Source organism: Halichoeres trimaculatus, unplaced genomic scaffold (genome assembly GCF_033239565.1).
Source record: "Halichoeres trimaculatus isolate MK-OKI-2021-1 unplaced genomic scaffold, fHalTri1.1 fHalTri1_scaffold_1, whole genome shotgun sequence".
NCBI classification, from domain to species: domain Eukaryota; kingdom Metazoa; phylum Chordata; class Actinopteri; order Labriformes; family Labridae; genus Halichoeres; species Halichoeres trimaculatus.
Genome location: NW_027437179.1, coordinates 14,980,226 through 15,124,404, shown reverse-complemented (window position 1 = coordinate 15,124,404; position 144,179 = coordinate 14,980,226). Strand labels below are relative to the sequence as shown.

Below are 144,179 nucleotides of genomic sequence, written 5' to 3'. Positions count from 1 at the left end.
CCTACTAAAGAGTCAAATCAAATGAATGAGGTTGGAAAGGTATTCCTTTAAAGACAATAATCAACAGTGGATATTGGTTTTTAACATGTTAGCAATATGCAGCTAACATACTAATTCATGTGTGTTTTGTGATACACAAAGGAATGTTTTTTTTCGCTCAACTTGTTTCCTCAGTCGCCGGGTCTAATATATTTCAATTTGCTCTGTCACTGTATGTCTGATGCTTTGGCTTGGACTCTTGTCTCAGAATAACTATTCTATTTCTTCTTTGTTTTGTTGTATGATTTATATTAAATATTGTTGGGGTTTTTTGTGTGTGTCTCTGCTTTTCTTCACTCCTGATTAGTTTGATCTTACTCTTCATATATTATTACAAATGGATGGGAGAAACCCACTGGCATGCAGAGAGACTCACAAGCACACACACATGTACACATACACACACAGTAATGATATTTAGGATTGAAAGTTCCTGCCAGTTACGACACAAAACAGTGCTCAGCATTTTATTCTGTCCTTTTCATGAAAGCTGCAGTTCCTTTCCACAGGAGGGGAAGAAAACCTGATAATAGTGATTTCAGGTTGTGTAGAGGTCATCTGTGCTTTTAAAGCGAAAAATCTTTGCATTGACCGATCGTAATGCTCTAGGAAAGCATACCTCACTGCCTGTTTTGCTTTAAAAAACAAAGACAAACATTTACTCATGCACCAAGAGTGTTGTGCACAAGGTATGAGATGAAATTTTGAACACACCTGAGGGTGCTTCTTCTTTTTCTTCTTCTTCTTCTTCTTTTTTTTAAAATACAGTACTTTGAAGAAGTTTCATCTTTTACCTCCCTCATTTACCACATCATTGTGTCTTGTGAATAGTGGGATCCTTTCCTATAATTTTGCTTATCAAAACCCAATTTTTCATCACATTAAGCAGCAGGAGTTTAATGACATTTTTTATTTAGTATGTCATTTAATTTATAATTCCTTGAACATTCAAAAATATAAACCAAAAGTTTGTTTCTCAAGAGCTCATGCTCAGTATGCGTGACCTGAGCAGGAAACAGAAGGGTGTAAATTTGTGTATATGTATGTGTGTATGTGTATGTTTGAGGTCAGTGGTGTGAGTCTGTCTAAGCATGTGTCGGCGCTCTGGATCCTCATCCTTGTTGTGTACCCTGGGCTTTGCGGGCCTCTTTAAAGCCGTCTCTCTCCATATGGCGTGAGTGCTGTGAATGGGTCAACTTGCAGCACAGGTCTGGAGAGGAGGAGTTTCGCTCTTACCATTGTCTCCCCACAGAGCCTGCGGAGAGTGCCTGCCGCTTACAGGGCAAGACGGCCATCTCCTAATATGGCAAATGAATGCATGAGCGAGTACAGAGGTGAATAACTGAATGAATAACCAAAGAGAATTTACATAATTGCACGTAGGGTATGTATTCTCTCATGTTTCAGCAGCTATTTGCATATTTGCACTATATAGAAATTATTCAGTCAATACTGTAGATCTGTCATGTAAATAAAACTCCTTTGAGTTCACTGAAAAAAGAGAGGAAAAAAAAGAACTCAAACAATAACAGTGTTAATGATGTTTCATGCCCTGAGGAAAGATCTCCTCCCAGTCTCGAGGCAATTGCTGTCAGAATAAAAAGTGTAATACCATAAATTCAGATATGACATGTTTGCTTAGGAGGTAAATAGCACCAGGTGAAAAGTGTTCACCGTGTTGTCTGCTTTTTTCTCTGTATTCTTTTTGTCATTGCCTAAAGCATTGATCTGAACTCAAACAAACCATCCATTTCATTCATCTAAAATGTCAAGGGGTCTTTATTTCACACGTGTGATCACAGTTTGCAGAACCTTGCAGCAAATTGTCGCCACTGTCTTATTGCATCATTTGAAGTGCTATTTTCCCTCATGTCACCCTCATCTGTTATCAAGATAGACACTGCGTTTATGTGCATCGACATCTTTTGAACTATTCCAAAGCACCGGCATCACTCCGCGTTTCTTTTGTTGTTGTTTTAGGTAGGATAAAAGGTTAACCTTCACATCTCTTGCTTGAGATGAATACAGGTTTGTTAGTGTTGGTGGTGATGGTGGTGGGAAGGAGCAGGTTAAAGTGAAGAGAGTGGCAGATGAAGGATGAGATGAGGAAAAGGTGGGTAGAAAAGTGTGTATGTGTGCGTGTGTGTGCATGTGTGTGTGTGTGTGTTGACCTGGCTACCCTTCACCTTTTGTCTCACTGTGTGGGGCTATTGTGAGTGCTGGAGGAGGGCATTTGAAGAGCTGGACTCTGGCTAGCAGAAACGCTCCCCTGCCTCAGTTTTTACCCCCCTCCATGCGCCTTGCTGGCAAGCAGCTAAAGACACACATTTTCTCTCTTGGTGGGGGTTTATGTTAGAAGGGTACCAACCAAACAAATCTAAAGCCTATCGCTGGAGTTTGGATCAGGTCAGTCAGTGTTTCCATGTCTCATGCTAGCCAGTAAAGCCCCCTTTTTATTGTTTTACTTAAATTGTGTTTGTTTGCCATCATTCAGCATCTTATAACCTTAAAAAACTCTTTTCTTTAGAGGTTTAACCTGTGCAGAATTCCACTTGGCTGAAATGGCACTGAGACATACACTGGTACATTTTGGGTGGATACTGCAGGCTTGCAGTGCTCTGTCTAGGGACGTGGGGAATGTAAATGAGATGGCCTGCAGCTGTGGGGGGGTGGGTTAGGGGGGATCATGATCATTGTCCAGCACATTAGTGCCACTCATTCCCTCCTGTTCACATGTACAATCATCTCATCATATGCAAAACACCAGCTTTTCAGGCTGAAAAACAACAACAGCTTCAGTAATGAAACATTCACTTCCAATGTGCCTTAGGGTGGCTGGGTGTAGAGATGGAGAGTCGTCTTCTTAAAAATTTAAAATGAACGTCATTAAAAGGGAAACTTGGTGAACATTACGCAGTGTATTGTACAGTTTCTCTTAAGATTTTTGTGCTCTGTTGCAAGTGAAAGGCTCATTTTGTCAGTTTAGGTCTTCTTCTCATGAACCTGACCATTAATTATAGCTCAAAAAGCACTGCAGTTATAAGTGATTGCTGGTTATAACAAAATGTGACTGTCTGGGCTCAATCAAAACAAGTCTTACAGTTGTTAACTTAAAAATTAAACATTTAACAAAACTCCTGGGTTAAAACAGAATTGATTGGAGACGTGTTAAAGATGAAAGTGGCTTCTGTGTCCGCAAAAAAAAAAAGAAACCCAAGAGAGTCACTTATAGTCCAACAGGCACATTGGTTTGTTTGTTTGTGGACTAACATTAATGCTAAGGTCTCCAAAAGTAAATATAACTTTGATATCTATCTATCTATCTATCTATCTATCTATCTATCTATCTATCTATCTATCTATCTATCTATTTATGTGTGTGTGTATTTATACATACAAATATGTGCTTATACAAACATATATATATATATATATATATATATATATATATATATATATATATATATATATATATATATAAACCATTTTAGTGTTTTTCTTTTTTCTTTTTGTTTTGCATTAGGGTTTGGATTTTTACCATTATTTGAATGTGGAAGAACAGCTGAAGCAAGAAGAACCATACCTAGGCAGGGAAAAAAAAAACCCAAACTTACTAATAAATAAATAAATAAATCACTGAAATTGCAAAGATGTGTATGTTTAATCCAGAGAATAGTGAAAACTCTGTTATTGTCGTTTTTTGTTGTTTTTTTTGTCACTGAAAATGATAAACAGTATGAAAGGATAGAAGTAATTCTCACTTATCACCTGTTAGGAATCGTATATCTTGAAGAATCACGGAGTCACCGCCGAAGTTTATTGCTGACAATAGAGATTGTCTGTGCAGGTTTGTCAACAGAATTATTGGCGTTTGGTCACTGGTGCAGTCAATAAGTCAACAAACAGGATTTTGACCTTGCAGAGATCCCTTAGTGTCTCATAATGACTAACAGATTTTAACAATGCTGCAGACTACAACAACATATTAATATTCCATATTGGCTTTGTCTACTCCACTCAGACTGCCTCTTTTACTCAGATTCGCCAACTAACGCCCAACAAACACAGGCCTCTGGGGTTATTACACCAGTTGCAGGTTCTGCAAGGGTTAACACATTTGTACTCCCTGAATGCTTCATTTATTTAAGTGTGTTAGCACAATTTGTTCACTTGACAACATTGTTACCTATTTGTTCATTTATATGACAGGGTAGAGCTTCCTGTCAGGAGTGGTTTTGTTCTCTCTTAGCATGCTCCCAGCATTTAAATTTGCTGAACACACAGAGCACACCAGGGCAGTAGAGGAAGAGAACGGAAGGAGAGTAAGCTGACTGGAGTAAACAACGTTTTGACTCTTTAAATAAATCATTTGTTTGTGATTGAGGCTTTGTGATGTGAACAGCATGACCTGTTTTACAGGGAATCTCCAAACACTCAGCCCGTCACCCTCACAGAAACAGATCCCATCACTTTACTAACAGACTCATAGCCCATTTATATTGCATGAGAACAAATTTTTTTGACAACTTGAGTGATAGATTTGAACAAAGCCCAAATGTTTTCTTTTCCTGCACAGGCCACTGCCTGAGTGGCAAAAACTGGTGTTAATAAAAATTTTAACAATACATGGCAAATATGCTTCTCTGCTAACATGGTTGAGTCAAGAGCAAATGGTGCTTGTTGAGGGGTTCAGGGGAATAGTGGTGCTGCCTGAGTCAACAGTTAAAGCAAGAAGGGTGGGGGCAAGAAAGTATAAAGTGTTTTATTGTGTGTAATAATGTGAACAAAGAAATTAACAAATGACAAGAGAGTTGAGGATGTTGTTGGCCGAGCAATTTGCACGTACCCCATGAATAGAGGCTATGTTCCTCATTGCAGCTGTCATTTGCTGCATGTCTTCTCCCACTGTCTGATCAAGTAGAGGCAAAAAAAACTGAAAAAAAAAAACCCAACCATACAAAGAGGAAAATAATGCAAATGCCATATTTTCTTAAATTACACTCCACACAAACGTATATTCAAGAGTGGCGCATGCATGACTGAAAAATGTAGGTTCACTCAGGTCTTAGGCCTGAACCACACATATATGGATATTTTTTATATAGATATCTTTGTCCTCGTTTACAAAAAAATGTCCATCCACACCACAGAAATATCGCTGTCCATACCAAGAGGCCAAACTGAAAACGATCGTCTCTGAAGCCTGCAATGCCATGCCTGGCCGATAAGTGGCAGATTAGCAAAATGTGAAAACCATAGAAGAAGAACGTTATGAGCATGCGCAGTCAAACACAGTGGCTGTTTTCGAATTCGCCTACTACATACTACTTTCATAAGCAGTATGTAGTATGACTGTTCAGTTGGGTTAATTTTTGTAGTATGCTACGCTGGTCTTCAGTTCGACGAGAACAGAAGTTGGCTACAGCTGACTTTTTTTCCAAAAAAAACTTTAGTGAAAATGTACAAAATTAACAAACCACAGGTAACTTATCTGCAAATATATTGCCAGAGAGAGCATTTTATCTCAACTTTCCGTGGTGGAGATGATGAGGATTTAAAGATAAAAAAGAAAAGGCTCTTCCATTTAAATTCCTCTGCTACTCTGGTTGTTGTTGCTCCACTCTCTGCCATTTTCACTTCTGATATGGGACCAGGCGCGTTGCATTGTGGGTAACAGTAGGCGAAGCAGACTGGTTCGATGCATACTGTGGATTTTTCACGATTCAGTACGTCATCCGGGTGTTTTTCTCATACTACAACTCTGACATTTGTTCGCATACTGCATACTGCTTACTACATTTTGGTTGAATCAGTAGGCACTGCTAGTATCGAATGCAAATTCGAAAACGGGCATAGACTTGTTGCTTTGCGCTTGACATCATCGTGTCAACACCAGCTCCGTTTAACACCGCTACACAGATCCACTCAACCGGATATTTTTTTATTTCCTCACTTTTTTATCCGTTTTTAAAAATCTCCGTTTATGTGGGTGAAATTGCCGTGTTCGTGTGGTTGAGAGGCCAAATTGGACAGAAAAATATGCGTTTAGGAATATATCCATATACATGTGGTTCAGGCCTTAGACCTGTTTTAGGGGTGAGGGTGAAAAGTATTAAGTCAACAGTCTGTCATGCTCAGTCTATTCCTTTTCAAGTATACTGTATTCAAATCACAACATACCAGAATCAACTGTTTGATGTTCATAAGTAGAGCTGAGGGACCAATTACACAACAACAGTTTTAGGAGAAAATAAAAATACTGTTGAGTTCCAGCCTCTCGTTTACACGAAAATGACGTGTAGGCCAGTCTAGCATGGAAACTTTTGAAAATGTCCCTCAGAGTAGATTTTTCTTTAAGTCTGCTGCCAATGCCGTGTTAACAGCAAGCTGGAGTTTTGAGTGGAAACATTGACGTCACGCTCTGCTTTGCTCATTACACTTTCATTGTGGCAACTTAAAATTGACATGCCCGAACCAAACAACAACAGCAGTAACGACTGTGTCTTTTGTGCTGCTAAATCTGAGGAGTGCCTTCCGACTGATTTTTGAAGCAAATAGGCTGGTACAGCCATATTGGAAGTGACGTGGGCTTTGAGTGTCCTTACTAATAGCTATATGGTGCCCGTTAGTCATGCGAGTTAATCTGTGCCTTTGATGTAGCTGACTTGAGATAATAATATCTTTTAAACTGCTGAATTAGAAAAAAAATCACATTCTCATTTGCACACTTCTTGTCATGTTAGCCTATAGATACGTTGGTGCACTGGGCTAACATAGCCGGCTGCTACAATGTTTGCTTGATGTCACATTTCAAACTGTATCACTACGTAGCCGTACTGATAAATACCTTACCTCTGCGCATCATATCCAGTAAAAATTCTGTTGAAGAAAGGAAATTTGTTTTGATCTGATCTCCATTTAATTCCAAAATAAACACACGCCTCACTAAAAGTACGACATTTATGACAGTGTGAGGAGAGAGTCTTTTAGCATGGCACACTTGTGGTCACACTGGCTAAACAAGCTGGGCTTTAGGGTTGAAGCCTGCTTAAGCACGGTACGGTTTGCCAGTGTGACCGTGTCCTCAAATACCACTTGCTGGCCAAGCATACAGGTGCTGCAGAGAGATACATTGTGTTAGATAATTTTTTCAAGTGTGAAGTGTCCAGGGAATCATCTTTGTTTTTCTGGCCAAAAGTACTTGTTGGACAACACGTCTGTTGTTGTGATGCTTGAACTCTGTCAGTTTGTTTTGAGCTGCCGTAAAAAAAAAACAGGCTGTTTAGTTTAAAAACTTGAAAATTATCTGTCTGACTTTCTTTGACTTTGAATCTTTGACTTTCTGTTGCTAGCTGCTGCCGAATTAGCTGCCTGTTGCAGTAGCTCTCTCGTTTTTGTCCATTTCTTGTAATTTTTTTTCATCTCTTTTTCGTAATCTTTGTATTTGGAGTGGATCATCACTTTGTATGGTTCATTGTTGGTCATGGACACCACATTTTTTGTGGCTTCAGCTATATTTTTACTTCTTTTCTCCTGTGTTTGTCTGGAGATCCTACATGTAACCATCGCTGCATTGTTTACATGTGAAATTAGCTGTTAGCAGCCTGTAGCATGTCAATGCTAACTGGTGTAGGGCTTGATGATTTCCCTCGAGGTGAGGAGGAGGAGGTGAGGACGACGTGCTGGTTCTCTGGTGTGAGCTGGGAGGTGACGACGTGGACCTGTCCTTCCATCCATCGTTGTTTGGAACGTGGGATCTATCTCCGGTGGGATGGACGAGCTAGCTGTGCTAGCCCAGTGGCAACGTGCTGTTCACGGACGGAGCTGACGGAGCTGACATTGGACGCTGGCGCTACATTGGAGGAGCTTCGCCTGCTGTGGGCAGACAGGATCCAGGAGACAGAGACTGAACAGACTGCTGGGGAGGCTCAGTCCTGGACCCTGTGGAGGTGGAGACTGGCTGGGCTGGAGAGTGGTGGATGGGCTGTCGTCATCTATTTTCTTGTGGACCTTTTTGCACTTTCTATACACTTTCTTACTTTTGTTTTCTTGATTGCTGCTGTGACTCCTGAATTTCCCCTCTGGGATAAATAAAGTATTTTTCTATTCTATTCTATTCTATTCTATTCTATTCTATTCTATTCTATTCTTAGGTACATTTAGAAAAGTTTTTTAAAAAGTGCAATCAATTTAAGATTAATCGCCAGTTAACGATTGGACAATTATATGATTAATCGCAACAAAATATTGCAAGCACTTAAAAACCAAGCTCAGAGTAAGTTGATCCTAAATTGAAAACCCTTCTCTCACATCGATCACTTTTCATTAGCTAACTTGTGATGTTTATGAGCCCCCTTTGTGTAAGTGATATGTAAAGAAATCCTCAAAATCCTGTTGTCCTAACTCATGTCAACAGCTGACAGTTTTTAGAAGCACTGGTCATCTTTTCTTTAAAGATTAATGATGTTTGTGTTTCAAAAAGAATATTTCATACACAAAAACAGCCATATATATATTTATAATGTTAATATGTTGAATCGAAAGCCTCCCTTTATTTGATGATCAAAAGGGTAAGCAGAAAAAATAACTCTGAAAGAACAAGGTTGGTATTGGCATTTTTTACCACAGTGGATGCTGGTTGCAAACAACACATACAGTTCTGTTATTGTTGTATTCTTCAGATCAAAGGGGGCTTTAATAAGGCCATTATAAATACATCTGAAAAATCACTCTGATATTCAGCAAACAAATCAATACAGGATGTGCAGTGTTCATAGGTCTTTTATTACAGCACTGTGGGCCATCTCTGAGGTACTACAGCATAATGAAGAAAAACCACGCAGAGCTTTGGCCTCCCCGCTGTGTTCAAAGTTAGTCATATCCAGTTAAACCTTATAATTGAAATAAAGTTAATGTCTCCATTCCTTTGAGCTGCAACTTACATTCTTTTGTTGTTGACTGCTACAAACATGATGAGCTGCTGGTAGCTTACTGATCAAAAACAAGGTGAGCAATGAGCACTCTGAGCGTGGAGCATTATTTGATGTACAGACCTAACACACTGTAAATTTCTCTGGGATCTACAACCAACCCTATATCTTCTCATTATTTATTAAACAGCTATAGTAAAGTGTATCTCTAAACCTTAATCCCTGTGACTCTTCCCTTTTTGAGAACACTGATGGTTATTTAGGCCTCAGTGCTCTAGTCCTACACCGCTAGCCTACTTCCTTTCTTTGCAATATTGATGGGTTCCAGTCCCTCAGAGGATGGTCTCAAAGCCCCCATTTTAATGCTAGGCCTTGAAGGGTGACTCCAGAGGGGGTATATGATCCCATGGGCCCATTTTCATTGGTTTACTTACATTTGCTATCTGTTTGATCTGAATACTCACTCTAGTGATTTCAGTATTTTTGAGTTGTATTTACTAAAATAAAAGAAATATTGACTGTGTCTCATGCACTATAAACAGGAGTGAGCTGGTACAATACAGGATTGTTCATTTCTGCAAAATCTGTGGGTATACTGAGGTAACTGTAACTTTATTTATTTATCTATCTATTGCTAATATAGCACAACCCTGGGCAGATGATGCAAAAAAGCAGCAGCTCAACTTTTGCTTGTTGCTTGCTCATCAAACTAAACATGGCTACTGTCAACAGATACCAGAGGACACAGCTTTTTCATGAATGCTATTGATGATATTTAAGGATCTCATTGGTGTTGGCTAGGGCATTCACAATACCAATGATTTTGATGTTAAAGGCCTGTGATGTGTAATGTTAAATATGATGATAAAGAAAAAAAAAAATAAACACATATCCATGCATGGAGGTACTCGAAGCCTTCAACTTCAGTGGCCTACCAATCTTCTCAATCAGAATTTCAAGGCTTCCAAGGCAAAATATTTAACCCAGAAATTGCCCTCAGTGGCTGGACTTTTGGTGTATGAATTGAAATAGTTAATACTGGTTGTCTGTTTGCAGACAGATGCCTCTGTCATCAGTGTATCGATGTGATTGGTACGTGAACAGTAAAACGTGAAAACACTTTGACTTGTCAAAAGACTTGAGAAAGTGCTCCATAAACACAGGCCATTTGTCTTGGTTAGAGGGAGTGCTGTAGCTGATATTTGAGTGAAGAGACTCTCACCCTCAGGTTACTCAGATTATGGTGCCCACGAGGAAAACCCAAAGCAATCACCTGGGCCTTCCATAAGATACCTGCCAATACTGCTGGAGACATAAATAATCATGCAAGTCACCTGCCAGGTGGAGAAATTGAATTTTGAAATCTCCTTACATATGCAACTTGGGAGGGAACCAGAGTGAAAATGTAACACAGAGATTTAAGATGGTCATAAGGCAATGAAGCATGTGTACAGTTGCAGATTTTATGAGACAACTTGAAAATAAACACATGATCTTGTTTACAAACTTTTAGAGTTATAAATGTATTTCATCCTTCTTTTAAATCTAACAATTAAAAACTTTGATTTCTTGTGGTTAATGAAATGGCTTTGCTGCCAAATCTTTGATTGCAAAGATCTCTTTCTTCTTTGTTTTGCGCTTTTTTTTTTATTATAATAGAACATGCTCTGGGCTGCACAGTGGTGCAGTGCATACTGGAGTTGCCTCAGCAAGAAGTGCCTTGTTACACCACACAGCTGTCTGGACGACAGCTTCTGAAGAAGACGGCAGGTTGCACGTCGAAACATGTCAAGGTAAAAAAAATACCTTTTTTGTCTTTAAAAAGAACACTAGAAGAGTTAAGATTGCTCAGAGGACAAGATGAATCTAATCAGTAACTTAAAGAAGTGCCTTGATTGGCTCCCTGGCTGGGTAGGTGTTGCGTGGGATCAGGTGAACTGGTCACGCTAAGTGGCCTGTAAGGTAAAGGCTCCAGCCACCCAGCCACCTGGAAAGGGAAAAGCGGAAAAGTTAATGGATGGAAGGATATGTTTTTTGGGACCTGAGTTTTCTTGTTTATCATTCTTTGGTATTTGCATTTGCTTGACGGGTTTCTTTTTTTGGGTTATTTGCAATAATGTCTTCAAGATATATATATATTTTTTTGTCCTAGTTTTCTTTCTTTCTTTCTTTCTTTCTTTCTTTCTTTCTTTCTTTCTTTCTTTCTTTCTTTCCCCCTTTTCTTTTTCGTTAAAAAGAATGGAATGATAATGCCTCTTAGACCTGTTATTCCTGATCCTGGATAAATGATAGAGCTAAATTTTGGGATCATTATTTGTCTCTGATGACTGTTTCCCTCTTGAAATCTTCAGTGTCTTTTACCAATGCAGTTGGGTCAGAGTAGGAGTATTACCAACATCCTGTAGAATGAGCCTTTTTTTAAAAAAATGCAGTATTCGAAAAGATTCTCATGGCGTGTAACATAAGGAAGTTAAAAGACAGCAGGAGGATATTTTTCAATATGGAAAACTAATTACACAGCGTCAAGACTACAAAAAGATAAGAGGTAAAGCCTTGTCCACAGGGTGCCAGAATTGACTCAAGTAGAAAGTTCCACAGAAAAGCTTTAAATATATGATATTAAACTCAATTCACACACTAAACCTTCTGAATGCATATGATTCTCAAATCTGAATTGCCTTTTTATACATGAGAAATAAAGAATGGTGTGGAGCAGCATTTAACTAGCTGCTGGGACACTTGCAGGGAAGGAGAATAAGGCACAGCCTGTGTGTTTGTGTCAAAGGGGGCCTCGGGTCTTTCCAAGTATCTTAACAGTTCTGAGAGCTGCACTCTTCTGGACAGAGATCTCACACCCTATTCTTAGTATCTGCTGGAGCCACTCCCCTAGTTTGAGGGTCACAGCCATAGACTGTAAAAAACATGGACGTAGTTTCCCCGACATCATCTGTCTGTTTCTGATACTGTGAAATAAAGCCAAGCCGTGGCCCAGCCACATTTGGTATGACGTCGGCTTTGAACTTCCTTTCTAACAGCTATAGGGCACCTGTCAGTGACTTGAGCTGAGCTGTGTCTCTGATTGGACAATCAAACAATCCTAATATCCTCTAAACTGCGGAGTTAGCAAAAAGTTCACCCCAAGTACACTGTGTGCTGATAGCGAAATTAACATTTCAGACCCAAGCTGTTTTCTTGAACCAGGCCATAAATAAGTTTTTTAATGCCTCTCCCATGTTGATAATATCTATTAGCAAAGAAAATTATACAATACATTAAAAAAACTTAAGTTGCAACACATTCACACCATGGCATGCTTGGCGTATATTATTGGCTTTGGAGAGACCATAAGTTGACCCAGTTGGTCAAATGAGGTGTCATTCAAAAGGACCATAATGTTGACACTGTAGTGTTGATACCTGAAACACTTCACAGAGTCTACAAAGCTCTGTATTCAAGTCAAAGTCAAAACAGCCTACAGGCAGGCAGGCTGCTGTAAGTTAAGGTGGTCCAAGATGTCACCCAACTTTACCCTGGGGCTTTTAGCCACAACCTGGTACAGATGTATTTGGTACATTGTACCAACCACATAAGCACCACGTAGGTCTTACCGGATGATGTGCTGCGCATTTTCAAGGGCATCCTTGCAAGGTCTTCACCTTGGGATTCTGTTTTGTCTAGTGGACCCTGACCTTGGAGTGTGGTCCCACTGGCCATCCATGTGATGCCCAAGCATACTTCAACCCTGAAGTCCAGTTTGTTTGGCCAGTGGAACCGCAAGTGTACCATGCTCAGGCAAAGTACACATCTCTGCTTTGGCACACTTTGGAGAGGTGTGCTTTGGACCAGTACACTTCATGCATGACATCAAGCAGATGTACACAGCAGGGGAATGACATATATTCCATGAAGTTTAACTGCTCCTCTCTAAAAAAAATAAAAAAAATAACGGGGTGTCAGAGGGCTGTGCCAGACCGAAATGACTTGTGTGCCTTAAGTTTGGTAAATATTGGAGTAGTATGACTGCAGGTCATACTGGCTAGCTGGGGACTGGCACGGAGAGGGGCCAATCGTGCTTGGGTACAGCACAGTTCGAATGGCTAGTGTGACCATGTCCTTAGTTAATCTTGTGCTTGGGACCTATTCTTTTGCAACTATGATCATTGCCTTTTTTGGCCACTTCTTGTATGTTTCCTTGATATCAGCCACTTCCTCTGTCTGCTGCTGGTACTTGCCTTGCAGTGGCTTGTCCCTCCATGATGGTCCCTTTTCCAATTCTTCCCCCTCACTTGGTTTCTAATAGTAGGTCATCCCTGGGTCCATCGTTCTAATGAATTCCTGGAGCTTTGTGGTTTCATCCTGCTTAGGGTGCTGGATTTGGGGTGAAGCCCTCCATGTCCTCCTTGTCTTGATATCACATCTGTGTCTCTCCATTTTGGCCAGGTTACCTTACCTTCCTTTTTGTGGATTGTACGTCAGTGAGTCAATGGCTCACTCATTCTTGTCTTGCAGTGAGATGTCATCCATATAAAGGAGGTGGCTAATAGTTGCCCAACTCAAAGCTCACTGAGTGGGTTTAGCACTATATTTAACAGCATTTCCTTAGTAAATGCAGCAGTTGATGCTAAATTCTGCAGTTGGCCTCTGTCCGTCCCATTGAGTTCTTGATGAAGGCTCTTGGTTTCCTGTTGCTTTGATGCCTCACAACAGTTTTCATGTTGTGCTGAAGTATGTTAAAATACTTCCAGTAGTTGGAAGTATTTGTTCCCTCCGTGGGTCCTTCAGTCACTCTGGGTTAGCCCCCTCCATTGGCAGCTGGTTCATTTCTCCTACCAAGCCTTCATGTAGTGTAAAAAGCTTTTTAGCCTGTTGGTACAGTTCATATCAGGCTAATATTTGGTTCTTGGTATGAATAGTAGAATTTGGCATGGGGGATATTTTCTTGGCACACTTTTGGCCCTTTGATCATGCTATTGTGTCAATTATGGAGCAAAATCTCAGTGGAATGTTTCCAACATCCTATTGAATCTATGCCATGGAGAATTAAGGCAGTTCTGAGGGCAAAAGGATGTTAAATCAAGGTGTCCCTCAAAGAGAGGTCACTGGGTGTTTTCCTTAAGTCAACAAGTGTGTGAGATGAAAAGAGGAGGTCAGGGGGAAAGGTTGGTTGGGGCAGGATTTGATTGTTATTGGTTCATTTCTCCTTTGCTGCAAAGTTTCTAAAACATCATCATCAACAACAACAACAACAACAACAACAACAACAACAACAACAACAACAACATTTGTTCCCAAACAATCAATCCATCCTCCTCTTTGCAAAAATCTTTACTTTGACCCATTTGTGAACAGAAAATTTGCTGTTTTTTGCTATTTCTTTGTTACTCTATTGTCAGAGCAATATCTACAATACACAAAGCAGTAAACGTGTCAAACACACGGTGGGTCATGACAAGAGTTGTTCATTTTGCTTGAGCACAACGGCACCAGAGATATTTAAGAGAAAGAGAAAAGAAGTTGTAATGAAGGTGCTTTCCTTATATTTCCTAAACATACACTAAAAAATAACTGAAAAAAAAATCATTACAAGATGGTCAAAAAAAAAAAAATGAGTACACAAAGAATAGAGGTGATAGGAGAGGAGGTTGAAATACGGCCTAAAAGAGTGTATCAGATGCCATCTGATGGAGACTTTAAGCCAAAATGAGTATTTTGGGCACGTCTGCAGCTCCTGGCACTGTGACGGTATGACTGTATACAGAGCAGTGAGCTATTAAAGGATGCACTTGAAGCATGTGACATTTAGCAGCACACGGTAAATTTGTACCAGACAGAATATTCATGCCTTTTTCCTCTGGCCGCACAAAATGCATTTTAGTCTGAGATAGTGAAGCCCTGTATTTACTTTCAGCAGGGTGAGAAGAGAGCTATAATAACTGATTGAAATGTAAATGTAGGCTAGCTAAATGAAGTATAAGGGCCAGCAAGCATGCAGAGTGGAGATATGAATTATAATCCGCCCAACGTTTTTTTCATGTCGGACATTATGTAAATGGAGGTACAAGTGACTAGTAGTATTTGGAACAAAAATTGATGCAGTAGGCGATAAGTGAGAGTGGTTGACAGAGAGGTTCTGGATTTCCAGAGATGTTTTAAATTCAGGGATGATAATTTGATCATGCAAAGTATATTCATTACATAAGGGACCCTGCATGATAGAAGTAGACTGCATTCTATAAAGTTAATACTGACTGGAGTCAAGGATTTCAAACTTAATGTTCTCACCAGAACATTTTCTTATAAATCTATCCCTGGACTTCAATTTAAATTCAGTGTTTAGAAGAAATCAATATGATTGTGTTTTGAATTTTTATAAAGATAAATACTTTTTCTCTCTTATTATGGTTTTCTCTCTCTCTTTCTTTTTTTCTTCTTTTTTTTATAAAATGAGCAAACTTGATAGGAGGAGTGTGTGTGGGGGGGATTAATCAGGGTGGACTGGCCTGGTCTGCACCCATCCCCGTTTCCCTCTGTAAACAATAGGGGTGTGTATTAGTTTAGAAACAATGTGTTTATTTGAAAAGCCCACTTCCTGTATGGACTCAGCAAGTCTCCCATTAATTATATTTGCGGTGGCTCCAGTTCTGAAAATCATTGTTCAGAGGGGTAAAAAAAACAAAACATGCAGGGCAAAAAGGAACACTTTGCATCAGCACTTGGTTCCTGTGTGATAGGATGACAGCAGTAATAGAATTTGTGGTAGCTTTTTGTGTTTTTTTTTTAATCATGTGGAGCAATCTTACAGTAGGTTAACAGGAAAAAATCAAGTGAGGGAACACTTCAATGTTTTTGTTGAGTCTGCTTTAAGAAGAGTTTGCTGCTGTGTGCCCTTTGTGCAGAGAGCTGAATTTCATGAAAAATAAAAGCCCAAACAGGTTTTTTTTAATTAGTCTATACTGCCATGAGCTGTTTACAGAATCTGCCAGCAGGAACAAAGATTCAGCTGTGGGCTTGAGGCTGCGGAGCCCAGAAGCAACGCCCACCATCCCTGACTGCCCAAAGCCATATCCTGTCCAAAACCACAAGACTTGCACTTTCTCTGTAGGTGGAACACACGCGTTGATGTGATCATGAAGCAGTCCTACAGCAGCAGCAGTCACCCCTCACAGTTCAGGATATCCTGCAGTGCACATGCTCCTCACTTTTGTTTTCCTGATTCTGTGAAATGTTTCAGAGCAGGAAACAAACAAAAATCCTCATATACCATCGAACCAAGCCTAGTTTTCAGTGCTTAAAACCCCCGGTGGAGTTATTGAGTCAAATTTAAGTCATTGACTCACATATGTGATATGATGTTGATGAAAAGACATTGAGAATAAGAAGCACAGCCTTTGCCTGTGCAGACGCATGCTCCGAGGCCACAGAGTAACAGGTAAACTCTTGGGAGGGTGGTTAAGCCCTAGTTAGGCATGTAAATCCCACCCTTTATAGGAAAAGCGCTCCAGTAGATCCCTGTCAATTTCCCGCAGCTGTGCTTGGGCAGATTTACATGAATACTTTCTGTCACTTGCGCTTAGCCTCCTGTGTTATACATTTACTCATTTTTGGGAGGGTTTTGAAATTGGTTATTTAACTTTCTTGTCTTCTGCAAAGAGTGAATGGTTTTATTTACAAGCCACAGGGCAGGGCTCCCTTTGTAAATTGATTCCTCAGTTTTGTCCACTGGCTAGGCACAAGAAGGTTAGCTGCCTGTTTCCTGATAAGCTGGCAGAACATATCAACCCCCACATGAAGATAGTTCTCCGTATTTCTGTCATGCTTTATCATCAGCTGGTGTGAAACTAAACCGGTGTTAAGCGAGAGTAGAGGGACCATTTCCTCGGATTACAGGCGTCAACTTTAATTTCAAAGACCAATGGTGTATCCAGGGAAGGTGCAGGCTTCACTTGCCACAGATTGGCAGAGAGCTCCTGATAAGACCCCGGTAGTGTTGTTTGTATTCACCACAGGGGCCTATTGATCTCACCGCCCCTGGTTCATTTCATAAAATACAAGGCAAATGGTGTTGGTGCAGGAGTTTAACTCCCTATTCACCAGGCACACAGAGCCCTGTGCCAAGCTAGCATGGGTTACAGTCGAGACCTTCTCTTACAGCGCATTGAGATGACATCTGATGTGAAGTGGGCCTATAAATAAAGACTGGATGATTGATTGATTGAAGTTATCTCTTCCCTGTGCTGTGTTGAACAGGAAACACACTCTGAGAGCACAGAGCAGTAATCACACCGTTTGATTCGAAGCATTTTCATGTCATCGTCATCGTTGCAGCTGGCATTAAACAACTTTCAGTCAAGAATTCTTTTCTCACGCGCAGTTATGATGATAGCTTTTCAATGCCGTGATTCACCAAGACCAACTTAGAGTGATTCGAGTGAGGCTCTGGGAAATGAAATGGGTCCCCAATGAAATTTGTGTTTCTTGAAAATCTCTTATAATTAGCACATACAGCCAGGTGTGTTGAAAAATGTACCTAAATACAAAAGAATGACTTAATATCCCATATTTTTATTTAAAAGAATAAAAAAAAAAGTTAAAAAAAAGAACAGTATTTGGTCTGTGTTTTTGCAGGGATTTTTTTTTTAAAACTCTAGGTTTCACTCATTGATAAGGAAGATTTTGAAGAATCTTTAAATCAAATCCAGCAAAAGTAAATAAATAAATTAAATTAATAAATAAATGAAGGAAAGAAAGGAAAAAAGAAAAGAAAAATAAACAAAAAACTTAATATAAAATTGTTTCTGTTTTAAATTTACATGACTATGTTGACTTTGTTTTCATTCATTTTGAGTATACAGACCATAAAAACGTATTAATATACGTTTAAATATATACAGATAGTATACTAGATAAATACAGATACTGATAGTGACATTTTTTATTGTGCATTGTTTATATGAATCATTAACAAAGAGAAAAATATGATTAAAGTTTTGTCAATTTTGCTTCAAAAATGAAATAGCTTTTTTTTCAACTTGGAGGGTCCATTTGTTTTCCTCAGCTTTGTTTTCCCAAACTTTTACCGCAAATCTGTGCAGAAACAAGCTGGCAGACTAAAACCAAAACAGGCCTCGTCTTTACCACCTCATCTGAATATGACCTTTGAGACACTGAACACACACTGAGAGCACTCTAAAAAAAGGGGGGGCCCTTGGTGCCGAGGTTTCCTGTAACACTTTGTACTTCTTGGGAACAACAGAAAGTTTGATAGACTAACATAGCAAAGATTAATCCATGATCAGCTCTGCCACTCTGGTTTTAGAAATTCACTGACTCAAACCAAATAACTAATGAAGGGTGACAAAAATTTTACCTTTGTGCTGTGGGGCTCTACACCTCTGCTTGGACAAAAAAAGTTTACTGCTTCCTTTCAGAATTTAATGTATCATTGCTTTGTGAAAGCAACATCATTACATGCAAGGTTATAGTAGTTAACTAAAACAAAACTAAAAAGGAAAACTAAAATTTGAAATACATTACAGTAAAACTAAAACTAAGTAAACTAAAACTGTATCTTGTGTTCACAAAACTAACTGAAACTAACCAAAATTAAAGACAAAATGTCCTTAGTTATAGTTTCTGACAATATTAATAGCCTTTAGGATTTAAATTAACCCAACATATTTTCCCAACCAATTTTACGACAGTTTTCGGCAGTTGTCAGCGCCGCACAGCACCATCATAGCGGCGTATAGGGACGTGCTTGTTTACTGCACTGACTGGCTGTGCGCTATGCTGCGACAAAACGTAGAGCAGCAATGAATCAGAGCATCTTTAACAGTTTAATTTCATGTGAGTCTGACTTTATTGTTACAGAGTCCAAGTTTCTAATTATTAAAGCTCATATTATATTATTTCATATAATTTATGTTTTTATCATTTTTATTAAGTTTATGCTAGCATTATTTTTACATAATTTATGTTTTAATTTTTTATATTAAGTTTATATTATTTTCTTGTGTTTAAGGCAGCAGCCAACTGTTCGGTATCAGCATTGACTGAGCAGTGAGAACTATGTTGGACTTGAAAATGAACAGTATTACAAAATATTTACTCTGACTTTTTTGAATCCAGCACCTGGTTAATAAGGTATAAAAAACTAAAACTAAACTGAAACTAAACTAAAACTAAGCCTTGTTTCAAAAATCAAAATTAAATAAAAACTAGAATGCCTGCTCTAAAACTAATTAAAACTAATTGTAACGGAAAAAAAAGGTCAAAACTAACCAAAACTAAACTATGATGACAAATACCAAACTATTATAACCTTGATTACATGCAACTAAAATACTTTCCCTGTCTGATTACTACTGCAGCATAGATCTATTAATCCATCCATATTCATCAGGAACGTCTTTTTTTACAAAAGTGAAGAAAACTTAAAATTTGCTTTTTTCCTCCAAAGGTTGCATCATTCATTCCCTACACATTCCTGGCCATCAGCTGATCTTAACACTTATTGTTGTTTGCAAAACAGCACTGAATTTTACTTAAAATCTTGGTCTTGGCTGCCCTTGCCAGCTGATATCCGTTTAAAGAGATGCATAAAGTGCACCCTGCCTGCTTTTGCTCCCCACATAGACTGTTTTTCCAGCACACACCAAAGCCTGCTGATAGCAGCTGGTCAGTACTACTTGAACTCCTGAACACTTCTGAAAATCCAGACACTTTTACAGATAGCCTCTGTAGAGACTATCGCTGCTCATGATGAGATGCTCTAACTGGTACCTGAGTTGAAAGCAGAGATAAAATTATAGCACCTAAGAGTAAAATTCATATTAACATACCGAGCACTCGTGCATTTTGAAATGTCTCCCTTATTTTTTCAAAACCAAATTTATGAAAAGCTTAATATCAGCATGAGGACACTCTTATTTTATTATCAGTGGGTGATATTATTAGAAAACCATTTCAAATGATATGTCACATGGGAACAAATATCATTTACAAAACACTAATGACTTGCAAACACTCCTCTAGCCTCCGGTGCAGAATGACGCCTTCTCACAGTGTGTGCTCTGCTCGCCTCTCTACAGGAAGGTGCAGCAGTCAGACGCTGGATGCTTTATAGAATACAGAATAAACAAGAAGATTTTTTTTTTTTTTTGAGTATCGGCCAGACTGGCAACAACACATTAATTCTTTAAAAATCCAGCCCATTTAAAGCTGACAGTACCACAGCCTCCTAATGGTTTGAAGGTGTGTGTTTGTTGCAAAAATTCAAATGAGCCACTAAAACATGTACATATTCTCTGCAGAGATGGATTAGGTTTGGGATATTAATAATTAAGAAGGCATTATTATTATAACACTTTGCATCTTCTGGGTGGATCAAACTCACCTCACTGCTGGACTGCTAATAATGAGCCATCAATAAAACATTGTCATAATGCCAGGAAGACAAGTGTACGTATGTATGGTCTAATTTTACACAGGCTGGCATGGTCATCGGTTCACTTTAGCGTAAATGCAAAACACAGAAGAGGCAACAGAAGTGGCCTGATGTATCCTGACAGTCGGTGCATCATGCAGCTTCTTCATTAATGTTAATCAGAAATTTTGAATCACTAAATCATTGCGCATCTATGCAAATGTCTGAAGCGTTTCACTTTTGTTCATTTTGGCTTTTCTAGCTTCTGTTTCATTTGTTTATTGACAGTTGCTTTTAAGTAGAGTAGCTTTAACCTCTGACTGACCAGCATGGACACTGACAGTCATCCTTTCATGAGCTAAGTTAAGGATAGATAAAATCAGACAAGGATATAAACTATGGCACACAGACAGAAAAGAAAATAACTTTGTTAAAAGTTTCCTTCTTCAAGTCAGGGATAAGGCAGGTTGTTAAACCGCCTTCAACTTTCCAAAATTTCACAAAGCTAAAATGAGAAACTAAGAAAAGCAAAGACCAGAGGGAGAGAGCTGTCTTTATTGCCACCCAGACATAATAACTTAATGCAAATTGTAACTAGTTAAGCACAGCAAAATAATATGATACTATTGTCTGCAGCAGATTGATATCATAATGTTATCACTTGCAAGTAATCACATTTTCTCCCAGATACAATTACATTATTTGTTATGGTTGTATCATACACCAATAAAAGCAAACATCATATTAGAATTCATGGCTCTTTTCGCATTGTGTTATCAATATGTGGAAATAATTGTCTTCTGAGAGGTTAAATTACATTATTGTGTATCTTTTTCATGCCTAATAAATAATGATGGATGGCTCTTATTTTCATCACCACCTGCAACCATTTTGTCTTCTTCTCCCTGCAAGTTAAAAATGAGCGAATAAATAAAGAAATAAAAGGGGATAGTTAAGAACCCGTGGCAATACAACCCCCTGTCACTGAAGTTTCACCGTCTGAGAAAAGAGAAACTACAAATAGGAGTCAGTTAGACACCCTCAACAGGTCAGCATGCCTGTGTTTATTCACTGAAACATCCTCTGGCAAGAAAACAGGAAGATATAAGGAATAACTCATTGACAGGTAAAAAGCTGCGGAAAGGGTCTTAATGTAATCATCACTTTATCAAGTGTTGTTTCTTCAAACTGCATTTTTCTAAGCAGTTGAAGATGCAAGTGGAAACCTGAGGAAACATGAAACAATCAAATGTTTTGGGTCCTTTTTCTGTACAAAATACCTGATACTTCTGAGCAATTTTCAGCAATAAATTCTTAACTGGAAAGTATTTTTTTTTCGTTACAGTTTATCTAACCAACTTCAGTTAGATAAAATGTATCATTAAATCAAAAATCAAAAATCAAGAAATTGGGACATCACTGTTTCAGGCCTACTTAAAATAGTTGTGAATTAAAAATACCAAAAAGAGAAAAACCAAAACAAGGTCTTAAAAATACTTGGGTTCTTCTCCTTGTTGCTTATTTATAGACAGAAGTTTTACATGGAGCACTGTTCACTACAGTACTGTTACGCTGCCTTCCACATTTAGCTCCTGCCATTTCAAGCGATGTGATTGAGCCTCTCTCTTGTCGATGAGCTCAATCACGCTGCTGTTAATCCTCTGACATGGAGAAGCCAGGGTAACTCACACATAAAGCTTTGACTATATTCCTACATTGAATTGACACCATAGGTGGAAGACCGAGCCATTTGGTCTGGTTAAATTATTCCATGAAGGTTGACAGTAAATACAAACTTAATACAAAAAGTCAGGAAATAAGCAGCAGAGCTGAGTATGTAGAAGCATAGAAAATTGCCAAATCCTCTCTGCCAAAGCCCCCCCCAAAAAATTGAGCCTCGTTTTCAGCTTCTGGTAACCCTGGGTGCTGAAAATCATTTGTGTAACACCACATTATGTAATAATGTTATAAATGTTTACTTCACTATGTAATAACCCTGCATTTTTTAATAATCTGCTGCATTTTGTAATAAAATTCTTGAATGCAATATGTAATAAACTTTGTCGCATTATGTCATAAGTTACAAAGTGTGGCAGATTGCTACAGAATAGAATAGAATAGAATAGAATAGAATAGAATAAAACTTTATTGTGATTGTAACAAGTACAACAAAATTGAAGTCACAGCAGCAATCAAGAAAACAAAAGTAAGAAAGTGTACAGAAAGTGCAAAAAGCTCCATAAGAAAATAGATGATGACAGCTTGTCCATCATTCTCCAGTTCAGCCAGTCTCCACCTCCACAGGGTCCAGGACTGTGCTTCTTCAGAAGTCTGTTCAGTCTCTGTCTCCTCTGGTATTCCCTCTGTTGCTGGGTTAGCACAGCTAGCTCGTCCATCTTATAGAAGACAGATATTACGTTCCTTATAACGATGGATTGAAGGACAGGTCGATGTTGTCACTTCTTAGCACACACCTGAGAACCAGCACGTCATCCTCACCTCCTTCTCCTCACCTTGTGGGAAGACATCAGGGCCTACACCAGTTAGCATTGATATGCTACAGGCTGCTAACAGCTGAGTTCACATGTAAACAATGCAGCCATGGTTACATGTAGGATCCCCAGACAAACACAGGAGAAAAAGTAGTAAAAATATCACTGAAGCCACAAAAAGTTTGGTGTCCATGGCCAAAAAATGAGCCATACAAAGTAATGATCCACTCCAAATACAAAGATAACAAAAAAGAGACGAAAAAATTACAAGAAACGGACAAAGACGAGAGAGCTGCTGTAAAAGGCAGCCACAGCCTACAGGGCGGTGCCTAGCAACCCAACCAACCAAATGCAGCGTTGTTACATAATGAAGTGAAAATTTATTACATTACATATTGGGGCGTTACAAGCTACCTGATTGCCGTGGTGTGTGTCTCAAGAAGATGACGCCTGAAGAAGACCATTCCCTCAACCCTTCAGCACTTAGGAACCTTCAACAGATTTGCAGCCAGTATTTACCAGCCAATTCAATACAGACTACATGACTGCCAGTCTCCAGTCTTACAGGTCTGCAGGAGGCTCGCTATGACTACCGTTTACCCACAGGCCTGTTAGCCTGATCTTGACAGCCACAATTTGGTTGGAACCTTAACATTAAGAGAAACTTTGTGTTCAGTGATGAGCCCAGATTCTGCTGATGGCAGATTGCAGAGAAACTGTGGAGAGCTGGAGAGTTGGCATGTGTGACCTGGCTGGTGACCAACACAGGGAGGAGGAGTAAGGCTGTTGTGGCTGTGTATGGTTCTCCCCACTAAGGCTCATCCCTACATTAAATAAGCTTACCAAATGAATTAATCGTTTAATTGCCAATAAGTCTTGTGTTTCAAGACTTCAATCAATCAGTCAAACATCACCAAACAACAAAATAAGATGTTTGGCATTGACAGAGAAGACCTGGCAAAATGTTCATGGGTGCTTACCACAGACTCAGCTCTGCTGCTCACCCCACAAATGCATCTTCTTCACAAATGTTGCTCCATTTTGAATTGAAATAAACAATTTCCAACTTGTTGAGACCTTTTGCAGAGAAGCATTGTTACAACAAAGAAATAATCTACCAAACACTGATTTACTTACTTTGTTCACATCGCCAGGTTAAGTGTTTTTTTACTTTTCTCCCCATGTATCTTGTCTTGTTTATTGTTTTGTTCTCACTCTTGTTTCTTGTTTAAGGTCTTGTGACTTCCTGCCCTCCTGTGTCACCACGCCCCTGGTTACCTTAAAGTGTTACACCTGTGTCTTGTTATCTGCTCTCTCCCCTTGTGTATTTTTACCCAGTCTAGCCTCCCTTCTGTGCCAGTTCATCTTGTTCCTTTAGTCAGTTTGTTAAAGCTTTTTACCTTATGTTGCTTTGGTATGTTTTGGATCTCTGCCTGCCTTTTTACCAAGTCTTAGTTGAGCGATTTGGATACCTCTGCATGTTCTTTGCTTACCCGTGTACTGACCTTTTGGACTAATTAAACCGTTTTTTTAACTCTCTGCCTGTCTCTGGAGTCCTGCATTTTTGGATTCTGTTCTGGTGTGTCACAACTTTTTTTGCTGAGTTAGATAGAATCAGGATTCTGTTTTAGTGACGTGAAAGCTAAGCACAGCAGTGAAGGCATTTCAAAATACATCATAAAAATCAACATTTAAATATACACAGACAATAAATTAGCTATAATCATCATGATTATCACTATTATTATCACCATTCATTAGTAGTATTCGTAGTAGTGATAGTAATACTAGCCAGGTGGTTCCTTTGCCATAACAGGGTTTGACCAGTACTTGGATGGTAAAACGTCAGGCATTGTAAATAAATTGGGCAGCTCATCACTCCACTGGAAGGTCAATCCTAGATTGATCTCACTGTCCATTTACAGAAGTGTTTGTAAGCAAGACACTTAACTCCAAGTTGCCCCTGGTGCTGTGCCATAGGTGTTTAAATTAATCAAGTTAATACTATTTGTGTTTAACAACTGCTGAACTGATTAGTAAGCCCAAAAGTACCACAGATTAGCGCAATGCCATGTTATACATCAATTCCAAATAGTAATGATAATAATAATAATAATAATAATAATAATAATAATAATAATAATAAAAATAATAATAATAAAAATAATAATAATAATAATAATAATAATAATAATAATAATAATAATAATAATACTTGTAAACTGTATGACCGTACTTACTTATGTTTATCAGTCATGTGTTAGCAAAGTAATGAATCTGAACATTTATGAGCAAAAAAAAAAAAAAAAAAAAGACTATTGATTGGAACTGACTTGGCTAGTTTGATTTCCAGATATGAGTGGTATAGAGTTGAAAAGCAAAACTTTTAAGGTGAAAGAAAAGTCACAGGTCATTTTGATGTTGATTCCAGGATTAAATAAAAACTGTTTAGCTTTTCGAAGTCAAAAACCACTTTGTCTAAATCTATGTGCTTAGAATTTCTCTTTCTGAAATTCCCAAATATTCATTTATCTGCATTTCATTCCTTAACGTTCCCCAAAGCTTCACATCTTATTGGAATTTCAGGAAACTACAACACATTTTTACAACCGAGGCACAGCTGTATGATCAAATTATTCTATTGCTCACATAAAGGAACAGGTATTTCAACTCCTGACAAATGTCTGTACGTGTTACTGCTACACCCAGCTGTGTTGCTCATTAACAGTTTGTCGTCTCTTTTTCCTGTTTCGTATGCTGACCTTAATTTTAATCAGTGAATTTGCACTTTGCTTCAGGGCAGGGGGTCAGGTTGTAACTGAAGGGATTTTCACTATTGAGAAGGTTTTAGGCTTCTACCTTTTTTCTACACTGCTGAAATCTTACATAACAACACCTGAAACTGAAGTACAGCATTTGTTGTCCAACTATTTTGCTGCAACAGAACAAGGTAGGAACATTTAAGCCCCCCACCCTCCCCCGAGTTAATTGGCATCAGAGAAAGCAATTCTGTTATAACTTCACAACGTCTTAAGTCATGCCTTGTGCCCAGCTAGACATACAGAGTTATAAAAATTTACATTTTAATGAAATATTTGAATAAGTACTTGAAATTCACTGTACCAGGTCTCCTGGTTCTTAAACCAACATTTCATGTTTGTGTTTTGAATGGCAGCGTCAGAAAAATTAACATGCCGGTCATAAAGATTAAAAGGGAATCAGTGTAAAGTCACAGGCTTTCTCATTCAAGGCTCACTGCAGTTAAACACTAACCATGACATGTTTTAATGATAGGGTTTCTTCTTTTTCCCCCCTTTTTTTAACAAAGGGGAAGAAACGTTTAGATTAAAACGGTAGGAGAAAAAAAAACATCTAGGTATATCAGGGAATCCAAGAGTGAATAGGAATTGAGTCTGTTGGCAGTGAACGTCATGTATATTTCAGTGAATCCTCTTCTTTGTTACCACAATGATCGCAGAATAATAAAAAAAAGAAGAAGTAGAAAACACAATATGATGTGTGTGGTGCTTTTAAATCAGTCTAAATGAAGTTCATGCTGATATTTTTGTCTTAAAACATGATGATACTCGCTGATACAAAGAGATGTTAGTAAATCTATAGCCTCCTGTTTCTGTCGCTCAACATGAGGCTTCTGTCAGAAGCTGTACTCTCTATCTCTTTCTTTCCCACTAACCCAATAGAAAAACCTGCAACTGTTGGAATGGTATTGATCTTTTTATCCACTAATCATCCCTACATTAAATAAGCTTACCTCCTATTTTGAGCTATCTACTGTAAGTCTTTTTAATGCACTTTACCCAATTTGAACCGTCATAGCCTCTTAAAATCATTTCCACCAGAGCAATTCCTCTGTTAATTTACCTTGACATGAAGCTTAAGAGCAGGACCTTATTATTATTGATGTTGTCTGCATATCTTTAATTATTCAAAAAGAGAAAAACAACAATAATCCGAGGGTAGCGCTTAATTTTGGCATAAAGGCCTAACAATGAGGGATGCAGTGCAGCTCATGTGTGACTGTGTTTGCCATGGACCAGGATCAACCCGGCACCTGTTCCAGCTAATCAGCTTCATTATAGCCCTACTGATAATTAGCAGGCTGCCGCCAAGATCTGAAGCTGTTTTGAACGCTATAAAAAAGAAAGATATTTGTCTTCAGGTTTCATTTCTGGACATTTAATTTCTTGATTTGATCTTTTTTTGTAATATAGATTTTTAATAAATGTTTGTTTTCTTTTTTACATTATGATAAATGAAGACATATTTATGGTCAGTGGACATTGTAAATGATTTCACTGCCAGCATTGGAAAAAGGGTACCAAAACTCTTAAACTACTCATATTTTTATTTGAAGGTATCATATAAAATTTCAAGCAACACCTTTAACTTTCTATGTGGCTCTTAATGAATCATTTAACACAACACAGGCATAGTAAAAAAAAAAAAACTGAGAGAAAAAGAAGGAGATATTTAGAGATATTGGAATGACAACAGACCATATCTGAAACCAGCAGCTAAGCTTTAATCGTAACAAGTAGTGTGCATTACTAGTTGTCTCCAGGCGTGAAACCCATTGGTGGATCCAACGACTCCCTGAACCTGAGAATGAGGCATCTGGACATCTCAGATATCTACTTTGTGAGTGTATTTACTCACTCGTTCAGGGCCTGCCAGCCCATGTTGTCGGTTCCTGTAAAACTTCATAAGTCCCTTTTAAAGTGTGGACCCTCTTTGAAATGTAACTGTGCCTTCTAATAAAGAAGGAATGTGTCCCAGATGCAGGTAACTGATTGTTTTGTCAGAGCTAGAGCTGATAGAAACAGGCCTTGTGCTATTGTTGTGTTTGTACACGTGTGTGTGTGTGTTTGTGTGTGTGCAAGGGTTGGGGGCAGCGAGGCATGCCTTTTGAACAGCAGGTGGTAATTGAAACAAAACAAGTGCTGATTAGGGAAGCGTCTGGCAACTCGTGATCCAAACAGTGAGTCACTGAGGAGCCCCAAACACAAGAGCACTGGAATAAAGTGGTCATCATCTAATTAACAGAACACATTTTAATTACCGGGTAAACCAAGCAGTACAGTGTGTCAATTTAACTGATGTGCTAAGTGCCAGTTTACAATATCAGGAACAGACAAATAATTGGAAACTAATTACAAGCAGGTCTATCGCACAGCCGTGCCTGGAGTGCATCTTAATAAACAAATTTCTACATCAAATCGTGAATAACATACACTACGGGACTGCCAATTATCTCACTGCAATGTTGGGAATGTGCCAGTCCTGACGATTTGACTGAAGTGCTTTTGTGAATGGATGAGGTTGTGTCACGCTTTAACTAGGATGAAGCAGAAAGCAAATATCTGCTTGTTTTTGCTTTGTAAAGGGAGTAAAACAACAGTTGATGATTAATCTGATCATGTCATGGGGTAAGACCACAGAAAACATCAGATATCACTGCTAAAACCTTGACAGACTGGAGATGAAAAAAGTGTAGGTTGTTCTTTTTACTCTGTACAAACTAAGAGGAAGCCCAGCTCTTATAGCACTACACAAATGTGGAGCTATCATCTCAAAATGAGACAAAATGAATTGTTCAATGATTTTTAGAAAACATGGATGTATCTCACACTCTTCTAACAAGCTACAGTGTCTGTGCTTTCACCAGGCTGAGCACCTGAGACACATTTTAAAGGTTGTAGCGATTCTAAAATGTGGTCACATTCTCTGTTTCTCTCCTTAATTATGGCATTTAAGAAAAAAAAAATAAAGAACATGTTTTTTGGAGAAGTGTCTCAAATCATCTATAAATTTCAGGATTATTCCAGGGATTAGGCTATCATGACTTTTTTTTTTTTCCTAAAAAATATATTCCAAGAAACCACTGGGACATTGAAATTAGACGCATTAGTCAGGGCATTGCTGCCACCATCCCATTTATTCCATGTGTCATCAACCCGCTTTGAACAAGAAAGAAAGAAAGAAAGAAAGAAAGAAAGAAAGAAAGAAAGAAAGAAAGAAAGAAAACGACCGTCCCTTTATCAATTTTGTTATTGATAAGGACGGTTATTTTCAAATTAAGTTTTCAAACAATCCAGTTCAAATCTCAGTGGTTGTGGAGAAAGATGGAAAAAGGTTGTAACATTCAAATCATAAAGTGGATAAACTCATTATATTTGCTTATAAAAAAAAAACATTTTCTGTGCGTTTTTTAAAATATGCTATCCCTGATTTCAACTTAAAGTACATTTTCTTCGTAATGAATACACTAAAAGTTTAGATTAGGGGCAGCCCAAGCTGAGGCGTAAGTCTCTAAACCTGGGCTAATAAACAATCAAACTTTCTGTGCATTGTAAGAATCATGGAACACAGAAGAGATTTTTTTTTTTTTATTTACTTTTTAATCCAAATAAACATGATAATTATTAAGGAGTAAATTGAGAAAAATGAACAATGAGGCAGCAGATTAAAAAATTATTACGTTTCTGATATCTATTTCATCGCATACTTTTCTCTTTTTTTCACCTATTACTGCCAAACAGACCCTCTGATCCCAAAATGTTTCATTGAACTTCTGGACTATAAAATGTTAGGCCTGTTTTCATAATAACTGTGCTCCATGTTCACTTTACCTCTATGTTTTCTAAACCAGTTTGTGATCAGTGTCATAAAATATCACAGATCTGCATGACCATACAGTGAAATACTGCTTACCCAAAGACTGCTTGTGATTTTATACCATTCCCATTAAATCTTGTCTTTCAAAGACATTATTAATAACACACTTGACATTTATGTTTTCTAGCAATAAGCTCCGCAAGAAACGATTTATGCCACCTAAAGCTTTTTAACAAATCAATGCAAGTATTTGTAATTGCTTGTTTCACAAGATTAAAAGTGCTTAGACTTGAACTCTGTCTCCCGTTTAGTGGCCGTCATGACCTGCAACAATGTCGTAAAAATTGTCAGCGTTAGCTCCTGTCACCAAGTCCATATCACTAATATTTCTGGAAATTTAATGGTGTTAAAATTTATGGCTTGTCAAACGCAGTTACCTAAATTGAATTTATAATTATGGGAGAATTTAATGTTGAGATAAGAGTCCTGGAAGAAATGACAAACACATCCCTGTAACACTCATAAATGTTGAGGAAAACAACACAGGGTGGGGTGGGGGGCTGTCTTGTTTTGGGTAATGCATCTGCTCTTCTGATTTTGTATTACTCTGAACTGTTCCTCCTAAAATTTAATGCATTGGGTGACTTTACATCAGATAAGTTCAGGATTTAAGTCTAGAAAAAGAGTCTTTGATGTCAAAATAAAAGTATTCTCATGTGTACATGAAAAAAACTCTACTCTACTTTAAATTGTGTCAGACAAAGTGATCGTATAAAAGTGTGAATCTCTGTGTAGCCACACAGCACAGAGAGGAGAATGAGTGACTTGGAAGAGATTATCTCAGCAACCAGGATTTTATTGCATGTTCAGAATGCTCAAGTCGGTCATTACCAGCGACTACAACAGAGTCTGCATCGGATGAAGGGAAGGACGAAGAGGTTACAGTCTGATGGGAGTGATGGGCATTTTTAGATCTCTTCAGAAAAAAAAAAAAAGAAATGGGAGGGAGAAACTTGAGACTACATCTTAATGGGAAAAGAAGAGAAAACTGCTGCAGGATGACATAACCCTGACAGCTTTTGGTTTGCTTCACCAAACAGATAAAACAAAGAAGTCTCAGCTCTGCCTGAGCTAATGTTGAGGAATAAGATGCCACAAAGTCGCAGGTTGTAAAATGCAAGTTATCAGCACCACCTAACCTGCTACCTGCTTGCTGTACTTGGTTTGAGTCGTTGATATTGACCATTTAAATAAAAATGTTAATAATTTAAAGGCGAAGAATAGTAATAAACTAGATGACATAGGTGAGAGGGACACATCTTTGATGCATGGGTGTAATTAATTTATTAAAAAGAAAAAAAAAACAATTTGAAATATTCTTTACATCTTGGCACTTTTTCCGTATTAATTCCATATAAAATATCATTACATCGATAAACCCTTTTATAACTGACCACCTTAGCCGTAGCGACCCGCAAGCCCTATATCTCTTTAACCCTGGGATTAGCCATGCACAGTATCTCCATCTTGTTCAGGAAAATACCAGTGTGCCCTTTTCTTAGAGCAGTAATCTCTAACATACAGCCAAAGAAGGCAGTGATAACATGAAAACAAGTATCAAAAAACAGATTAACACAAAGTCAGAAAAAATCTGTACAAAATGCTTCGGTCAATGATAACAGAGAAAAGTCTGTTTTCTATATTACAGTGAAAATCCTAAAGAAGGGATTGTCTCCCCTCCCCCTCGCCTGCCTCTGCCCAGCTCACCCAAACGTCTGCGTTGATGAGAAGATTTTTTTTTTCTCTTTTTAAGGATTTCTGAGTAAAACTGATTTGTGACATAGTTTGCGAAACCAATACAGCAGTTTTTCCTCATAGCTATTTCATACAAAGCAGTCAATACAAAGCAGATGTGATTCAGCAAACACAAATGCGTATTTTTATCTTAAAGAGGAAGAGAGAGTGAAAGAGAGAGTGGGGAGTGAAGAAGAAAGAGGAGGGAGGAACGCAAGAAAGGCAAGAAAATACAGGGACTAAACTGACATGTATGTACAGCCTAACATTAAAAAAAAAACATCCTTTACATCAGAAGACAGGCGGACGGGACAAATAGTGCCACACACAGCCGGGTGATATTCTACTGGACATCAGGCCTGAGGTTTGTATTGGTTTAGCAAAAATGGCAAAACAAAAAAAACAAACAAAAAAAAAAAACTTGAAAACAAGCTCTGATCTCATTTACTATTTGTATAACTGTCTCTCTTAAGTATCAGAATACACATGCAAGACATACAACTATGTGCAGCTGAGTGAAACAGTTTATTTTTTTTCCTCATTTTATTCATTCATTCCCTTTCAGTTTGAACTGAGGTATGCATTAAAATGGTTTTCTCATGCGGTTATCTTTAATAATTTCAAGCTATGCATGCTGAGAAAATGTTCTAATCCCACCAGAACTTTTCCTTCACTTGGATTACCAAAAAGAAGCCACATGACTGGGAGAGGGGGGTGTCTGTGGAAGTGTGTGGGCCCTATTCTCATGATCCCTTAACTTGCTTTAACTTAACTGTCCCACAGCTGCATGAATATTTAGAGCATCCTCTGTTTGCTCAACATTTACCACCCTTTTTAATGTTGGTCAATTTTAGCTGTGAGCACAACAATAATGATAACAAAAGTAATACCTGACATAAAGTACCTTTTGCCCAGCTCATTAGTTCACAGGAGTGTCTTTTAATAAAAATAACAATGACAGACACTGAACTCAGACATCAAGTCTTGCAGATCTAAACAAAGACAAAAATCTGGAAAAAGTGGGAAACAATAGTGTAAAAAAGGACATAAATAAATAAGGGACAACACATAAGTCACGATTATGTATAAACCAATAAGTGTAGAATCTGTTCTCTGAAATTTCATTTTGATTTCCTCAGTTATTCCTCTTTTGGATCCTTTTTGGTCAAATATGCCAGAGATCAATTACCTCCCTTTTCCATCCTTTACAGTATCAATAGATTTTTTTTCCTGAAATTTTCCACCTTTATTTCAGAATTTTGGTGGCTTCTGAATTAGTTTTGGTCACAACAGGCATCATAGTTGCCCTGCTCAAGACACCCCCTTTGGTTTGAAATGAATGAAAACACCACTTTGAGGATTTTTTTTTTTTTTTTTCGAGCCAATCTGCCACCGGCTTGACACCAGCTGCTTCGATTTTGGGAAAGTGGGGAAATAAAGGAGATATTTGGCCTCATCTGCTATTGCATTGAACCCATGACATTGACAAAGTAGTTTCTCTTTGGTAGTTACAGAACAAGATATTACAAAACACCATTTAACTCAACAAAAGTCTGATAAAACAAATTTAACAATCATGATAAAACAAGTGAAAAATAAAACATCAGAAGTGGTTGATTGCAGTCTTACTGACTCATGTTTTTTCCCCTAAGTTGACCTCCACCAAAGATGGATGTTTTTCTTGTCTTTGCTTCCTCCCAGATCTGTTTGGTCCCCCCTTGTTGTGGCTCTCCGCGCTAGCGAAAATTATCCAGACCACTCAAATGGCATGTGTAATAATCAAATCTTGGGACTTTTTCACTTAAAAAAAGGATGAGAATTTGTTCGTTATAAAATTATCAAAACTGAGTCAGAACTTGAAACCAGGTATCTCTATAACACACATGAAACAGAGATTGCACATGCCAAATGAATGAATGGTGCGGAAAAGCAGAAGCGTCAGATTAACAATGGCAGTCATGTTCAGAAATGAAAATTATTTTGTCTGAAACATTATCTCACGGGCGCACACCTGACATATTATTTTCCTTGAAAAGAAAGAGCTAGTTAGTGATCTGAAATTGTGCTGCGAGGGGCTGTTTTATGGTATAATTTCATAAAAAGATAAATCATAACCTGCATGATTTCTCTGTCATTCATTCCCATCTTAAATTAAACTTCATTGATGCATGGAGAGAGCCTCCGTGATGATTAGTGCATTTCTAATAGACTTCATATGCAGGGGGAAGACGGCTAAGAAAAAAAGTGAGTTGCAGTCGGCTATACATCAGACCGGTGACCTTTTTTCAACACAATGGAGTAAGTGACAGAAAAACTTGTTATCAGATATTCTGCTTCATGTTTTTTGGAATTTATGTGGAAAAAAAAAAGATAAACATTCACCATTAAGTGCTGTCCAAACATAATCGACACAAGGTCTGAGCAGTAAAAAAAAAATAAGAGCATTAAATATATTAAAACAAAACATTTTGTATTGTTTTATATTATAACATCTTAACAAAAAATACATCCAAATGAAAATACCATCCATCTCAATGTGTAAGAAATCAAAGTAGTGTTGACGACAGTGGCTATTAACAGACTTCCACACACACTCTCTTCCTCTCTCACATACACACACACACATACACAACATGCAGGAGGAGTAAATAAAAGTCACTTTCTCTTTCTCTCTCTGTTAAGGACGTGGTCATCTTTTTGTCTGAGAGGAGGACAGAGGAAAAATGAAATTGGGTAGAGGAGGAGAGAGGTTGGGTCGGGACAATACACCTTTCGCAGTCTGCTGTGTAGGACTTGAGGGTCTCCCCGTACCAAAACAAGTCTAACCAACACATGGCTAGAAATAAAGCTGAAGATTTGAAGCTTTTCTTGAATCAAAAATAAAAAGTAATCAGCATAAAAAAATTAATGAGGAACTGTTTATTGTGTATGTTCTATCTTTGTATTGTAATGGCACTAAAAAGTCAATGTGGAGACATTTCAGAACTGTCAACTGTGGCTGAGACCTCAAGTCTGCATCTGTTATCTGCTGAGGGTTTCTGTCTCCCAGATGACCCAGACTGCCTCTGCTTCTAAAACTGGAGAGGGGGTGGTGCTAGTTTTACAGCATGTCGTTGTGGCCCTGGTTGTCATCGTAATCGTGGTGATCGAAATCTGGACTGTGATCGGCAGTCGTGACCAGGGAAAGAGGTCCCTCGTGGTCTTCAGGGTCCAGAGGTTCCTCCTTAACACTGATGTGATGCCTGGTGGAAGAGGAAAAAACACTTAAAATGTAACTTCACTTTTCAATATCAGAAAAATTACAGACCATGGCACGAAATAATCTCAATGCAGACCTTTGTAGATCCTGTTTAGGAAAAAAAAAAGAAACAGGGGAACAAAAACAAATGTTGGGTCTCACTGGTGCTGATGATAATTAAAGCTTTCTTTTAAGGTTTTGAAATTGTGGCAAAGCTGCAGGCTTTTTATTTCATGGCAACTGCCAACAGGGCATTCACTTAGAACTGATAAATGAGGAAGATTAACAATGTGAGACGAGCAGAGAAGAGAATGGACTGTTGGGAGTAAGTGGGCTGCTGTTGTCAGCCTCCTGGTGGCGAATGATCACCGGCACGCTGTGTGTTCTCCTTCCTGCTCGTTAACATGCACAACCTGCAAGGCGGGTCTCCAGAGGACGACCCTGAGCTGGCTTCTATCATTAATCAACTTCAAGCAAACACAGCAACCAGACACTGCTATACAGGCTTTAAACTCCAGAATTAATGCATATTTTCAACCACGTGTCAATAAGGGAAGAAAAGCTCTGGCAGAAAAGGCGCACGAGGAGAGCAGCGGCGGCACACTCGGCAAAACACTACGATAAGAAACAGAGCCCTTCAGAGAATAATAACTCTGTCACTTGTAAACAAGGCAAAAACATGAGCCCCCAGCTCACAGCCTGGGCAAAAGAGCCACTAAAGAGATGAGATCTGCCAAATTTCCTATTACAGGAATAGAGCAGGAATAAAGCACAGGGGTGTGTGTGTGTGGGGGGGAGATGAGGGGGATCCTGGCTGTGGTAAAGAGGAGGAAAAGATAGAAAAAAAAAACTTCAATAGCAGATGCAGGGGACCTGCCACTTTGCCAGTGGTGGCAGGCTGCTGAAGTGAAGGTAGAGAGGTGTCAGGATGAGGCACTAGGCTCATTTACTACAAGAACAAAGGACAACTGGCAGATCCTTCACCACCAAAGCCTGCATTTGATTTATTCACACCAGGATGTCTTGTGTGATTTGCAACTATTGTGATAAAGACACTGATATGCAAATTAACTGACATATTTTTGTGTAAATTATAAAACGGTAAAAGTAAACCCAGCTTTTTTCTTTTTTTAACATTTTCACATCAAAGCAATTCCACAAGTGCCGTTGCCTCAGGTCTGTCTCTGTGGCTGCAGGGCAGACATGAAATTGTTATCATTACGCTACTTAACTGCAGGCTGATTTACACTTTGCTTATAATTAGTTATCTTTAGCTACTTGATTTTAGATTGGCTGTTTCTACAGAGAAATGCCCCTATTTCTCCACACTGTTACAAATGTATTCTTTAAACTATTACTTTCATTTAGATGTGTAGAAAACACAGTACATACTCAAGACTTCTGGTGAACTTGAGCTTGAACCGACATAGTACATGTCAGAACATGCAGTGTTGGTTTATTACTCCTTACCTCAGTGGTCGAAGACCTTAAGGGATTATGCTACTTTACGTTAAATGTAGTACCCAGTCCATCGTCATAAATGACCTGGTAAATGTCTCGAGGAGAAAGGGGTTCTTTGAAAGGTTATGATAACAGGTAGAGCTTGTTTTGTGCCTGAATAAAGCTCATACACAGAGTTACAGAGAACGATTCAGAGCTTCATCAACCTAAAGATAGAAAGCAAAGGGGTACAGGGAGAAGTAGGCAGCCTCTAGGCCAACACACCCATCCTGTCTCTGCCTTTCCTGTTCCACAGCCACGCTCAGAGCTATGTTCACAGTGATTAGGGATGGCACTTTCCTTCATTTTGGCCAGGAGCTCATTACTGAACATTTATTGTTTTCAGGCAGAATTTCCCCCTAGCTCAGACATTTCAGGAGGGCATCCCTGGGTCTACTGGAGCTGGTGGTCTGCCTCCACATCTGGAAACTATGCAGTGCGTTGTATTGTTTTAGGCTTCAAGCAACTCTGCAGACTCTCCTTTATAGGAAGTGAAAGGGGGCCTTTGGATTCAAGGTCAATAAAATATTCAAACATGATCATTTATAAGAAGATGACTTAATCATCCTCATTTTTAATTTTGTTTTAATTTTCTCTGAAGGGTTGGAAAAATGTCTAAAAGTGTCTAGCGCTGTGTTGTAGTGTTCAGACAGTATTTAACAAATTGTGGAGCTGATTATGAGGTGGGGGGCGGCTCGGATAGACAGCACAACACTTGCAGGAAAGTTCATAAACTTGCTGTTAGAATAACAGAGTGGCTCCGGTCTTTTCTTTATTCAAAAAGGTGGAGTTTCCTTTTCTGCACGGAGGCCAGCCACAGCCCCGGCCGTGACCCCACATACAACTCTCCATCCTCTCTCAGCTTGACGTATTGTCTTCTCAGCACTGCTTCTGTTTCATCTAAATCCATGCATTAGGTTGGTTCAGACCTCTTTTGAGCAGGCACTGGGTGACTTTTTGTCTACATATACCAAGTATGTTGCTGTCACGGGGAAGTAGGCAGCTGAAACTTTTGATTTCTTACACAGACTTTGGTGGAGACAGAAAGTGCAAATGCCACTCACATAGCTGGCAGGGGCGAGCGTCCCGGGCTACTGTCACTGCCGTTGCTGTTTCCATGGTCCATTGATCCATTCATCTCCTCACGGATGGCGTTGGCAAGGGAGTTAAGAGTGGGACTTCCAATGGAAGCAGTAGTGTATAGAGGTATGTTGTTTTCTGCCATTGAAGCCTGAAAAGCAAAAACCGCAGCATAAAATATGAAGTGGAGGAGAGTTGTCAGCACTTTCTCACTTTCATCACTTATTTCATACCAATGCCACCTCTTTGAAACAAAAATCTGTGGCAGGGCAGAAGAGATGCAGAGTTTTTTTTAACAGTAACTGTCCTTTGCAGTTCTGCTTAGTATCTGCTTGTTTTTTTTATTATTATTTTTACCTGGAAGGCAGCAGAGAGGGTTGGACCATAGCCCAGGCTGGTTTGGATGTTCTTTACTAAGACTGGACTCCTGCAAATCATAAGAAAATCCAATTACAACCTTAGAGTCATGTCTCACATAACATGCATCTGAGCTTTAGTATTGTATTTCATAAGTGAAAGTAATGCACTTTGTATAAGAACTTAAAACATTTGCTGGTATGAGGATGTTAAGGCCCAGTCCTTATGATGCTCCCCTTAAGATGCTCTACCTCTAGACATTGTAGCACAAATACCCCAATCATTTTGTATTAAATGAAAAAAACAAAATAGAGTAAATTTCACAGAAGCATGGGTGATTGCAAGCAAAACACAAAAAGCATCATAGCGATTACAGAAAAAGACTGGAGGTTGGGAGACTTAGTGGGTAAAGTCTGCAGGGCAGGTGGAGGGGCTTACTGTACAAACAGCTTCCCTGTGTTAGCTCTTTATTTCTAAGGGTGGCCTTGGACAATGGACAACCAGACTTAAACCCAGCATAATCAGCCCAAAAGGACCTCAACTTATCTTTCTACTTTGACAGAGCACTAGTACAGGACAAGGCTGGTGCAAATGACATGAAAAAGCAATTCAGTAGAAGGTAGGGACAGCTGGATGCAGATGCAGTGATCAACAGGACAGATGTGGCAAGGACATGGACGAAACACAAAGGGGACAGTAGAAGGTGATGATTACAATCAGATAAGCTATTACTGATATGATGAATTCTCAAAAATGTCATGAAATATGAAGAGGGGCAAGCAAAAGCAGACAAGGACTCAAGACATGGTGGCACAGACACAATGAGAATGAGTTGCTGCAGGCTCTCTCTAAATATGAACTGTGACACAGACACTGGTCAGTGTTCAAAAGTCTGAACCTACCCACTGATCTTTTGAGGCCTTCTCTTTTGGAATTCAATTTCGTCGACTGTCCACACTGCCCCTTTTACGTTTTCTACTCGCACAAAACACTTGTGAAGGCTAAGATTATGCCGGACTGCATTCTGCAGTTGGTGCAAAAACAAAGAGAGACAGGAATCAGCAGAGTTAACACAACTGCATAGGGAAAAAAATCCTTTGAAAGACTTTAAACTTTTACGGGCACTGGAAAGTTAAGATAAAAAAAACAACAATAGGCTTATTGGCAATTACGTTTCACATTCTCAAACAACACATAAACGTTTCTAGGTTTCCAAGGAAAGAGTCTGAGATTCAGTACAAATTTCATTAGAGAGACAGAGTTTAGTTTTTCAGAGTGGAACATCATGTGACAAATATTATTTAAGACATATTTAAGGAGGTATGCTCAGGTGTCATGTGTCTGAGTGTGTAGTATGTGTTGTAGGGACAGACCGATTATCGGTCCGGCCGGTTATCGGGGCCGATATTTGGCATTTTGAGGCATATTGGTATCAGCCTTTTTTTAAATCCGATCAGAGCCGATAAGAGACAAATTTCAAACTGCGTTGTTGCGGCTCTGATGCAGCTGCGCCACTGTCTGAAGTCACTACTCAGTCCCCAGCACTGTCCCACCCACAGTACCATTTGATTGGTTACAAGCAGGGCCATGGCTTGGGAAACAGCCAATCAGCAGTGCAGTTATTACAGTTAATGCAGTTACATAGAAATTTTGGAAAACTTCATTTACTGTAGAAAACTTTAGCTATTTATTATTTTATGTTTTCATTTAACTTTATAGAACATGCTGCTGAGCCTGGGAGCTGTTTAATAAACTCATGCTTGAAGGTATTTGAATGTGGTTAAGAGTTGAAGTTTGTATTGTTCAAAATTTTGACACTAATATTTTCACTTTGACTGCAAGTTAATATCGGCTTCAGATATCGGTTATCAGCCTCCTTGACTACAAATAATCGGTATCTGTATCAGCCCCCCAAAAATCTACATCGTTCAATGCCTAATGTGCTGTGGTTGTGTCTTCACAATCTGATATTCATAGCACCAGTACACCCTTATGAGGGACAGGAGATAGTGTGTTGGTGTGTCTCCATACACACCGTGTTTCTTTTAAAGGTGAGTGATAGTGGCACAGATAAAAGCAATTTACAAAAAACTGCTTTGTTAAACTTATGCCACCTATTACCAGAGCATACATTCATGTAAAGCCAGTCTTTGGATCTTGCCTCTCTCTCCCCTAATTCTTTCATTTATTTTTACAAGAGTGCACAAGTAGCTGATTTTTCAGTGTGGCTCTTACAGTTGTTAAAGGACAGGTTGTTGTGAACTGGCTGATTTGATGTTATTTAGCACTCAATAGTATCTAGTTCTTAAAACAAAGCCTCCTCATGGTTTAAAAATGTCAGAAAGAACAATAAGTTACCTTCCATGTTGCTGCATTGCGCCTAAAATATGCAAACATGCGTGTGAACCAGTTGTAGATTTCATTTAGAGTTAGCTGCTTTTCTGGAGATTCGAGGATTGCCTGGATGAGGAATAGTGACAGAAACAAACATTTACAACTTTGTCTCCCTCAAAGAGTGATCAATAATTCACAGAGGCATGTGGGTGAGTGTGTGTTCTCTGGAGAAAAGAAGAAAAACAGACAACAGCATAGAAACTGTCTATGTGTAGTTTTCTCCCTTTTCCTTTCTCCCTGTTCATACAAGTCTTCTGCACTTTTCAGGCAAAAGGGTAGATTTGAATATATTTTCTTCGTAAGTAAAACGAAGGGCAAGCAAAATATTCTTCAAGCAGATTACAGGGCAGCAATTATGGCTGGCTCAGATTAATTCCTGAGATCCAAGATTACTGTGGCTGGGCTGTAATTGACTGGCCACCTTAAGGCAGGTTCATCCTTACTGTTGTGTGAAATTAATTTAGTAATAATCTCAGAAACTGAAATGCTCAATCGAATTCAGTTGTCATATGTCGCTGTTTGTTGGATCAGGAACACAGTCTTCATTCACTCAGAGGTGATCCACTCTAATTAGTTTGGTTTTTTGATTTTTTTTTAAGAAAGGAAAAGAGAAATAAGTTTAACAAATGCAGTTTGGGATCTTTAAGGTTGGTGAGTGTACGGCTGCTGCCTAAAACTAAAAAAGAAAAACAATGTGTATATATACATGTATATTTTTTTGTTTGTGTTTGTGTGTGTGTGTGTGTGTGTGTGTGTGTGTGTGTGTGTGTGTGTGTGTGTGTACAGTGCTAAACAAATTTATTAGACTAACTCTCAAAAAAAAAGAGAAAATCAACCAGCATCATGTTTTAACTCTGACTTCGTTTTTGAAGATATTAATAAATCTTCACAGAAACATAAAAAGTGTTTTGGTAGTCAACTGCATACTGCTCATTTAGTGGTGGTCTAATTCATTTGTTAAGCACTGTAAATATACATGTTCAGGGGTTAACAATTCTTTAGACCACCACTGAGTGTGAGGTGTTCGTCACTGCTGCCCTAAATTAACAGTATAACGCTATTTACCAAAAATGTTGTTTGTTGTTGTTAAATTTCTATATTATTTGATTTATCAATTTACAAATTAAACAAAATCTTATATTTAATGTTGAAATATAACTTCTGTTCTTATCTGTAAATTTTCAAATGTACTCAAGTAGAAATAAGTAAAGCACATAATTGCTTTTGGTAATAATTAGTTATTTACTTTTTTTGATCCAGGAAACAGAGAAATGTGTTAAAGGGGTTGTGTGTTATTTTTGATTAATTGCAGAGTTTGTAGAGAATTTAAATTTACAAGCTTAAGTTGTGGTATAAAAAATTAAATACTAATTAAAGAGTTAAAGCATGTCATGATGCTGCATGATTTTATCATTTAAATAACAGCTGGTCTAATAAATATGTTAGGCACTGTGCATATTAATATAAACACATGTGTTAGAGGAGTGTGTGATTGTGTGTGTGTGTGTGTGTGTGTGTGTGCGTGTGTCAGATTTCTTACCTGTCTTATTAATGAGGCATATGTGAATGGTGGTCTAACGTCCGTGTTCATGTAAAACTCTTTGTTCTGACTGAGGTCTGAAAACAGGGAATTAACACAAATAGTGGTGAAAATTAATGATCAGATCTCAACAGTGATGCACAATCACTGGCAAACACACACTAGATTATAGTGTAATATAGTCATGTGTTCACACAGATGCACATTCTTCATGTGAAAAGTTTAATAATTAATATACATGTCAGTGTGTGTTCCTCATGCGTTACCTGGAGAGATGGGCATGTTATACTTTTCTGAGTAGCGCCGTCGCATCGGACCTATGCTGTGTATGCTGTTGGCTGTGATGACGGAGTGGGTCTGGGAGAGGGGTGTTAGAGGCGCTGTGGGTGTGGTTGGGGTCTGGGGCAAGCTCAAAGGGGGAGAGGACTCTGGGACTGACTTGGACAATGTGACGTTGGACACAAGGTTGAGCTGAAAAGAAAACCAAACAAAGAGACACAGTTAGCTGCTGCAGCAGCCCAGTGTCAGCGCACTGAGCGCTGGGATCATTCAGACAGACTTCCTTGCATTTTGCAAAAACAAACCATGCAGCATTTCTCCTCTAACCCATTTTTCTTCCTAATTCACTCCCCTCCTTTTCTGAGGGCGTGTCAGGCCCGGGGTTAAATCTTTTGTCCCACTTGTCCTGTTGGGACAACACCCCCCCACTCTCACACACACACAGCGTTCACCCTGTGGGTCTGCTGCATAGTAAGTATTAAGGTTTGTGTTGAGCCTGAAGGAGAGGTGGTCATAACACCTCTGAGAAGTGTAAGCCAGTTTGTGCAACATAAAAAAATCTTATTGTGTTGAGAGGAATTATGAGCTTCTTTTGTAGGTGACCTGATGATTAATTACTCTCTGTGACTAACCGCCAACTGGGCCACAATGGTCACAATAAAGATTGCCTCACAGTATTTCATGGACAGCCTTTGTAGATACCAATTTGCTGTAGCACCGAGGCCTGCATGGCTAAGGAGAAGGACGAATCTAAGTAATAATGTCCACAAGCTAAGTATATTATTGCAAATGCTCCAAAGGTATAGCCTGTCTCTCAGCAGCTGTAGCGGCTCAGAGCCAAGTGCCAAGCTACCATAATGGAGCAGCAGTCAAGTGGAAAATTTTAGCCTGGCCCCCTGCTAGAGCTAGTAATTGGCAGGAAAACTATTGACACAGATACATATTCCTACAAAATTGTTCTAATTGCTAATTTGCCAAAGGAGGACAGTTTCCATATTAAACATGACTTCAGACTATGAAATAAGACAAGGAAAAATACAGAGAGCAAAACAGAGAGCTAAATATGGCAGCAGAGTTGGTGAGACACAAATCATCTTCAACATAATTTGTTCACATTTTGTTGACTGGATGAGTCATATTTTTGATTTCTTGAAGAAAACAGCGGGGAGGCAAAGAAAGGTCTGACAACAGGAACAAATGAAAAGGAAGAATTATGCTTGATATCAATATCATTCACTGTTTAGATTTACAAAAAATAACCCCATTTAGTGATGAAGTTGCTGTCTACTTTCACCAGAAATCATCAGATTCTTATTTTTTTCCTCTTCACAAGTATTTGTCAAAGGGCAAATTGTGGCTTTGGGGCTGGATTTGCCCATATAACTTGGATTACTGCTGGGGTGTAAAATTGTTGACTACATCCTCACCATTAGCAGAAGAAGATGTGTTATTCTAAATCATGAGCAAAATAATTCACGCTTGGGTATGCATGTTTCTCACACAACGCTATCAATAGAATGGTGCTGGGGTGTTGACTTCTCTTTCTGTGGATTAGCAGGCTTTGTTTCATGTTTCATCCATATTCCATGGCAATATACGCAGAGAGGCTTCAACAATAGACCAGACAGGCTGGTAATAGCCTTGCCTTTGTTTGCCTCACCATTTGGGCTCACTCCAGTGCCTAGACAAAATGAGACTTCAGACTGAAATTAATTAAATGGTAATTGGTGATCTAATTATGCTGGCTTTGACTCGGCAAGCTGCTACAGAAAATAAACAAAAAGTCCCTCCTTAATTATGTATGGCGTAAAAGGTCAGATTTCTGACAAGAATGCTTAGTGACACTGAGTGCAGACACCCACCCACATACTCATAGGCAAATACAAACACTCTGGCAAACAAGCCTTTCTAATGTGCCACATTTGTTTTTTATCTATTTCTGCCCCATCCACCTCACTCAAATAACATAAAACCAATTTATTGTGCTGGCATTTTCCTCGCACAGTATCAGTTTGACTGTCTTTAATTGTAATTAAATGTAAAGCAGAGACTCCAGCAGAGCTCCTTTGTTATAATGTTCAGTTATAAATACATGCCTTTATTAAATACAGCAACTCTTAAAGGTTTATTTTTCAAGTGGCTCCAAAATAGTCCAGTAGACTTATCAAACTTTAAGTTGGGCCATGGACCTGCAAGTCAAATATCACAAACTAACTTTGCTTGATTGTTGTAGCATTAGTGGCATATGGCAAGCTGGGTTAGAAATTAAATTTCTTGAAATACAAATAAATCTTTGAAGGTGATCATGCAAAGCTGTGTCACAGCCATCGACAGGCCTGAAAGGAGATGAAAGGAGGGAAAGAGAAGATGCTATAATCTGTCTCTGCTACTTCTCATACACAACTGTCCTGTGACAAAGCCCTTGTTCTGAATCTTGATAATCAGGGTGTGACACATGCCCAGCTTTAACACATGCTGTCTACTGTCCAGTGTCAGAAGCTATATGATGAGAGGCGCACTGTGTGGAGCGCGCATACGCAGACCCTTTCCTCCAAGACTGTAAATGAATGATCTAATGATCACTCTAAATGAGTTTAAATTTTAAATAACGTCGAGTAGATCATTTTGATGAACCGTGTATACGTGTATGTGACTTGGATCAATGACCTGATGTAAAATGATCTGTCGACCTAGGCTTGCTAAATGTATTGGCATTATTAAGAGCGTAAATGAAATGGTGCTGAGGCTGCTTACTAAACATGAAAACAAGCAGAAACACTTCAGTGTAATTTGGAAAGGACTATCCCCCACAGAATAGAGAAAGATCAGTTTGCATTGAAAGCATTACATCAGAAATCTGTAGGAAAGATGAACATTGTTCAATAATTCTCAGCTTCTGTAGATCACCTGCAAGCAATTTGAGTAAAGCACCAGTAAAAACCCTTTTTTCTGTTCATTTAGTGCCGTTTTTCAGTGTTAATAAATAAGTTTGTTTACTTTCATTCCTGTGCTCTGACACAAAGCCCAAGGAATAAAATCAAATAAAAAATCCTTCTTTCCTTGAGTTTGTTTATTTCCTTTTTTTTTTTTTGCATAAAATACATTCCAACAAGTTGTCTTGTTGTGTATGAAAATAATTTAATTTTAGTGACACAATATGAAAAATTGACTTCAAAAATGTATGTCCTGTTATAAGACAGAAAGCAGTAAATTATTATTATTATTATTCCTATTATTATTTTATACCCTATAGTATTATCATTGTTTTTTCCAATTTGTTAAACTTTGAACATCCTCGAAGAGATGTCCGAACAATATGACCAAACTGAGAACAGCCTTTTTATTTTAGAAGAAAAATTCAAAGAGGAGGTGGAGGTCAAAGACTGCATGAGTGTCAGCTAAGACAAACAAATGGAGGAGAAGAGAAAAGAAAGAGATGTGTGTCAGGGCACGAGCTTACCGGCTGCGGGGCGGCTTTTGGCTCTGTGGACTTGACATGGAGATGCGTCATCATCGCTTGCAGACGTTCTCTGTCTTTTGATAGCTGAAATGAAAAAACAAACTTTTTATTTTGAAGGGAAAAAACAATGTTAAAAATCTATGTTATTATTCACAACAGTAACTGTGCAGTTCAAACACATTTTATATCAATGTTGTTGAGAAAGAAATCTGAGAATTATCCTATTTTCTTTTTTTTAAATGTCTGCATAGGCTGTCAGAAAGAAATTCTGCACTACAAAATGTTTAACTACCAGTGCCTCCATCAAAAGGTTAAAAGTTAGTGTCTTACTGCCAATAAAAATCTAAGGCTTGTTCTGAAACTCAGCACTGTCTCAGCTCCCAGCTTAAATCACAGCGATAACCTGCATGCAGAGGAAGTCTGAGTGTGATCAACCCTTGCATCATCTCTCAGGGTAATGCGCTACGAGAGCAGAAATAATAGGACGGTGAAAGGTTTAATGCTTTAGTAACCCAGTACTCTGTTCAAGTTTAACAATGTTTAATCCACAACCTTTTTTTTAAATAAGTGTAATCAGTGTTTTTTTGTGGGGTTCATATGAAATTTTTATGAAGATCACTGCAAAAAATTATAATACATTATATTTTAGCCTTGCTGTAATTTCTTTGCAGCTGTAACATCTGCTGCTTAATAAAAACTAGCAGTTATCAACCCACATTAACCCACATGACAGACTGACCGTGGTAACACACCCTCAGCAGTAAGACAGTAATCTGAGGGTGCAGTTTTCATCTGCACAAAATTGTGGATCCATACACATGCTGCTGAGTCATTTCACAGATTATCATCGCTGCTGAAAACTATTCTACATCATGAAAAGCTGAAACAGCAAGCAAAATTAAAAATGTAATTATCCTCTTTAACTCACTGCTCCTTTTTATACCCTTTTATTTGCTGTCAAGCAAGCATTACACATTTTTAATGACTGATTATTTGCAAATGCTTAAAATGTTTAATTCTGCCCCCTCCCACACACAGTCCTTTCCTGAGTGACCCCATGATTGATAACAGATGAACAAGGAGGGGTGCAGCAGACACAGAGTAGATGTCGGGAGAGAAAGACATATAAATACTCATGCCAAAACAGACCTAGAGACAATACCTGCAGCTCCAGCTGTTGTACGACCTGCATTTGCACCCGACACTGGGCCGTGCTCCTGTCATCCAGGGCATGCTCATTGTTAAGATGCCTGGAAAACCAAAGGGATAAAAAATAATGGGTGGAACTGAATAAATAGAGAGTTCATGGAAACATTTAGCCAAACGTTACGCAGAGCTTCCAGATAAAGTGACATACTTATTTTGCCACACAAGACTGATGCTCAGTGTTTCATTAGAGTCCAGTGTGCTCAAACTACAGATCCCAGATAAAAGAAGTGATCGAAGAATTTCTGCATCAGCATTATTACTTATTCTGTTAGTTTTGTCATTAGAAATAAGATAATTTTGATGGAGTTGGGGTGAACGCTGAGAACAACAGGGGGGGAAAAGATGGGATCTGTCACAAGCGGGAGTTACGGATATAATTGTGTGGTTATTTTATACATGGGAGATGTTCTCTTTTCCTCTACATTTACAACTAATCTGAATAAGTAGCTCACTGGGAAGCAGACAGGCTTTTTTTCTGTGATATATATAAAATGGCGGAGATAAGGTTCACCAGTGAGAGAAATATGATTGGAGGAATTTTATCAGCAGCCACATGAATTACTGTTTGAAAATGCTTATGCAGGGGCATTTCATTAATCATTTAATCATATTCCGAGCAGGATGTTTGAACTGATTTCACAAATACCCTTTCATTTCACTACTTCATTATGCTCGCTAATGGATCCAATATATTATATATATCATAAATTATATCACATCTCCATTGACCATGTAGGTCACTGTCGCAAGGCATGTCTGTGTGCACACAGTAAGATGGAGGAGAGCGGCTTTTCCTTTTAAAATGCACTTTTTCTGTCACTCATTGCAAACCGCAAAAAATTGCCAAAGTCGGCCCGCAAAGACAAAGTGATGGCATCTGAGCCGAGATGGACCATCAAATTTAATACAGTCACTTTATGCAAGTGATAAATATACTTTTACCTATATAGTGCTTTTCTAGTCATTCTGACCACTCAAGACAAGGATTATGCCACTCATCTCATTCACCCATTTATACCACTATCATGCCCTGACGGCAGCGGATGCTGTAGTAAAGAACGATCGGTATTAGCAAATACGCAGCAGATCCACTCACAGACATCCGACTGTGTCTTCGGGCTTCAGTGTCTTGCTCAAGGGCATGTCAATGCACGAGCTGCAATCAAACTGCCAACCTTCCAATTAAGAGGAAACCAACTCAACCACTGAGCCATGTCTGCCAAACACATTACACACGCATTTAGCACCACACACACACACATTGTAGAGGAAAAATGCGTCCTCTGCTTGTCCAACTGTGAGGCTTTCTGCTAAGCTGTCCTATTTTCAATTTGGAGGTGACTAATTTAAAACTTTACCAGACACATGGTAAATCTATTGTGCTTTGATTTTACACTTTTCAAAATGAACGTGACACTGAATCTGTACCTTGAGTTAATTGTCATAACTTAAGAAATAAAAAGCATAGTTTATTTCAAAGAAGAAGAATTAAAAAAAAAACCTTTAAATCTAAAATTAATTCCCTCTATTTCTCTGAGTTCATCTTTAGTTTAATCAAGTTTAATTAAGAAGGTTAAAAAATTAAAATGGTAAACATTTCAGAGCGTCTTTGTGAGTTTAAAGAAGAAAATAAGAGATAAAGACGTTTAGACTTCAATGTAAATGGCACTGAGCGTATTTTTAATGAAGGCTGGACTACGTGAGCTGCTTTGGAATTTCCATGTTCATAGGAGACATGTGCCCTGTTTCTTTTCATTCTTTGTTACATTCCACTTTAGTTTTTTTAATGACATGAGAGTCACAGTGCATAATTAATAGGAAATTAAATATTCAAATGGTCTTAATGGAGCCTCGTGGAGAGTGTGGACACACACAGGAGCAGTGGAAACAGGGAATTGACACAGATAGAGGCTATGAATGTTGGCATGTGTCACTTTCTAGACTTCAAATGAAACCACTTTTAAAAGCTCTCTGGCAGGATGACAGCCCTGATGTAAATTGCCACAATAAAACAAGTTAAACAGACACTCAGGCAGTGGCTTTTTACATCTCATTTACCTTTCCTGGTTCTTTTGGCCCTGATTATTTCCAATGATGTAACTGGAACCGGTGCTTCGTTCTGTCATGTTTACTATTTCTTCTTTTAGATCTAAACAAAACCTCCCAATTAAATTCCAAATCTTAACAGTTGGATCAAAATTTCAAATGGATTTTGACTATCATTGAACACTTAAACACTACTATGTCATGAAAACAATATTTAACATATAGAACTGAGGACTTATTTAGATGCTGCTCTGTTTTCTATGATCAAGTTTGCTCAGTTTGAAGTTTCCAAAGGTTAAAAACACACAGAACAAATGCCAGTATGATATATTGAAGTAGGAGAAAACACTCTAAAATGGTTTAGGCAGACAGTCAATGCAACACTAGAGGGCACTGCATTGTTTCACTGGCTCTGACCTCCTCTGACTGGACACTGAAGAGATGGGTCCTGACCCTCATAAAAACACCAGGCCCCAATGTAAACCCAACCCAACCCTCTTGTGTGCTGAACCTGAAAACAGGAACAGGGATTTAATGTCTTATATTTATCAAGCTAGAGCATGAAGGTATGTAATGTTTTCTTTGAAAGATAAAATAAATACACACATGGTTTAAAACAACATCACAGTCCTGTGTCTGTTGTTAATGTTGGCATGTGGAGCTGAAATCTGGTTGACGTTAGAGCCCTCTTCACCTCTGTCTCGTCTGGTACGCGGTGCACTGTGTTCTGCTGACTTCATGCAGTGACACACACACACACACACACCTACACAAACACCTTACACTCTCATTAAAAGTTTAACATTTCTCACAACCGTTAAAAACTTTTATGACAAGCAATAAGCAGCTTAGTGTTAAACCTACTCTTTATTTCTCTATCTGTTTTGTGTTTTCTTTTCTTTTCTTCCTCCTCTTTTTTCTCTGAGGCCCAAAGGATCAGTTGCTGAGTTTCATGTGGAAGTGCTTAAGGGTTTCAGAGTTTACACCTTGGTGAGCTGCTTGCACTCTTGCCTGCTGTTAAACAAAGGCAGCTTTGTGCAGAGTCCCCTTGAATGTTTTCTTAACATGTTCCAAGCAGTTTGGGCAGGCAACTAAAGTAAACAAGATGTTGCCATGATAACAGAAAAAAAAACACTTGTAAAAACATAGCAGACTGCACTTACTGACTTCTGAATACAGAGCTGTAGTGTGCTTTCTGAACTGAGCTTCCCTTTTTCCGAGGAACAAAGGGTGAGGTAACGTCAGAGCATGATAAAAAAGGTCACTGCTAATTTTTTTTGTCTATTTATGAGTTGTGTATAATTTTGTTAATGTATTTTATTAAAGGATTTTTATTTACTATGAAAAAGAGACCTTGATTTTTTTTTTTTTTATTTATTAATTTTCTGAAAAACTTTAATTTACTGGCATGAAATTGAATGCCCACATTTCTCTAATATTTTTTTAGAAAAAGAAAAACTATAAAGGACAAATTTTCACAAGACAGACATGAATTTGTTCTGTCTGGGATGAGATGATGCCTCTCAGGTATGAAGAACCTACTGTACCTCTTCTGCATCTGTGATGAAACAGTGCGTTCACTGAATGCTGATATAATTGTGTCATATCTTGTTTAGGCGACTAATCCTGAGTGACAGTGAGTAATTGATCTGCTGCCACAGTGCAGATGTTTTCATTCTCTCTGCAACCACGGCACTGTTATGTGCTGGATAACCTAAAGCGGTGAGCGCGTACACAGGGCTGATGGTAAACCAGCGGTCTGAAACAGACTGAGGAGCATAATTTGAAACAAAGACTTGTGTCAGTCATTGGGTGAGACCTGGCACACACTTAAAACTAGAAACAAAGCAAGTGATCCTGACAAGGGTGGAGTCCTACCCTGCTGATCTGACCTCAACTTAGAAATAAGTTGAAGAAACTAAGGGGAGGCTCTGCTGTCTGTATTCATTTACTTACTGTATGTACTTGTGTTTTCTTTGTATATTATTTACTATTTTGGTGCTCCTTTTTGTTTGTGATATGAGGCTGCGCTTTATGTTTTATTTGTTTTGTTCAGCAACCATGATTCTTTCTGAGATCAGATAATCCATAAACTAAAAGACACAAAAAAAACAAGAAATAAAGAAACAGAGAGAGGAGAGAAAACAATCAACCACTGAGAAAAAGATAAGACACACACACACCAACCGCTTTGTCCAGTGACAAGGGCAAACATGCAGAGTGCCCTGAGCTCAGGCTGCCACAATAAACATCCTACTGTTGTTTGTTTGGGAAAAATGGCCCCTGTCACCATGGGAACTACACTTATCACAGGAATTAGAGATCCATGCCGTTCTTGCAAGGAGACCCCTCCTCAGTGCCTTTTTGTTTTTTCAAGGGAGCGCCAACCCAGGTATCCACGCTCAGGAACAACAAACAGCCGCACCTGTAGTGCCTCTGAGTCACTGGGGGGTCATGAATCATGTAATCGACCCAACAAGAGGCCAAATAAACTCTGGCAGAAACACACCTGCTAGTAAAGGTTATACTTACTCTAGAAATGACTGGAAATCTTCAAACACAGCCTCACATCCTGGCCACTTGCAAACACCATGACCATAGAGAGGGTGACTGTGGGGGGGCAGCTCTTCTACTGTTGATCTAAAAGGGAAATTCACAGAGGCATGTGGGTTAGATAAACAGTCTGGAATACTAACACAGTTTCAGGCCTATGCCACTACTATACGAAGGGTTTTAGAGGAGGAGGAGGAGGGAAGAAAGATGGAGGGAAAATTGCTAAAAGGGGCTTCCCTGTGAGAACTGTATTTTTTCTGTGTAACAACACTGACTTGGAACTCAGGCTTGGTTATTGTGGAATCAGTGTACCTGTGTGACCACTCTTTGTGCTTATCTAAAAGGGTTTGGGGTTTAAAATCTAGGGATGCAAAAAAGATCAGTATTGATATCGTTAACGGCCGATGTTGGACATTTTTTTAACATATCAGTATTGGCCGATATTTACTCATCAGCTGCAGGCCATTTTCAGAGCTTCTTGAATGATCTTTCAAGACCCAAATAATGGTGTTTTCTATTACTATGTAAACACCAAAACTTCAGAAGAAGAGTGAACCCTTTTCTTTTATGTCTCTCTTCCTGTTTTTGATCCAAAAAACAGACAAAAAGTACTTTTTTGATCACATTCATCTTGGGTGCTCCATCCTTTGATCGTCGCCATGGTCATCTTTTCTCACGATAGTGCCACTCTCTCTCTCTAAACTACCTTGACACATCATCTGTGTTACCAATATATATATATATATATATATATATATATATATATATATATATATATATATATATATATATATATATATATATATATATATATATATATATATATACCAACAATATATACCAATATCGATATAGGTAAATATCGGTTACAGCAATATTAGTATCAGATATCGGTATCGGTCAAAAGTTTCATATCGGTGCATCCCTATTAAAATTCCTTTGCAGAATGTGTCTGAGTAGCAAAGATATCCCTCAAAAAAAGGTGTGGAAGTACACCGAACCAAAACCAGTGCAGGGAGGAAGATGCCTGTGTGTAGGTTGTGTCTGCTAAAAGTGTGAGACAGGCAGCCATATGGAAACAGCCACTATACAAGGTAGACAACTTACAGCAACAAGAGCCTGGGGGACTGGCCTATATCGCTACCACCTGTGCTCTTGGCAGTTTGTGTGCACAACATGGATGCTTCCCCTCTAATGTGAGTCCTGTTCTCTAGACTACAGGCCAGTTGCAGAGATACATTGCATCAAAACTCTACTGGTGCCATGTGGTCATAATCTCATCACTATTTAGTATTTCCTACAAAATTTGATGTATTAAAGACGTGGAGTGATTGAAATGCATCACGTTGTTTATAATACATAATGTCATCTGCAAATTCTATCATTAGGTCAGTTTATTTATTAACTATAAGGTACAAGTGCTGCGATTTATGGCCTGGCTGATTATCAGTGAGTGGCCAATATTTGGCTGATTATCTGTTTTGGTATTTCATTTTAATGATTGGCTATAGGTATTTCTTTCCGTCTAGGTCTGTTTTCCCTCACCACTCAACATCTACTGCTACTTTTCCTTCAATGGAAAATCATTGCTCTTGTACTTATGTAATACATACATGGGTTGTAAAAGGTTTAAAAGCTCACCTTAATTGCTGCTGCACACAATCACCTACAGCTAGTATAAAAAAACAGCCTAGCAATATGAATGACCCTCCAAAAGCTGTATTTGGTGTGACTGCAGAGCAATCAGCTGCGCATGTCTTATAGCAGTCTGAGAAGTTTCATATCTTGACACTTAAATCAGGAAAATAACAGGGAGGCTGTTCAAGCATGTGTCAGGTGTTGCAGGTGATCAAACATGAGGGATAGAGAGCAACAAGAAAATGCCCAGTTCATTGATCACAGAAGGTGATGTATATATGGACGGAAATATATAAACAAGGAAGACAAAATATATCTAGACAGCCGGCCCGGGTGTACGTGTTGAAAACAGTACAATAGAGTCATCATATTCACTTGATAAGTAATATGCAACATTCAGTACTACTACTTCGGGGGACCTTTTTTAGCAAACTATAGCAAAAACTGAATAAGACATTTTACAATACTTAGCCTGATATCTGGCTGATGGGATTTTTTTTTTTAACTGAAAAGACTTTCTACAAAAGACAATCGTCCAATAGATTGTTTTTGGGATTAATCAATCTGATATTTAAATCAAAACCATACTCATATCAATCTTAGTAAAGCTGTAGGTTCACATTGTTCAATATCCGCAAGCCGTGTTTGAGTTTCTGCATTATAACACTGAGATGAAGAGTGTGTTTGGTAATCAGAGAGAACAAAGCACTATAAGGGTCCGATGGCATAACAACTATTTACAAAAGTGGCAAACTTAAAAGAATGACAGAGCTAATTCAAGTGATCTACATCAGTGTAAGAGAAGAAAAGAGAAAGATTTGTGGGGTTTTCACCCTTTTTGACAAAATGTTGGGAGGGGGAAAGAGGAAATGTCTTTGTTTCCTGTCTTGCGTTGAATTTGACTTGTGCCTGCAAAGGCCTTTCAGAATGTTATTATATCAGGTAGCCAGGGGGGATGAACACCCTAATGACAGCGAAGAGGAAAACTGTGTCATCAGCTTCCTTTAGAGGAGAAGGAACATTAAAGTGTCAATAGGCCTGAACAGAAAGTGGGCCGACCTTACAAATGTTGCACTGCCTTATGGGACTACAGACGACAGGCAGAGAGTGTGGAGCCAGTCACAACCCTGTCCTACACTGTCCACATTCATGTAATGTAACAAAGTAAATAGTAAGTAAGTACCGGTAGTAGGTTTTATCCCACTAACCCCCCCCCCCCCCCAAAAAATAAAATAAAATAAAATAATAATAATAATAATAATAATAATAATAATAATAATAATAATAATAATAATAATAATAATAAAATAATAAAAATAAATAAATAAATAAATAAAAAATTTTAAAAAATTACAAATAAATAAATAAATAATTACATTAAATTAAATTAAAAATTAAAAATAAATAAAATAAATAAAGTACAGCTTTAAGAAAAAGGTTACAAATTGTAGGGGGTCAGTAGTAAGAAAAAAACAGGTGAACTTTGATTTCATAAAAAACTTACAGAAGAAAAGAGAATAAGATTGATCTCCTATTCCACAATTTTGCTCAATACAGCATCACTTTGTAAATGATAATCCTTATACTTAACCCTTAACCCAAACTACAGCAGAAGGAGAAATGGTGCAGTGGTTCATTTGTAAAAATTACATTAATCAGTTTCTTGTTTCGAAATAGTTAAGGCTATTTCCTGATTTCACTCATCCAAAAAATCTCGTCTTAAATCCTTCAATTGATGAAAAAAAGTTTGCTTTGTTTGTAAATATATGGCCACAGATTAACTGTTAACTGAGATACTGACTACAAATATCTCATCAGTGAATTATTGACTATCCGTGGGTTAAAACGCCATCTAATTGAAAAAAGCACGATTCATAAAAAAGAATAACATTGAATATTTATATCTGGTAAGTTGCAACAAGCCTAAAGAGAACATTTTTTATGGAAACAGATATATTTAGCTGTTTCAGTGCATGCTGTTTGCTGTGTCTCCTCCAGCTCTCTGCTCCTCATGTTTCCCCACATCTCTCTTCAGCTGTCCTAACCAGTAAAGGCAGAAGCACATTAAAATATGCCTTAAAAACTATTGATTTTATTTATTTATTTTTCATTAAAAGGTCTTAACAGATATAATATAATACAGACAAAGAAATAACTCAAAAAATATATATCATTTTCTGGTGTGACAGTTTCAGTGGGGACATGTCCATCTAATGCTCTTTCAGTATTGGTTTTATCATATAGGGAAATGTATCATATTGCATTTTTCGTTAACACACATCTGACAGTGCAAACTAATAACATATTTATCACTATCAGTCCTGTGTTAAAAATATTGTATGAGTGCCTTAAAAAGCTTATTTGTTCTAACTGACTTATGTTCGCATTAGACATCCAAAAGGTGAAAGACAATACATACAAATAAATAAATGACACCATGAAGAGTGTTGAATTTCAAAAGTTATTTTTTGGACTCACTGCTTTCGGGTCTAAAATTGTCATCCTCTGGTGTGACAGCCATATTTTTACTCAAGCAAAAGGTTTCAGGTTAATCATTCAGCACTAGCTGGATCCAATTTTACACTGTGTCTTTCAAGAAATCTTCCTGTGAAACCAAACACCCTCCTCCTTTCTCCAGCTCCTCCTCTCCTGACTTCTCTTAGCCACTGCATAGTGCGCACTGATGATTTGTGTGTGTATGTGTGAGTGTGTTGTGTGACACATGAAAGACAAGAGAAATGGGAATGCTGTGCTAAATCTGATAATTTATCTTCTTCACTGATCGCTGTGTTACAGTCCCAGAGCTGCAGTTACTAATGGTTGTTCGGGAGTAAAGTGGGCCAAGTATTTTGTGAGGACACTTACACTTACAGAGCTGATGCAGTACTGTATTGGGAATTTGAGTTGGATACAGATCAGACACATTTCATTTAAACAAGCAAATCATTGAATAAGAGTGACCTTGCTCACAGGGGTATATTCTTAACTATGCACAACAGTTTCTGAGCTGGAAAACAGCACAAGTTGACAGATCCAGAGACCCAGGCCTTAGTCATATCAAGGATGCTGCTCAGACAAACAGAAATTCAGCCTGCTGTGCCAGAATGATCTTGGAGACGAGTTAAGACAGGCACACGTGCCTTGTCTTTGTTGTGTCAAGCCGGCAGTGATTGAATTTCTCCTCTTTCCTTAAGACGGAAGTGCAAAGCCGGTGAGTGATTCCTGTGGATGCACTTAAGGTTTTAGTTGCAGGCGTCGTTGCGCCTGGGCAGATTTTATATGACACATGAAACTAACTACATGGTACTTAGGGTCTGCTGTAAACCAATCTGAAGTCAGTCGGGGAAACAGGCCCATCAGCAGAGAGGCTTGTTTCTGGTGCATGACAAAAGGTTTGCAAAACAGCATCAATTAAAAGTTCATTAAGTTCAGCACCAAGAGGATGACTGGATGTTCTCCATTTACACCGGCTAGCCCAATCCATTATCTTTAACCTGATTATTCAAATCCCTGGATTATAACAGCCGTCTTCTCAGAGCCTTGCTTGGAATAATTATACTTCATAATGTTTCATTTTCTTCCCATGGAGTCTGATTGGAATTGAGTCAGCATCATCAAAAAAGAGGAACCATGCTCTTGATAGATGCAGAGTTTCAGATTTCCAGATTTCACACAAAGGTTGTCATTTTGACATTTGTATTTAAAGAGAAATGTTTATTTTAATCTGCTACATCCCAACTTGTATGTTTGTAGGTATGCATGTGTTTATATTAAGCTGTTAAAAGAGAGAAAATTCAGCTTTTGGTGTAGATAAACTAGCAAATGTGCAAAACCGATGTTGTTTTTATGTTTTGTTCCTGAGATGACACAGGATGAGTGTGTTAGTAAAGTTGAGTACACAAGAATGATTAGGTTACCTACTTAAAAAATTGTAACTAAAGTCATAGCTGTGCTGTCCAACTAAAATAATAGCAATGACTGGTAAATACTGCTCACTTATTCATGCTGATCCAATTTTATTCTGTGTACATTTCTCCAACTCACTGTATTCAGTCCAGGTGTTTCTATCACAGCTGCATCCAAAACCAATGACATAATGATGAAGATGGTTTAAATTAAACTGGTTACAATCACTGTAAATCCAATGGGGACATGTCCATCTAATGCTCACTGTCAGCTCTGTGTTAAAAATAACATATGAGTGTGTTACAGGCTTGTTTGTTATCGCTGACTTACATTCTCATTGTGAGGGCATGCAAAAGATGCAAGATACTTCAAACAGCTATATAAACCAGACCATGAAGAGAGTTAGAGAGACACTCACGCTTCTTTCTTGTGACTCATGTACTGTCCGTTTGTGGAGGCATGCTGGTTGAGGAGTGGGTTCTTTGGCAGTGCTGGGGATGACAAGTCAAGGCCCCGGTGGCCGTTGCTGCTGCTATTGTTGTGCTCCTCCTTCACATGAGCATTTGTCACCTCCTTCCACAATTGCTGTAGCTCTGCTGGAATCATGCCTGAAACAAACAAATTGGCTAATTAGATCATTTAGCAGCTAATCAAACTCTTTTTTTTTCAGCTCTAAATTGAATCAGAGTGACTGTAAACAAAGCGGGGCATTTATCAGAAAACATTCCACTAAGTGACATTAAACAGAAGCTCAGGCCCTATCTCCTCCATACCCGCCACCTTAGTCTCTGCCATCTGTTTTCTCCTGTTATCTGGAGAGTGTTTGCTAACATGAAACCCTCGTATTTGCATAGATTCAAAGCTCAGAGTCAGTAATTCAAACAAGGCATACACCACAAAGAAGTTTATGACAGCAACATGAGAAAATATTCCAACTCCACCTCTTTGAGAAAAAGGACCCCGGGGTTAGAGACTCAAAGTTCATTGATGTGCACCGCCTACAGTTGACACTGACTACTTATACCTCATTTTACAAGACAAGCACACTGCAGCTTACGCAGCTTTAAAAAAAAATCCTTTCAAGACCGAAGATGCTTTCAGTGTGCTGGAGAGCCATTTACAGACTGTATGCATATTCTCTGCCTCTGAGCGACAGCTATCCTACTCTACAGGGCCAGTCTGTTCCAACCAACCATACATATCTTAGGGAAGACAACCTCTGGATCATACATTTTTGTGTCCATCTATGGTCTGTTACTACGCTTTAGACAGTGCTGCCTTTCTCACATTAGACCATGGCTTATGTATGCTAAATCTGTGGGTTTTCACTCAGTAACCATGATTTTAATAGCATTCTGACAGATAAAACAAGGGACTTTGTTTGGATTTGAAATGACTCTTCAAATATGTGCTTAAACAAGCCACATCATTTAAAAAAAAGTCCAATGGATAGTGAAGACCATGCGTTTAACATTACAATTAATTAATTCCACTATCAAATGCAGCACTGGCAAATGAATGATTTGCACATGCTTATCTACTTGGGGTTATACTCTCCAGTCTCCCCCCCAACATTTCTCATCACCAGCTTAATAGATATCAGAAGTGTCCCTTTCAAGCACCAGATTGTATTACATTGTGTGCAAAATGCTTAGTCTTCATTTATTCATGTTGTGGAAAATAACTATGAGGTGGAGACCTCAATGTGATCAGCAAAATATATATATAAATATATTTTTCTTTATTTGATAAGCTACTAAAGATTTTAATTATACTGGTAATGGAGAACATTGGCCTAATGAGGCACAGGACACCAGAGAGTTGCAGGGGCTAAGAACTGTGAAATGAGTCTGATAGGATTGCTGTAAATTCACACTAGATAGTTTGCATATCAAAGAGCAGGAAATGATTGCAGTACAAATCAATAACCTCTACACGTTCCAAGCAGTGTCTTTTCATCATTAGAATATTTTAACACTATCGCTCTATTCTTTTTGCCTGTATTCACCCCTTTTCTTTCCAATGCCTTGATGTGCCCTAATCAGAGTGTACACCTCTGCCTGGCTAAACATTCTTCATATTTCCAGCTGGATGATAATCCAGTGCTTGCAAATTTACAGTTGCCGTATCAAAGGGTATTGTGTTTAGATATTTTACAATGACTTTTAAGTCTCCGTCTGTTCTGTGTGAAGGCTAGTTTACAACACGAAGGTCACTGGTAATTTCAGTGTCCTGTGCTCCAACAGCGGGGACAATCATTTCCCCCCACTTGGTGCCCATTGACAGTGGGGGATGTATTTTTAGCCGATGTACTTGACAGACTGGTCCGCTCTGGCTCAATTACCCAGCAGTCCTGGTGACCCCAACACCACTGTTTACTCTGATACAACAGCAGAGGATAGTGTGGTCTGAAAGGAGAGGTAACTGGGTGGGACAAAGCCGTCTTTTTCTGGGGCTAGTTGGGTTTTATTGCACCATTTTAAGCCTATTTCTTCAGAAGATGGATCATAAGTCCAAATGACCATAAAATATTATTACACAAATATTTTATTTGTTTAAGTTTTCTATATATTTTTTTCTCTTTGGACACATTTCATTGGCTCCCTCTCCATCTGATTATTTTATGACAGCTAATGACAAAGATCTGTAAATCCTCTTACCACAGTCCCCAGTTTGTCCATCCCTTAAATGCCGGATTAGTTTATCTTTCCTCTTTCCATTTTTCAACACAACTATTTCACTCATTATAACTGGGAAATACGGACAAGCACTCTAAAAAATGTATGTTGTTGGGACACTTGATTGATCACCAGCTTCCCAACTCAATTTTATCTCCGCAGGTAGCTCTGGCACCCAGACAGGCCGAGCTCTTCAACCTTTTCCTGTCCTTGTCCCTCTGTACCCAGGTGACCATGTTCAAGCAAGCAGAAAGTTGATTTAAGGTTTATAATGGCATCAGTTTCAGGCCATCATCCCCCAAATAAAAAATGGCCCCTGGGCTCTATAAACCGAGCTGTTACTTCTAACACACAGAGCTGGTGCCATGCGGCGGCTGTGACATCGCTATTAGTTTATTGTTCTGTCAGGCTGGGACCTTTACTGCACCCCTGTTTATGTTGCTGTGATCACTGGCCTGCTAATATGCACCCCTTAGGCCTGAAATATGTCCTGTCCTAATGGTAAAGGAACTACCACCGGTTACCCACTGCTGGATGTATCCATCACTGACAGGTCAGCTGCATTACCCACTGCTGTCTCTGATGTGCTGCCTTTCTGTGAGCACTTCATGGTCTGCCACGTTCTTTGATTTCTCAATATCACCAAATTTGTCATGTAACTGTCCCTCTGGTCTCTCCTCTGCAGCATGAATTATGCTGTGTGGCAACAAAAACTCACCCTCTTTCTAAAGAAAAAAGATGAGCATTGTTTTAGAGAGGATTTTCAGACACGCACACTTCTTTGCTATTTCAAACAAGCAAAACACAAACACACATATAAAGAAATTCTGCAATTCTCGTCCCAGCCAGTAACATAACTAAGCCTAAGACAAAGCACTAAGCACTAACATCAAAACTACTGAAAATATAAGTTCTGATGAGTAGAAACAAACCCCAACATTGCTCCATAAACACTGAAAGCCAAACAAGTATTGCAGATAAGATCTTGGCACCTCAGACCCAGAAACTGATGCATAAAAAAAGCAAAATGGAAATCAGAGAGACCATCAATGACTTTCATTGGCCCAGCAGGTCAATGTGTAGATAAAGGAAGAAAACTGGTGGCCCGACACATGAACCTGAGTCCTGTAACAGCTGTCAGAGGCTCATAGCTCAGCTTTGGTGGATTGCAAGAGCAAACTAACAGGGCTAAACTTGTCATAACAGACTGAAACAGAGTACACTTTCTTATTTTGATTTAAATGCCTACAACGTGGATTTTGTAAATTTACAATTCACTGTTGTTGACAGAATTCACTTGTTAAATTTCATTTTCACGCAAAAAGCAAAAAGACATGCTGTGTCTCTGACGGCTCCTTTTGTTGCTGTTAACAAGTACAACATCATCAAACATCGAGGAATTTTAAAAACTGAAAAACATGAACTCAATTAATTCAAAAAAATGCCTTTGGGGAAGGTAAAAACACTGTGACACCAGGATGTCAAGGGACTGTTATGAAATCCATCATGCCTTGGGCTCCTAGTCATACCACCTATATAATGCTTTACTCAAGGGGCGTGTGTTCGTTTGCAAGACACCTGACACAAAGCAATGCAGCTAAGCACACTCACAACAGTACCGCCTGTGCCCGTGGTAATCGTCTGTGAGTGGGTGAGTGATGCCATACCCCGTCCAAACAATGAAGCCACTGTACAGACCATGTCTGTTTTTACTGCCCTTATCTTGTTGTTTCAAAAATGTTTGTTTTGGCTGTGACTGTTTCAAAACCACACAAAACAAAAACTATTGACTTTCGCAATTTGCACTTTCGAAATGACAAGTTCACCAGCAGTTCTCTGGTAAAGCGTTCAGGTTATTACAAACAGACTTATATGTTTGGGCTAGATAAAAAATACAGGACAAAGAAAATCTGTGTGTGGTGTTTGTCATAAAACTGTTGAATAATTAACTCCTGTTGGACAATTTCCATCTCCCAAAACTGGTACTACCAGTGTCACATACTATCTGACACTTGAATTTCAAACAAAAGCCGTTTGACACAGGGTTTCAAAAAAGGTTTCCTGCATGTGTTTTTAACAGATTATTAACAGCCTCTTACAAACTGCTAAAAGTTGCCAATTTTACACTGATGGCTTCATTTAGAATCAGAATTAAGAGATTTTTAGAAAACAACCAGAGCTTAACAAATACAAATTATTTTTTTAAACAGTGCCTTAACCCAGACACATATAATATATGGTTATCAAGTATTAGTCAGAGTGGTGATGCTTGTACTGGCTACACTGTCTCAGTTTAAAATGATGAGATGATGGACAGATTTGGGACAGTGCTGCAGGTTAGTGGCTCCGTACGTTTCAGTGATAAGTGGTACTGACCCTGAGTGAGCGAATGCAGTGGTAGGCCCGTCTGTCCAGGTTGTATTGTGAGCAGCCCTTGCCTCTGAAGGTTTAACAGATGCTGCTGCTGGACCTGCTGGACCTGCAGGAGCTGCTGCTGGAAAGCCAACTGCTGTGCTGACACCTGCTGCTGATGGCACACACACACACAAGTACACACATGTAAGACAGAGAGGCACACCAACTGTGAACAATGTTTCAGTGAAGTAATAAACACTTGGACAAATACATTAAGCTGAGTTTCTGATTTTTACATCATTCACATATGTCTGTATGAAGAAAACCATCTAAGCTCCACAGAATTAATATCTCAGTTCATAAAATCTAACACTTGAGGATAAAATACTCATTCATTTGAAAAGTTACTGGATTTAGAGTGTGTAAACAGACAACAGCACAGTTTCATTTTCAGTCATTTAGCTCCTGTTATGGGTTTGTCTGTGCCCACTGAAGACAGGTTGAGTATACATCTCTTTCTCTCTCTTAATTAACAAGGAGTCGGGACGCAAATGACAAACAGTGAAACAGCATAGTTAATCATTCATAATAAGAGGCACACCATTTTTAATTACAGCCATTCATAATTCAGCAAACAACGTGTGACTAAATCAAAGTGCTTAATAACCACCCGAGTCTCACATTTCTCCCAGGCACAGTGCAGAGCACAGGGATATCCCCTTTCCTAAAACAGCGCAGCAATGTTTGTTCAATCACAGGCTGTAAACTGACTGAGAGGTAGCTGCGTCGTTGATCAAAGTGTGCTCCAAGATAATACAAAAAAAGACAAAGTAAGCGGGAATTGTAGGATATTTTTCTTGTTTACACTTGTGTGGAAATAAAAGTGATATAAGAGAATATGAAATAAAAGGTGTAAAAAAAAAAAAAGATGGGTGTTGATTTACAAATAAATGATAGATAGATAGATAGATAGATAGATAGATAGATAGATAGATAGATAGATAGATAGATAGATAGATAGATAGATAGATAGATAGATAGATAGATAGATAGATAGATAGAGAGATAGATAGAGAGAGAGAGAGAGAGAGAGAGACAAAAAAAGCCAACTTCTCCCTTTTAGTTCTGCTCAAAGAATTTAAAAGAGAAACTAAATGCTACAAATCAGTTTAACTCTCCCCCTTTACTTTTTTTCCATTTTGTTCCTGTCAGATGACAATAGTTCCTGTGAGCTCCCAGCATGCAGACACAGTAAAAACCTTTGACCCAATAGACCAAATAAGTAGTTAACTAGAAGTGGCAAGAGGGAGAGAAAATACAGTTGCCGACAAATGATAAAGAGTGGCACTGGCAGGCCTTTATTGTCAAGCATCAAATATAAAGTTAAAAATCTTTGAAAGACTAAATTTTGATGCCTTTAAAATAAAAGAGGCACAAAGCAACAACAGGGGGTTATTGTCTGGGAGCCACAGGGGAGTCACTGCATAATTCTTATTCTTTCTTGTGATGGCTGCTGGAAATGTGACTGGAAAAAAAAGAGGGAGCAATGCTGAAAGAAAGAAAACACTGGCAGAGAGAGGGAGCCTCTCGAGGCTGCATCCATTTCCTGTGATCATACATAATATGCTTCAAAAGTAGTTTTTTCTTTTATTCTCATACTGCATTCAACTGATCAATTGCAACTCCTTGCTTCTCCCATCACCATCCCCCCTCTTTTCTCCTTTGCTCCCCTAGTATTTACATCAGATACGACTGGTGACAGGCCCTATCTGAGGCTGCCAAGCTCTGCTGTCATGTTGATTTATGGGAGCATCATGCAACAACTTGTCCAAACTGAAGCCCACAGTTCATTAATTAAGGAGCAAAGACTTTGAAGTTGGGAGCTTGGACAGCACATGGACGTGTATGAGTGTGAGCATGTGTAGAGATGTGTATGTGTGTGCATGCTATTAACATTTTTACATGTTCTGTGCTCCTCCACATCACCAGAGATGGAAACCAATTGGGACAAGAGAAAAAAAATCCCCAGTTTGTCTTTGAACTTCTCCTGACTGGACAATGATAATTTTCTTTTCCCACAGTGATGTCTGTAGCCTCCAGTCATTAACACGTATTAAGCTGCTGCCTATGAGCAACCCCTGCTGACTGAAAGGGGCGAAGTCGAGACTCTGAAAAGATGGAGAGGAAGAAAAAAATCTAAACCCAAACGATGAAGCTCAGAGCGGTTCTTGCACTGATATCTCACAATAACATGGCTTTTCCTCCTCTGTCGTTTTCATGTTAATTACTGAGAGCCCCTTCGGTTTATGTTTTGAGTTATTGCTTTTCGCCCTTTCTCCTTTCACTATGTCCGACACATGGCTCACAGAGACAGCAATTTTTTTTTTATTCAATACCTGTTTCCTTCAAAAAATCTTGAACACAGACAAAAGGCCTTGGTCTAATCATAACTTCAAAGAAAAACAGACACCATCATCTTAGCTAATCAATTAGCTAATTGATTTTCTCCTCTTCCTTTTGCTTTAACCAAAACTCTGGAAGCAGATGCACTTGGGGGAGGGCGCTCCCAGTCTTCCATGATTTGTCTGGCCTACAGGCTTCTCAATGGTAGGTAGCTGAAGTGATGCCCGCCTACCTCTTTACTCAGCTTGCTGCCTGCATGCTGCTGCTGCTGCTGTAAAAGCTGGAGATGGAGCTGTTCCTGCTGCTTCTTGTAGAACTCTTGGAGTTGCTGCTGCAGAAGAGACAGTGCCATGTGTGAGGAAAGTCGTGTAAGCTAAGCAGTGGGTAAACTGAAACAGTTTGAAGCAGCTTGGAGATGATAGAAAAAAACTACACAAAAAGAAGTAAAAGTACTTTACCTGTTGTAACATTAGGGCCTGTTGCTGCTGGAGAAGAACCTGGAGCTGCTGAGGGCTCAGGACTTGCTGCTGAAGGATTTGCTGCATCTGCTGTGGAGTTATCACTTGAGGTGTCATCATAGCCACTGAAAAAGGACCCTGCACCTACACAGACAGAAGGAGAAATTATAAGTTCAGCAGAACATTACAAGTCAAGACAAGAAACATTTAAAAACAGCTTTCTAACACTTTCTTCAACCTCTCACAGCTGCCAGTCAAATAAAGAAATAAAGAAATTAACACATTTCAACCCCCCTGACCATGATAAGATAACACTAGCCTAAAGTGGGTTCAACAAGCCACAGACAGGAGTGGATCAAACCCATCGATAAAATTATATCCCACACACCTGCATCTTTCCTTTGCAGACAAAATCCCTGATGTTTCTCAAAACAGGCCTTCTCTACAACAGTGTAAGCATGCTGTACCTGAGGACATGAGAGACTGCTTGAAAAAAGCCACGCTACGCTCATCGCACAACATGTCATGTGAGAACATTTCATTAGAGACACTGTCAAATACGATATGTTACTGTGTAGATAAAGAGTGCCTGGGGGAGGAGCCACAGCGAATAACAGGCAGGCCTAAAACTTACCCCTTGTAGAAAGGTGTGAGTGCCTGACTCAAAACAAGTGATTTGTTGTGACATTGAAAGAGCACCCACAGTTGCCAGGGTGCCTTAATTGCTCCAGCGGTGTAGCAGACTCTGAGTGGGCCTGGATGCTGTCACTTACTGCTTCGATGTGTGATACCATGAAAATCTCTTTCTTTGACATTTAGATGACAAACAGGAAATAAGATGTTTTATAGCACTTACATGTAGTTAACATGTTTGATGGCTCCTTTGCGTACACAGTGCTTCACATAAGTATACATGCATGTGTTAATTTTTTTTTTCTGTTGCCTTTTTCAAAGGCCAGTGTTATTAGCTGAAAGAGCGGGCATAATGGGTGACAGTCTTTTCTTCACCAAGGTTACCCAAATTGTGTGACCGCCTTATGTCTAATGACAGCCTTTGAATTTTTCATATATTTCTGAGCCTGATTTTGCTGTTTAAAATGTCCTCTGTTAGCTAAAAGGTGCTTTCTTGTCACACACTGCATGCATATCACTTCATTCTCCCCTCAGTAACATAAAACAACAACAAAGCGCTGCTATAATGAAGAGCCTGCACTAAAAATAAAGAGAGGAAAGGGCAGTGATATCAAATAGGACCAGCTCTGGTGCTCTGATGCTGGAGCTCTGCTCCTCCACACTGAGCCGTGTTATTCCAGCCACAAGAGAAAGACAGAGGCTCAGACCTATCCAGGGCTAAAACACAATTTACATTTCTCATCTCGAACACGAAATGGAGTGTGAATCCCCATCTAATGTTCTGATGTTAAAATTATTTTGACTTTTGCAAAATCACATGCTGTAATCATTAAAAGCCATGCACTCAGCGTCCACATTTATATTGTTTGCCACTCTCATCATACTGTCATACCTTAACCACACATTAAAAACTGCAGTTTTGTGATTTCTTTTTCATAATTTCTTTATATTACACCATATCATAGATATCATGGTGTAGAAAAGGGGACTACAATCTCAAGTTAACAAAGACATATTAAGAAATTTAAGTCTTCAACAGCAGACAATTTAATTTAAAATAAACTGCTCATGATTTAAACTCTTTTCTGTCTTTACACCTTCCCTTGCCATGAACGTCTTGTTCACAGTAACCACTGCTAGAGCAGCCTCCTATGTGCAGAGCCAAGACACTATTACAGACCCCAATTTTATTACCCATTACTCCATTAGTACTGAGGTCATTTGTAGCAAGAAGGATTGTCTGCTTCTTAACCTATTGATCAATGAAACTACTACCATTTAATCCTGTGTTGAAGGAGTGAAAATCTGCCTAAGACTGGATCCCATTGAGGGGAAGGGTGGGAGGGAGCACTTTAACTGAAAAATATTACCCTGGCCACTGTATCATGCCCATTAAACCCACACCCAGGACGCCAGTCACCATTTAAAGCACTTCCTTATCCCTGATCCACAAAAATATATCACCATCCAAAGATAGTCTAAAAGAAGGCCCATACAAGGCTAATAACTAGAGGGATCCACTGACCTAGCTCTAATCTTCTATATGAACACAAGGGTGTGAAAAAGGGACATTCCAAGGATGCCAGAAATATCTGACATTTATGAATTTTACGATGTGAGGTGCTCTCCAGGTGCCTCACATGCATAAACACTCAAACCTCGTACACTCTCACACATCTGCAAAAGAGACAAGAGGCAATGCATTGTACCACCACAGGCCTGCTGGCAAAACACACACATTGACAAATCTTAACTTCGGTGAGTTAATTTTACCAACCACATACATACATACTGTATTTCAAGGGTAAAACCAGGTTTAAAGGCAGATTACAAAAGTGCCTGTACAATACAAAAATGAACAGGGAGTAAAGAATTGTTTGGTTTTTTTAACTTGACAGATTAAAAAATTATTTTGTTTTTTCTTTCCACTGTAGTTGTCAAAATTAATTTAGGCTTAAATAGGGACAGCTCATTTATGTTTTTTTACTGTCTGCAACGCCTCGAGTCAAAGACAGACAAACGGGTGCTCACGTAAAATAAGCCGCTGATATCAAAGGAAACCTATGGAGGGCTAAATTCTTTTCATCGCTTTCAAAAATGTTTGTAAAGTTAAGGGAATATGAACATCTTAAAATATAATAGAGCCAATGATGTGGAGTAAACTGAGACCCTATAACGCCTCCATCTCTCACAATTCAGAGGTCAGAGTCTACTGAGAGGCTTTGATGCATTTTTTTTTTCAAAAGTAAAAAGTTATGGGGAGCAAGAAGGAAATATAAAGACTGGTCAATGAATTACACCTGCCGCTTAGGTAAGGACTTGCTGAAGGAAAAAAAAAAACATGAAGAAAAGAAAAGAAAAGAAAATGCTTTATCTTTACAGTTGCCCTCTGGGGTCATCTTGTTTAGTTTGTCAAAGCATTAAGCTAAATGGAAAACTACAGAAGAAATCAGAAGTCCTGGAAAAAATTACTATGTCTAGTTTGTTTGACACTTTTGCTTTTTTGGCTTTTAGTTATGCAAGGAAACTACATTAAATTTGAATTTAAGTGTTTTTGGATGAAAATTTTGACAAAATTCAGATTTTTTTAATCTTTGTTTTGTACAAAAAGTGATGGGTCAACCGAGCAAGCTGATAGGAAAAAATAAAATACTGACCATGAAAAAACCCTGACATAATAATGATAACAATGACAACTATAATAATAATAATAATTATTATTATTATAGGACACTACTATAAACCAAAAAGCTTGGTTGGGATTAGCTAATGTGCAAAGGCCTCTACTGATCCCTCCTTGCCATCCACAACTGAGCTGATATAAAATAAATAATTTACATCATCACTATCACTTCCCCTATTTTGTCATTTCAGAATGAAGTGTGTTCTGGAGCCCAAAAATATATGGAGCATCTACAAAAACAAATCCTAAGATTTTGTTTAAATTTACATTTCTACAAACAAACAGGTTTTTGACTGAGCTTTTCCAGAGTCAGGTTCAAGCAAACAAGCTGCAGGCTGAAATAAGTACGCTCTGGCCCCAACAATAACAGCTGAGCAGCAAGTTTAAGGTTTTTCTCTAATTGTTAGCACCCATCACTGCAGGCAAGCCCCCCCCCCAATAAACTCACATACAAGGACATGCTCTCTCTCTTACACACACACACACACACACACACACACACACACACACACACACAAACACACACACATTCAACACAAGCATAAATATCACTACTTGCATTACTTTTATTCGATGACAAAAAACACTTTAAAAATGCAAAAACTGGACAGAGAGATCATTTTCAAGCAAAACCACGAGGTCAGGACAACAGAGGGAATTCTCTGACAACTGATGAAACAATACCAATTTATTCATTTGGGTATATTTGCTTTGTCGCACACAGCTTAAAGTTATATTCATTTAAAATATTTTATTTCAATAGCTAAACATGTGACTTAATTCACTTAAGCTCATTTTGACTTTTAAAGAATAAACTTCAAACAAAAAAGAATATGGCATCTGAAACCTTATCTAAAAAAAATCAAGATGACAGCCACATGCCAACATACAATAGGTAGCTCTTCTGCTTTTGTCAGTTTCTAACCTCCAGTGTGGATTACTCTGCATGCCTGTGATCTGTGGTATATCAGCGCTCTTTGCAATACCGAATGTTACTCAGTTATATTACTTAACCACAAAAAGATCTTGTTAAATGACTCAAACCACTAAAAAATAAACTGAAACTACAGTCAAAAAACAAAGTCGAACACAGCAGGATGTTTCTATTTTGTGCTCGCCATCAACACACAACAAATTCTTTTTCTCGGACAAGATTCAAAATTTTTAATCACACCTGTGATCTTACTCTGTGCACATAAAGTTTATGTAGGGATAACAAATAAAAGGAGAAAAAGACAGATCAACAGCATCAACTGAAAATCAGATCATCCAAACTGTGTTTGTCCATCCACAACACTCGTCAATGCTATTTTGTACTTCAGTGTTTTAAAGACATAAAAAGATGAGAGGTGAAAACAAATAACTTCACCACACACTGCAATCTTATCTTCATGTTATCAGCCCCTTGGAACGCAAGTTTTGAGTAAATATCCTGATTTGAAATATAGTTATCAGCACTGAAAATCTTTTTTGAAAGAATGAATGAAAGCCTTTCCTAAGTAAAATGATCCTTCACTCTAAAAGTCTTGGGATAACAACAGAGGATGGTGTCTCACTGTATCACAGCTAGAGAATTGTGCCGTCTGCCCGCTCCACTACAAAGTAAAGACCATCACTGTAAAGGATATCCCAGCAAGGGTGAGGCACTTGCCGCTACCCCTTGTTTCTCCTCTACGCATGAACAGCTAATATCTGGTTGCCTATGTCATGGTTTAAAAATGACAGGTGCTGGCAGCCCCCTTGCCTTGACAGGCCACTGCACAAATAACACCCCTGCTTGAAAGGGCTAATGCACGACTAATGAACAATAAATCAACTTTGATTACAAACTGCCAACCCAATCAGCACGCACCCAAGCTCTCCCAAACTGTGAATGTCGGCACAGCTGTGCGGCATTACAGAGCACACTGTCCTGTTTAGGCTTCTTCTATCTTCCTCTAAATGATCACATTTTCTCCAATGCTGATGATTTCCCTTTCCCTCCTTACTTCCAGACATACTTTTTTTAAGCTCTGATACATTTAGCTAAAATAAGATCTTTCAAAGTTGTATTAGTGTATAACTGAAATTTCTTTCACAGAAAAAAACATTTGATTGTCTAATAAAAAAGTTGAAAGTTGTCTTCTGTATGAAACCTCTTTTTTTAGGACTGTATACAGCTGACCTGAAAAAAAGGAAACTACAACTTCTCCTTCCTGACAGTCTGTATTCTCTTTGTTGCAACAATTATCGCACACAAGCACGGAGGCATATCCACAATCTAACTTTTCCAGCAGACATGAGCAATTATTTTGAATTTTAAAAGTGTCTGTAAAACTGTAAAGCTGTGCCTTTCATTCTTAATTTTTTGTGACACCATGAGAAAAGTACGGATGAGTCCAGGCCACAGTGAAGAGCTAATAAAAAAAAAAGTCTAACCTGCACCCCTTTTGTCAGATGATGTTTTAGAAAATTAGAAACCAGCAAAACCACCACAGGCACATTTTTTAGAAAACTTACCTTGGAAGTATTCAAGACAATAAAGCAAGAATAAATTATTTTCCAGAGAAAAACAACAGTGAAAAGTGACAAATATGTCTTCTGTTTTTCTTAGAAATGCCCATAATTCAAACTACATGCAGCACAGAACAGATCCTGCTTAACTGGTTGGCTCACTAACAGAAAAGTAAACAAAACTAAACAAACAGTTGGAAATGACACTCAGATAGTATCCCAAACAGTCAGGAATGTAATAGTGTAACTTAGAAACAAGAAAGTGAAAATACAATTTCATCCCATCAGTGAAACCAGAAAGAAGTAAACACCAAAGCATCCATGTCTCAGAATGTACAGCATACACAACACTCTGATGTAAATCTAAAAAGTACATGCCACCTGCCTCCCGTGTTGTCCCTATCAGTACAATCCTCCCCACTGCCAGGGTGCCAGCGCCAAAGTAGACCTTGGATAACCCCTTCTCTCATACAAACTGCTAAATAAAACTATAAACACAGTGTAGCACAGAAGCGACAAAACAAACCGGCTTTCCTTCTCCTTCTTCCCGTGTCAAAATGAGTCGTCAAGTTTTTAACACAAGAAAGCTGGCAAAATCAAGAAAATCAATCATATTGACAAACCTGACAAACTCCATTTAGCTGGCAGGGTAAACAGAGTGCTGGGCCACGCGGTGTGGAGTGAAGCAGAGCGAGGAGCTGGGCAGAGAGGGGAAGAGAGGGAGAGACGGACAGCCAGAGCAGCAGAGAGGGAGAGGGGGAGAGGGTGTGAGAGCGAGTGGGAGGAAGGCTGGGAGAGATAGAGGCACACAGGCGAGCAGGCAGGGACGCCGAGAACTACCGCTGTTGTGTTGTGGTGTCTCAAACCTTCCTCGGGATACAGACAGTTAGCACATGCAGGGTTGCTCCTTGGCTGACAAGATACAAAACTATCCAATCAACCACGCCCTTCTCCACCAATCACAACGAGCCCTCTAAACATAATCAATTCAAACGGGGCCGCACAATAGGAAGCCGCGGGCTGAGCTGCAGGTGAACTCGTGCCATTGTGTGAAGGCCCCTTTAAAAGAAAAAAAAAAAAACAGTTGACGGCTGTTAACCCTTTGACCTTTCCGGGACTCTGGCCATGGTTTTGAAACAATGGGAGCCTAAAGAAAAGAGGCCCTTTAATTAAACAACAGATAAGTAAACAAAGCTATCCAGTGGGAGGAAAGACAACTGGCCCAGCTATCAGCCCTTCATTGTTCTGTTTAATGGAATGTTTACAGTGCACGAACAAAGACACAACTCATTTCACTAGCTGAAATCAACAAATGCTCATGATTTTACATTCACAAAGCTGAGACTTTAACAAAACTCTTTAATAATAAAAAGAATATCTTCAACACAGTTTTCTTTAGCTTTCACCTCCTCCACTCTTCAGTAGCAGTCACAGTGCACTTGAGAACTAGTTTGTGTGTATTTGTTTTAAAGAGATTTGAAACAGGTTGAACATTCCCATTTTTGCCTTTAGAAAACTTCCAGGGAGATGTGAAACCACTTTTCGACATAGCAAATCCATTTTCAATAATAGAGAACATTATACAACCTTTTAAGCAATTCATCCAAGTCCATCCAAACAAGAGCAGTTAGCTGTCATAATATCATCTCAGTCTTTAACACCCATATGCACTTGGTAAATGGAAAAGACAGGCATTTAAAACAGGACCCTGCCACCTACTGGAGATTCCTCTGAACTCATCAGGGAAAGGAGAAGGCAGGAAAAGGAACTCTGGCTCATACAGTGTATTCAGCTTGTACCTGACCCACATGAATCTTAAGCGTTATTTCTTTGAAGCCATCCAGAACTATAGCTCAGCAATGCATTGTACAGAAAAAAAGCACAACTCAATGGAATAAGCTGCTAATCAGAACTACTTAATGTAACAGCAATATAATCTAGCTCACTAACTTGTGCAATCCACTCAGGCAAAGAAGAGGAGGAAAAGCATGAAGCTAGATTATCACCTCACTTTGTTAATTGTAATGACAACAAACACAGAGCTGCATAACAGAGTTCCCAAACACCCTTTATATCAACATTTATAAATCCTTGGCCAAGGATGAAGGAATGTTCACGGGATGGATTCCAGTCTGCAAACACACTGGTAAAATAAACAGAGCGACTGCATAACAAGTCACTGCTCTCGTCCGCTAATAACTAACAAAGAGCTCTTCTAAGCTGGCCTGACCTATATAAATTATTGACTTTGGCACCTCAAGTATTAAAAGTGACAATTACAATACGTAACATGGTGAATAATTAAAAGGGAAGAAAAGGACACTTATTTTCTTTCTGAAATCATCAAGACAGCTCACACAAAAGTCACAGACACACAGACATGCTCTTATAACTGCATGCACGCACACTGAACACACACGCACAAACACACACATGCACAAAATGGTCTACAGTAGTCACACTCTTCTCCCTGGCGTCCTCCCTGAAGTGGTATGTCCGCATATTTTCAATAAAACACCTTCTTAGCAGTAATAGGCCACTGTTCTCATTTCAACGCTCCCAAAGGCCTCATGATAAATTTAGCAGACACACAGTTCAAGCTCCCTCTTTTACACACTGTCTTTCTACTCCGATGCCTCTGTTCCTGTGCAATAGAAAATAATTACACATGTGCTGATGTGATACAAATGCTACATAGATTCCTTTTTCCTGTGCAAAGAAAAATATCATTATCCTTAAGTCGTCAATGGACATCCCTCGTGATAGTTTCCAAAGAGTACAGAGCTATTGTTTTCATGACAGAGTGGGTGACATTATAAAATACTCCCATTTCCTGCTTGGGTAAGAGTGAAAGTATGAGTTAATGTCTGGCCTGGCTGGGCTTTGTTCAACACATCTCTGGCTAGAGATAACAACTCAGCTCCAATTACAAAGCCTCCCAAAAACACCACCAGTGAGTAATCTGCTCCCGCTTACAACCCCAGAATCTTACTCCTTATGCAAAAAGAGAAGGATAAAACACAGGAAGAAGTAGAGAAATTTGCAAAGGTATACTCATTATTTTCCTTGAAAAGCTGTGCAAACATGGAGCATTGTCATGAAAAGACAAACATAGTCTTTTGCACTGTATAAAGTAAATAATTATGTACTGACAGTGCGAGTCAGCAGGGCAGGTGTGGGACCCAAATATAAATAACAGCTGCTCTATATAATGTCCCAAGGGAAACAACAGATATGTAAGAGGTTTCTTCTTATTTTATTGTTTTCAACACTTACCTCTGAAAAGAAGGAATGGACAAAAACCATATTGTCAAATAAACTATAAACACCACCCATCTCTATTGAAAATTGACTGAGTAAAAGTTTCGCTCATTGTATTTTGCTGAGATAATCAGAGCAACACATACTTCCCTTACCCTGATTTCTTTTTTTCTTCCCTTCTTCTTTCTGTCTTTACTGAATCCCATATTGTAGTGTGCACAAAAACTAAGCAAACTTGGCATATAAATCAAGCCTTGCCAAAAACACATTTCACAAGCTTTGCAAACAATTTTGCACAAAACTGGTTGAATAGCATCCCATAAAACTTTAAAAATGCATCCCTTCAACTCTAACCAGCATTCATGGAGCTCACCTGCACACAGTGCACGTGATTAAAACAAGAAGTATTCAGTCCTGTATACAACTTTTGGTTAACTTTTACCTCCAAGACCCTGAGTACACATATGAAGACATTACATTTCTGCCTCCCAGACCCATGATACTTCATTTTTTTAAACTTTGGCCCAGTAGCCACATTCAGAGACACTGCCCACTTCATCTTTTAGTGATATTTCAACATTACACCCATTTTATTGAAACAAGTAGGCAGGGATATAAGCAAAACTTCTTTGGTAGAACAAAGCTCCCATAGGAAAACAGAGAAAGGAAACAAATAAAATCCAAATTTTCAAAATAAAATCAGTTATTATACTTAATAGGTCTTACTTATCCCAGGTCTCAGGAGATTAAGTCTTAGTTCATTGATTAAAGCATTTTGATGATCTTTCTCAAAGATTATAACTCTGTCAAAGTCATAGTCCCCCCTACTTTAAATGACACAGCTACATAGCTAGCTCTGTGGTGTACATAAACTAGTTCAGTAGAGGCCCATTCAGCTTTGCATGTTGTGGTTACAGCAAGCTGTAACATGCAAAAAGGTTGAGAGCAAATTTATCAACCCTAACAACTTAAATTTCTTGATTTCTAATCGTCCTTGATATCATTACTAAAATGGTTTATGTCTTGTTTAGAGTAAGTGTCTTAGGGTGAGAGTTTTTCACTCAAGAGAGCAGGCACTTTATAAACAGTAGCTACACTCCTTGATTTAGGTTTAGCTCCCAGCCTAAGCCTTTTGAGGGTCCCCTCTCTTCTATCCATATATCTCATCTCTTAAGTTGTCTTATTAATTAAGGTGGAATAAAAAAGTTACAAGAATTGTTTCTTCTTTTTTTAAAAAAAAAATAATAATTACACTTAATTACCATAAAGTATCATACAATAAGCTTTTAACATCCATAACCTACCAGAACTAACACAAATACTTTTGATGAGTCATATTCAGACTGAAAGAGGTTATCAGCTGCAAAATGGAGTTACAGTAATATAAGCCAGTGGTACAACTTCCCCATAGTCTGTTGTTTAAGTGTTTGTCTTTACTTTCATTAGAAGCACATATAGTTAATCAGCACATAGACTCTCAGCATGAGAAAAGTATAACCCTACATTGAACTGAGAAATTTTGGGCCCTATTTTAAAACAGGTTTAAAGTGAGCATCATGTCCAGCTATCTTTTGCAGGTTAAGCTAGGAACAGTCAGGGAAATGAGTTAGAGATGTTGCTCCCATTGTGCACCTCAGGGAAGATAATCTGCAGGATCTTTTGAGTAACAACATGCAATGTATTCTTTATTTACTTAGTTTTATGACTGGATTACATGGCCGCACCACATTTATAATGAGTACTGTTCAGTCTTATTATCATATTTGTGGATCTGATAGTCAGAGGCACCAATTGTCATGTTTGTGAACTGTAAGAAACCCCCTAGTTGTGTGTGGGCATCTGTGTAAGATCATGTGTCTGTTTCTGTGTGTGTTCAGGAGTGAGCGCACATGATGCTGTCATCTCCAGTCTAAGATGGTGTCATTGCAGAATGGAGTTTTTGTTGGAGGTCTGTTCAGTCCTGAGTGAAGTAGGTGTGATAGAAGTAAGGGTGTCTTCATCCTCTGACAACCCTGGATCTGCTACATACTAAGAACAATGTTGTGCTGCAGAAAAATGGGCAAAGTATTTACATTTTTTTTTATTTTGTTTGTTTGTTTTGTTTTGTTTTACCATATATGGTTTTTACATTGTCATTTCAGTCTGTGCATTAAGTCAATATAATGGTTTTCAACATATTTCTCGTACTACAATTGATCTGTTCATGCTCATGCTCTAGATGACATGTGCAATATCATTCTTTCCTTGTGTATTCCTAATAAGGGATTTTGTTTGTTTGTTTTTTAATTGAACACTGCCTGTTAGCATTGGTAATTCTGCAAATTTGTATCCTACTGTGTGCCTTATCTTATCATATCTTATCTTGTCTTATCTTAATGCATTCAGCATTACAAAATTCTGACTAAGCAGCTTTGATTTGGAACACACTCTCATCAAAGACGAGACAAGCCACCTTATTCCATAAACTTAAAAAGCAGCAATTTTAGTTTTTGGTAGTTTTTGATTTATTTATTTATTTGTTTGTTTATTAAATTTATTATTATTATTATTATTATTATTATTATTATTATTATTATCATTATTATTATTATTATTATTAATAATAATAATAATAATAATAATAATAATAATAATAATAATTTTTTGGAAGGGGGGGGGGGCTGTTGATTAAATTCAACTACAATTAGATGTTCCCTTAAGAATACTGAAGCTGCTTTTATTTTTTGAATTATCTTATCTCTTTGAATATTTGCTCCTATTTGCTTTCACTTACTGTTTTAATTTTCATTTGTCATTAATTTTTTTCAAAATAAAATTACTCCCAGCAGCATTAGATTTTTTGTACAATATAAATAATAATAATAATAACAGTAATAATAACAGTAATAATAACAGTAATAATAATAATATTTATTATTATTATCATTATTGTTGTTACTATTATTATTATTATTATTATTATTATTATTATTATTATTATTATTATTATCATTGCTGAAAAAAAACTCCTCAATAACCTTAAACAACAAAGCTTTATAACAAGAAATACTGTATGTATACATGCATGAGCATGTGCGTGTGTGTGTGCATGTGCATGTGCATGTGTGTGTGTGTGTGTGTGTGTGTGTGTGTGTGTGTGTGTGTGTGTGTGTGTGTGTGTGTGTGTGTGTGTGTGTGTGTGTATGGGTAAATGACAAAGTGGGATGGAGGGTTAAGAGGGTTCATAGCTGGAAGGGAAACATCATCAACTCAAATGCTAGCATGCCCTGGGAATGGTAGGGTGCACCCGGCGCTGTGGTTGAGTCAAACTGACAGTCATCGTTTTGGCTGTGATGGCACACCTAACACAGCAGCCTTCCAGATCTCAGCTTGGCTGCTGAAATGGGACATATGACTTTATTCTGACGGGATCATTCCAAACCCAATTCTATAATATACACAAATCATAATACATTTTCACTAAATGACAAGGAAACAGGCAAAGATTCAGCTTGATCCTGGGGTTTTATGCAAGGCCTGACCTTGGTGTTGAGATGATCACTCCTGACAGAGTGAACCACCTCAAAGGCACATGTGTCAGAATGGGGTTTCATTACAACATCACCTTGAGACTTTTACAAAAACAAACTGATGAACTCCTTCTGAGGATTGTACACTGAACTGATGAATTGTCTGTTTGTGACATTTTGCAGACTGAATGGCATTTAACTATTTCTTCCTAGGATACTGACGGAAACACAACACCCTAGAGGTAAAGATCCAAATAGCATGTAAATAAATCTACTTCTAGTTTAAGCCTTGAGAATAAGGTCTGAAGACTGCTGAGTCCTTGCTCTTGTAAGGTCTATTCAGTTTGACATTAAAGCAGCCAGGTGCTTAGCTTTGTTTAACCTTTATATTAAAAACCAAAAAGGGGAGGGAAAAAAGATAGCTCTGCTTCTTCAACTGGGAAAAAAAACCAATACCTCCTCTAGAGTACACAACAACATCCTCTATCTTCTTTGTTAAGTCAACTCTAATGTTCTGAGTATAAACAACAAACAATATGGTTTTACTCCATCTGGTTTAGCTGGTTGTCTGACTAGATAACACTCAAAGGCAGCAGGTTTCCCACTACTTTGAGCCTTACTGCTAAGCTAAGTGATCTGCTGACTGTAAAGTCTCACCTCCCCACCCTAATCTACCAAAATCTCCATCTCTTTCTGCACGCCTACCTCCCCCAAAACACTTTTCCCATCCAATATTTCCTATGTCTTCAGCTGTCTGGCTGGATAAAAGAGGCTCCCTCAAAAAGGTAAGGAAGTAACAGAGTGTGAATACCTCACCTGGCAGTATGAGTAAAAAATCACTATATATTAATTGAGTCACTTCCTTTGTGAGTCTAAAAAGATTCACATTTGATTTGGCTGAGTCATTTTTGCAAGCTTGGAGTAATGTCAACATGATTTGAATGAAATGTTATACTTTTGTTTTCAGATATATTAAAACCAAATACAAGGAGTGACTCCTGATGCCTTGTCCAGGTCTTTTTTTTTTTGAGTAATATTTGTGATGCTGATTATTGTCTCATACCAAAACCATTTGCTTTTGGGCTACCACTTCCATGCATCCCTGTGCCATTTAAGGACCATGTTCTGAGAACACCTCAGTGTCACATCATATAACTGGGCCAGAACTGATTGAGCTCAAGCTTAAAGACTACAGCCCAGTGTTCCAATCGCCAACTGGAGCACTATAGTAACCATATGTTGTTATCATGCAATGGGTCTTCCTGCAAAATAAGTGGGTTGGTCAGATTTTTTTTAAAGAATTGTTTAGCTTCAGTCTGGATCATTCAGGGGCCGTTTACATGACAAAACTTTTGTTTCGTTTCAGCCTTGCGTTTACACGGAAACAGCGTTTCAGCCGACCTAAAATGCAAACTTTTGAAATTTTTTTTAAACCCTGCCGACACTGTTGCCGTGTTAACAGTAAGCTGGTGTTTTCAGTGGAAACACTGACGTCCCCACGAGTGCATACAACAGTAAAACAGTACCGTTGTTGCAATTGTCTCAAACTACCGTGCTGTGCTTGTGCTGCTACAAAATATGCATCTGTTGCTCCACTTTTGCACTTGGTATTCGCCAATACACCAGATGATCGGCTCAACTCTACTTAGGTAGAAATCAAGAAAACAAGACAGTGATAGTGCCGACTACAGGCCGGGCATGCTTACTACAGCGTTTTCAGTCTCAGCGTGTCCGTGTAAATGCAGATTCTTTTCATGGCGTTTTCACCGAGTTTCAGCCTTTCCAGATGAAATGTTGTCGTACAAACTGGGCCTAGACCTGATTCCTGGGTTCAGTCACATCATGATTTACCCCTATAGAAACCACAAATGTAAGTGCAAGCAAAAGTGGGGGAGGAGCGTGCACTGGAGAGGTGCTCTACAACTTTAAAGGTTAACTGAACATATACCTCATCTTGAGACGGAGATGGCCATAGTTGGCTGCGCATAATGAAACCCTAAAATAAGGGGGTTATTCAAAGGGAAGAAACAGAGAGACATGGGGGGGGGGTACCTCAAAGGGGTGACGATGGTTTCAACTACTAATGGTGCCCATAAGAATAGCTCCTGCTGTGCTTGCATGGATTTCAAACATTATTAGAAGTCGGTCCTCTGTTTGACAATAGTGATAAGTGGAACTGATAGAAAAATAAAGGCAACCTTTCAAGTAACACAAATATTTCTGCTTTAATTTTCTATATGGAAACTTTACATTCAAAGCATCATGAAAGCTGCCACTACAAGTCTACCATCATGTGCCCTATCTGAAAAACAGTCCATCCCTTTCAAAGAGACCCTTTTTAGCCTCTTGACCATCATAGATTTCATGTCTTCCATTTCTTCCTACTATTTCTGTATTCTTTTTACAATGACTGCAGATAAAGACAGAAGCCACAAACAGTACACGTCATTGTCATTGTCATTGAAGTCCCTGTGCCACACATGGACCGTGCTCTCTGCTCACCTGCTGTGATTAATGAAGCCTTGTCTCAGGTACGATTTTAAAAGTGAAACAAGCTTAATCTGAGCATTACACTGGTAGCAAAGACACCTTGGTGAAATAATACAAAATCAGCGAAATATTCCTCTGAATGCCAGGGAATAGGAGGTGAGTACCTCTAAAGGCTCTTTTGCAGTAAAGTGTAGTTTAACCAACTACGCTTGTGTCCAAGGCCACAAACGAGCCTCATTTCCTTCTCCTCCCACCCTTGTGCTGGTGGACTATCAGCAAGGGTCCGACAGTGTTGTTCCTAATTACCTATCTCTCCACTCCTGATCCTGTGGCTGGCATAATTAGTTACCTGGGGCTGCAATCCAATTTGAAGTGATGACAAGAAAGTGATCCATGAAAAAGTAATAAGTTAAATCCAATTTCAGACTGCTTCTAATTAAATGCACATGGAACTAATGAGTCAAACCCCACCATTTCACAGATAATGGTAATTAGCGGGGTGGGAGTTGCTGGCACTCTGTTGTGCCACTGTAGGTGTGAAGCGCAAAAGGTAATAGCAGCATGGATTCTTTTAATCACACGTGTCATTTTGTCTCTGTAATTTACCTGCTTTTTGACCAGTCAAGTTTGTTAAGCTTCTTTCAAGCCTGCCTGGCAGATGTTTGTATACCTGCTCTGATTAAAGTGCCTCCGTGCTGCTGAGCATACAACAGAGGCATCTTTATCAAGAGCGGGAGTTGGTGATGTAGAGGTGAGGAGGGATGTGTGTGTGTGTGAGGTGAGTTTGTGTGTAAGGGTGGGTGGTTGGTTGGGGGACTGCTGTTAGAGATATAAAACAAAAGAGCCATCTAATGTGGATCAAGGATCCTGAGGCTTGTTTGACTCACATTTTTTTCCCTTTTACTACTCTTTGCAGATTTTTCTTCTGATGTTCTTTGTATAGCGTGCTTCATTATTTTTGACTTGAACAAGAATGGATTGGAAAGTGAGTCACATCTCCAAATGAGGAAAGTCTGTCTTCACATCTCCTCACGCCTAATGGGAAAACTGTTGTGATGAATGGAGCCTCGTCCGCAGATCAGATGCTTTGATGGGTGTCAGCTTACTACATAGTATGCTGATACCTATAATTGGACCGTGTCTTTTGATGACCCAGTCCACTTCAGCATGGAATCATATCATAATCTCACAAAATATGTTTGTGAGGGAGAAAGACATACTCAGAAAGAAAAAAAAGAAGAAAAACAGGAAAAATCTGTTCCCAGAAAAATAATACCATGAGAGATAAAAAGGGCGATATGAAAACATTCTATACACAACAACAGCAGAGTTTGCTTTTACATAAAAGCAAGTGGGTAAATGCAGTTAGTATATACCTGTGGCAAGCAAAAAAAAAAAAAGTAACTAACAGGTTAGAGAGCTCAGAATTTTTCCGTCTTCTCTGATTACTACAGCAAGCCAAAAATCCAGTATAAAGGAGGGAATAAGAAGCAGGGGGAAGCACCGAATCTCTTTTCAATGGCTGAGTGACAGCTTGGCCAAGCTCTCTGTATACATAAATAAATTAGAATTGTAATTTCTCCTTTGTCTGTAGAAGATGGTCGAGCACTTAAAACAGCTGGCTATACGCTGGAATCTGCTGTTGTTGTCTCCCGTGTTGACCTCTGCTTCAAAATCCTCTGCAAGGCCAGGAAAACTGTAAAGTTTGATCCTTCAGCTAATTTGAAAGCTGACCCATATACACACATCTGGAAGGTCATCAGTCATTTATAAACCTCTGGAGCTGTGTCAAAGACATCTTCACAACAAAGACACTCTTAAAGTAATAAAGCTGCTACAACAGCCCGCTTCCTCACAGATTCCCCCACTCATGGGCTGCTCTGTAGCATCTCTTGATGTTAATGGTAGGATTCTGACTTATTTTGACTGAGGGGACAGTTAAAGTGAGGGGTTTCCTCCGCACAACCAGACTTACTTCTCTATGGAAGAATAGAAAGTCTCTCAGTTCCTCTCTTTTTACTCAAAACTAAGCTGTGCATGTGTTTGGCTGATAGAGCTGTTACATCAGGATGCACACAGATTTGCAAATGTTGCAAATGTTGCATTGTGACTTTCATTTCCTGTTTGTGAACTTTGACTGGTGCTTTGCTCCTTTTCACACACTGTGTTCTGAAGCTACATGAATAACTTCATCATTTTTTGTTTGATCACACACAAAATAATACGACTTTCAGTGTCTTGACAAATTTTCAGAGTATCCTCTGCAGGTTGCGGTTTTGAGGGGTATGCAGGCAGACTGCTGAAGGACAGTATCTGCTTAGCCATATGGAAAGTCTAATGCTGGTGTTTACACCAAACACCAATAAAATCACTTATGCAACTGATTATCATTTAAGTCAATGTAAAGATGTCATTAGTTGCAAGTTCTTCTCCAGCAGCCAATAATGCAAATTATGCGACACCAATTGCTGATATCATGCAAATGAAGTCAATTTTACATATTCACACTTACAGTTAGTCCAGAACTCTGCAGCACAATTTTCAACAGGGACCAGATAACTTTTAATTTTAGCATTGATTCTGAGATTTTCTTCTTTGTTTTGTTAAGTCAAGAATGGAACAGCCTCACAGTACATCTCAGTGTGATGATTTGGTTTTGGTTTATGTTGTGTATTTCAGAGGGTTTGGATTTTCTAGTATATCTTGAGTTATTTGTTTTTTCTTTTGTGTTTCTGGTTTTATGCTTTTTATGTTAATCTTAGTCATTCTTATGTTAATCTTAGTTATTCTTGTGTGTTTTCTGTGTTTCCTGTTTTTGTCTAGTTCTTGTTCCTTGTGGTTCTGGTTTAGTTCTTGTCATGTGTAGGTCTTTTCTGTTAGTGTTTCTGTGTTTTGGATTTATCTGGTCTGTCTTGAGTTTCCTTGTGTTGGCTTAGGTGGGCTTTACATGAGTACGAATTTCTACGACTCCGGTAAAAATAACTATCGATCCGGTGATATTGACACACGGAGACGCGTATTTGTCCATGACTGCGCATCTTTTTTGAAAACGGGTCTGCAGGTGGATATCTGCGTATTCGTCTTCATGCCGTACCTGGTATAAACAGATAAGTCCGGAAACGACGGTGACCTCATAGTACCCCTCCTACTCCCCGCCCCCCCTACCCACGTTGTCACACAACAACAACAACAACAATGGCGGCAGGCGGACTGACTCTGATATTGTACCAGCAGCTACAAATATTGCTTCGACTATTATATCAACATTTTCTCAGAGAACATGAACAACACCAGCTACGGCAACAACAACAACAACACGTGCTCATGCAGAGACGCAGCATGTTACGCGTGCATGAGCACTTGTTGACGTGGAACCCGCCTCAGAGCAGAACCAGACGGGCAACCCGACCACAGTTTTGCGTTGTCATGTAAATGCACAAGCCTTTGTACATTACGATGTGTAAACAGCGGTACCTGTTTTGATGCCGACGCCAAGACGATACGGGGTCGTCCTCGTGTGAGGAGGGCCTTACTTCTCCTTGTGTTTCCCTCCAGGTTGATTGCCACTCATGTGTGTCACCTGTGTCTTGTTTCTCACCTGTGTTTGATTACTCCCCAGTCTTTAAAGTCTCAGTGTTTCTTGTGTTCTCTGGGAGTTCATTGTTTGCTGTTTCCCGATCCTTTGGTGAGTTCTCTAGTGTTTTGAATTTTCAGTTTGATTTAAACAAAATGTTTCTTCATTAATCTGCATTTGGGTCCACCTCCTTTTGGTTTCCTGTGTTTCTGGAGTTTATGACAATCAGACCTCATCCAAATTTATACATGCCCTGAGGTTTGAGTGCCAGATCCAGCTTGTGGTGCCAAAGACTGGACTTAAAAGAAAGGGGGGGCTGGCATTTTCTGTGGTTGGACCTGAACTCTGAAACACTCTGAAACACTCTGTCCCCTTACTCTTTGGCCTAACAGCCCCCATAACGCTGTGTTTTAAGTCTCATCACAAGGCCCATTTTTATTCTTTAACTTTCAACACTGTTAGTTGTGTGGTCGACTTGTGTCTTTTTTTTAAATTATTTTATTTCTTCTGTTGTTTCTAGTATTTACATGTATTGCTTTTTGGGTATCATTTACTGTTTTGGTTTATTTTCTTGGTGTTATTATTTTTTGGTTACATAATTATTTCTTTCCTATTGATGTTTTGTGCAGCACTTTGGGAACTTTCAGTTTATAAAATGAAAGCACCTTGCTCGCTCCCAAAGTGGATTGGAATTACACGCGTGGATTTGTGGCGTATTCTTTGGTTTACTTTTGTGAATTTGGAGAATATTCACATTTTCATGTGTCTAATATATATTGTAAGAAATAATCCAATTTCTTTATAGGACATATACATGACAGCTGGTGATAAATCTTATGGGACCACATCAATGCCTTTGTGGGTTGATGATTTAAAAAAAAATAATGAATTTCTAGTGGCATCACTCAGTGGTTTCCAATGCTGTGGTTTGTAGCCTGTTGACTGAGTATGCCTGTTAGGAAAGCTTTCTCAACTTCACTTTTCAAATTCTATGGAATGGGTATGTATATGTGATTTCCAGTGCTCCAGGAGTTAGCCCCAGGTGAACACTTGAGGAAATTCACTGTTAAGGGCTTTAATTCTCAAGGCTGGAGGTTTCCTCTTGGTCATGTTCAAAGGAAAGCAGGGCTCTTATCCTTCTCTTGCTCTTCATGCAACAGGCCCACCCACATCACTTCAACCTTCTTGCTACAGCTATGGTAGCTGTAGGAACATTATTTGACTAAAAAAAATCTTTCATCCAAAGAACTGTTGGCTTGGCTGTGGATTCCTTGGTTGAACTTAAAGATCTGTGGATAACTGCAGTCACCACAGATGGGAAGCATGAAGTTCTCCTCTTGCTCTCACACGTACATAGATGCAGCCTAATATGCATGTATGCTTCTCATAGCGAGCTTACACCCCTGAGCTTTAATTCCTCATATTAAAGCAGGTCATTTTGTGTGTGATAGAGAGCTTGGATTCACTGTGTAATTTCCTCTCTGGGGAGCTGCAGCACTGGCTTAAACTAGAAGACGCTGATGATTTGCTTTGCTTCACCTCTGCCTTTTCATCCTGAACACCTTGTTCAGCTGCCTTGCTTGGCTGCTCGGCCTGGCTGCTCTGCACCCATGCTTTGTCTAGTTGCTTTGCTTTGTCTGCATTGCCTTGCTGTGCTTGTTGCTGTGCCTTTACTGCTGAATTTGCCATGTGGGTGGATGGGTCTCAACTCAAAGTTTATTTTAATGCTGTCTTGTTTGGCCTTTTAAGCATAGACCAAATGTGATTTTTGGGTTAAACCTCATCTTTTTCCCCACTGAGTGAAGGTTGTTGACCTAGCTGGCTTTAATCTTTATGTCTTGGCTGTGTTATTTGAACTATATGCCATTCTTGCCACTCGATTCCGTTACGATTTTTTGGGATGCCGATTTAATTCAAATTTTGATTCTTCGATATATATGATATTTGAGACTTTTAGTTTGCTTTTTTAACACCAAATCATGTGAAAAAGTTAAATGATGATGATGATATCAACAGACTCCATCAGGAGCCATATTTTCCCATAAAATGCACATCACATGATTGAGAGAGAAATGTTTCACCCTCTGCTGGAGAAAAGTGGTAACTTTTTTTTCCCAGTCCAGTTTATTAACACAAACTGAAATTAAGAATTTTAAATCGGAAAAAATTAAAACATTTTGACAAAGAACCCAAATATATCATTTTTTTTTGTTTTTTTTACTCCCACCCCTATTAAATATTAGTTAATCAAACCTAATTTCCATACCTGCATCAATTTAATTATCCTTTTATTGATGCTTTAACTTAGTGTACATAATTAAAACTTTGATTTGAATGAACTTTCAAAATGAAATAATGTCAATGTCCCATCTCCATCTTCACGTCATCCAGTTGAGGATGTGGAGCACACGCATCAGTGTCCGAGATTAAAGATTCACTTTGCTGGAATTCTCCAGAAATACGTGTACCATCAAGAACAAATGGTTTACGGACATTAACACAAATTAATTTGTCATTAAGCTCTGATTTAACTAATCCAACACATATGTTGACTTTTTTAAGTACAGCTAGTTGATTATTGTGAGAAACAGAACTAGTCTGTCCACCAGAGGGAGGTTTAATCTGCACAACCACCAGCTCACATTTACCAATTTATTACCTGCTTCCAACAAAAGATCTAAACATAAGTGATGAAAAATAATTGTATTGATTTATATCAGTTTTATTACTGGTCCACCTGACTTTCTACTTTCCATTTTCATTCATGTAATGTCTATGGGCTGTTTCATATGCTGTCAGGTAAACTGTCTTGTGGTATGTATGCATGAGGGATTTTGCCTCATAGAACAGCTGGACTAAGACGGGAAGTTTGGGGAGTAGAGGGAAGATTTGCAGCAAATGATCAAGCTCTGGAGTTGAACCACCAAATGTTGCAACCAGGACCACAGCCTCTGTATACGGTGCATGCTTTTAAGCTACTTGACCATCAATAACCCAGGGCTTTTACATGTAATACACATGAAGTGTATTAAGCCGTTTCAGATCAATGTCACAACTGAGTTATTGACAGTTAAAGCGTCTGAAGTACAGAGAACAGAATTTCTGAGCATTCTTCAAAATTCAGAATGATAGGAAAAATGCTATCTATCTATCTATCTATCTATCTATCTATCTATCTATCTATCTATCTATCTATCTATCTATCTATCTATCTATCTATCTATCTATTTTTTTTTTAATTACACTGCACATTTTAGTGAAAGATTGGAGTAACTCTGGCCTATGGGCTGTATGTTTATGGCTGAATTTAATTTAGGTTACAGAATTGTTTATAACAAAGCAATGCTTTAAGTGCCACATCAAACTTTTTAATATCCAAAAACAAGAAAACAAAGAACTCTTTTGCCTCTTCCTTTGCTGCCATACTTTTGTATATATTTTCTTTCATGTGAGTGAATAGGAGCAGGAGTTTTGGTGTGTCTGAGCTATCAGTCTGTCATGAGGGAGCAGCTCAGTACTGGAGGTCTTTATGTGCTGTGTGCACATCGGATGTATTTACAAGCTTTGGGGTTTCCTGCTGCTAAAGCCAGCTCTGTGCGTCTTACTAATTCCTTCTTAAAGCCTTGTCAAAAAGTCAGGTCTGCTCTCTCCTGTATCCTTCCACCACCTTCTTGCCACTGTATTAAAATGACATACCACAGGTTTTACTATAGTTCCCTTTTTATGAAACTGAAGAGATGTATAGTATTCAACAAAAAGAGTACAAACAGGCCAGATCAAACAGGGTATGAAAGACATTCAACATGTAAACACATTTTTATTTGAGAATAATGAACACAGAGACTTGTACTTTTTTAACCTGCATTCACAATGATTACGAGACGTCATAAACTGAAGAGGACAAAAATAATTTATATTCAATAAATGTTAAGAGGGAAGTTGAAGGGATTAAGAAGTTTTTTTCCGGGAGGTGTTTTTGTTCATCCCCAAAAGACACAAAAAGGCCTTGCTGGTAATTCTTTGCTTCACATGTTCCTCATTACAACACCTTTCAGTTCCCAGCTACTCCATGCTGTATGTAACCCAATGTTTCATTCTCATTTTTGAAGTTATTATCCTAGTTTGTGTTTACACGATGATGTAGGACTTACACATATGAGAAAATGTGGGTTAATAGATACCCAATTATGGCTGTAAAGCACATCTCCCCATGTTAGTCCTTTCCTTAACAGGAAATGCAGGGTCCTTAGCAGGGTTTTTGGATAAAAAATGTTGTCTCCTAGAGAAATAAGACGGAAGCAAATTAATTTACTGTGAATGGAGAGAGAAGACAGGGGGCTTTGGAGAGCTGTAATTGGAGGGAGTAGAGGGAAACGTGTGTGTGTGTGTGTGTGTGTGTGTGTGTGTGTGTGTGTGTGTGTGTGCATGTGTGTGAAGAGTATGAAGCGTAGAGGAGAGAGGCAAAAGGGGGAATGCAGGAGAGGGGAGAAAAGAATGTTGGAGGAGGGAGGTGGAGATTGGAGGAGTTGCAGAGGAGAGGGTAAACAGTGCCCCAACCAGCCAGTTCAGATGCTTGGAGCCTGGTACAGAGGGGTAAACCCCCCACCCACATCCCCATTTCCATCACCCAATTCAGCGAGGTCAGCTCAGCTATGCAGGCCTGACAGTTTTGGTTTGCTGTGTGCCCTGTGTTTGTTTGGATTCTTCAGCCTTGCTTAGCAAGCAGCTTTACAACAGATGGCCAAAGAAGGCCACTGTTTAGAACAGTCTGCAGCATGAAATCACACCGAGGAACGCACACAAGCTGCAGACAAAATACACAGAGACATCACAAGTACACATGCAAATCACACAGATTCCCATAGTTGTTTGCAGCAAACAGTTATTCCCATTGACAGCAACAATGACACACAGTGATGAGACACGGGGAACACATGCGAGCAAACAGATGAAAGAGATAGTGTTGTCTCATACCAAACAACTTTTGTAATGCTCTCAAAACTGAGCAGTCTTGTATAAAATCATTGTCATTCCCAAACATTATTTAAGAACATTGTGTTTATTGTAGCTTAAATGTGATGTAAACTCATAAACACCCTCCCAGAGTACAAGAGGAACAGCCAACTAATATTGTTTCTCTCACGAGTTGGGCTTCTACCTCAATTAGGCCTTTCAACTTCAGAGGCTCAGTATGATTAAGTGGCAGTTAAAATCAGTCACATTAATACACCATTGTGCATCTGCTGCTTAAGGTAATTAAAGAAGTAAATGACTCATAAGAATGAACATATTAGCCGCAAAGTGAAAGGCAACTAGGCTGCCTCATGAAAATATGTACCATTAAGATACTGCATTTTTATATTGGGGTAATCAGCTCCACCAGCCTGATACTGATTTAATCCACTCCAGTGGAAAGTCTATTGGCGTGCAGCCGCGTGTCACTGTCTTTCTTACATCTACCCGCTGATAGCTAGGCATTTAATTTAAGCATAACCTTTGAAATGCAGTAGTAAAGCGCTGAGGTATCATGCAGGCAAATCATTCAGAGGAGCAATGCGTTAGTGTCATTTGGAGGCAGATGGGTAGCAAGAGAAAAAATTAACAAGAAGAGGATAAAATCAGCTACAAAGACAAAAAAAGGCAAGAGCAATCTGGGAACAATGCAGCAGGCAGATCTCAGCATCCCCTCTCTTCTTGACCTCAACTTTTTCTTCTGAGCATATGATGCCTCAGGATGCCCACCACAGAATACAGCAATAAAATCTGTCAAGCTGATAAAGGGGGAGGAAGAGAGCAGAGGCATGCCAACTGTGCAGGGTACTTAGATGGAGTGTTAGAAAACACGTGCTTCCCAATTGCATCTCTGCTGGAAGTGTTGCATCACTTTGTATCAAGGAGCGGTGTGCTTGGGAAAATGGGCGCTACCAAAAGCCCAGCTTGATACCCAGAATACTGTGAGCAGATTTTATCATGCATGAATGATATTGTTTAGAATGGGAAGATCTATCTGCCCTGCTCTCATAGACAGGAGACTCAACATTTTTGATATACTTGAGACCTCTGGGATAAAACCAGTAGAACCCTTTATCTTCCAATTTAGTGGAGTGGAATATAAATAAATAAGTCATTTAAACATCTCTGAAATCAGAAACTGCCCTTGAAGTGGAGGTCAATGATCAGTTAGTGGTGGTTTCTGGAGCATTTCCACAGGGTACGAGGATTAACTCATTTTCAGAATGAAAGCAATGAAACACTAAATCAGTAAAATGTAAATATACACAACACTTTGAATGATTATTTGTATGAACCATTGGAAAATGGTATTATGTGAACCAAAAAACCAAATCAATGTAGTAAACTCTTTTTTTTAATGTACATAACTGTAGCACAATATTTGTGGCAGGAAACCTTTATTTATAAATTACATGATAAATAAATAAATAATCCCTGCCTTACCATCATCACCAACACTACCCTGGGCATATTTATTTATATATATATATATATATATATATATATATATATATATATATATATATATATATATATATATATATATATATATATATATATATATATATATATATATATATATTTTACCATTATTGTCGTGTAAGTAATTCATAAGAATTGTGGAACAATTAACATTGACACGTGAGCAGTCTCTTCACATAATATTACTGCTACTCCTATTATTATTGTTAGTGAAAAGGGATCTGTGCAATTTTGTTCAAGAAGTTTGAATCAAACAAGTAGCTCTTTGTACCACTCGTTTCCCTCGAGGAAGCCCTCAGTCTCAAAAGGTTAGTGAACTTTATGTAAAGCCTAACCCATATTATGACACATTGGACAGTTTTGTCAACTTTTTAAGTAAAGTTTTTAGTAAATGTGCATCCTTTCAATGCAGACACTACATTTTCAAAAAAAATAATAAAGTGAAAATTTTAATATTACTCTTAATGCAAATTCTTAAAAATTAAAAAAGATATTCCTGAAAAAAAGTATATGACTGATTTCATGATAACAGCCATTTGGTAGTCAGATGATAAACCTCAAGGGGGTGGAGGACTTTTTTTTCCGAACAGGTTTTTAAGGAAACTGTTATGTTGATGACATAGATGTCATTTGAACTAATTGATCAAATATGATTCCTTTGGCAATAAAGGGTTAAGACTCCATGCTGCTTTGGGATAATCCCATGTATGAATATATGACGTGGGAACTCCTGTGCAGGAACCACAGGCCTGCACAATTAGCTTTGGATTGAGTTGCAGCAGAGTGAGAATGCTACCTATGAATAGCACTGTCTGTGTTGAAGTCATTCAGAGATGAGTAATATGATCAAATGCCACCAGGAACAGTCAAGAGCAGATAACAGGAAAAGAGTGGATTGCCTTGTCCACAGGAAAACAACAAAAAAAAAAGTAATCTCTTGTGGGGTCAGGCACATCACCCCTTATACTGGACTGTAATATGTTATGGTCTCAAAGGCAAATGATGTGATACATGGTGGACCATGCTTTTGGGAGGTACAAGACATAATTCATTTTTTTCTTTTTGAAATTGTGTCATCATTTTTTTTCCTCTTACCTTTGGGGGTTTATGGAAGTAAAGGGGGGTTTTCATCTCTCATCTTTAACTTCAGTCTCTCTTCTCATGTTGCCAGTCAGGCTGTAAACAATGCATAGAAAAGGGAAGTTTGCAGGTTTGTTTGGGCATGGTAACATGCAAAATCAGCGTTTATGAGACTGCGTAACTTTGAGCCGACAGTTTATTTTCAGTTTGTTTGTGTTTTAAATTAATTCCTTGTCTTTTACTGGTCTCTATGGTTAGTTTGGCAGATCAGCTAACAGCAGACAATTAAAAAAGGAGGGAAAATCTGCTTTAAAAAATGAACAGGTTTTAATGTCACTTCAATGCAGATAAATGAGAGCAACTGAGTGAATAATTTGCCCAGATGTTGTGTTTTTATTGTAAGCTGAACATTGCTATTAAACAATAAATCATCACCCAAAGAATTTTCACACAATAGTTCTTGTAATTATTGGGGTGAAAATGAATTAAAAGTGAAATGCAGGTGGCAGAAGTAGCCCAAACAACAAGCACTGCAGGAACCAAGGGCATGTGGGCTATAGAGCTGTAGGGTAGTGGGCGGGGGGATGACAGACTGCTGTTCAAGTCCATTAGCTGCTATGTGAGATGGGTGCATCTAGCAGCACACGACCTGTGAAGAATCTCAGATCTCACTCTTTCTTGAAATGAGGATTGCTGCATTAATTCTAGGAAACTATAATCTCTCAACCAAATCAAATTACTCTCATTAAGCCCTGGTAGAAAACTGCTTCTGTTATATGTATATATAAAAAGTATTTATTACCAATAATCACCTATATAGCATGAGCAGGCTCACAATGGCTTTTATTTTTGCTGATTAAGTTTAAAAACGGGGAAACAAGGGCACATGCTCATGGGTGCATATACTTGGCACTAAGCATAAACACACACACACACACACACACACACACACACACACACACACACACACACACACACACACACACACACACACACACACACACACACACACACACCCATCTCATAGAGTTTATGAGAGTGGCTGATGCAGTGATTAAAGGGGAGGAAAGAGGGATACAGTGCTCGGGGGCCTTGGAGAGGACATGCCTCACCTAGTCATAAAAACACACCTCTGTCTTTAAACCAGTACCAGAATTGCTATTAGTGGGTTCACTTGGAGGTGAACTGCAGAAGAATTTACATGCAAAGTAGCACGTCATCACTTAGACAGTGTGCTCGCACACATGGTGTTGCCTGTTACACGGCACACACTTACTGACCACCACATGTTTGCAACACTGAGTGGGTCGATGGTCTGATGCATGGCAGGCGTTCTACACAATGCTCTAGCTGCTGCATATTTTGTCACCTTTTTTCAGAAAATTACCATCTAGTTTAACATTTTAAATCAAAGTTGGGTGAAGAAGCTGCTGTAAATTTATTGAGGTTTATGTCAAGTATTAAGATAAATTAGTATCATTATGTTCATTAAGTAAGAATATTAATTGTAATCAACATTTTTACCACATTGTCAACAGGCTGAGGTGAAATTTGTCCAATTCTGTTCTGAAAATTGTTAATGTGTAATGGGATCAGTCTGGATAAATAAAATTGGTCGCAGATAAAGTATTTGCTCATCTACCAGTGTATGACATCATTTCACAAAGCAGGAGCAGGTATCATAAAGGCCTCGGCTGTATAATAGGAGAGACGGATATACCCTCTATCCATGTGTCTAGTGTTTTTTTTCTTCACATTACTAATTAATTACATCTAAAAGAAAATGTTAACAAAAACACATAAAAATGGGTGACAAAAATAATTTTCATCCATAAATTCAATTAGGACTGGGAGTCAGTGGGTCATTCATTGACTGGTTCAGCGTAATTACCTGTTTTTACTTTCCCTAATTTACTTCTCTATTCATCTGAGACACTAATGCCCCTGCAAACACACACACACACACACACACACACACACACACACACACACACACACACACACACAAAACACACTTTTCTGTGATCATTCAAATTAAGCATTGATTCCCGAGAGAAAATCTTTGTCAAACTACAATGCAGCAAACGCTAATGTGCTCTAAAAACAAATTCCCCTGAAGTCATATTAGGTAATTCTATTAGAAGTCAACCTACATACGGTCAATTTTAATACTTTAATCGAATAAGCTTAATGAAATAATGGATAAACAAAAATAAGAAAAAAAGGAGAACTTAATCAACCTACAACACACAATGTAGAGCATGAGTTAGGATAAAAAATATACTCTTGAATCCCAATCCTCTGCTTTATCTGACCTGGGTGCATAGAAAGAGGACTAGTCAGAGGCGCATGAATGGCAGGTTAACTAATTATACCATGAGAGCATGGCAGGTGCAGTACGTTATATGGGAGCCTCCTGGACAATCCCAATCCAACAAATTAAAAATTTACATGCCTTTTACGCATTAACGGCAATAAACATGGCAAGTAGCGGCGATGTCTCTGAGAGAAGATCAATACAGACATTTTTACAACCACAAAGTGGAAAACCCCAAAATTAAAACAAGCATTATGACAGTTGGTTTGCAGAGCAAGCACCGCAGCAATGTCCCAGTAACTTGATGAATAACTCTACAAGCAGTTGTTTGGTGAACTGTGAAATGTTTCACCACACACAGCTCCAAAGGACCCAGACGCATAAAGGTGATGAGCAAAGCAAACTTGCAAAACTGACGCCAGGGAGCCTTGCCGGTTTGAGTCTTGTTTACTAAAAAATGTTAAGTTTACTAAATCTATATATGCTGTATAGGTCCACATTATCATACTGACTAACTTACTTCGATCCCTAAATATCTGTTTCCTTTATAAGCACCACCCTTAACACAGCTGAACAGGTGTGGGATTCCTTCAATTAATGAGTTTTTTCTTTGCTGTTTGATATAGCAGGAAAAAAAATCCCACACTGCACCAGGAAACGATCCATTACTCAGTTGCTAAAGAGGCTTTTGGGGTGAACAGGAACGTAAGACTTAAGTGTGAGTATCTGATTAGTTCTGGGCAAGTGGGGCTTTAGAGGCATTTCTACTGGAAAATAAAACATTTTCTTAGTTTTAAATCCCCTTTTCTTTCATTTCTTATACTTGTTTATTTTTTTTATTATTTTTGAACTTTTGGGGCAGGATAAAGAGGGGATGCAGAGAGGAAAAGAAAATGTGGTAATTGAATGATGAGTTGGTACCTTTGGGTCCCCCGTGTTACCTCTGAATCCCAGAGGTTTGGTTTTCGTATTAACACTAGATTTGAACAAGTTTCACTCCATGTTAGGCTAAGACACTTCTTTGACACTTTTACATGGGAAGACAATCTTAATCTCTACAGATTAAGACCTTCTCTCTGCTTCATTCTCTCCCATGCTCTGTGGAAAGAAGAAGGCAAGCGGCCTTTCGTAGCAGCCAGCCCAAGTTAAGTCATGGCAACTAAGTAAATCACTTCATCAGTTAATTGTCATCCATTCACACCAGAAAAGTTTGAATCTAGACTTTTTTTTTTCCTTTAAATCAGGCGGCCAAACTGGGATTCTGATTCTTGCAGCACAGATACTGAATATGTACGGTACACACATATGAAAACCTTTTTGATCCAGTCTATCCATGTCTGTTTCATTTATTATAACAACTAACGCTCATGTAAAATGCAGATATTTTATTTTTGTGTTGTTGTTTTTTCAAATTAAGAAGTAACAGCAAAAAATAGTTTACATTTTCTTGGCAAAAATCTTTACTACAGTTGCAGACAAAGGCAAACATTCTTCAATGGCCTGTGTTATCTCTATTAGGGGGAGTGAACTGCCCGTGCAAAAACAATGCATTTTTACAAACAAATGCAAAAGTTAAAAGCAAACACACCGGCAGAAACACTCAGCAAATAAGAAAACAACTGCATTGACAAAATGGTCTTCATATATACTAATAACACAAAATACACACAAAATCATAAAACATCTGCAAAAGGAATAAACTGCATCAAATTTAGGTTTCAAAGCAAAAGTGCCCCAGGCCTGGATACCAGAGCTGTACTATTGACTGGACAGTGAAACAATTAAGGATGAAGTCACTGAATTTCTGTTATTGAACTACAAAAAGGTGATATAATGAGCTGAGAGCATCTGTCAACCATAGCTTAAAGTTTCTCCTAAAACCTATTTACACTCATAAAAAGTAAGGTATGGCTTTGATTCAGTAACCACTGCTTAGTGTATTTTCTGTTTTAGTTTACTGATAGCGGCCAGCCAGGTGCTTCAAACTGCTGAGGGTCTGAATTGAAGGCCTGGTGCATGAAGCGTTACTTGGGAAAGTGGTGAAGTTTAACCAAAGGTGGAGTTGTTAAAGTTTCTGTATCCCAGAGTTTTACAGCGCCGGACAGAAGGATCAACAGAGCACTGTTTCACTGGAGGAAGAGTGAGTGTGGGGAGGTCAGTGTAAGCAGCCTGAGTGTGCAGTCACACTGGCAAACTGTACCGTGCTTGAGAACACTTCAACCCTTAAGCCCAGCTCATTTGACCAGTGTGAACACAAGTGTGCCATGCTTGAGCACAATCCACTTCTCTGCTTTGGAACGCTTCAGCACGGTTCACTTCAGCACGGTTCACTTCATGCACAAGCACAAGCATTGAGTACGGCACAGTTCAAATGGCCAGTGTGACTGCGCCCTGAGACACCTGGAGCCAAACCCAGAAAGATGTTGCTAACTATGGGCTGAGAGTTATGGAAGCTTATCAAGCACCTCAGTTAGCCGAGTAAATTCAAAGATCTTCTGCATGTGGACTATAAGTAGGCAGGACAATTCAAACCAGACCCTATATTTCCTAGGTGGAGGTGTCAGCTGGGCCAAATCTGATCAATGAAAACAGTTTCCACAGATAAAAGAGATAATAGCTGGAAGTGACAAAAGAGTTACAGCACAGGAAGAGTAAGGACATCCTCTAAAAGCTTTCTTTTAAAATGAAATGATACTATTTATTAGATTTCACCATGTAACCACAACTCTCCCTCTACCTGATCAAAAGGATGCAACATTTTGTGGTAGATGATAGTCTTGCAATTATTTATCCCCAAAGCTTTAAAAATAAGAGTTGGTTGTCAAGTACACTCAGTAACTCTCCTATTGATTCTTTCAGGAAATTAGTGAAATTTCTATGTTTTTCTTAAGTAAAAGAAATTTGCATTTAGAAAAGAGGAAAAATAAATACAGTGATGAGTGTGCAGTAAGGGCTGAGTAATTAGGAGTAGACACTACTGTGGTGGAAAACATTTGAGGAATTAACTTAGACTGGTTTGCTTCTCTTTTTTTTTGCTGCCCCACAGATATTTTACATTATTCAATCCACAATACCATATTTCTGATTCTAACATTTCTCTGGCATTTTAATGTTTAATAGCAGCCCTCGGCTGTCTATGGGCACAATTATTAGATTTCCGCAGAGAGAAATTGAAAAATTAATCATACTCTAAATTTTGTGCTTTTCTTATCCATTAGAAATGGCTCTGAGAGCTGTGACTTGAAGCTTGGTCTAAATACTGTTAATTTGCTGCCTCAGACGGGTTGTTTCTGCCACAGAGAACATTGCCTTTGTGTAAACATTATCTGATTGTTTATTTTCAGGAACTCATCTGATGAACAAAAAAGCTGTGGCCACTACAGATATGGTCTCCTAGAGCTGATGTGGGAGTGTGTTGTCCAAATATTAAACCCAGGAGCACATTAGAGATTTATTACAAGGTGCTGTTTAAAAAAGAGCAGTGGAAGTGTTTCTCTATTGGCCCTCGGCACCAAGCATCAACTGGCTGAAACATTCTCAATTACAGCTCAATTATAGCACCATATTTGGTAAAACTCCAAAACATACAGGACATTTATCTATAGTATATCTGGACTCAGGAGATGTTCTACCGTCCAGGCCTTTACTGTAGATTTGTTCCACTACCATGACATGTTTTGAGTGGGATTTCAAGCTTTTCTACATGTACAACTCTTAAATGCAGCAGTTTAAATTTCATGTTCTGAACTGTTATTTCAGCTATTTAAACCTATAATCATCTCCAGGGATTGCATGTATAGAGTCTTGTCAAGCTATTCCATGTCTGACTAAGGTACAGTGTGGTGTATTAATGTAATTGCTACCAACAGGGGAAAAAAATACAAAACACTAGGAGAGAGGAATGAAAGACTGTCGTATTTTCTGTGCCATTTATTGGCCGCTACACTCACAACAGCCCCATTACATCATGTCAAAGATTGTAAACAAGCAAATACCAACAGTGCACAAGAGACCAGTAAGAGAGAGCGGCACTCGCTGTCCTGCTCCAGAGGTTTCTTTGCCTCCACTGAAGCAGAAAAAAACATTTGTTTTACTGTCAATTTAAATTATATATCTCTTTTTTTGTACAGAGGGAAAGGTTGCATTGGGATTTATTGGAACATTGTCTCTGGCCAGGCTAAGCATTTATGGCACATGCCATTCACAGGGTGTGGAGGCACCATCACTATTATTTATGACAAGACATCCCATTATGGCCTATCATTTCTTAAATGGTACACAGCTATTCACCAGTGAATACTCACCTGTGCCATTTCTCTCCTGAATAAAGGCCATGTCAGTGCTGAACATAGACAGATTGTTATTAATGACTGACACCGTTTTTGATGGGTAAAAATGTGGCCACATGTACACAGACGACCTAAACATGGTGTGGCTCTCTATGAGAATTTGCTTCAATGAAAACACATTTGATGATCCTAATTGATGATCTGACAACCCCTTAAAAAGAGCTGTCGTTTTTTTTTCTGCATCACAGAAAAAGGATGTAAACAGAACAGTAGTGTTGTAATGAGTAAAATTCAATTTCAGATTTGTGTACATCATTTTTTCATCACTTTTATCATACTGTTATAATATTAAACATGCAATAGTGCACATGGCATGAGTAACCTGAACATTTGGATGGCAACATTAATGGTAACAGATGAATGCACTTTGATATGCAACATATGTTGTCAGGTGGACAACACATTTTTTTGCTGTAGGTTCTCTGCTTTTTTCAGCGACAGGATAGTCATAGTAGCTTCAAATAAGTATGTTTTTTAACTCATCATTAAGTGTCTGCACACAGTGAATTTTCTGTACTAAATCATGTTCCCCAAGTCCTTCTACCTTAAGACATGGTGCTAACATAAAGTAAACAAACTGCATGAGTACATTTTCAAGGGGTGTCATTTTGGCTTTGTGGTGCCACTTGTGATCTTTGATGCTGACTATCAGCATTCAAACAACCTGTAACCCTTTGCCCCATGTCATTAAAAAGCCTTGCTTGACATTTTACAGGAGGACGACAAAGGATTAAAGGGGACATAACATGCTGATCCCTGATTTAATACTTACATATAATATAATAAATTTGAAAACAAGACCTTTCACCCCCTGAATTTTCAAAAAATGAGATATTGTATTTTTTCTGATATCCTAGAAAGAGATTTGATGCCTCTGAAAATGGGTCATTGACATTTGGCTTCGAGATTTCGACCTTCATGACGACACGAGGATCCTTTCTTTTTATTGGAGTAATCTGATAAAGCAGCTCCTCCTCTGTGATGTCAGTTAGTCACACAACCGCCACCGAGGAATACACCCACCAAGAGCTGAGTATAAATAAAGCTCCCTACTAGCTCTGGCTATCTTGACTGAGTGCTAACATAGTGACGAACTGACGGTAGAGGCGATCTTTAGACTACACTTTCAGCATGATGGATAAAACAGACAGAGAAAAGTGAAGGAGCAGGATGGAGCCCTGTTATAGAAATAGTTTGTTGGTGAAGTCTGCCTATATTTCCACGTATAAACTATACATGTTACAGTACCGGTTTGACTCACCACACTGAAGTGTCCTGAGATGATCTATGTTGAGGTGGATTTTCTTCCTCCTGAGCTGCAGAACCGTCCTGGTCTGACTCGGGGTCCAATACAAAAGGACGTATCCTACACTCTGCCATTTTATTAGTGCTATCAATGCCTTACGGTGAAGTTTTGGCAAACAGCAAACTCGCTCGGTCTGCTCCATTCAATATGGCGATTTTGTAAATACTGCCATGCTGCAAAAACCGCCCCCTGGCTCTACTCCCTCCGCCCCTCTGATAGAACTGACCAATCAGAGCACAAAGGGCTGTGACGTTGCGAGGTTACTGGAGGTCATTCTCGAAACAGAGCGTTTCAACAAGATCTTCAGAATGGCCAAAAATGAGGATATTGACATTAACATTACATGCATCCACTGTCTCCGAAGTTATAACTATGTAACCCAAACAGCATCTTCCACTTGCATCGTAGCCTTTCCCACCATAGGGCAATGCTGGGGTGAAAGAGAAGGAAGACACAATGATCTCCCAATCTCTGCAGAACTGTGTGGGGACCTGAGCTGCTTGGATTTTAACCAAGCAAGAATTTCGCTGCTCTGCTTCCTGGAGCTTTTTCTGGCAACTTGCTGGAACCTAACTGCTAAGCTAGAAATATTTGCCCAGTGTTAGCCTTGCTAGAATCCATATGTGTGGACTACCAAACTCCTGATTTGGTGGCTGCGCTGTGTGAGGCTCCAAAAATTTAGATATGATTTTTTACAAAGTCATGTTAGATGTTCCTGTTGAGCATACCAGGTAGCATCATATAACTATTGCTCTGCTCTTCTGGGAAAAGGAAAAGGGGGATGCGGAAATGAGAACGAAAAATATGCCTGCCATCCCTCTCACTTCTCTTCTTCCCCCATATACCTTTGCCATATCTGGTGACAGAATCCACTTCAGCATCTCCTGGCTTAAGTTATTACATGCAAATGCTTGATATTATGTTTTTCTGCAAGTCCATGTCTGCAATAAATTCAGATGTATACAGATTAATCATCAGCTTTAATGCTAACTTGAGGGAGAATGGAGAATTTTTCGTTAATATAATTAAAAACTTCATTCAGCCTTATTTTGTTACCACCACATGGATATCAGTTTATGAATAGATGACTTTTTAAGGTTACAATCTATAAACAAAGCACTAAGTGTTAGATCCTCCCCAATGCCCACTGACGCATTCTTCTCAAAACTGCATTAAAACTCTCATTCTGAAAACAGTTTTTAAATAGGAAATTAATTTATTTATTCATTATTTTTATACATTGTTTTAATTTATCAATTTATTTTCCTGATATTCTTGACATTTGGTTTCCTAAATTAAAAAAAAAAAACTATATTTTATAGTATTAATGGGGGTTTTTGTGTGTGTTTTTTTATTTTTATTTTTTGTTTGTTTTTTTCCCCCTTCATTGTTTGCACAGGGTCTCATCTCTGAAGTTCAGATTAAGATGTGATTAAAATTTTATTCTCCCTTCAGCAATCAAAGAACGAGTTAGCCCCTTGAAAACTGGTTAAAAAAAAAAAAGTTACAAATTCTGCCTATCCTTTAAAGTTAGCTCACCTTGTAAATCTATTCTTTTTTAACACTGAGCCATCGTGGAAACTATTTTTTTAGGTTGCTGTGAGAAGCACTATCTAGCATTTACGTCCCAAACATGCAGCACGTGTCTTTCATCAGTTGGAACAACAGCACTTTCCCCCAAATCAGGGCCTGCAGGCTGATGCCAAGAATACTGCTGTCTGTTTCCAACACTGTAAGGAGCTAGTATAAATAAGACATAAGGTCCAGCTCACTACAGAGTTTTCACATTAGTCTGTCTGTGTAGGTGATGTCCTCTGCCCTTGAGTGTGAAGTGTGTAACTGTAAAGTGTATACTACGCTTGCATGTGTGTTGACCATCTTTTGCGAGCTGCTTCCAGATAATCTCCCAGGTAAATTTACCTTTGTAGCAATTGAGAAAAACAACGTAGGATTATCAACAATCAGGATTAAGGCTTTATGGAAACAAATAAGTGTTTTATGAAGAGACAGTCCTAGTTTTAATTTCAATGGCTCATTTAACCCTTATCTGTCCAAATCCTTTGGGTCCATTCTATGTTAATTGGATCTACATTGCACAAGCATTGAGGGTGTTAACAAGCACAGCCTATGAATATTAATTACCCTGAAGTTTTTTGCACAAGGAAGACTTCACTAGTACATATTAATTCTGAAGTTTTTAAAGTATTGCTCTCATTAAAAATGAATAGGCCTTGTGTTTGAATGTTTCCCCAGGAGGAAAACATGCATCCTTTCTTAATAAACTGGGTCAGATTAGCTAAGAATGGCTTTTCTGTGAAAAAGCATCATTTTTAGATGAAAACATTTAGGTTATGTGTTTTTGATGTGACTGACTTTTGACAAAGGCTCCTGTGACTTTTACTTGTAAATTTTTGAGCATGCAGTATTTGTGTGCAGTCCCTCGAGGCTCTGTTAAACTGCTACGTATTTGCAGCTCTAAACACTCAAGTTGTTTAGCTAAATAGTACAAAATTATACTGTCTCCCCTTGTATTTGTATGTGTGCGCATGACTGTGTGATTACTTGAGTGTGGGACTTTGTGTGTAGTATTCTCAAGCAGTTGTTGGCACTATAAATAAAACATTGAGGATGCATTAGGCCTTCTGCTAGCTCAGGTCTCAGTCAGCCATTTAACACTGAACTGACACAGACATGCTTTCCTGTCTGCCTCTGGATAAATACGGGGAACGTCTGCTTGAGTTCAGAGATGTTCTGGCTTTTCATCCTTTTTGTGTAAGCACAAAATGTTCAACATGACAGAATAACAGTAATTGAGATGTTTTCTAATAAACTAGGGTAAGAAAAAGGTTTCTAAAATTAACGTTTTGTTCTTTACATTTTTTAACTGAATGCAAAGTTAAAGGTCCCATATTGTGCAAAAACCACTTTATTAAGCCTTTTAGTGAAATTTGTGGGTCTTTGGCTTTCCTCCCAGACCACAAACTGTGACATTTAATGACAAAACCTGTACTTAGAAGTGCTTGTGAATGTAAAATCCTGACCTAAAATGAGCTGTTTGGATTTTGGGGATTTGCCAGCTATTCCCTTTTTTGACCAATCAGGAGCAAGTCTGACCTGATTGGTCCACCAGAGCAGATACCCCAAAACCCCATCCCCCGCGGAGGAGAATACCAAAGTTGAAGAGCCATCACTGCTTTGTTTTTGGCTGTAAACAGCCACATAGTTCCATGCTCAAGCTTCCCATCTCGGAATAAGACAAGACTAAGTGGCTAGAGTTCATTTATCAAGGAAATGTGCCAGCTACACTCAGTAAAACTGTGCATGTGTGTGCTAGTTACTTCACGGCCGACTGCTTTTCCAACTTTGGACAGTACAACAGAGGGCTAGCGAAAAGACTGGTCCTGAATCCAGGCGTATTACCAACCATCCACCAACAAACCTCTGACCCTGGAAATGTGAGTATTTTAAATGCTGTGTGCTGTGGAGCACATGTAAGAGCTTTTCCTCAGTGTCCCCCTTGTCTCTGTGTTAGCTTCAGGATGCTAACTTTAGCTGCGGTCAGCCTGTTGTTTTAGCCTGTAATGTTACGGTAAACAAGCTTCGCTGTTTTCTAAACATTGTGCACTCGGAGCTCGTGGCGCTGCTCTCTGTGACGTGGAAGAGTGGGGCTGTATTAGTGGTGGCTCATTTACATATGAAGGTCACGCCCACTAAATCAGACCGTTCTGAACAGAGGGGCTATGAGAGCCTGGAAACAATGCTGCTGTGCTTGATTTATTGGCTTTTTGGACCAAAACATGTTACTACCATTTCATGAAGACATCAATGATCCATATTAAACTGCAGAAAAGGAGCAGAATATGGGACCTTTAAAATAAATTAATTAATTAATTAATAAAACACCCTGCAGTCTGAATAAATTTATGACCCCAGTATTGTGTTTTAGGTAAAATAGGAGTGGATTAGAAGAGGGAAAACATGCGTACAATAAAATGTGGGCTAATTGGGGCCCAGATTCCCAACCCAATGCCCTATCATTCACCTTGGCAAAGCATCCTTGTATGAATTGCAAGTACCACTGACACTTTTTACCAGATGCAATTCTCATTTTTATGCCATTTTTTATTTTATCACCCACTCTGTTTGTACCAAATTATTCAACTGATGTCAGTGTAAGTCTCATTGGGCAGGCTGTCACAAAATCCAGTCTTGCTTTGCTGTCTTGGGGACGGAGAGAGCATCTGCACTAAGGACAAAATAACCTGGTCCCAAGCTTTACTCAAAAAATCTAAAGGTCAAGGTCTAAAACTCATGGTGAATTAACACATCTGACCACATTTTGCTGATTACCTGAAGCACAGCCGGGGCACTAATGAGGTGCAGGTATAAAGTGGTTGTGTTAAGTCCCTGGATATTTTATAAGAGTGTTTGGGCATAACTTAAATCAAACCAAGTGTGCCTGCAGGCAAACGTGTTGTTATTTACAAGGCAGATCCTTTCTAGTTATGCATACCAGGCCCAAGATGATGCATTTAACCCTTTTTCTTCCATCTCACCCCCAGAAAATGCAACAAATACACAGGTCACACTAGGAGTCCAGGGATGGGTACCTTTCACATTTGAAAAGATACGGTACCAATTCCTGGTACCTGGCAATCAGTACCCATTTCTCGTTCATTTGTTTATGTGGCAAAAATATCAATTTGTTTAATAATAGAATGTAAATTATTTCCAATTGAACATATTTATTCTTCAGTATGTAATCTTGCAATGCTATGCTCATGTCCAGCATATGGAACATTGCCAACTCTTCCACTCCCTCACAGTCACAAAGATTTATGGCATGTAGGTACCAAAACATGGTACCTTTTGGTTTATATGAATCGGTACCCAGTACTTATGACAGAACTTGGTCGGTACTTATAAAAGTACCTAATTCAGTACCCATCCCAATAGGGGACAGTCCAAAAATACAAAGTCATGTACATTAACACACTAATCATTTCAGTGCAGGGTGTTCCAATAGTATTGGTCAAAATAACCATTTTGCTGTATAGTCTTCTTCTGTAATTCATTCAAAATAAAAGCTGCAAATAAAACGCCTTTTTACTTATCTTTGTTTCGACCATTGGTACAGACAGTATGAAAAAAATCTTTTATCGAAAAGAGTAAAATCCTGAACTTATCTGTCCAATAAGAGTAAGAGGGTATGCAGGGAGCAGACCTAAAATAGTTACTGAAGAAGTCTCAACTGAATGTCTGAATTAGGAGAACTGTACAAGGCCTACCTGAGACAAAGACGAGGTGCTGGTTGGTTTACCTCTGAAATACTTCACAAACAAAACCTAATGACAATGGGATCATCAGAGTTGCACCTTAATTGAATAGATTCTTATCAAAAAGGCCACAGTTTAAAAAAGCAATATGATTTCAGTGGAAGTTAATGAAGCTGGGGAAAAAAAGGAAATCAGTGACACGGGCTGCATTTTACCCCCTCAATAATTATTTCATTCTCTTCAACATAGCAACACATCACTGTTCAATTTTCACCTCCATTTGTGTGATTATTAATCAGATCAAACATCAATAGCCAGCAGAGAAATTCAGCCTGTAATAAAACTGTCATATGCTGTGGTACAAAGACAGATGTTGCCAGTGGTGTGATAACATAATTAAACTGTTCTATGAGGGATTTCATAAAATTATTCAAATTGAACAAGCACTATCATTTTACCAATAATGCAATTTAGAGCAATATGCACCAATGTTATCCCCTCCACCAGATTTTCCAATAAATGGGAGCCTTAGCTAGGTCTCGTGTGACAACATGAAAAGTATACATGAAGATTCTTCAGAACTCCTTTGGATAAAAAAAAAAAAATCTCAACAGTTACTGCATCCGACACAGTCATCAGTGAGTTCTTCTGTGGACTGACACTTGGAAAAAAACATATGGTCACACTTCTGACAAACTAATGATCAGAGTGTTAAGTGCCTGGCACAAAGAGTATTAAGGCTTTTTGCTATGGAGCACATCCGGGCACATGCACCAAGTGAGGCGTTGCCACCCTCTGGCACAGAGTCTCCAGCACACTGTTGTAAATCACTTTAAGCGAGGTGTGTGGGGTTTTTTTTAAATTAAATGGAGATCAGATCAAAACAAATTTTCTTTGTTCATGTTCATGACAACTTTTTACTGGATACAAAATGCCAAGGTAAGGGACTTATGAGTACAGTTACGTTGCGCTACAGTTTGAAATGTGACGTCAAGCAAACATAGTCGGCTATATGTAGCGACGTCATCAGCCCGGTGCTCCGACGTATCTGAAGCCTAACGTGAAAACAAGTTAACACTGTCAGTTTGTACGTAGTTTAGTAGCCGTTTATATTTAGTGCAGCTGGCAGTGTAGTGCTCTAAGTCATATCAGTCATGTGTAATGTTAGTGAATCCTGGTTAGCTATGTCCTGCCAGTCATCTACCAAGCAGAGCTAACGTAACCTCACTCTTCATTTTATTGATAGACTAACAAGATGAAACAGACCACTGCAGAATAACTGCTGACTGTGGGTTGGAATGGACATTATCACAAACAGTTTAGCTCGTGTGTTAGCCTTTAGCTTGGGCTGTATCACTCTCCTGTTTAGCTTTCTTCAGCTCTTGCCTCTTTTTTTTGCCTCTTTTATCTGTCTGACAGTTAGGCTTCTGTGTCCACCATCACTACAAAATTAATCACAGAAATCATTTTCAGCAGAGAGGAAAACAGATCTGTGTTTTATCTCTTCTCACTCCCTAACTTTGTCAGCTGGCGTGGTGTTGTCATAGAGACCTAGGCGTGCTGTAAATCAAATTGGTCCTGGTTGGCCCAGACTGGAAGCTAAGAAGGCGCAATTTAACATAGCCTGTAACCAGCAATATTGGTGCTGATAATCTCATTTTAAAGTGTGGGTTATGGTCAGGCATATATCTAGAAGGGAGCCTTTTTCAAGATCACTTTCAAACTCCTCACAGCCCCTTTTAAGGTCCCATATTCTGCTCCTTTTCTGCAGTGTAATATGGATCGTTGATGTCTTCATGAAATGGTAGAAACATGTTTTGGTCCAAAAAGCCAATCAATCAAGCACAGCAGCATTGTTTCCAGGCTCTCATAGCCCCTCTGTTCAGAACGCTCTGATTTAGTGGGCGTGGCCTTCATATGTAAATGAGCCACCGCTGATACTGCCCCGCTCTTCTGCGTCACTGAGAGCAGCGCCATGAGCTTCGAGTGCACAATGTGTAGAAAACAGCGAAGCTCGTTTACCGTAGCACTACAGGCTAAAACAACAGGTTAACTGCAGCTAAAGTTAGCATCCTGAAGCTAACACAGAGACAGGGGGGACACTGAGGAAAAGCTCTTACATCTGCTCCACAGCACAAAGCATTTAAAATACTCACATTTCCAGGGTCTGAGGTTTGTTGGTGGATGGTTGGTAATGCGCCTGGATTCAGGACCAGTCTATCTGCTAGCCCTCTGTTGTACTGTCCAAAGTTGGAAAAGCAGTCTTCCGTAAAGTGACTAGCACACACATGCACAGTTTTACTGAGTGTAGCTGGCACATTTCCTTGATAAATGAACTCTAGCCACTTAGTCTTGTCTTCTTCTGAGATGGGAAGCTTGTGCATGGAACTATGTGGCTGTTTACAGCCAAAAGCAGCCACACTCGCTGCTGGAGGGAGTTCTCCCCAGATGCGGGTAGAGGAGTGGGCAGGAAGGGGGTTCGGGGGTATTTGCTCCGGTGGACCAATCAGGTCAGATTTGCTCCTGATTGGTTAAAAAAGGGAATCGCTGACGTCGGCAAACCCCGGAAATTCCAAACAGCTCGTTTTAGGTCTGAATTTTACATTCACAAGCACTACTAAGTACAGGTTTTGTCATTAAATATCACATTTTGTGGACTGGGAGGAAAGCAAAAGACCCACAAATTTCACTAAAAGGCTTAATAAAGTGATTTTTTCATAATATGGGACCTTTAATTGATTCTGCTGAGCATAACAACATCAGTAATAATAATTACTACTATTTTTTTTGTTGCTGTTGACATCACAGTCAATGACATCAAAATATTTTTCTTCTTTCTAGTAAGGTAAGATATGTATAAATATGATAATATAAATAAATATATTAAAAAAACTTTTTATGAAGTATTTTATGATAATAAGGTGTCATTTGACCCTTTGTTTTTTCTTCTCTTTGTAAACTTCCTCTTATTACCAATTTTATAAATTGTGCAGTTCATCCTCTTATCAAACCGTTTTAATGCCAAACTAGAAAAACACTCATAGTGCACAGACCTCCGCCTAGCATGTTGTGATTGTCATGCAACACTTTAGTCCTACTTTAATGTTATACTCCCTTTCAGCAGACTGTCTGCTACAATTTGGTGTTATGTGCAGCTTTGTACAATAATTTATTACCCGACAGTGTTGAAAATTATGATCAACCAGTACATTTTTCATATTCCAGATCTTAGTATCCAGAATATTGTATCCAGTATCAGGCTCGAGTTCAGCTCCTTTCTTTATTCTCACTTCAGTGTGTATGATTGATCAAAAGATGAGCATTGACCCATAGTGATGCTTTCATATTTCTCCTACCACAGGAATTATATGTTTCAGTCTGTTTTTAATACAAAGCTCTGTTTTCACTGTGCACCTTTTTTTAAATTTAATCATGTCTACTTTACTCTGACTCACTTGTTTTCTCCTGCTGTGTCTGTCCCCTCAGCCAACTCCTGCATGAGCAAATAACTGCACTGCTGGGTATGTTGGTAAAGATTTCATTTCCTTGTCATCATCACAACAGGAAACACTAAATGTACTCATGTCATGTACTTGCTTGGGCAGCTAACATTGCTAAAACTAGCAGTAAAATTAGACTACCATAATGGCATGAAACATGGCAGTGGTATGATAGACATCAGTCTCATCATAATTTAACACAAATGGGTGAAAAGACCAAGTCTTTGAATTCAGTGAGAAAGTTGCTGAGTTGGCACCTCTTTGGTCTGTCTCTTCCTTATGAACTGTACCATAGAGCACCTCCACAGGCCTGGAGCACGTCTGTTTAGGGCTGAACTTCCAGCCTGTCCATGGTTGCATTTTGGTACTTGCAGCCTGTTTAATGTTAAAGCAGTTGTTTTGCTTATTGAATGTGCAGCATTTCTGAAAGTAATGCACGTTTATCATTGTGTTCGTCGTTTCAGCTGTTGGAGCACTTTTGGCCCTTGTCGACCACCATATTTCACTGAGGGTGGGTACTGGAGAAAAATCATCACAACTTTTTTCTTTTTTTTTTTTTTTTAAGAGTAAGTACAACCACAATATATATATTGACCTCTCTGATTAAAATGAGCGTGCATTACAATCTACAAAATATAACAAACTAAGGCTTACATTTAAAATCAATAAGGCAGAACTGATTATATATGGACGAAACAAACACAGAAAAAAGTTATTGTCACAGAAAACATACCACTGCACTTACTTATGTGTAATCTTTGGAGAGGTAATTCTCTATTGCAGCTTTTCTTTGCTCTACTTCCCTATGCTTGGGTTCCTTAAAACTCCACTTTGATTAAACACATTTTTAAATTGAACTGTCAAAAACCAAACATCCGGTGCATTGAAAATTCTGCAATTTTTTCCGGCTCTGGGAAAATTTAAAAACCATCACTGTAAAAAGAAACTGATCTTTGGGGGAACATACTTTTAACTATGAAGTCGGCAAGCTAATGTTAGGGGAGTTAATTTCACATGAAACTAGTTATCAAGTTTATTTATACATTTTTGGGCCTTTCAAAGAAGTCCACTAGACCTGTCTTTATCCTCCCCTGTCTCTATTTATTTATGGTCTTCTCTGTAGTCTTGCTATTATGCAGCTCTGAACACTCAAACTCTTCTTTCACTGCTTGTGTGACGTGGAGGCAATCATTTTCATGGGAATACTGTGAAAAAGGTTTCTTTTTTTCTTCTTCTTTTTTTTCACTTTTTTTTTTTTTTTTTTGGGGGGGGGGGGGGGGGGGGGGGGGGTTGGTTAATTTTTAATAGAAAATGAAACTATTGTTCCAATACCTTTTAGGGCACCTGTTAGTCATGGCCCCAAACACCCCCTCTCTAGGTGCCCCTGTATGTCTTGTATGTGGTCAAAGTGCAGCTGATAACCCAGCATTTGACCCTGAACTTTGGCTGGGTGACAGTGACTCCTATTTCAATCACTCATTCATTGACTAAAATCCACAGTCAACAAACAGGAAACTTGTGCCCATTCAGCTCTTTTTGCAACGTCTTTTTGCATTTCAATCTCTCTGAATAAGTAACACAGCACTTGACACTTGTATTATGCCTATAGAAGAAACAAAAAGGATCATTATTGCCTGGATTAATTGTTAAGCGATTTAAGGGTAAATTTATAGACGAGACTATACAGATGTATAATCGGTAAGAGAAAAATCCCTGCCTTTTTTTTTTTCATCGTGTCCCAACGTGCATGTCCTGAAGACTGCAGGTCCAGCAAATACATAGTCCCCTCTGTTGTTATTGTCACGTTGTGTTGATTTGAAAACTAAAGCTTCAGAAAACAACTTCCTGTATCAAGACTGGACAAATAAAAAAAAAACAGGTTGTTGCAAAACAGTCCTCCATCATGTTCAAGTTTTTGTTGTTGTCAGTATTTTTACTTCCTCAGTGGGATAACGTTAAACCACAACTTCTCCAATACAAACAAAAAAAACGGATGGCGGACTAGAAAACAACTGACTCGAGAAAGCAACATGATACACAACAAAGAGTAACTTTCAGCTGTGGCAACGTGACTGCATTTAATACAAGGTTCCTCAAAAAAAAAGAAAAAGGAAAACTACTACATTTTCACAGCTTCATAGAGAAACAGGAGTAAGACGACATGTCCTCTTTTTTCTTCTTTCATACTCAACAGCATTTGACTTTTCATAGAAATGCTTAAATCATGATTATGTTCTACTTCACCCAATTCTCACTACTCTGCAAGATAAATTCCCCTGTCATGGTCAAGATGATCAAACACATTACAATTATTTTATCCCTCATCTTTATTAATGAGGACTATCTTTCATGGTTATGCTCCATAACAAGAATAAATGATATGTCACTGCCAAGTTTGTTGTTCCTGCTTTCCCAAGGGACTTGAAGGCATTCACTCTTAAAATCGGAAAAATTTTAGATCGGTTTTTGCATCTCCTGAGAGGGCAATGGGTTCTGGATTGGTGAAGAAAAAAAACAGAAATAAATAAATATACATAATTTTTTTTTTAAAATGCTAAGTCCTACTCATTCTGATAAAGCAAAAAAAACCAAAAACAACAACAATCAGGACATTTATGAAAGCTGCTTTTGCTCATCCTTTTTTGGCGAAATGTCTCCAATGCCCTGCACCGCAGCACTAAAGCCCACCCTGATACTGACGGATGAACTGGGACAGTGTACAGAAACACAGAGCCTATGAATCATCACCAAACAGCTCCAAAGCAGAACAATGAGACAGACTGAGATATGTGAGGACACACTTGTCTTTTTAAGGACGTTTCTTCACAAACACCGTCTTGTGCCACAAATAACACTGACACCACCACAAAGTGCTTTCCTGTTTGCCTTGGGCTTCACCAACAACACCACTGACGTGCATCTTCATACCTCATTGGTTACGGCTGCATAATGTTGAATTCGTCGTGAGTGTGAGGTGTATTTACACTAGGGCAGAAGGAAATGCTGGTAACCTTTTGGATGTCATGGTTTCTTAACTGTCTACAAATCCTGTGACACCTACAACTTTAGAATATTTTAAAAGACTATAATAAATATTGCACTAAAAAGCAGATGCTGTATGCTGACAAACACGCTCAGAATTTAGCACAATCTCACGGAGAGAGCACTCCCACTTCTTTAAATATTGATAGTGCCTCATTATGCATTAATCATAATAATAACAATAATAATGTTTTTATGTACTTTGAGGTGAGATGAAATATTAAGAGGCACTCCGAGAGGATCAGGGCTGCTGTTGACATAGTGGAATGAAGTAAGTCCAGGTGTGAAATGGGGAATGGTCTATCTGGTGCTGCTGAAGATGCAGGCGGTCCGCTGTAGTCACCTCAGATGCTGGTTTGACACGCACCTGTAGTCCATTGCCGAGACTGCTTTCAACACTCACTGTTGAGGGAAAACAGTGACGGAGCAGGATGGACAGAGAATGACAGACTGATACAACTCCTAAAATACACTGCAGCATGGTTTCACTTTATTTCTTGATACAAGCCTCTTGGTTTGAAGACCTGTCACATTGTTTTTATTTCAGAATATCTTGTCTGTTTACTAAGGACAACACACAAACAGGATCTCACTATGCCTCAACAAACAACAATTAGATCCTTTGTTCTGTGTTTTCTGGTGTAGATCCAATGATACTTGAACAGAGGCTCCTCTTTTCTCTCTGTATCACAGGAAGACTTTCGCCTTCATATTTCCCCTCTTCAGTTGAGGGTGTCCATCCTGCTTTCTTCAAGGTGCTCTACAGCTTTTTCCCCTGAATAACGGCGATAAACTTTTAAAAGGGAGGAGTATCACAAAGAGACCACGCTCAGTTTGCTGAATTTATCCCTGGATCTGATGAAATAATGTCTTTATGTTAAAGGCTCTGTGAGATCATCTTCCCGCTTTGCATCGATAGCAGTGACACCTTTGGCTTGTACCTGATGTGTTATTTGTTGGATAAAGACTCCATTTCCCATGAGTGTCATCACTTACTGACTCATGAATGGAGAGCAGAACTTATTTTAAACACTACTTTTCTTTGTTCAAGACATTTTTTTTTTTTGCAGGATGCAAAGTGACAAGGTTATGTGTTTATTCATAATTATGTAGTGCTATCATCTGACATCATGTAACATGTAAAGTTAGGTTAAAAAACAGTGCTCATCTATCAACTCCAAGCAGAGTAAACTGTAATCTGAAAAGGCAAATGCATAAAAGTGAGACTGTCTAAAGATCACCCACAGGGCCTTTAAGGAGAATGATATCCTATGGCTTTCTTTTTTCCCCTTATCAGATATGGCAGCCAAACCTCAGCAGCTGTAAATGGTACAAAGACTGTCTTTATACATGCTTTATCTGGTCTTCAGATCACTAAAAAAGGCTTTAAAGTCAAGTTTACTGAATCAAACACTGATGGCAGAGGCTTCTCTCTAGAGCACTAATCTGTATCAATTAACTACACACCAATGGCACGCTGGGAAGGTTTGGGGTTAAGTGTCTTGTCACATGACACTTCTGCAAGTGGACAGCAGGACTTGGGATTGAACCCCAACCAAGTCTACCAATGGACCACAGCCACCCAAGTTATCAGTGTTACAATTAGCTACATACTCATTCAGCCCTTCTTTAGAGAAGTGCACAGCATGAGTTAACCATTGCAAGGATGAGAGATAAAGACTCATTAGGAAAAAGCCAATTGCAGAGGAAAACACATATTGGGCTGTTTAGATTCATTTTAGTTCCTTGAATTCAAACGTGAAAAGGCAGAGTGGGAGTCTCCAGCAAAACTTCACCTAGGTGCACAGAGAAACAATATTAGTCTTACAGGGTCAAAACTCCAGGAAAACTTGTTGGAACAGTTCACACTTAATTCTCATCTCTTTTGGCTCGCAATATGTTAGAATCTGTCAGCCACATCACTGTTAAACACTAGAAGAGCACTCAGAGAGGGCAGACTTCTGCCAAGCATATTGTAATTGTCATGTATCACACCAGTCCTACTTTAATGTTATACTCCCTTTCAGCAGACTGTCTGCTACAATTTGGTGTTAGTTGCAGGTTTGTATGATAATTTGTTACCTGACAGTGTTGAAAATTATGATGACTCAGTACATATTTCATACCCCGTACTTTTACGTCTGTCCTTACACCTGTTGCTAGGCGCCGCCCTGTTGGCTATGGCTGCCTTTTGCAGCAGCTCTCTCTTCTTTGTCCGTTTCTTGTAATTTTTTGGTCTCTTTTCGTAATCTTTGCATTTGGAGTGGATCATTACTCTGTATGGTTCATTGTTGGTAATGGACACCAAACTTTTTGTGGCTTCAGTGATATTTTTACTACTTTTTCTCCTGTGTTTGATTAGAGATCCTACATGTTACCATGGCTGCATTGTTTACATGTGAACTCAGCTGTTAGCAGCCTGTAGCATGTCAATGCTAACTAGTGTAAGGCCTCATGTCTTACCACAAGGTGAGGAGAAGGAGGTGAGGACGACATGTTGGTTCTCAGGTGTGAGCTAAGAAGTGACGACATGAACCTGTCCTTCCATCCATCATTATTGGGAACGTAAGATCTATCCAATAAGATGGACGAGCTAGCTGTGCTAACCCAGCAACAGAGGGAGTACCAGAAGGCAGAGTAGCATCATGCTATTCACAGACATGGCTTACGGAGCTAACATCAGACACCAACGCCACATTGGAAGAGCTTCACCTGCTGTGAGCAGACAGGATCCAGGAGACAGAGATGGAGTATGACTGAAGAAGCTCAGTCCTGGACCCTGTGGAGGTGGAGGCTGGCTGAACTGGAGAATGATGGACAAGCTGTCATCATCTATTTTCTTATGGACCTTTTTGCACTTTCTATACACTTTCTTACTTTTGTTTTCTTGATTGCTGCTGTGACTTCAATTTCGTTGTACTTGTTTCAATAACAATAAAAGTTCTATTCTATTCTATTTTAAATTTTGGTGACCTTGTCTTTTAGTGTTTTGCAAAGCAATCCGACCACTTATGTACACATATGGTGAAAACGGCCCTATCTCACAATGATGAAGAAGCCTTTAAAAAAAGGTCCTGGATCAAGATGGTGATCTGGATCACCACCAAAACCTCATTGGCGGAGGTGATCATCATCTGATCTCTTTGGGAATGATCAGCGAAGGCACAGAGTAAACAGATTTTAAAAGGGGAAAAGGAAGGGAGGCACTGTAGGGAAACAAAGATCAATGAAAATTCAACTTTGACTTGCTTGTCAGTAGTGGCACATCATTGTCAATCAGGGTGTTTTTTTTCATAGCCCTAAAAGCAGGTGTGTTTAAAAAAGAACAGCAAGTAACATGTAGAACAGGTATAACAATAACTTCTGTACAATTATTCTGTATCTAGGTTTGTAGAAGTAACATCTCATATAGTCTAAAGTGAAAACAGGATTTAAACAAGCAAAGATGCTTCAAATCAATGCGTATGACTGTGGTTCCTTGTTATTGACTTGTTTTCAATACTTTCCCAAAAACATGTACTGATTGCAAAATACAATGTTATAATCCTGACCTCTGAGATGCAGGTTACTCAGACTACTTTCCATGTATAAAAGAAGTAGCTATTAATTGAACTGAAGTCCTCCAGGCGTCTCCACACAGAGCCCAGTGATTCAACAGTTCAGACCACAGATTTCTGCCCCCCCATCCCTCTAGTGACCTCATTTGCCCCTTCTCTCTTCCACAGGTAAATGCACACAAAAATGAAGCTGAAAAACCAGAAGAACAAAAACACATGCAGTTTAAAAAACAGGAGAAGCTACATGATCCATGCATGATATCTAGATTTAAATCTTAAACTATAATATGAGCTCCAAACCAACACTACCACATCTTAGCAGTGGAATTATGACTCATATATCAACCCATTATCAGGCTCAAGCTCAGATAAATTAACAATGACAGACTCCAGTTAAGAAGATGGTAGATACATAATACATGTAAAATACATGTATTAGTGTTTCTTCTATGCATGGAGCCAACCAAGACACATCATACTCCAAACCCTACCGTGCTCAGCGACGGGGAGTATCAAAAGGAGACAAGACGTGGTGTTTTAGTACTAACAGAGCTGATAGAGGCTGAGGATGGAGATGTCTTATGAGTTTAACTCAAGTTGTCCATGAATGGAATAATAATTCTGGGATGTGGAGCCTCTGAGTGTTGCCACACATTTTCTCAGCAATTCTCTTTCATTTGACTTTGATCATCTTACTCACATGTGACTCCTGCCTGTTTAACACCACAGCAAGAGGACAGATACAAGAGATAAGGGGCCTCAATGCACAGCTGAAAAAATGGCCATGGCACACTAACATATCTTACCAGTTTGATTTGTCAAACATCAAAAAACCAAAATGAAACATGTATCTACATCCCACGGGATCTGAGAGAAACTACAAAACAACTTCAATGTTAGCAAAAGTTTTTGGTAATTTAATAAAACTTTACAATAATGGTGCAATATTTGTAAATTAATTTTCAACTCGTGGTGAAGTAATGCCTGACTCATGATGAATTTCAGTGTGAAGTGATGTAGGATGCATCATTAATACCCATCACTTATCACGAACGATCAAGTTACTTCAGGTAATGACTGTGTTTAATCTATCATTAGTTAAGGAATGCTAATTAACTCTTACTTCATAAATTAATTCATATGTGATCAAATTTGCTTGTCATAAACTTTTTTGAAGGATCATGCATGTAAACATCCCCTCATTGAATTTTGAAATAAAAAAGTGGTGTGTGTGTGTGTGTGTGTGTGTGTGTGTGTGTGTGTGTGTGTGTGTGTGTGTGTGTGTGTGTGTGTGTGTGTGTGTGTGTGTGTGTGTGTGTCTAGTATTGCGGACTGAGTTTTTTTTTTTTACATATAACAACTTTGGAAATATTTTGAGTGTAAGAATAACAGTAAACATTACTCTTGCTGTTGCTTTCAACGTGCTGCTTCTGCAACATGTTAAAAAAATATAAGTAAGCCACATTGAGGACCACAAAAAGAAATCTTTACTGCTTGATGTGAACAACGCCTTCATCAGTTAGTATGTTTATATGCATGCACGGTCCAACTAAGGTCTTAGCTGGATCTTGAAGTCACAGCAGTGGATCTATCTGCGTATACATGCCAAAAAGAGAATCAGACTTCATGAGACCGTCTCTTTCTGCGACAATAGGCAGGGCTGTGTCCTTTTTGATAAGCAAAGCTACGGGCGTATAGAACTAGTTTAAACTCATCACTGTTTTGTGTTTTTCTCCCATTCATGAATTTAAGGATGTCCAGTTTCTAAAGCTGCATTAAAAAGGAGGTTGTTTCCCCTTTGCTGGAAAAACAAGACTCATTGCTCTCTTTTGCTATACTGTTCAATTGTTGCGTTGAAGCCCGGACCTTATAAAGCATGTTTATATAAACTCACCTGTCCAACTGCTAATTAACGCAAATTTCTAATCAGCCAATCACATGGCAGCAACTCAACAGCAATACATTTAGGCATGTAGACATGGTCAAGACGATCTGCTGCAGTTCAAACTGAGCATCAGAATAGGGAAGAAAGGTGATTTAAGTGACTTTGAACGTGGCATGGTTGTTGGTGCCAGACGGGCTGGTCTTAGTATTTCAGAAGCTGCTGATCTACCGGAATTTTAACCCTCAACCATCTCTAGGGTTCACAGAGAACGATCCCAAAAAGAGAAAATATCCAGTGAGCAGCAGTTCTGTGGGTGAAAATGCCTTGTTGATGCCAGAGGTCAGAGGAGAATGGACAGAATGGTAGAAAGGCAACAGTAACTCAAATAACCACTGGTTACAACCAAGGTCTGCAGAAGAGCATCTCTGAACACACAACACATCCAACCTTGAGGCAGATGGGCTACAGCAGTAGAAGACCACACCAGGTGACCCTCCTGTCAGCCAAGAACAGGAAACTGAGGCTACAATTCACACAGGCTCACCAAAACTGGACAATAGAAGATTGGAAAAACGTTTCCTGGTCTGATGAGGGGTCAACAACATGAAAGCATGGATCCATCCTGCCTTGTATCAACGGTTCAGGCTGCTGGTGCTTGTGGAATGGTGTGGGGGATATTTTCTTGGCACACTTTGGGCCCCTTAGTACCAACTGAGCACGGTTTAAAGTCCACAGCCTACCTGAGTATTGTTTCTGACCATGTCCATCCCTTTATGAGCACAGTGTACCCATCTTCTGATGGCTACTTCCAGCAGGATAATGCTCCATGTCATAAAGTTGGAATCATCTCAGACTGGTTTCTTGAACATGACGATGAGTTCCCTGTACTCAAATGTCCTCCACAGTCCCCAGATCTCAATCCAATAGAGCACCTTTGGGATGTGGTGGAACGGGAGTTTCTCATCATGGATGTTCAGACGACAAATCTGCAGCAACTACGTGATGCTATCATGTCAATGTTTCCAGTACTTTGTTGATTCTATGCCACAAAGGATTAAGGCAGTTCTTAAGGCAAAAGGGGATCCAACCCGGTACTAGCAATGTGTACCTAATAAAGAGGCCAGTGAGTGTAGATGCTAATAGTCAGGTCTTGTGCTGACTAAGCTCATAAACTCATAGTCCAGTTGTGGATCTAGAACATTTTACACATGGGGAGGGGTCTAGGTCTAGACATGATGGCATGGAAAGATGCCAGTGCAGTGAGAAATTGCAATGTAAATGTAAATGGAGTCAACCAAAGAGCCGCAAAAACTTTTAAGGCTTATTTATGTTTAACGTTACACACAGATACAGATACCGACTCGGATACAGATGGAGCCTTCTGTCCATGCTCTTCTATTGTATCTTGTCCTGTCAGAGATGCAGTAGGATACACCCCAGACATATCTTAGAAAAATATGACTGCTTTACATTTAGGCAACTATAAAATAATAACCAGATTTTCTTTGCAACTGACTGGTAGTTTAACTGTTGGCATGAATGTTTTCAAAGCTTTTAAACCCCTCCCTTTCTTCTATAGGAGCATGACAGATGGGGTTGTTAAAAAGTATTTTATTTATCTCAAACCACAAAGAAAAGACACATAGAGGGTTAAAAGTAAGGCAGGTTGTGCCTTCCATAAAGCACTTCTCAAGGATGGAGGACTTGGAGCTAAAAAGCAGAAGACCTTACATCATTTTAGTGTTTCAATAGAATCTGGTTTAACAACTCGTTTTTGTTAACTACAGCCCATGTCAGGAGGATGTGCCCCACTCATAAAGCAGCACAATGGCAATGCACAGTGGCACTTACACAAGGACATAGTTCATCATGACATTTTCTGCTATTCCCAACTGATTAGGGTCATTATGTTGGAGGCCTGATTTATGCTGTCATTTCCCCTTAGTGATGCAGCATCAATGAATCTTAATGAATTGGTAAATAAGGGTGAAGATTACACTGTGTGACACTGCAAGATTTCTCACCCACAACGGCTGAGATTTATGTAGCCAATTAGAGACTTAGGCTGGCAGAAATGGTATAAAACGGAGCAGCATTTTAAAGAGAGGGTGATTGCATCGCCCATGTTCGGATCCATATACCACCCCATCCTAGCCAACCGTAAAATGCACAGCATGGACTAGGACTTGGTTGCAAGCCAGATATTTAAGGGCAAGTTAAGACCATTGTGAAGTTTACCATGTGACAGGCAAAGCCCTTGATATTCACCATGAACTTCTTTCCATTTTTGATGAGCGAAGCATGCAGTACAAGCTTGCTTTCCTTCACACTGCAAACAACAAAAAGCTGTTTGTCTCCAAAGCTTTTACAAAGGATATACCTCTTTTTAACACAAACATTTAAAAGCACCTATGGGAAGAAAGGAACTTTTGCGAGAGCTGCAAAAATCGGGTATGGGGGTTAAGACTTGGACTCAAGTTGCAGAGTCAGGTATAAGTGTGACTTATCTGTAAAAAAAAATTGTGATTTGTGATCGGAGAGTGGAATATTGTCTGTTTGAAGCAGATCAATGAATGCTGCTCAATTGCAGTTGCACATGTATACTGTATAACATGCCTCTGAGGCACTTCAGACTTGATTTGAACATGTGGCCATAGACTTATGGCTTGGACATGCAAAAAGTAGCTTGTGCCAATCTCTGCTTTAGAGTGTGCTGCTGCTGTTTGTCATTAACACAGACACAGGATAGAAGACCAGTCCTGCATGTGCACGTGTGCTACATACAAGGGGGAGCGTTAGTGCCACAATAGCTGATGATAAATCAGTTAAGGATATTTTTCAGTTTCTTTTCTTTCATTTTTTTATGAAGACACAGTAAGCAGAGTAAAGTGTTTACATGAGTTATCACTAAAGCAATGATGGATGGCAGTCAGCTGAGCCCCCTCTTATCACAACTATCTTTCCTCTCAAGAAAGCAAAATTTACACACTGCTGACTTTTTTATTACTGTGCTAATGCCAAAGGCAACCGATTGAAACCAGAACAACTGTATTTATAACTTATGGCTGAGTCATAACAGCTGACATTATTACAGTGAAGCAATCTGACAAAATGGAAATTAGCCCCACTGTCTACACAACCTCTGACAAAATCTCTCCAATTTTGCTACAAATCAAGACCAATTCTAAGTATTTTTTTCTTGAAAAAAAGCAAAAAGTTTATAACAATAAACTCATTTTTTAAATTTTGGTGTAATTAAAAAAAAATAGTTGTTAACACCCCAACGACTTCTTAAAATGACCATCTCTTTTTCACGCTTTTTTTTTTTTTTGTCCCCATGCCATATATAAAAGCAATATTTTGTCTTCACAGTAAAATGGACTCCAGTGATGTATTTCTAAAATTCTCCAGTCCTTATTTCTGACACCAGTATCAAAGTCACATGTCCACCAGATTCTTATTGGTGCCAATTTGTTTAACCATTGAGTGCTCGAGAAATGTTACATCGTTGGCAAAATTTTAAAACAGGCCAACAATTGTAAAGGGAAGCTTGTGCCTCAATGATAATGAAAAACTCAACAGAAAGGGCCAGGCTCTGCTCAGGGATAAGGGCCATAACTGTTTGCCATAAAAGGCAATAGTGCAACATTTGAACAAAAATTCCAATTATCCTTGTGTAGAAAATGTATTGTGTTTTACAAATGTTTCACATGTATTTATTTATCTATTAATTTATTTATTCATTCATTTATTTATTGAGGGGATAGCCCCTTGAACAGCTTGATTACAGGCTCTTACCCATTTTTGTCACAGCTATGATGGTTTCCATTGCATGTATTTTCATTGTATTTGGCATAAAGACAATTTTGAAGAAAATGATACAAATTAAACTATCCTTTTTTGAAACAAGATAATAAAATGTCCTTTTCTTCTAAGAACATTGATAACTAGAACACTTATTTATTGTATATCATCGCTAGAGTTAGTGAGAGAAGGCACTCCTCCACATCAAACACGCTGGGCTGCTGTTTTGCAGTGGGTTTATAGAGATGCCACATGAAAAGGAGTGGAAAATTAAAGCTGAAGCAAAGCAGGAAAGAGCTTAATTTACTAGCATGTACAGTATGCAAATGAGATTATTCTCAGCTTAACCGCATCATTTATGTCTGAAATAACAACATCATCATAACAGGACTCAAATTAGATTACACTGTAATCAGCATTTCAAGTTATTTGTTAAAGTATGAAAACAAATACAGAAAAATCATCTGTTTTTAATGAATATTTCTGATTTCTCTGTAAACCTTTGATAAATACTTTAAAAACAACATGTTTCTCAAGAAGGGAGGAATTTACCTCCAGAATGACACGTGTATCTGAATATGTGGGTATATATGTGTGTATCTTTGTAATGACAGCGATTCACCTGGAGAGCTTCACACACTCAGGATGTATTTTCAAAACACCAGGAGATCAAAGATCCAATTTCCCACACTTGCCACTTCAGGAGCTCATCAATAAAAAACTAATCACATCGCGGCTGATTCCAAGTCTGTAGCCTCCGCCAAACACTTAAGTAGACTCCCATAATCACAAAAAAGACACCTCCTCAACTGTCTTGACTGCTGCTGAATTTATTCCCACACTCCTGCACAGAAATGCATACAACTTGTAGTTAGGTGTATCCAACAGCTGCCCTGCATTTTTTTCAATAAACAGTATGATTTTTCCTCCTTTAAACCTCTGACCGAGAGCAGACACACCTTTTTTGATGTGCATAAAGTCAACCTCATAACCTGACTACCATTGACAGCGCTCAGAAAACATCAGTCCAAATCTTAGAGTAACCTTTTTCCAAAATCTTACTGATAGTTATAATACAGGCTCGTTGAATTTGTTGTTTTTTGCTTTTTATTATTAGGAAAATGTGGTGCAAGGCAGAGTCTCATGAGTTCTTATGAAATTCCAATACTTCATAATAATTCAAGAATAAGCTTTAATGCAGCTTCCCTGCTGGCTGCCAGTGATATCCATTTATATATAAACCAAAAGCAACATTCTGTGCATTTATTGAGGTTCTGAAATGAATTGATGTCTCAAGGTTCAATGTTAGTTTGTTTTACAGTGAGTGAGTCAGCCTCATTTTACACATACAAACAAGCAGCACAGGGCAAAAATGGCGTGCAATGCCACCACAGTGCTCAGTACTAAAAGGGTAACCCTTAGTAAAACAAGATGACAATAAGCCATCAGTGAAAACAAGCTAGAAATAAAAAAAAGCAGTCTTTAATAATGATAAAAAAAAAAAATAATGATAATAAAGACCTAAACAAAAACCCATGGTAAATATGAATGACTGTCCTGTGTAAAATAATTAAATAATATATAAAGCTAAACTTTGTGTTGTGCACTGTTCTGTGACTTAGTATGGTCTTGACTAGATGGTATGAAGTGATTCAGAGTTCTCGTGCTCAGTCAGTTAAAAAAAGAAAAGTTGTCATTACTATAATTTTTAACTATCATGAGGAAACCATTTTTTTTCCAACCAAAAATAACAGAAAGAGTGTACCCTAAATAAAGGTCTTTATTTAACTTTAATCCATTTATCAAATTTTTGGCTGCAAACTATCTTTACCCACTGTGTTATTTGCAAAATGAGACCAGTAACATTGATTATTTTAAGGGTAAGCATTAATACCATATCGTAAGAGATCAATTTGTGCCTGGCCCGAATATTTCTCAGGGAATCTCTGGCCCTCTACCCTCTAAACTGTGCTTTTGACCCTCTAAATACCTCATGCTCTCTCAATTTATCCACAGATAACACTGGGAAGATATCATAAACCTGAGGCTTTTAGGTGTTAAAGTGAGGCTGCCATCATCCTCCACCAAGTGGGAAGAGAAAGCTATTATAGACCTTGACAGATGGAGAGACGGACAGACAGACATAGATACAGACAGACAAAGATAAAGATATATTTAGGGATACTGATAAAATATAAATGCAGATTGCAGGATTGACCACCAGGGAGTTTGCCTAAACTTGTTACTAAGTTTCACCACTCAGCGTTACTCTTAGCAGCTTGATTGGAAGGTAACAGTGTAGGAATAGTGTAATTCTCATAAAGGTGGAGATTTTCATAATAGTGCTTTTCATTCCTGTTTGCAGTTTTGGAGCAGCCCTGGTTGGGCTTCTTGGTCTTGACTTGGCTTATAAAAACAAGATACGACTCAAGCTAAAACAGGAGAAGACAGATCAACTGGTCACAAGAAGAATTTCCAACAACTTTTTTTTTTTTTTCCATCTATTGTTGCAAATGAACCCACATTTATTTGGAAACCGCTTTAAATTTCTAAGCCCTTTCCAAGCAGCAGTAGTAAGGCTGCTCAGTCTAATAAATAGGTCAAAACCAGAGGTATTTGGTTTTGTCCATCGCCAAAAATAATTTCTATACATGGATTCATAAAGCAATCACAGATACAGGATCTCCATCTTGTACAGGTTACCATGAGAAGTAAAGGATGTCAAACGGTGTGTACTTTTATTTATTTTATTTTTTTTTACATCTTATTATTTGAGATATTAAACACACTGCACCATATGTCTATGTACTCACTGTTGTTTAATTTGTATCATCATTATTGAAAATATCAATGCACCTCTAATATTGGGAACCTTGTAGTAAAGGAGCCAAGTGTGATGAAGTTTTTCATGCACTAGATTAGAGACCAATCAAGATTACTTTAATTTTTTAATCATGACAAGGAAAGGCAATGGTTGAACCTTCTACTAGGGGCTTCTCGTTTTTGAACTTATATATTTTTTGAGCTTTTAAATCTAGTTTTCAGAGAAAACAAGACCACAGACAGAGCAGGAAACATTTAAAAAAAAAAAAAAAACAGGGAGCAACATGCAGGAAAGGGCTGTAGGTTGAAATTAAACACACCTGAGGACAACAGCCAAGCTTTTTTTTATCATCTGTTCCGTTGGGAGGAAGATGGTTACAGCAACAAAGGGCTATTTGTGAGTTTATGCAATGTCATTACATACTAATATTTATTTTAAAACAGGCAGTCCTAGGCTTATACTGTTGTTAGCAGTTATGAGTCATTGAGAATATAGTTTGTAGCCAGTTTGACATAAAACACTGAGTGGACTTTTTAATGGCCCCCTCAGTTCTAAGTGACAAGTACCCCCTGGTTCAGACAACCATTTACAATATGAGAATTTTCTCTTATTCACTTCGTTGTGACTAATCTCATGAAAACCAATTCTGATTTTCACTGTTGTCTAGTATTTTAACTGTATTCCTTTGAGCAGGAAAAAAAAACGAGACAGGGCCCATATTTTAATGACACAGCACAGATAAGAGTGATGGGCAGTTTCATAGTTGCGGTTTAATATATATATATATATATATATATATATATATATATATATATATATATATATATATATATATATATATATATATATATATATATATATATGCTCTTGATATATATATATATATATATATATATATATATATATATATATATATATATATATATATATATATATATATATATATATATATATATATCCTGAAGCTCAGCTTTTGGCTTTTCTCTTTGTTTGTATCCATCACACCAACGCTCTTCCTTTATAATTGCCTCACTCCTAATCTCACCAAGAGTCAAACAATCAAAACTATATTCAAATCTTTTGATAACCAAGTGGAAATCAAAATTATTTACTAGTGCACATTAAGATATTTTCATTTTCTTTATATAGATAAAGTGTATACATTTTAAAAATTTAATCAATCTCTTCCAAACATATCACTATGAAAATTAAAACCTAATTAACCTTTCAAATCACACATACTTTATAAAAAGAGACAGAAAACATATTTATTCCAACTGTATGAGCAACAGTGTAGTTTTCACTTTTTATTCTTTTCTTTATCCAATTATTATATCATACCATCATATCATACCAACAACATAGTCTATATACTGCAGTTGCGGCAAAGACAGATGCCAGCCTGGGCCAAAAAAGAATGATCTATTGTGATTTCACTCAGAGCACAATAAATCATTTCAGGTTTGGTTGTATTTTTCCCTTTTTGAAGAAAAGACATATGGCTGACACAAAGAGCTCTGATGCTTTTTTCTTACATTTTGATTATCTTTTTGTCTCACTGTAGAACAGTTCATCTACAGATTGATTTTGCTCACGATTGTTTCTTCACCCAATCTCTCAAAACAACTGCGTTAAGTTGGCTGCCCACAGCTGGTAGCAGATTGACAACTTTTCCAAGTGTCCTGGAGTCCACCCCCTGTGTTTTTTTTTTTAGGACAAAAGCAGACATCTTTTTCTGATACTGATAGAAAATGAAATAAAAGATTGTTTAGGATTGTTTTTCCCAAAAGTACAATTTAATTTTCTTCAAGATTAAAAAAAAAGGGTGAGTGGAAAGTGTGAAAGGAGGAGAAAGAATTTTTTTTTTCTCTCAAACTGTGTAAAAAAAATTAAAAAAAATAAAAAATCTAGCATAGGTCATGCATTACACCTGTTTAGTCGAACCACATTAGACTTCATCCTTTGAAAGCAGCTATAGCTGTATGAGCAGATATTTTAGAGGGAAAGCAGATGGAAGCCAGATGAAGGTGTTAGGATGCCATGACATATCCTGAGGTCTCAACCAACAGGCACATAGCCATGCTATAGCCTCTGCCCTTCAATAATAATGATAAGGAATGACAAGTTTTTATTTTCACGCTGTGTTGCTTTTATTCAGCCTCTTTCTGTTTTTAACTGCAGCAAGCTCAGAAAGCAGATTACAGCACTAACATTGCTTTAAAAAATGCAGCAACCAAACTGCCACTGACAGCCACTGCTTGGCTTTCCTGCTGGAAACCCCTACCTCACTCCCCGTGGCACTTTCACTTCAGCCACTTGTTTATTATGTTCCAGGCTAGGCATAAGCGATTAAAAGGAGCTCTTAAGATTCAGAGTGTTATAAATGCATGGAAACACAGTCGACTGTAAATGCTAAAGAATTAGAAGCTTACCGAGCCTCATACTAATACATAGCAATTTTCTGCTTGATGCTGATATAAAGAAATTACTTTTTTAAAGTTGGCTATAAATTCAGTGAAGGGGACTACAGAGGCCTTATTTTCACCCCAGCATTAATCTGTACATTAGTTTTCTGTTGGTCCATTTCATGAATGCAGTTGTTTATGTTATCACAACAATTAAACAAGGAAACATCTGCTTCTTTGAACTGAGGTGATAACCAATGTATCTTCAACAAAATAAGGATCATAGGAAATTTGGACTTCTCACACACTGGGATAAATTGACTTAACATTGACTTTTGTGAGTATCATGGTAATTTCTTTGTAATGAAAAAAAAAACAGCAACAAGCTAGAGTGAAAGCAGTACCAGAATTTATTTTCCCGTCCATTTTATCATATCTGACCCCTTTGTGATACTTTGTGGCAAGTAGAGGGATAGTAAAAAAGATGGTAAAGATAGTAAAGCTCCTGACATAAGCCACACGCACCTCCACATTTTTATGCAAATACAGTCACCAACAGGATACTTAAGGTCAGATGGACACAAATTTAACTTAAAAAGGTTTATTAAAGCTGACCTCTCCTATAAGGAGCCATTTACGTAACAATGGTTTTAGGGTGAAATGCAAAAGTATAGTCGCATTTCGGCCGCTTGTTGACATGGAAACCGTGTTTTAGTCAATCTAAAACACAAACTTTTAAAAAACAGCCTCGAGAGTGGATTTTTTTCTGAAATGCTGCTGCCACCGTTGCTGTGTAAACAGCAAGCTGAGGTTTTTAGTGGAAAAGCTGACGTCACACTCCATGTTGGGCATTGTGGAATACCATGTTGTGGTTGTGCTGCTCAATCTGCTGAATCTGCTGACTGCCTTTCAAGAAAATATACATCTGTTGCTCCACTTCTGCAGTTAGTATTCACCAATACACCAGATGATTGGCCCAACTCTACTTCAGTGGAGATCATACTGTATAAAACATGGATGTAGTCTCGCCGACGTCACCCGTCTGTTTCTGAAACGGAAAATGAAGCACATCGGCTATAGCAGCCATATTGGTAGTGGCAAGGGCTTCGCGTACGGCCATAGGGCGCCTGTCGGTCACGTGACCCTCAACTGTGCCTCTTATTGAGGGAGCTCGCGATCTTGATATCCTCTGAACGGCTGAATTAGAAAAAAATTCACCCCCCGTACAGTTGGTGCCGATAGTAAAATTAGCGACTCAGACAGAAGACATTTTTTGAACCAGGCTGTACATAGGTTAATTTCTGCTTTGAAAATGTTTTTTTTGGCTTGGTGTGTATGTGACTTCCAGTACTTCCAGAGCCAGCCCCAAGTGGACACTCGAGAAACAGCAGATTTTCGTACTTCCGCATTGTCTCATTTTCTTAGACCGGAGGTTGTCGCTTGGTGGAGAGCCGCCAAAAGCTGCTTCTGGACAAGACAGTTATAGCGCCAACTACAGGCCTGACATGCTTACTACAGCATATTAAGCCCCTCAGTGTTTTCATGTAATTGCAGATTTTTTTCTTCTATGCATTTTTACATTTTTGGATGAAATGTTGTGGTGTAAAGGGGGCTTAAAAGGGTGATATGTTCCCTTTTTGCCTGTACATTTCATTATTATTTTTTTAATTATGTCTGAGGGGATATTCTAAGATTACCTAAAATTTCTGCAACCCCCACCCATTTCCACACCGCCCAGACCCCAACCCGCACACACACACACACACACACACACACACACACACACACACACACACACACACACACACACACACACATATTCAAAGATACTTTGGTTTTAAAAACCTATGGCCAATATTTATAATGAAGCGCTCTTAACTCAGCCTCTAAACTCTGTAGACACCAACAACATAGGAATTTGTTGGGGAAACAAAGGAACAGCAACTCCGTTTTTTTCACCCTCAACCATCTTCAAAAACTCAGTAATGATAACACAAGCACAGTGGGGTTCCCTAAACTGAGAAAATGACTTATTTGCAAGACAAAAACTTTTCTCACTGCTAGAGAGGCTCCTTTTTCACTCCCCCTGGTGGCAATTTTTGTACTATACCTGATCTACTTACCCTGAACAGCACTGATCTTTGTCAATATAGCTTTACAGCTGTGTGTAAAATCAAGGTAAAGTAAAGATGAAAAAAAGGGAAAATTGTTATTGTTATTATTATTATTATTATTATTATTATTATTATTATTATCCTTGAGCTTTGTTGATTAGATATAAATAATCTAAAATCCTATCAAGATCTGTAAGGGGGAATAGCATTTTTCTCCAAAAGTTCACATTTTTGTGGTTGAAAGTTGGCAATCAAAATTTGAACCAGGAGTTAGAGTGATTGCGTATCTAAAGCAGACTGATCATAGGTGATAACACACAAATCTATCACACCTAGTTTCAGTATTAACTATGAACTGCTCTTGATGAAAACACAAGTCAGCATTCAGCTGATTTTGAACACTATTAGGGGTTCAGCAATCATAAAGAAATGGACCATTCCCAAAGAACTATTCTATTACTGTGATTCATTACACTTCAATTAGCCTATCAACAATGAAACCATAAATTGATGGTAAGTGGTGACAAATGACAGATATGTTCAGTTTCAAACTACTAAACATCATTAATTCCCATCACCTGCAAGAGCCCTGGGAGCTTAATGAGTTTACCCAATGCATAATATCCATTTAGATAAATGGATATTATTTTCCCATCATTTTAATGACGGAAAAATTTGTATTTCAGATGAAAGGCAACAATGGGATCCTGATAGCAGCAGTACACCTTTTCTCCTCAAACTATAAAACCTATCTTGTAATGCATAAGCGGATAATTGTCTCCATTTCAAACAGAACAAGACTGTTATATTTCCATTTAGAACAGTAGGGGTGCACTGAATGTAGGGTGAGGATAAACAAGCACTCGCTGTTTCACCCTGTTTGGAAAACCCAGCCCATTACACTCCCACACTGAGATTTCAAAGAAGAGAACAACTCCCGGTTGAGATAATTACCCACCTAGATGGGTTATGTGCATGCTCAGGAAGGGGCTAAACTTAAAACATAAATCAAAATGCAACAATTTCAAGGAACCAAAAGTGCATTTTGCAAGGTTCTCTTGTCAATTCTTAGGATGATATTGTTTGTGAAGTGGATATAAAAAAATAAATGTCGATGAAATGAAAAATGTTCCCATTTTCTATGCAAATGCCACATGTCTCATCTCATCATTTCAACACTGTGGCAAGAAAAACACACACACAACACTACCTTTTTCTACTGTCAAAGATAGGGGCACTTTTTTTCAATTGTTTTTGTTGTTATTTTTCACTTTCATAATGAATTGCTGTAGTTTTATCTGTGCACAAACAAAGGCTCATTTTATTCAGTCCACACATTTATGAATAAGGGTTCTCTGTTTGTGAGGGGGCTGGGGCTTTACGGTATGCTCTTTAGTCCCTGGTATGTTAACATTGCCTTTTGCTTTGTTGTAAGGTTGAAGGCAATATGAATACATATACCTCCACTGAAAAAAAGAAAAACACAACCAACAAAAAGCTTGTATTCATTTTGGACAGCTCTTCATTCCACTAATGGACAAGCTTTCATCTCTCTTCACAACGTGCAGACAAAAAGCTGAGGACCCATGAATATTTACCACCAAGTAAAGTTATTCCATTAATTACTCTAAGCACGCTTTAAACTGTATCTGTGGCTACTTCTGTGAGAACCTGTTAATGAACCTTCTCAAATCATTACCATATTAATTAATAATCAAGTAAGCGGTTGTAAATAGGAGGCTGTTATTTGTCTCTGCACACATCACCCACATATACAATCTGTGAATTTGCTTCTCCATTTACAGAAAAATGACTATGCATGTTTATCAATTTTTTATAGGAAAAAAAGCATCTTTCTCATTATCTCTAAAGTGAACAGAGTTCCTGCACAAAAGGGACTCACAGAAACCTGTGATGGAGCAGGAGCACTTTGAACTCTTAACATGATTCATTTGCTTCAATATAAGTGTGAGTGTGACCTTAACACTGAGCTCATTGGCTCTGAAGCCACTGAAGCACTAAGATTTAAACAAACAACATTTTGCTGTCTGTCATGATTAATTTTCATGACTTTTTTTTAGTCGTGCTTATCTGCTGTGCTGCAGTTGCTCAGGTTGCTGGACCTGACCCTTGCCAATTTGACTCTGGTGTGGATCAAGTTAGTGGGGACTGAACAAAGGCTTATCAAGGGGGTTTGATAAATCCCAATCAAGAATGTTACAGAGCCACTGGATCAGTTCAAAAGCTAAGTGGTTCTATATATATATATATATATATATATATATATATATATATATATATATATATATATATATATATATATATATATATATATATATGTATATATATATATATATATATGTAAAACATATACATGTTTCTGAAAGTGACGTTTTTTTTAACTTATTTGAAGAGATTGTAACATGTTTTTTTATTCCGTGGAAACAATGATTAAGTAAAAATATTTCAAAAATAAACAAAGATTAAAATTCTGACTCACTTTACCTGAAACTACAACTTTTCTCTCATTTGCATCCCAGAATACATGCGCGTTGTCGGGAAATTCCCTCTCAAATAAAGTGCCTGAAATTGGAGATTATCTGTGTCAGACACACAAACTGTCCAAAAACAATCTGTTTAATTTTAGCTTCGAAGAAAGCATTTATATAGCTGACAGCAGGAGGACGTTTGAGTATTGAGATACAGTATGGACTGCATGTATTTAGTTCTGTCCAAAATAAAACTGACTGGATAAAACTGAAAATTGGGGAACAACAACAAAGCACTGAAGCAGATAAACTCTGTGCAACATTATTTTTTCCTTCATAAATCACTCAGTTAGTTGTGAAATTAGCCGTTTCACAGATTTTTACTGTGGGTAGATTACATTTAGGCTTATTGCCTGGATGGGAATGAATACAAGAAGAAAATGGTTTCAACTTTACTCTGCTTTAGCACATAATAACAAAACATTTAGGCATTTACAGCAGTAAATGGTGTTGCACTGGATGATACGCTGACTGTGCTCGGCCTCACAACAGCTTTTTTCCTTCGCTTTCACTTACTGAGATGAATTCGTTTTCAAATATAGCTCTTTTTGTTGATGTCAGAATAAGTACAGGACTGCAGCAAACGAAGCCTCAGAGTGTAGTGGAAATCCAAGCAGCAAACATAGGGTTAATAAAGCAAAAGTGACTTTAAGTGAAAAAAAAAAACAGGTCAGACTTGGGAATGGATATGTGGTCTAGTTATCTTGGGCTATTTAAGGGTGCCAGTGATACCTGAAATTATAAGGTTCTGTGGAATTCCAAATAAGATATTCAATCAGAGAAAAAAGAAAATGAAAACTACATTTAATCATCTCACTGGAGATAATTATCATGTACAAATCTCATCAAATGGGGTCAATTCATTTTTCTTGGAGAAAAAAATCCTGTTTTGTGAGGATGAAGAGATTAAAGGGGTTTTTTTTAAGGAACTGCAGGGCCAACAGCCATTTAGTGCACTAAGACTGAGGTCAAGTTAATTAGGCTACTGTCAATTTAATCAGGACAGCTCAACGACCATCACTTCCAGAAAGAGACAGTGGACTTAAACAGCTGAAGGGATCATAGTGTGTAAGTGTGTGTGTGTGTGTGTGAGCATAAGATGGGGTGTTAATGTGTGTGTTCTGCCCAGGATATGACCCAGCCTTGGGTTATGGAGTATAGTCTGGTTTCCTCACATGGCTTCAACATTAATGAGGTAGCAACAAACCAAGGAAACAAATAAGCCTGGAGGATAACGAGGGGAAGCCATTCATCCCAGCTCTACTCATGGCTCTGTTCAATTGAAAAAAATGTAAATATCAAACAACTGGGATTGGATATTCCACAGCTATTATTTCCTACTTCCTAGAAATCTTATTTAAGCATAACTAGAGCATTATCAATCTGTAGTTATCCTATTGTCAGAGTGATTTGACTCTATGCTGTTTGATTTTAATCCTGTTTAAGTTCTGTCACCTCAACACTCAGGGTCACAGGAAAGAGCTGAATATAACCAACAGTTTGCTACAAACAGAAAAACACACATTTTAACTTTTACACATTTACCCATACAGCCATACACACAGCTATCCATTAACAAGGTGATAACCTGCAGACAAATGCTGGCAAACTTACCCCTGTAACACTGCCAACGGCCCTGTGGCAAAGCTTGCCAATGACATTGGTAAGCACCAGGGTAGAGTTGACAAGTGTAATATTTCATATTTCCAAACCCCGTTGGAAATTTAATGTAAAGTGACTCTGTCCCACTGTTCTGTTTATTAATTGCAGGGATAGTTCTGTAAGTTGATAGTTTCACCACTGGCGAGTGTCATGTCACACACTCCTTATGAACCTCATCAGAAAATGTATGTCTTGAATAATTTGATGTACAAATGAAAATAATGAAACATAAGATACTGCACGTTAAAGGGGAAAAACAGGAAATGAATTAAGATTAATGTTCACTGAACTGCCACTGAAACTGTCACTGACTTTGTACACTGCAAAAACAGCCCTACTAAAAATAAGCAAAATATCCTCAAATTTGATACAATTTCCTTGTTTTGAGCAAAAAAATCTGCCAATAGGGTGAGAAAATTTTGCTTGGCTAGAATTCTTACAACTAGCTTATAAATCTGGATGGAGCCTGTCTTGAAACTAGATAAAATGTCCTTGAATTTGAGAAAAGTTTGCTCATTACAAGCATGAAAAAGTTATTTTTAAGAAAAGTTCACTTAAATTTTGTGTTGTGCTTTTTGATTTAGCTTACTTCAAGAATGTTTTTTTTACTTAATTTAAGATTTAACATGTTTTTCATTTAGTAAAAAAGTCTTGGTATATGATATATTTTCTTAAAATAAGACATTTTCTTTCTGATCTAGCTGGTTTAAAGAAATTATCCTCCAACTCAAAGAAAAACAATAAGCAAAATTTACTTAGAATAAGACATAATTTCTTAAAAAATGAAACACAAACGTGTTTTTTTATCTAAAATCAGGAAACCAGAGGCAATCCTGGTTGCTTTCCATTTATTAAAAAGTCAAATCAGCTGACAAACAGTTCCAAAAGCACAATTCTCAACAACTCAGCTATCATCTTAGGAAAATACTGTCTTTTGTGCTTTTTAAAAGGAATATTGCAACATTTTCATCGTTTTCTGTGTCTTACCTCAGTCCCCAGTCCATAACACGCAGGGAAAGACCATTTTCTTGACTGTACGTCCAGTGCCAATTATTTTGAGAGACTTCCAACCAAAGCCACTAGCTTAGCTCAGCTGGAGTGTACGGGTACACTCCAGCCGGCCTCTGCGTACAGGCATATCAGATAACTGTTGACGGTCAGATGGATTCAACTTATATTTGTGTGATTTCTTAAACTGAGAAATTGTGTAACTGATCTTAATCTTAAAATAAGTAAAATAAGTAAAATAATCTTGTTTTTCTGTTGGGACTTCATTCAAACCTCTGTTGTGGCTTGATATCAGCAATACTTGCTTAATTTTAGCTGAACTGTCTTATGAAGATTTTATTAGATATATTCTCTTGAAATAAGGTTTTTTTTTCCGACACGCATCTTGCTTGTCAAGATAATTTTTCTTTTTAAGTAAAATTTAAGAACAAATTTCTAGAAACAAGCTTTTTTTTTCTTTCTTAGAAATCCTTTTTTGCAGTGTATCAGTCAGGGAAGAAAGTAATAGTCTTTGAAATAAAAGACATCATCATCGCCTGCTATTACCTGTATGCACCAGTACATGGGTCTGTGTTTATCCATTTAAAAATTACATGCATTAACTGTGGCCAAATCTTTTATTCGCACGTAAGACAGATTATGGTTCACTGGTTGCAGAGTAACTGCTGCCTCTTGTCAAAGTGGGGCAGAATCCTGTAACATACCAAGTGCGTCAGCGGAGAGTTTTGTTATTTAGAAATCATAATGAAATATGCATCAAGTTAGTTTCCATTATCAAATTATCAAGTTATTGGTGTATTCCCTGCTTGCTCTCCATTATTCTTTGTCAAACTGTTGAAAGAAAATTTCAAATACAGTGCGTTCCAGTGTTTGATGTTATTGTTTCAATATTTAAAAAAACAGAGGTCTTGTTGATCACACTTCATTGTTATAGACATTTTTTTTTTTTTTTTTGTGCTGAGTGCAGGTGGTAACATGGCAAGCCTTGACCAAAAGAATGCATTTGTATTTTATATCTGGTTATATCTAGTTTGTTTATTTTTAGAATCTCCATGCTCCTCCTCACATTTGAAAAATAAATATTGTTTTTACTGTTTTTCAGGATCACAGAGTTGATTATGTGAGTAACCCACATTATATTCTTCTCAACCAAACTGAAAAATATGATTCACTATTGCATGGCAGTGTCGCGGGGCATGTTAACTATCACTAGCCCCCCGCCCCCATGCCTCCCCCCAGTGGAAAGAAGGGAAGTGACAAAGTGTGGGTTAACACTGCCTTCAGGATAATAACTTAATTACACCAATGGATACAAACATTCATATAGGCTTGCTGTGGGAGTGGTAAACAGCTGTGGGGTGACAGTCAGTTGTACATGATCACTCAAGCAGAAGTTGCTGTGCCTTTAATCATTTGCTTGTTCTGATGATGGATTCCTATTGTCCCCCTCAGATAATCATGCAGCAAGGTCTTTTTCTAATAAGGCGGTGACAACAAGCAGATAAAGCTGCTGAGACGAGCACAAAGGTTCCTTGTGTAAAACTAACACCCACTTACTTTTACCATAGTTAAACCACTAACCTGTTTGCATGAAGCGAAGAACATCACAGAAAGTGTGTGACTTAAGATCCTGACGATCAGTACAGGGTTCTGTGCCAATGTAGAAATGTGATTCTAAAAGTATATTGTGTGTTCAGATTACTTTTCCAAAAAGGAAAGCACAAAGAAAAAGAAAAAGCGCATTCAGAATAATGCCAAAAGATGTTATTTTTGTCTTGGCACTCTGTGCATTTGCACTCAAACAGTGTATTGAAAAGGACATCCCCTTTGGCTGTTGTCTCTTTGGGAGTCTACCTGTCACACAGCTGACATAATGCTCTTTGAATATAGTGTGTACATGTGATCAGAGCAGCAGCAAGAACGCCATGACATAGTGTCTAAGGTTGTCAAAGCAGCCTTCAAACATGCCTGTCCTCTTCAAGAGAGGAAGCTGAGCACAGCAGAGGCACTGCCTTGTCTCATCTGCCAGTGGCGCTTACTGCCTCACCGCCTTATCACAGCAACCATGTCTGATGATTTGCACAACTCCATGCTGGACAGCTGTTTTGATTTCAGCTTGTTTGACACATCTGTTGCTTGTCATGTCGTGTTGTTTTTCTTGTCCTGACTGCAACCAGGGCAAATATGCTTCTCATCCTTCTGTCCATGGGCTTTGGTTTACAGACAGGCTGGCATGGTACATATCCTTCGGGAGTGACAGGGCCTTCTGAAAATCCATGTGCACCTGTGCATCTTGTGTCACAAAAAGTTAATCCAGCTATAAATGTGTGATTTGTTGACTGTAAATTCTGAGCGCTTCATTTCTACAAGTTCATTTCTTTGAAACATTCTCTGATTTTTTTTAGGTTAAGTTTAAAAGTAAATGTAATGTTTTTCATGAAACAGGAAAAGAGAAATAATTGCATCAAATTTGCACTACTTACTTAGACAATAATCACATTTCATTTGTAGTTTATGGTGCTCTTTTAGAGTCATGAATAATAAACACGGATACCGATTATTTTTAAGAGTGTTTTTGTTTGTTTTTCTGATTGTTTTTAAAATCTTTTTCACAAACTCAATGGAAAGTGCAATGAGATTAAACTTCTAAGTAACATAAAAGTACTTTCTTTCAGCCTCCTCTGTTATGGACAATGTTTAAAACGTGTAGAATTGTAGAACCTCCTATTTTTTCAATAGATGCCTTCTCAATTTGACTTTAAACTGCACAAATCATGCTCTCAGTTCTCATATCAAGGGATTATTGTACCAGGGGAAGCTGATTGCAACAGTTGTGCTGTTCTTTGGTTCGTTGGAGTTGCCTCTTTACTTTTTTTTATCATAGTTTCTTTTGCCTTTTTCTCTTTTTGACTTGTCTTTTTTAACCTTTTGTTATGTTTTTTATATCATATGGGGAATAAGATACGTTTAAAATGAATTATAGAAGCTCCCCATAACAAGGTGCACAACATTTTGCTTGGCTTGCAGGTAACAAATAAAGGGGTGGATACTTCTTGCAACCCATTAGTTCAACAGTTGATAGTATCTACTCATTTTGACTTAGGGTGGGATTACTGCATTAAGTGTAATAGAGAATTATATCTTATATCATATCATATAAATTAACTGATCAGCTGATGAACATCTTTGCATCAAATACAGAGTTTCTGATTATACCAAGTAATAAGCTGAATATTGATTCGATCACTATCTTTTTATGCACCAACCACAACTAAGCCAATAAAAAGTGACTGCCAACAGTCATTTTTCACCTAAGTACCTAATATATGATATTGGCATGTAGTATTGAGTCATTACTTAATCAGTGTCATTAGTCACTTTTTTGTGCTCCAAAGTAACGGCTGTATGTCTATGATGTACATCTATTACTACTGATAGGGTCCATCCATCCATTTATCCATGAAATAAACATGCTGATTCATATAAAGTCAAATAAAATCTAACAAGACAAGTCTGAAATTATATATGTGTGTGTGTGTGTGTGTGTGTGTGTGTGTGTGTGTGTGTGTGTGTGTGTGTGTGTGTGTGTGTGTGTGTGTGTGTGTGTGTGTGTGTGTGTGTGTGGAAATGTGTGTGTGTGTGTGTGTGTGTGTGTCTTTATATATATATATATATATATATATATATATATATATATATATATATATATATATATATATATATATATATATATATATATATATATATATATGTATATATGTGTGTGTGTGTGTGTGTGTGTGTGTGTGTGTGTATATATATAATATTATTTATTAGTTGTATGCTGATGAATGAGTGTCAGTGACACTGAAGGGTAAATCAGTTGTTTGTGGGTGATGCACTGATTATCTTAAGTATCAATAGACATAAACGGTATAGGAATGTTTTTATTTAATTATTTATTTAGGTTTTTTTTTCATGCTTTTATAAGGATAAATAAATAAATAAGATTCAGGTGAGTTACACACACTCAGTGAGTGTGTTCATGAGCGACTAAGCTGAATAATACTGGTGTAAGACAAACTAAATGCAGGTTGGATGGTGCACAAACATGATCAAACACCGTGACTGTCATTTTGATCGGCCTCATCAGACCAAAAGACAACATGTAACAGAGCTGGCACCACAGGGAGGAACAACTCCACGATCAGACTCTAATATATTCAAAGAGGGATCATTTACTTAAGGCTTGCCTCTAAGGATCAGCCTGGCCTTCATTAGCCTCAATCTGACATGGGTGCGAACAACATGTTGGCTTACCACATGAACACTGCCCCTCCTTCCTTTAAACTCGAAATTTTGAACTCCACACCTTCTCTGAGACTTGCACTGCAAAGTCTTGTGGCAATAGCACTAACTATTAGACCTAAAGGCTGAACACAGTCAACAGAAGCTGTAAGACAAGCACTGGGTTTAGGTCAAGACACCCCTCCATGAAGACAAGACATTTTCTAAGTCTACACTAAATTGTAGGCTATGATGCTGTTTGCTATCTGATTCCCGAGCAGGATCGATGATCATTTTTCATGTACTGATCACCATACAATAAGTCATTACTCCTGGAACAGTTGAGATTTCAGTCAATTGTACAAAAAGGGCCCAACATAAACTCTTTGCAGCTCTCTTCACTTCATGTTTGCAGACACTGTTGCTGTAAAATCTGGATGAACTTGTGGTGACTTGGCTCGATGGCTTTCTAAATTTCTGTTTTGAATTAATTTTATTTCTATTTTTTCTTTATCTTTTTATTATTATTATCTATTATAATTATAATTACTATTATTTATTATTTTTTTTATTTTATTTTTTTGTGATAGTGATGGTTAATAGCACAAAGCAGACAAGCAAGTCAGGAGGTGGCATGACATTAACAAAAAAAAAAAAATATATATATATATATATATATATATATATATATATATATATATATATATATACATATATATATATATATATATATATATATATATATATATATATATATATATATATATATATATATATATATATATATATATATATATATATATTGATAGATAGATATAGATATATATATATATATTGATAGATAGATATAGATATATATATAAAATGAAGAAAAACAGTGAAATTGATTAAAATATGAAAGTGACTCATGCAAGGCAGCAGGGATGTTATTTGAGTGTTGCACCACTGTTCATGCACCACCCATTACTCTCCACAGATGAGCATGGTTGTAAGACTGAGAGCAGATCGGCAGAGGGCTTAGGAAGTAAATTTATGTCAGTTGTTGTGAGTATTTTTCCTCCCTCCCACACATACACACACACACGAGTACACACATGCACACACTAGAAAAATGTTATCCCGTTTTTTCTGTTTTGGAAAATCTCCATTTTGAGTGAAAGTCATTGTGAAAAGGTCAAGAGGCTTAAGAATAGACAAAAAAAAACCATTTTTATAATAACCATAAATGTGTGAACAAGGTCTAAAATAAAAACCTGTAAAGTTTTGCATAAAGACCTGAATGAATCAGTGTGAAGAAAAGGGTTTTTGACTTAGTTAAAAATGAGGACACTCCTTGCCTGTTAAAAAGGGGGGAAGGGGGAATAGGACAGGATAAGAAGAAAAAAAAAACCACAAAAAAGATAGCATCTGAAGACATCAGGCCTTACACCAGTTTGCATTGACATGCTACAGGCTGCTAACAGCTGATTTCACGTGTAAACAATGCAGCCATGGTTACATGTAGGATCTCCAGACAAACACAGGAGAAAAAGTAGTAAAAATAACGCTGAAGACACAAAAAGTTTGGTGTCCATGACCAACAAATAAGCCATACAAAGCATGATTTGGGTGATAAAAAAGTTCATTCCTGTACAGTGTATGATATTAGAGAAATGAGCTGTTCCTTCTGAAGCTGTTTTCTAATCCAGGCTGTAAACATATTTATTTGTGCTGCCACAATCTTCTTTATTTGGCTTAGTGTGTGCATAGTTTTAGGTACTTCCGGAGCCACACTCAAGCAGGCACTTGATGAACCGTGGCTCTGATCACTTCTTGTCGTTATTTCTCTTGCCTGGATGTTGTCACTTTGTTGGAACGGATGAGGGTTTGTCTGAACTGACGTAGCAAAGGTAAGCAGCTGTTAAGCTGATAAGTTGACGGGTAAGACCAATCAGTTTTGTGAAAAGTCAGTTTTGTTCCCTTGTATTTTTTGTTAACAGTGCAGTTTTATGGGGAGACAGTAGGGTTGGTGAGTGTTTTGTGTTGTCAGAGTTAAAGCTAGTTTTGGCCACTTGGTCAGGTAGTTTGTTGCAGTCTGTGTATGGTGTTCATAAAGCATACCTGTATACGAGCCACAGCAACCGCTGCTGCTCTATTCCTGTGAGGCATAAGAGTGAAATCCTGCTGGAGTTCAGGTGAGAGCTTTCTGTAAGCTCTGGGTCCAGTCTTATTGTACTGCTCTTCACCCTGGTGGGGGTACCAGGCCGATAAACAATAATTTCTTCATCATGAATCCAAATCTCTTGTCAATTTTGAACTTTCAAAGCTGGAATTAACTGATAAGAAAGTAAAAATCAGGAAATCTAAGGGAACCAGGGCTTTGTTATTTTACATGTTTAGCCCAGTTTTGTAAAGACTTCAATATGCTCCTGGTGATTGGCATATCTGACGTCATGTACACACTTCAACAGTTAAAGGCACTTAAAGTAAGTCACATATTTTCTTTGTTGTTACTCAACTATCAAAGATATGAATGACCACATAAAACTTGGGTAAAGCAGCTTTTGCGCACAGATGTTGAAAACAGTGATGGGAGGGGAAAAGCCCACTCGGCTGACCACAGCACCAGCTGGTTCTAGCATTAGACCTACTTAAATGTCACCCATTGCAGGTACCTTTTTTTCTGTCAAGGGCATTGGAAAATTCTTCACCAAGTAAATTTATTTCATGCTGCAGAAACAGCTGTGACTGGTACCTTCATACACTACATGTCTGTCAACACACACACTTTATTGTACCTGCTCAGTGGTGATAGGTCTTGTTTGGCCAGTCTTTTAGAACAAAGGTTATCTGAAAATATTATCTTAAAGAATTTTGCTGCTACCCCCAAGCAAGCAGTGGCAAGTCTTTCATCACTGTCGGGTCAAAGACAGATGGGCTGTCAGTACCTTCTTCTGTCCGGGATCCAGCTTATGGCTGGGTGGTGGCTAAAAAAGGCTAGACTATGCTTTCCAGGCCTGTACCATTTTCTGAGTAATTCTCTGATGCCAGGATGCTGCCAATGTCCTTGCGGCCAATGGCAGAGAGGCCAATAAGTTCACATTAACTGCAGCGTGTAAGTGCACTGAACATCTGCTCATGAATTAGAGTGCTGCCCACTAACTCAGCAAGTTGAGGTCCACTGATGAAAAATTCAACATTCTCCTGGTTGGCACACTTGTGTTGCACAATTCTCCTGAGCTCTCAGAAATATATTAAGAGAATTTGAGCACATGTATCTGAGAAAACAGCTGGCACTGAAAAGAGATCTGCCTCTTGGCAAGAGCTAAGGGACTTCACACAGGATCTGTCTTCTTCTACATCCTTTGTCCTTGAATAATAATAATAAAAAAAAAAACATCACTGTTAAGCATTAGTAAGAACATAAAAGCTATGTCCAGCTGATTACACAACTTCTACTGAAACAAACTGGACATAACTGACTGAGATTCAAATAGGTGTGAGGCTATTGTGACTAGTAACAACCTCTGAAGACCTGTTTATTTTACCTGTCCTTTGTGTGGCTTGATAAGTGTGGAATGATTAGTACCAGTATAGTTCTGGCCCCAACCCATTATTGAGGGATAAACAAAAAATTTGTCTGTTATAGATGCTACTGGGCATGACTTGGGTGACAACATGAGATTTCCACGTACCCTCAATCAGCTGCAGCAGTTATGTGCTGCTAAGTTTATAATATATCTGGAGTGTATAGACAAGCTGTATCATTGCCTTTGAGCCAAACAGAGCAATTATAATTAGCAAACATTTCTGAATTTTATTTTATAAATAGACTGTCGACTCTTGAAATAATCTTAAAATTGTTTAATGAATTAAAAATAGAGTCAAGAAGGTTGTATTTTCAACAAAAACAGATTGATGCACTCATTTTAACTTGTCTTTTTCCTGTAACAGTTAACTAAGTCATTGTGCAACATCTATATCTACCTCAGATTTTGTTATTTCTATGATCTAAATTGTACCTTGCCGTCGATACAGTGTATAGACCCAGTCACTTCAGTGAAATGACTCATGAGTCATTCCTGTTATCATTACAGTGGTGGCCAAAATTAGAATGCCTGGCAGATCTGAAAGTATTGACCCTTTTGGTCATTTAACATGCAGATGGTTGCTCTGACCACAAAAATATCAGACTTTTTTATCCCCTATAAGCTTTAATATCCGCTTTGTCCGCCTTTGCAGCAATTCCAGCAGGACGTCTCTGAAAACGTCACTTTTACCAGAATGTTGTAAAACTTCCTGAGGGGGGCCAGTCAATCATTTTCAGTTACTCATTTGTTGTATCAATTTTCATTCATATTTTAATGATGAGTTCAGTTGCATTGCAAAATTGGGTATGCAAGATGTACCTTGCATATTTTTTTAGAATTACAGTGTAGGCTATAGATGTTTTTGGACCTTTACAAACATACATAGATTGAAAATTATAATGTGTAGTTTATGGACAGCTGAGAAACAGAGAAGCTAGGATCTAGTGAGCAATATATTTATATCTAATACAAATTCACATTTTGCAAATCCTTTTCTTTAATACTCTCAAAAAAAAAACTACACCTACTAATCACTTTTTCCTTTTTTTCCCCCAAATCAGAGCTCTCCAGTACATACGAAATATATGTGTAAAAGTCTTCATCCAGCAATCTCAATCCAGTACTGTCAGAAGTCCACATTGTAATATGTAATATTTTGCAGTAAAAGCTTTAAGTAGCTCATTGTAATGATACTTTACAAAGCTAAACTCTAAATTGCTATGTAGTAATTAGTAATTAAAATAACTTATGTAATGTCTCTACAGTAACAGACTGCACGATTGCTAGCTGGTCAATGCACTTTAAAGGGGCTGTGGAGAGTTTCTCAGTGATCTTGAAAAAGTCTCCGTCTAGTTATTTGTTGATTGTAATACACACTTTAAAATTAGATTATCAGTACCAACATATGTAATTTTGAAAGCTGAGCCTCCCCATCGGGTTGTGCAGGACTGAATTGATTTACAGCACGTCAAAGTCTCTATGGCAACGCCATGCCAGTGGACCAAGTTTAGTAGTAAGAAGCTACATCTGTTTTTTTCTCTGCTTGAAAATTATATCTGTGATTGATTTTGTAGTAATGGTGGACACTGCCTAACTATTAGAAGAAAGCTTTACTGGAGAGCAATTGTGCGTGGGCTAAAAACACAAGCAGAAGGCTTAAACATGGGTTAAGCTGTTTGTTTTCATGTTTATTCCAGCCAGTGGTCTGTTCAAACTTGAGAGTGTTACAATAAAATGAAGAGTGAGGTTACATTAGCTCTGCTTGGTAGATGACTGGCAGGACATAACCAGGATTCAGTAACATTACATGTCAAGGACACGTCTCAGAGCACCAGGCTGCCAAAAGCGCTAAATATAGACATCTACCAAGTTATGGTACAAACTGACAAAGCTCTTTTGTTGTTATGTTAGCCTATGGATACGTCAGTCCACTGGGGGATGCCAGTAGCGCAACATATAGCCAGCTCCTAAATTATTGCACAAACGTTTGCTTGTTGTCACATTTCAAACAACAGTGCTACGTACTTGTTAATAAATACCTTACACTGCACCTGGAAAAAAGTTGTCTTGAACAAAGAAGATTTGTTCTGATCTAATCTTCATTTAATTCCAAAACAAACATGTGTTGTTTAAAGTTGTGCTTTCACGACAGTGTGCGTGAGACTCCGGACCAAAAAGGTTTATGCAGTCCAATTGTAAAAGATCCCCCTCACAGCATCTTTAACTGGCACAAATAACATTAAGATGCTGTTTATTTAAACCGCTTTGCATAACATGGGCTGAAACAGCCTAACATCTGCAGTCTCAGGAATTGGGAGCAGACAATATGCATATCCACTGATATATATGTCAGATAACTCAGTTATCAATGGATTTGAATGTGATTTATTTAAGTAGGCTGACATAACCTGAACCTGGTTTGTCTGTTCAGCTAAAAATACTGTTGGTAAGATAAACAATATACTAGTGATATCAGTTCATGCAACAAGACCAGAAAAAGCCAGGTGACCTATTCACCAACTGTGATGATAGTTTAGGCAACAAGCAAACGTAACACAGACAAGTTCTAGTAGTCCATAAGGTTGCTGATGCTGTGCCCCATGCAACTTGTGTTTTGCTTGTGTTACATTGGATAATATTGTTTCCAACAGCAGTGACGTCTAGACCTGATCGTAGGACAGTTTGAGCCAGTTTGACTCAGCCTCATCTCCTGGAGGAGGAAGTAGTGTATACAGAGAAGCTTTTGTTTGATTGTAGGTTTGTCACTTTCTGCAGACTGCCCAACACTTTGAACAAAGAGCAAAGTCTTTTAAGAACTGAAATTTTGAAACACAGGCTGAAGCTACTTTGCTCAAGATTGATCTATATATATAAAAAATCAATAATAACAACTGAAAAAGGTTTACACAATGTCAGTCTTTCCTCCCAAACTAGCTACACCAACTACAAGACCAATTGGTCATTTTATGAGCTATCTCAGAAGGAGTGAAAAGACACCATCTTTAAAGAGGGACCAGCAAGAGTGTACCACGGAGAGGAAAAACTGTAAGACCAAAGCAATTTGATGCATTGAGTGATGCAGCCGAGCAGCGCAGAATGAAGAACAGAATGATATTATCCAGCTTGCAATCTTGCATAAATTTTGCCCTCAGTTTTTCAAACACTGCACATTAGCAGAAAACATTACTTAGTTACTAATGCCTAGCCACTATTGTCATGCCCAAAGTGTGGGCACATTTGTATAAAAATGAGTTGTGACCTTGTATGACAACACGTTTGAGACTGGAGCGTTTCAGGACTGGATGTACTGATATCAACAAACATCAACAATAACAAGCAGATTGTAAATTAGATGGTACATTTTTCTGAAGAAAATTTTGTTGCACATACACAAAATACCACTAATTTCAGAGAGGCTGTAAAAAAAAAACTGCTACATTTCTAATGGATACCTTTTATAATTAATTGCTAGATAATGGCACAGCATGAGCTGTAAAAGATAGAAAACACAACATGACAAGGACACTGGGGAAGAGACTATTGCAAGTCAGCCTGCTGGGAATGTTTCATCACTGTGCCAAGGTAAGAGATGGGGGTAGGAAGGAAAAGATAGACTCCTCTTCACAGTCAGAGATTTAATTGCACACAGATTCCATTACCTCTGCACTAATGTCACATTCTCTTCTGATCATAAGGCATGGAAGCCACTGGCAGCATAGCTGGAAAGCAGCCAGACTACAATGCAGAAAGTGTCCATCCCATCACGCCTTACAGTGAGCTATGACAAAGGTGAACAAAGGGACAGAAAGACTTAGGTCTGCCAAAAACAATTCAGAGTAATGACCATGTAGCAGTAAACGCAGTTGGATTGCATTATGCCAGTGCTATTTTGTCAAATTTCAAATGAGTATAGATGAATAATAATAATAATTATTATTATTATTATTATTATTATTATTATTATTATTATTATTATTATTATTATTATAATAATGAAAGATGTCCTTGTTGTTTTCATTAGTGTTGTTAGTGGATATGCAGCTAGCAGGAAATTTTCCAACAGCTTTTGGCTAACAAGCTGTGGCTGCAAGAAAAATCCTGCTCAAAGCATTATGTGA

The 144,179-nt window shown here is 38.3% G+C and overlaps 1 protein-coding gene and 1 long non-coding RNA gene across 4 annotated transcripts; one reads left to right on the top strand and one right to left on the bottom strand.

Moving 5' to 3' along the window:
• Positions 1 to 30,439: 30,439 nt before the first annotated feature.
• Positions 30,440 to 83,022, bottom strand: foxp1b (forkhead box P1b). 3 transcript variants are annotated; one of them, XM_074670708.1, is made up of 15 exons: positions 82,954 to 83,022; positions 64,411 to 64,554; positions 64,185 to 64,283; positions 61,571 to 61,721; positions 56,935 to 57,124; positions 50,952 to 51,059; positions 46,327 to 46,414; positions 45,165 to 45,248; positions 41,692 to 41,896; positions 41,426 to 41,502; positions 39,850 to 39,951; positions 38,394 to 38,515; positions 37,492 to 37,561; positions 37,119 to 37,285; positions 30,440 to 34,558 (listed from the first exon to the last, which is right to left on the bottom strand). In XM_074670708.1, the coding sequence occupies exons 2-15, from the start codon at positions 64,528 to 64,530 to the stop codon at positions 34,417 to 34,419; spliced, it is 1,725 nt and encodes a 574-aa protein (XP_074526809.1). In that variant the 5' UTR covers positions 64,531 to 64,554; positions 82,954 to 83,022; the 3' UTR covers positions 30,440 to 34,416. The 3 variants fall into 3 exon arrangements, with proteins under 3 accessions (XP_074526809.1, XP_074526801.1, XP_074526818.1); XM_074670700.1 differs by lacking the exon at positions 82,954 to 83,022 and adding an exon at positions 70,843 to 71,188; XM_074670717.1 differs by lacking the exon at positions 82,954 to 83,022 and adding an exon at positions 70,843 to 71,188 and having other exon boundaries at positions 64,185 to 64,280.
• Positions 83,023 to 83,141: 119 nt separating this feature from the next.
• Positions 83,142 to 107,885, top strand: LOC141787128 (uncharacterized). Its single transcript, XR_012598034.1, has 3 exons — positions 83,142 to 83,164; positions 107,363 to 107,397; positions 107,841 to 107,885. It is a non-coding gene; the product is annotated as an uncharacterized LOC141787128 (long non-coding RNA).
• The last annotated feature ends 36,294 nt before the right edge of the window (positions 107,886 to 144,179 follow it).

What these genes read in the sequence shown, in the direction of transcription:
- foxp1b (XM_074670708.1), bottom strand. Translation starts at nt 64,530, where the DNA reads ATGATGACACCTCAAGTGATAACTCCACAGCAGATGCAGCAAATCCTT. An exon ending in TACAACAGCTGGAGCTGCAG is followed by an intron (nt 45,249 to 46,326) that starts GTATTGTCTCTA and finishes TTTTCATTTCAG; the next exon opens with CTATCAAAAGACAGAGAACG. An exon ending in CGCTCGCCCCTGCCAGCTAT is followed by an intron (nt 34,559 to 37,118) that starts GTGAGTGGCATT and finishes CTCTTCCACCAG; the next exon opens with GCATCACATCAGTGTTAAGG.